This window comes from Nelumbo lutea, chromosome 1, assembly GCF_056320005.1.
Source record: "Nelumbo lutea isolate HS-2025 chromosome 1, American lotus-T2T, whole genome shotgun sequence".
Taxonomy (NCBI): domain Eukaryota; kingdom Viridiplantae; phylum Streptophyta; class Magnoliopsida; order Proteales; family Nelumbonaceae; genus Nelumbo; species Nelumbo lutea.
This window is the reverse complement of record NC_142684.1, coordinates 44488903-44614588: the sequence shown is the minus strand read 5'-3', so window position 1 is coordinate 44614588 and position 125686 is coordinate 44488903. Positions and strand designations below refer to the sequence as shown.

The following is a 125686-nucleotide window of genomic DNA, read 5'->3' as shown; positions in this document are numbered from 1 at the left end:
CGGACTGAGTAGGTCGCTTGGTTGAGCTGTAAGAGAGAGGTAATCAGAGTGTTCGGGTTGTTTTACCCAGGATGGGCACTCCGATATTTAAGTTAGCAAACTGGTTTGGAGGTGGTTTTACGCCCAAAGATGGACTCCGCATAAGCGGGTAGTTTCTATCTAGTCGCATCCGAAGCAAGCAGGGTGATAACTAGACCTGTTCGTGGGCCAGGCCAGGCCGGGTTCGAGCCTAGCTTTGTCTATGTATCAACAGAATACATTCAAGCCCGAGCCCAAGCCTGACCTGACCATCGGGCCTAGGTCTTGAGCCCGAGCCTAACTCTCATGTAAAGCCCAAAGCTCGGGCCCGAGCCTGAGCTTGGCCAAAAAATTGATTTTCCTTTTTTATTCAATAAAAAGTGTTATTTTTACTAAAAACCTTCAAAACTCAAAAGTAATAAACATTTCACTATTAGTTGAAAAAAAAAGAACAAAGAAAAAATATTGCATATATATATATTAAATAAAATATATATTTTATTATTTAGTATATAGTATCATATCGGGTTCAAGCTCTGCTTCAAATGTGAGTTTCAGTCGTACTTTGTTGAGGAGTGCTCTTGATACCAAGTTCCGTTGGATCTCCGGCACATGCAGTACATCATTCAGCATTAGGACTTTTCTTGAAGTCAGTTTCAAGAGAACCTTTCCTTTGCCAATGACCTTTGAAGTTTGTGAGTTTCCCATGAAGACTTGCTCTCCTTCAGTCTGAGTTGTATACTCATAGAAGGAACTGCATTCCCCACAAATGTGCTTGGTAGCACCTGTGTCCAATACCCACTCCTTTGGCTTATCAACTAAGTTTACCGTAGTTACCATGGCTACGATCACATCCTCAATCAAATTGACTTTTGGTTTCCCAGAGTCCTTCTTTCGGTACCAATAGTCCTTCTTGTAATGTCCTAGTTTGCCACATACATAACAATTTCCTTTCTTTTGTTGCTTCTTGATTTTTTGATCATTTTTCACATTCAAGTTTTGCAGTCTTTTCCTCCACCAGACTGGTTTTGGAAAACTGGTCCTCATCTTTCTTTTTGTTCTTTTCCTTTATCTTATTTGGACCACTATTTGGTCCAAAGTAGTGTCCTTTCTCTTATGTTTCATACTAGTCTTGAAATCATTTCATGTATGTGGCAGCTTTTATATGAGAGAATCAACAATGAATTCATCTGGCAGTACCATGCCTTCTTTTGATAGTTCCCCCATAAGAACCTGGAACTCATCTATTTGGGCAGACACATCCATGTCTTCTTTCATGGTGAAGTGCAAGCATGGTTCAAAGTATTGATACAATACGTCCGGGGCGTATCGTATCGTATCTTTTGAAAAAGATACTGTCCGAAATGCCTGTTTCCAGGTGTTTCAGACCCCCAATTTTTTTAATAATAAAAAATATGCTAAAAGCTTCCCAAAAAACCAAAATGTGAAAAAAAACTAAAAAAAATAAAGTTTTGGTCGTTTCTAAGTACCGACACGATACGACCGAAACTCGTATCGTATCGATACTTTGAACCTTGAGTGCAGGAAGTTGGCAATTACATACTTCTTATTATGGCATTTTTCAGAGCATACTTATTGTCCAATGCATTCTAGATTTCATAGGCATAATTGTAGGAAGAATAAACATTATACAGTTCATTGGACAAGTAGTTTAGGATATGGTTGGTGTAGAGGTGGTCGGTTGTAGTCCAGCGTTTTGCAACAACAGAATGGGCTGGTTCCTCCATGTTTAGTGGGTTTAGTTCGGTCAAGGCAAAGGCTACCCCTAACTGCTCTAAGGCAAACAGTAGACGTTGTCTCCAACACTTATAGTTGGTTCCATTGAAGAGTTCAATCTTAGAGAAACCGGGAACTGTTGATAGTATCTGGTTCCTCATGAAGGGGTTAGCAGAGATATGTTCCATAAATGCGATTTTAAGATTGTTGTAAAAATAATAAAGAGGTAGAATGGAACTTATCGGTAATCGCTTTCTAACTGAACTTGCAGTGGTGTGATGTTGTTGCAGAAGCTTGGAGCTAGGAATTGCAGGGAGAAGGAGGGTTGAGTCGTGCCACTTGGTCACTCTCCTTAAAACTGCATTTGCCCCCTATGATGCAGCCGGGTGATCGCAAATCGATTGCCAAGATAAAATAGCCCATAGGCTTCTGGTAGGTGTGCACTCACATATTAGACCTCCACAAACCACATGAAAGATGATGCTTAGAATACAAAGGAGACAAAGAAAAAGATTGTCGAAAAATGTTGTGTGAAAACTAGGTGGACCAACATCCCTTTTATAGATTGGTCTCAGACCTGAATGGACACAGATGTATACACACACACACACATGCACCCGTACCCACGCCCCGACCCAACTCAGTTCAGCTTGGCTCGGCACTTATGTGTGAAAAGCATCCCCAACCCCCCTTACATGCATGGAATATTTATAGTACTCTCCTCTTATGGGTCCCTACCCATAGAGAGAGCAAAACTACAAATATACTCAACTTCCCCTCTTTTCCCAAGCAATGTGGGACAATGAGTTTTCCCATGCACTCAAGGGTGGGAAGAGAAAAGACAAAAGACAAGAGAGGGAGGAGAGAGATTATTGAAAATTTGAATCTCCCTCTAATAAGTTTCAATGGTTTATAATGGGCAGCAAGCTATGGCACAAATATTGGAAGACGAGAGAGAAGAGCGGACAATAGAGCAAGTAGGGGAGTTACAGGAGACATGAGTGGTAGAGGAAATTGCCACCTCTGGTTCCGCCCATCTCTCCGGAGTCAAATGGTTCTGATAGCCATGAACCTATGAGAAAGATCCAGATCTTGTTTTGGTTTTATCATATTCTTTTGATCAATTTTTGGCTGTAGAAAAGACACTATAATCGGGAGATAGGTTTAGGGTTATGGTTTCCATTTTTCATTTGTAGTCCCCCACTGGGAACAAGCTGATTTTCTCCCACCGGGATTTACAGTTACAGAGACTTGATATTATAAAAGGGTACCAGTGGTACAAGTGGTGATTCTGATCCATGGTTTTTGACATCGATCACCTGTATTCACACCATTATAACACCAATAGTCGTTATTTATCCTTTGGATTTAGTGCCAATGTTGGCATATTTTGAAAATTTAAGGAATAATGAAGGACAAATTCAACATTTAATATTTTTCTATTAGTATTTAAGCCCCATTTACTTTTCGATAAGTTACTTACCCGGGTGCATTTACCCATGTTCTTTTATTTCCCATGTAAATAAGGCAAAGACTATTTTAGTCATAAAAATCCATTATTACAAGGGGCATTTTTGTCCCATTTTTCCCCAAGGTGGAAAATTTATTTACCCACCTAGGAAAATAAATTTTTCCTAATCCCCATATAAATCTGAAAAAAGAACATGGGATTCTTGGTCAATGGGAATCAAAATCCCATTGACCAACTTTCCCCCTCTCAAAATCCAGAAAAAGAATGTCCCCTTAAAGATAATATCGATTATCCGAAAACTTAGGGGTACATTAAGAAAATATGTAAACAATAAGGGTAATAACTAACTAAACCATAAGGGTAGTTTGAGAAATTTAACCTAGAAGCTATACTTATATTGTAACCAATTTTCATTTTCAGCTATTTGATTTGAATATTTTCTATTAAGCTACTTGTTACTTTTTGTGCTGGTCACATCTCCAGCCCACAGAATTCTACCCATGTTCACAACACACTACCCCCTTGAATTGGGAACATCTCCCCTGCATAATGATGATGAAATATTCTCCATGTGTGATTGCTGGGCAAACATGAACAGAGTTTTCGTGGACAGAAATCCGGACTCTGTCCCAAGAAACATTGTAGTCGTACATCGGGAAAATCTTCCCAATATGCGACTGCATGTAATGACTTGTTGGGATAGTGTTAAGAGTATCTGTTGGGAGCATATTGAATTGGTCTCTGAATTGAGATTTATTCATAACACAGACCTCAAGCATATTCCACCAGGAGATGTTCTCGATGTGCGGCTGGGGCATGCTATGAGATCGGTGTTAAAGAGCGATCAGTGAGGAGCAGATCTGGTGTTACTAGTTACGCTTTGGGACGAGTGGGAAGTGTCAGTTGGGTTACGTAACGGAATTCGGTAATCTACCCACAGGGAAAAGGGCAAAGAGGGAGAAAAAATGGAAGAAAAAATAGAAGCGGCTTTGTTCCTTACTCTTCTTCTTCCTTTATCATAGTATCTGATGCCACCGAATATGCTTCGCTGATAACATCTTCCCTCCATTTGATAAATCCAAATAAACCGCTAGTGAAGACGGATTCTTCTCCCGTTTGATCTGAAACTAGGGTTTTTGTTTGAGTCAGTGTCTCGATATCTTTATGGATGATGGAAGCTCTGCAAAGTAGGGTGGAATCATGGATCAGAGATCAGAAAAGGAGAATTCCCAAGGTTCAGTGGCCACCCCAGTTGAGATGGCCATGGAAGAACGATAGGGATGAGAAGAAGAAACTGCAGGAGGAGTATGAGAGGCGGAAGAGACAACTTCAGGATCTCTGTCATGCTGTCAAGGCAGAATCTGTCTCTGATTTGCAGGACATTCTCTGCTGCATGGTTCTCTCCGAGTGTGTTTACAAGGTACTAATTAATGTTTCTTTCCGTCATTGAACCATTCTTTTTTGTCTTTAATGGATTTCTATTTTTGCGTATTAGTTGTTTGATGTTAGTTTAGTTTTTAATACTTCTCCTATTTTATGCTTTAGTATGATATTGTTGCATTCTGAAGTGAACGTTGATCAATGGAAATTAGAGGGCTCGCTTCCGTTATTTACAAAACAATTGTTGTGTTGGAAAATCTTCTTGGCGAACGTTGTTATATTACTCTGGATCGTGACTGAGTATGGTGCTTCACTGCTCCCTATGCACAAAACCCCACTAGGAGGAGCAAAATTCATACGAGAAAACTGCAAGAAAAATAGGGACTGTTACTCTCTCTCTCTCTCTCCCTTTCTCGCTTCGTTGATAGTAAATAGAAATTTCGTAAAAAAGAAGAAAGGTGATAAGGCATCACTTAGACATACCCAAATAAAATAACACCTCGCTCCACATCCCTAACAATACACCAACTCCTCTAAAGAAGATTAGTACCTCTTAGGGAGAAGGCATAGAGAACTGTAACTGGTAAATCTCAGTTGCTAATGCAAGACTGAAATGTGAAAGTACTGAATCGTGACTGAGTATGGTGCTTCACTGCTCCCTATGCACAAAACCCCACTAGGAGGAGCAAAATTCATACAAGAAAACTGCAAGAAAAATAGGGACTGATACTCTCTCTCTCTCCCTTTCTCGCTTTGTTGATAGTAAATAGAAATTTCGTAAAAAAGAAGAAAGGTGATAAGGCATCACTTAGACATACCCAAATAAAACAACACCTCGCTCCACATCCCTAACAATACACCAACTCCTCTAAAGAAGATTAGTACCTCTTAGGGAGAAGGTATAGAGACCTGTAACCGGTAAATCTCAGTTGTTAATGCAAGACTGAAATGTGAAAGTACTGAATCTGAACAAACATTTATATCAGATAATAGACAACAATGTGTAAGACGGTGTGGCCTCAATATGCTGATATTTGGCATTGTTTAGATGGCCTATTATATTTATGTGTCTATGACAGCGACAGGGTGCTTAATTTTCTGTAGATAAAGAGATGGTTTTCATTTTCCAGCACTTCTTGTCATAGAGTGCAATCCTGGTTTAGGAGTTACATTTTTCATTTGAAGGAACTTAGGAGTAGCTCCAATAGGTGATAAAATGAGATTAATTTGACTAAGATGGTTTGGTCTCATGCATGAAACACCACCTACACCACCTGTAAGAAGAAGTGATCTGTTTCAAATTGAAGCGGCTAGAATGGCTAGGGGCCAACCAAAAAGGACAGGTTCTTTATCAAAAAAAAAAAAAAAAAAGAAAAAAACCAAAAAGGATAGGTTGAAGTAGTAAGAAATGATTTAAGCACTAATAATTAAACAATGGATCTGACACTAAACAGAACAGAATGGTGAAACAGAATTCATGTAGCTGACCCCATATAGTTGGTTTTAAGTCTTAGATGATGATCTATTTTGCAAATGCTTTTCAAACTGATTGTGACTTTTTTAACATGGCAGAGACCTGCTGCTGAAGTAGTTCGAGTAGTAAACAAATTCAAGGCAGACTTTGGAGAAGTTGTTTCTTTAGAGCGTGTGCAACCTTCTTTGGATCATGTACCTCATAGGTGCTTTGACATATTGATTTCAGTTTTATGATTTTCTCTAATAGTTTTTTTCATTCAATAATTGACTAAAATTTCATTTGCTTGCTGATGTTTTGCATGCAACTGTATCTAATCTTGGCTGGACCAAATCCTACCTATATTTTGGAACCATAGAGGCCCAGATTGAAAATTGAATGTTTTGATTGGCTTGGCCTTAAGAAGAATTATTTAGCTCTTTTTCATTTTCTTTTGATCAATAACATGAAATTATATTGATCGTCAACATGTATTAGTAAAAAGGCCATAATCCAATGTTTGTCCTGGCATTCTTTGTATTGATTGATAAATTGTATTGATTTGATATGGACCTAACCTCTGGCATCTTTTGCACATATCTGCCTCTCTCAGACATGAACCTGCATTCTCATTCATCTATGGTTTTAGGTATGCAAGAAAGTAGAAGAAGAGTTTGGGAGGGTTTAGCAAATTATTGCTTCCACCCCCAAAGAACATGCTTTATTGAATGGGGTAAAAGTTATGTACAATTGCATAAATGCCCTTATTATGTGGGCATATTTCAAGGTAGCTTATATACATTCTACTATAATACAATGAGACCTGCTAATACAAGAAGAAAACAAGAATGAAATAACAATAGAATACAACCCCTATCTAAACTCCCCCTCAAACTGATGTGGTAACAACATCAGTTTGCCCACACGGAACTCATGGTGCACACAAGGAATGGCTTTAGTGAAGATATCAAGTTGAAGATCAGATGAAATGTGTGGCAGTGTGATTGTCCTTGCTACAAATTGATCACAAATGAAATGACAATCACCCTCAATGTCTTTGGTTCACTCATGAAAAATTGGATTGGAATCAATGTGGATAGCACTTGTATTATTGGCATATAATGGTGTAGGGGCACTGAGGGGAAAGTGTAAGTTCTTGAAGAAGACCTCTCAACTAAATGAGTTCACCCATGCAACATATACTCAATTTCACTAGAAGATTTGGACATAGTAGTTTTCTTCTTACACTTCCATGAAATAAGTGAGTCACCAAGGAAGATACACCACCCAGTATTAGATTGATGCGTATCTGGGACACCTTGTCCAGTTAGAATCAGAAAATGCATGGGGATGGATTGAAGATGAAGAAGGGAAAAGTAATTCGCGATCAAGAGTTCCATGGAGATTCCAAGTAATCCATGAACCACAATGTGTTGAGGATGTCTAGGAGCAAATACAAACTGGCTAACCACCTGAACAGCATGAGCAATATTCGGGTGAGTCATAGTGAGGTAAATAAGACTCCCAATCAGCCTACAAAACATAGTAGGATCCTGTAAGAGTTCTACATCAAGAGATAGCTTCACATTGAGTTTCATAGGAGTGTCAACTTGTGCGGAATCTGTGAGTTGGGCTAACTGAATTAACTCTGTAGTGTATTTTCTTTGATTCACAAAATGACTACTTAGAGAAGATTGTACCTCCAAACTGAGAAAATAGGTCATAGTACCTAGATCATTCATTTTGAAGGAACGTTAGAGTAATAATTTGAGTTGTTGAATCCCTTAAATATCATCACTTGTGATGAGAATATCATCCACATAAACAAGAAAAATAGTTAGACCATGTTCATCATAATGAAGAAAAAGAGATGTATCATGGGCACTTTGGTAATAACGAACTTCCAAAAGAGCATGATAAAACACTCAAACCAAGCACAAAGAGCTTGCTTCAATCCATATAGTGATTTCTTGAGACGACATACCAAGTGTTGGGTCGGTATAATATCTAGGTGGAGGTTTCATGTAAGTGGTTTTCTCTAAAGTACCATGAAGAAATGCATTGGTGACTGTTGAGCAGGAGAAGAAGGAGAAGAAGAAGAAGAAGAAGAAGAAGAAGAAGAAGAAGAGGCAACTGAGTTGAGGCCTAAAAAAAATTGCTTTAGTCGAGTGAAGCATTGTATTTATACTATACTGGCCGTACAACACAATATGTCTACAAAATTACAAAAATACCCCTACGGGTACTAAACCTGTGTACAGTACATATAAAACACCTGTCAACACTCCCCCTTAAGTTGGGGCATAGATATCAATCATGCCCACTTGTCACAGAGACCTTAGTGTCTGGAATGGTTTAGCCCTTTTGTAAAGATGTTTGCTAGTTGGTCTTCAGAGCTGATGTATGGAGTGCGTACTTCGCCTGTGATGATTTTCTCTCTGATAAAGTGCTTGTCAACTTCAATGTGCTTTGTTCTATCATGTAGTACCGGGTTGGCAGCGATACTTATAGCTGCCTTGTTGTCACAGAGTAGAGTTATGGGTTTATCAATTGGAAAACCCAACTCTCCCAATAAATTCTTTGTCCACATACCTTCGGCTACTCCGTGTGCCATTGCACGGTACTCAGCTTCAGCACTGGATCTAACTACCACGGTTTGCTTCTTACTCCTCCAAGTAACAAGGTTCCCTCCTACAAAGGTGCAGTAATCACTAGTAGACCTTCTGTCACTTTGAGATCCAACCCAATCCGCATCTGTGTAAATTTCAATTCTCAAATGTCCATGTTTCTGGAATAATAAGCCAGCACCCGGGAACTTCTTAAGATACCGTAGTATTCTCTCCGCTGCTTCAAGATGAGTGGACCGAGGTGCATGCATGAACTGGCTGAGGACACCAACAGCATATGCTATGTCTGGACGAGTCATAGAGAGGTACGACAGTCTCCCTACAAGCCTCTAAAATTGCTTTACATCCTTAAGAGGTTCACCTTGGTTGTCACTTAACTTGTGGTTGGGGTCAATGGGAGAGTCAGCTGGTTTAGCCCCAATCTTTCCAGTGTCCTTAAGAAAATCTAGGACATATTTCCTTTGGGAGATGAAAATACCCTTTTTTGATCGGGCAACCTCAATTCCAAGGAAGTATTTGGCGGGTCCTAGATCTTTCACTTCGAACTGAGTGGCAAGGAAGTCCTTCAAACTTTGAATTTCATCCTTCCAGTCACCAGTAACAATTATGTCATCCACATATACTATTAGGGCAGCCATTTTACCTTCTACTCTTTTTACAAACAGTGTGTGATCTGACTGACATTGCTTGTATCCCCTCTGCTGAACTGCAGTATGAAATTTGTTAAACCAAGCTCTTGGAGATTGCTTCAGCCCATATAAAGACTTCTTCAACTTGCATACCTTTTTTTCACTTCCTTGAGCCAAAAAATCGGGGGGTTGAACCATATAAACTTCCTCTTCAAGGTCACCATTCAAGAAGGCATTCTTGATGTCAAGCTGATGTAGATCCCAATTCAGATTGGCAGCAAGAGAAAAAAGGACTCTAATAGAGTTCATTTTGGCAACAGGGGCAAAAGTTTCAGCATAATCCACCCCATATACTTGAGTAAAACCCTTCGCCACTAAACGAGCTTTATACCTCTCCACGGTTCCATCAGCCCCATGCTTAACAGTGAACACCCATTTACATCCAACTGGATCCTTTCCCTTAGGGAGATCAACAAGTTCCCACGTGCCATTCTTATGAAGAGCATCAATTTCTTCCTTCATGGCCTTCGTCCATTCTGGTACTGAGAGAGCTTTTGCCACATTCTTGGGAATAGGGATACTGTCAATGGAGGTAAGAAAAGCACGAAATGAAGGTGAGATTTTCTCATAGGAAACAAAGTTGGAAATGGGGTGTTTAGTGGTGCACGACCTAACACCTTTCTTGTGGGTAATGGGAAGGTCAAGATCATTAGCAACAGGGAGGTTGGGAGTCAAGTTACCTAGTGAGTATGATTTTCCCCCAAGGAATTTGATGGCATTTGAGGTACGACTTCTGGATTCTCCACAGCACTTGAACCTGATTGGCCTTTACGACGACGAGAAAAAACACGGAAAGGTGGAGGATCAGAAGGAGAAGGGGGAGAAGGAGGAGTAGGAAAAGGAGGCAGTTGAACCAGTTTCTCCTCATGCCTACACTCCCCTTGAGGAGAAACAGGAAAGAATGGCTCATCTTCAAAAAAGGTAACATCCATGGAGACATAGAATTTCTGAGAAACAGGATCAAAGCAACGATACCCTTTCTGAGAGAATGAGTAGCCAAGAAATATGCATGGGATAGCACAAGAGTCCAATTTCCCCCGGGTGGGAGATAGGTTTTGGACAAAGCACCGACAACCAAAAACACGAGGAGGAATAGAAAGAAGAGGGGCCTTAGGAAAGAGAATTTGATGTGGGGCTTTGTATTCTAACCAATGAGAGGGCATTCGGTTAATGAGGTATGTAGAACAAAGGACGACCTCAAGCCAAAATCGTTTTGGAACGTTCACGTGGAGTAGTAAACCCTGTGCCACTTCAAGAAGGTGTCGGTTCTTTTGTTCAGCCACACCGTTTTGTTGTGGCGTGCGGGCACAAGAGCTCCGATGAAGTGAGCCATGTGAAGCAAAGAACTCCGTGAGGTCACTATGAAAAAATTCTTTTGCATTGTCTGATTGAAATATTTGGATTTCGGTCTGAAATTGGGTGAAGACCATCTACTGAAAAAGGAAACTCAGATTTACTATTTCTTTGAGGAAATTGAGTTCTACAATGCTTGCTTAACTGACACGTTTGACAAGAAAAATTAGAAACAGACACAGACTTACACAGTTCTGGGAAAACAACTTTCAAGGACTCAAAAGACAAATGACCCAGACGACAATGCCACAAATTCATTTACTCTTTTTGAACTGACTCATAGACTCTGTAACATGAAGGCCAGTCGTATTCTCCAGCATATAGAGTCCATCAACCATACGTCCCCTACCAATCGTCCTCCCCGAGGCCAGATCCTGAATCACACAATAGTTAGAGAAAAAGGTCACTGAACAGTTTAAGGAATTTGTAACACTACTGACTGAAAACAAATTCATAAAGAATTTTGGAACATAAGGAACATTAGAAAGAGTAAGGCCGAGGGGAAGAGAGAGAGTTCCTTGACCAGCTATGGAAGTGTATGATCCATCAACTAGTCTCACTTTATCTCTTTCGGAAAGAGGGTGATAAGTTTGGAAGTAAGAAGACATACCGGTCATGTGTTTTGACGCTATAGAATCAATGATCCATGGAGAGTCAAGGTCGTGAGAAGCAACATGGAAAGCTGTGGTAGGATTACCTGATGTGGATGCAAAAGAGGTGGTGGGAGGAGCATCCATCTGGCAAATAGCTCTACCATAAAGATCCAAATGGTCACGGAAGGAGTTTACAATCTCCTCCCTTGGGTCAGATCCAGAGTAGCTATGTTGGCCATGTGGTGTTTGGGTCACAGTAGAAGTGGAGGGCTGATTCTCCCGAGTAACCATATTGGCCATGTGGTGTTTCTTGGTATCTTGTTGCCCGAGTCTTCTAATTACATCTGAGCCTTGCTTCTTAGGTAAATCTTGAGCCCACTTTGGTTTCCCATGGAGATCCCAACAAGTATCTTTGGTGTGCCGGGGCTTCTAACAATTAGTGCACCACAATTTTTCCTTATCTTCTGCTTTCTTCTGAAGATCCCCTCTCTTGGAAGAAGGGCCTCCACTAGTAGAGGAACCCCCCTTTGCCGCCAACACAATTGTATCCCCTCCGGTGCTGTTCATCAAGTTTCTTCTGCTCTCTTCAGACTGGACAAGAGCATAAACCTCCTGAATTGAAGGAAGATCCTTAGAACTTAGAATTTGTACTCATATGGATTCATAGATAGGATTGAGACCATGTAAAAGGCAAACACCCTTTGCTGTGAGACAAGTTTCTTATACAATTTTGCATCTTCATCACACTTCCAATCAATATTCTGGTAATGGTCCAACTCCTTCCAAACAGTTATCAAATCAGAGTAATAAACTGATAAACTCCTCTCCCCCTATTTACATGTAGATGAAGTTGCTTGCAGTTGATAAATCTTGGCATAGTGTCGAAGTTCAGAATATGTGGATTTTGCCCGTTCCCAAATCTCATTTGCAGTTTCAGCCCACATGAAGTTCTTCCTTATTTGCGGTTGCATGGAGATCAAAAGCCAAGACATAACCATGCTGTTCTCCTGATCCCATCTATCACGTTCTGCATTTCCAGAAGGTGGTTCTTTGATTCTTCCATTTATGTAGCCTATTTTTCCCCTTGCAGTTATGTATAGCTTGATCCCCATTGACCACTCTAGGTAGTTTAACCCATCAAGAGGAACAACAGCCATAGGGAAGGTTTTCTACAGTCTTCTTAGCTGAGCAACTCTAGTTACCAGCACCTAAGGCTGAAGGATGAAGGAAGAAGAAGAAAACCTTGTAGCAGAACCCTTTTCTGTGCTAGGAAGTTGAACAGTCAGCTTTCTTGTAGCAGAACCCTACTCGGCAGTGGAGACTAGCAGCATCACTAGAGAATGCTTCCTCTTGTCTTCGAGCATCAGGACTATAGCTTCTACGCAGCAGTGGAGAGATACCTCAGCTGGTTGTTTTCCAGGCCTGGACGGTCCTGCTCTGATACCATGTTGAGTAGAAGAAGAAGAAGAAGAAGAAGAAGAAGAAGAGGCAGCTGAGTTGTGGCCTCAAAAAGAACTGCTTCAGTCGAGTGAAGCATTGTATTTATACTATACTGGCCTTACAACACAATAGGCCTACAAAATTACAAAAATACCCCTATAGGTACTAAACCTGTGTACAGTACATATAATACACCTGTCAACAGTGACATTCATTTGAAAAACTAACCATCCACTGATAGTAGACAACACAAGATGAGCTTTAAAGTACCATGGTCATTTGATGATTGGAGCAAAGGTTTCGTCATAATCAACCGATACTCATGTAAATATCCATGGGCAACAAGACAAGCTTTATATCTATCAATGCTACCAATAGATTTTAGTTTAACAGAAAATACCCATCTACTACCAATAGTTATAGCATTAGAAGGAAGTAGAAGATCAAGACTGTAATCAGTCTTGAATCCTAATAGGTTTTAGGTTTACAAAACAGAAGAAAAGTGAGAGAAAGGAAAAGGAATAGAAGAGAAACAGGAGAACACAAGGGGTTGAAAGGAGGGACTGATTCTAACAGATCTGCCGCCGCCACTCTCTTATTATTTATAGGTTATGTTCAATACATAATGGAAAGGACAGATCTGCCTTTAGTACTTACATGATAAATAAAGTAAATAAAAACTGAAATAAATAACAACTAAATTAACAAACTGACTCAAACTGACACTACTATAACTGAAACAAATAACTACACATGCTGTCCTACAAACACAGTGGGGACCACTGCTGTGAGGCCCACATCAGTGTTCTCTACACTCCCCCTCAAGTTGGGAGTAGATATCTATCATTCCCAACTTGGATAGGTCTGTCTCTAACTTCTTCCTTGGTACAGCCTTGGTGAGGATATCCGTGAGCTGCATATTAGATGTGATGTACGGAAGACACACTTCTTGTGATGTGACTCTCTCTACCACAAAATGTCGATCAACTTCGATATGTTTAGTTCTGTCATGCTGCACTGGGTTGTGGGCTATATTAATAGCTGCCTGATTATCACAATACAATATTAAGGGCTTTTCATAGTCAATACCCAACTCTTCAAGTAGTGACCTCAGCCATAAGATTTCAGCCACTCCGTTAGCCATTGACCTGTATTCCGCTTCAGCACTGGAGCGGGAAACAACACTCTGCTTCTTACTCCTCCAAGAGACAAGGTTACCTCCCACAAGGGCACAATATCCAGAGGAAAGCCTTCTGTCATCAACACTCCTAGCCCAATCGGCATCTGTATAGACCTTCACCCTCATGTGATTATTGTTCTTGAGCAGTATACCTCTACCCGGGCATCTCTTCAAGTATGCTAATATTCTCTCTGCCGCAAGAAGATGAGAAGTTCTAGGGGAGTGCATGTACTGGCTAACAACACTAACTGCATAGCTGATATCTGACCGAGTGAGGCAGAGATATAGGAGCTTTCCAACCAACCGTTGGAACATAACTTTGTCTTCAAGAGGCTCCCTGCCCTCTACACTAATCTTGTGATTTTGTTCAATGGGTGTATCAGCCTGCTTAACACCCAACTTTCCAGTTTCCGCCAACAGATCTAGAACATATTTTCTCTGAGAGATAAAAATCCCTTGCTTGGATCTAGCAACCTCAATTCCCAAAAAGTACTGTAGTGCACCAAGATCTTTCACCTCAAACTCTTGATGAAGGAACTGTTTGAGGGACTCAATCTCATGGCTATCATTTCCTGTCACCACAATATCATCAACATATACTGCAAGTAGTGTTAGAGAGGACTCCACCCTCTTGATGAATAGTGTATGATCTGACTGGGCCTGTACATAACCAAACTTTCCAAGGGCTAATCTGAACCTATCAAACCAGGCTCTAGGTGACTGCTTCAAACCATACAATGCCTTGTTCAGTCGGCAAACCTTCTTACCTGTCTCTGTATCATAGAATCCAAGAGGCAACTGCATGTAGATCTCTTCCTGTAAGTCTCCATTCAGAAAGGCATTTTTAACATCTATCTGGAACAAGGGCCAAGAAAGATTTGCTGCAAGGGATAACAGAGCTCGGATGGTGGTCATCTTGGCTACTGGGGCAAAGGTCTCCAAGTAGTCTATACCTTAAGTCTGAGTGAACTCCTTTGCAACCAACCGGGCTTTGTACCTTTCAATAGAGCCATCAGCATTATGCTTCACAGTGAACACCCATCTGCATTCCACCAGTTTCTTTCCTTTTGGTGGGTCAACTAGTGCCCAAGTATTATTCTTCAACAGGGCATCTATTTTGACTTGCATTGCATCTTTCCATTCTGGAACTGATAAGGCTTCTTGCACTGTTCTTGGAATAGGGACATCGGTAATGGAAGTGAGATAGGACCGGTAAGATGGAGATAGACGATCATAGGATAAGAACTGTGAGATGTAGAAGTGGTGCAATGCTGTTTCCCTTTGTGAATGGAAATAGGGAGATCAAGGTCATCCACAAGAGGGGAAGTGGTAATAGTGGGAGGTGTCTCAGTAGGCTCTGGATCTGGAGCCGCAGAAGGAACTGGAGCTGGCTGGGACTACCGATGACTAGGATCAACCTGCCTGCATCGCCTGTGATAGACTCTCAACTCCTGCTCCCTCTGACCACCCTCACCACTACAACCTTCATTACCCAGTGGAATAGGTAAAGGAACAACCCCACTCAAAACAGCCCCACTTCCACCAGCCCCACTTCCACTCTCACTGCACTCCCCCTGAGGAAAGAAACTCAAAACAGCCCCACTTCCACTCTCACTGCTCTCCCCCTGAGGAGAAACCCTAGGATAATAGGGTGTCTCCTCAAAGAAAGTGACATCCATGGAGACAAACCTTTTCCTTGAAACCGGATCATAACAGCAATAACCCTTTTGAGTTTGTGCATAACCGAGGAAAATGCATTTGGAGGCCTTAGGTTCAAACTTGGAATGATGAGGCCCGAGAAGCTGAACGAAACAGGTACAACCAAAGGTTTTAAGGGGAACAATGAACAACTTCTAGTCTGGGTATAGAAGGGAAAAGGGGGTTTTCATATCAAGAACCCGGGGAAGAACTCGATTAATGAGATAAATTGCCGTGAGGATAGCATCACCCCAGAAGCGAATAGGTATATTGGAGGTAAACATAATGCTTCTAGCCACCTCCAAGATATGCCTATTCTTCCTTTCGGCAACGCCGTTTTGCTGTGGTGTATAAGGGAAAGTGCTCTGGTGAATAACTCTATGGCTAAGAAGGTAGGAGGTCAATGGTTGAGCAAAGTATTCCTTTGCATGATCAGATTTAAGGACTTTGATTTTGGCCCCAAACTGAGTGAGAATCATTTGATGGAAGTTTTTGGTCAGAGCAGGAACCTCATCCTGAGAATGCATAAGATAGACCCAAGAAAAACGGGTATGATCATCAACAAACAGTAGAAAATATCTGTACCCACCCATAGAAGAGATATGATATGGCCCTCAAACATCAATGTGCACAATATCAAAAGAGGAATTACTCCTTTTATTACTTAAAGAATAAGAGGTTCTACAATGTTTGGCAAACTCACAACTCTCACACCTCAACTTTGATAACTCAACAGACTCAAATAAAGCAGGAAACAAACTCTTCAAAAACTTAAAAGACAAATGACCTATTCGGTTATGCCAAAGCATAACCGGACTCATAGACTAGGAAACAAAAAGACTTCTTATCCACTGACTCCTCCCGACGAGAACTCTTTCCAAGCAGATAGATCCCGTTCGTCTTACGGCTAGTCCCAATCACCTTCCTCGTCTCCAAATCCTGAAAAACACATCGGTCAGGGAAAAAGGTTACTGAATAGTTCATGTGTTTGGTAATACTACTAACTGAAAGCAGGTTAGTATCAAGCTTAGGAACATGCAAGACAGAAGATAAAGAGATAGTATCCGATAGCTTGATGTCCCCCTTGCCCGAAATGGGAACAAGAGAGCCATCAGCAATGGATACTCTATCTCGGCCAGAGGACAAGTGATAAGAAGTGAACAATGATGGCAAGCTAGTCATATGGTTGGATGCACCTGAATCTATTACCCAGCAGTGGTCAGTATTACCTGGAGCTGAAGCATGGTAAGCTGAGGCTCGAGTACTTGAATGTGCAAATGCAGATGTGGTAGGAGCTGATGGTGATTGAGATGGCTGAGCTGAACTCCCAACTTCCTTTTCCAACTGTATGAGGGCAGCCCAAACAGCGGCTAAAGTCTCTAGGGATGTGCCTGATGAGGATGCTGAATTAGTGTTCACGGCCACATGAGCATCACCCTTCTTATTTCTTAGTTTTGTTGGGACCAAGTGAGGATGTAGCTGCCAACAAGTATCTTTTGTATGTTCGGGTTTCTTGCAATGTTCACATACCAGATCCCGTTTATCTTCCTTCTTCCGGTCCCTTTCTGGATCACCCCCTGGCTTAGGTTTAATAACTGTCAAGGTTGGGAAAGGGGGCTGAGGCTGCATCATGACTTTCCTCCTGGTCTCTTCACTATGCACCAGGGAGTATGCTTGAGAAAGGGTCACACTATCTCTTGTCAATATCTGTTGTCGCACAATGTCATATTCTGAATTCAAACCAGCCAGAAACTCAATTACCCTATTTGTCTCGACTTGCTTTCTGTGAGTCTGTGCATCTTTGCGACTCTCCCACTCAAGGGTCTCTAGATGGTTAATCTCATGCCACAAGGATTTCAAGGTAGAGAAGTAGACAGAAACTGGCTTCTCTCCTTGTTTAAGGCTGTTCACCTCACACTTTAGTTCATAGGCCCTGTCAACATTAAGGGGTTGGGAATAGGTTTCTTTCTCAACATCCCATATCTCTTTGGCTGTCTTTGCCCACAAGTAATTTCGGCTGATATGTGGCTGCATAGAATCACACAGCCATGCCATAACCAAATAGTTCTCTTGAACCCACTTGGTGTATGTTGGGTCCTCCTTAAAAGGTTCTTTCACATCTCCCAAGAGGTAACCCAGTTTTCCCCTTCCTTCAATAGCCATCATGGCTGATTGAGTCCACTCTAAGTAATTCGACCCATCAAATCTCATAGTTGTAATATGAAACCCGGTTTCAGATACACTACCATAATTGTTGTTTCCAAAACTACTTTCTCCCTGACCCTTAAACTCCATCTTTGATCAAGAATCAGTGGATACAAACTATTAGAGCCACTATACCAGAAAACAGAGTAAAATCAAGCAGGTCTGACATCTAATCTGAAACCAACACAAATCTGGTCTGATCTGAAACCAACCCAAATCTGATTTGAAATCATTCGCCTATCACAGTATATGCAAGAAATCAACTCAAATCTGCTTTGAAATCAATCGGCATGCATAGTACCAGGCAGCCTGTCAATCTGAGATGCTATTTTCTGAAATCACTACTGTGGGGCCTACTACTGCGAGAGCAAAATTAGGGTTTCAACTGTAGGTCTGAAATAAGTGCTCAGCTGCACTCTCCAAGCACTCCGCACAAGTGGGACTTGTCATAGGGTCAATATGAAACCCTAAAACTGATCACCTCTGAGAGGGGGGGAGGGGTTCGGCCCAACAATCAAACCCTAGAAACAAACTTAAAATAGTTCGGCCTCTCCTTCTAGATAGGTCCAACCTATCTCGACTGATTGCAGTCTCTGAAACTCAATAAAAAAAAGACCGACTTATGGATTTCGGTTTACTGCCTTTCAGGGTTACCTGAACCCTAACCTTCGCTGCTTCTTCCTAATTACCAACTCTCAGCAAGCCGCGGCAAGTCCTCAACTGCTGCGAACCTCTCCTGGTAATCTCCAAGATTTAGCCACTGAATACTTCTTTATAAGCTTCCAGCCCTAGCTAGTCCTCATGTGGTCGGCTGGACTAGACACACATGAGAAGCCCTAGATAGGCTCTGATACCAAGTAGAAGATCAAGACTGTAATCAGTCTTGAATCCTAATAGGTTTTAGGTTTACAAAACAGAAGAAAAGTGAGAGAAAGGAGAAGGAATAGAAGAGAAACAGGAGAACACAAGGGGTTGAAAGGAGGGACAGATTCTAACAGATCTGCCGCCGCCACTCTCTTATTATTTATAGGTTATATTCAGTACATAATGGAAAGGACAAATCTGCCCTTAGTACTTACATGATAAATAAAGTAAATAAAAACTGAAATAAATAACAACTGACTCAAACTGACACTATATAACTGAAACAAATAACTACACATGCTGTCCTATGAACACAGTGGGGACCACTGCTGTGGGGCCCACATCAGTGTTCTCTACAGAGGAAGAGGCATAATTTTCCATGTGTCATTCTCAATCAAGGCACATATCTTAGCACCCATGGCTTTCTTTCAACAAGGAACAGAGAGGGCTTCTTGATAATTTTTGAGAATATCATTAGTCTGAAAATCAGAGAAAAAGAATTATGGGGGGAAGGAAGCCCATAGTGGTTACTAATGATGGAGTGACTGATGTGTATCATCCACAGGAGGAGCTGAGGGAGTGGCAGTATGTGGACGTCTCAAATACAGCTGCAATGAAGCATTAGAGGACTATACCCATGCAAAAGCATCATCTAGCTTTCAGTTAGGAACATCAAAGGCATGAAAAACAATAAAAGAGGTACTCGGATACTTAACTACTTGTTTGAAATAGGAGACCTATTTAAGAAAAATAACATTTCTTGAGATAAACCAGGCAACAAAGAGTCGGATCATAACAAATGAAACCCTTGTGATGGGGTCTATAACCCAAAAAGACACATATATCAGATTGAGTTGACAACTTAGTATGCTCATGTGGAGGGAAGTGAGCAAAACAAACACAACCAAAGACATGTAGAGTTGAGTAATCTGGAGGGCGATGAAGTTCAATTCCACACTGCCTTTGATCCTAGTGGTAAATTTACTAATATCCAAGTGTTGTTAGACGTTTAGATGTCTTTGCACTGTATTCTTTTGACGATATTTGGAGAAATTGGGGCGAGGTAGCAAAAATCTCTTCTACCAAAAAGGAGGTAAGTATGACTTACTCACCTCCTATTGCTGGTTTTTTAAAACTGAACTTTGATGGGAGCAGCCAAGGTAATTTGGGCCCCTCAAGTGTAGGGAGTATTTAGAGATGTTAATGGCAACATCATTGCATTACTTTCGGGTCTAGTTGGTGTGGGGGATTCTGTACGACTAGATTTTCTAGCTAATTATCCAAGAGGTTCAGATTGCAAAAGATCTGAATTTGGGGAGGTTAGTCATTGAAGGGGACTCCAAGTTGGTGGTGGGACGGTTAGAAAAACTCGAGACAATCATTTGAATTCATAAGGACTTTATGAATAAGTTCAACTAGTTAACCAGAAATATGACGTTATAAAAATTCAATGGCTTAAAAGAGCAGCCAATATGATTGTTGACACTATCAAAACAAGGTGTAAATAGGGGCCATTTGTATAGGGCCAAATTGTAATGTACTTTTGATGTTTGTATTGGTCGGGTGAGGGTGCACCTAGCACCTCTCCTTGGAATGTTTGTAATGATTGTTGTTTTGATGATCTTAATAAATTTCGTACTTATAAAAAAGTGATGTTAGACATTATTGAGTCCATTTCATCATTTATAGCTTCCTTCTAGAATGCATCAGCCCTAGAAGCAATAGCCTCATTTACCCAAGGTCACCTCTGACCATTGCCCCATAGAAGTAGGACAAGAACCGCTTGGAAATGGACCTAGACCATTCAGGTTTGAGAATATGTGGTTAACACATCTGTATTTCTTGTCTAAGGTTGTGGAATGGTGGAGCGAAGAGATGAGGGGAGTGAAATGGAATGGGGTTAGATTCCACAAAAAATTAAAAAGGTTGAGAGGCAAAATGAAAGAATGGAATATGGATCAGTTTGGAAAAGTGGAGGAAGCAAAAGCTAGCCTACTGACTCAGATTGAGGATTTAGATGCAAAAGAGTCCCAAAGGATGATGAATGTTAAGATAGAGAATTGAGATGGAAATTGAAAAAAGGAGTTAGAGGTGGTTTTGTTGAGGAGATCTTGTGGAGACAAAAGTCTAGGCATAAATGGATCAAGGAAGGGGATGGGAATACTAAATTCTTTCGTGCTCTGGCTAATGGGAGAAGGAAAAATTTGTTACTTAAGCTTGAGGTTGATGGAGTTAAGATAACCTCTCAAGAGGAGATTGCTAGTAGGTTTGTGGCTTACTTCAAATCAATCTTCCCGAGACCTTTGGAGAATCAACTAAGAGTGGGGGAGGACTGACCAACTTTGAATGAGATAGATAGGGGATGGTTAGAAAGAAAGATTGAGGAAGAGGAGATTAAACAAGCTGTCTTTTCTATGGATAGAGCTAAGGCACCTGGTCCAGATGGGTTTACAATGGCATTTTATCAGGACTGTGGGACATAATCAAAGAAGATTTAATTGGAGCAATTAGAGAATTTGAGGATAAACATATTGTGAATCTTGGAATCAACACCACTTTTCTAGCTCTAGTTCCTAAAAAGACTGATGCTAAACACCTCAAAGATTTTAGGCCAATCAGCTTGGTGACTAGCATCTATAAGATTTTGGCAAAAGTGCTCTCTAAGAGGATCAATGCAGTTCTCCCTTCTCTCATTAGCCAAGCACAATGAGCCTTTGTACGGGATAGAAAAATTATAGATCAGATCTTCATTGCAAATGAGATTGTGGAAGAGATGAGGAGATCTGATAGAAAAGGCTTTGTTTGCAAATTGGACTTGGAAAAGGCTTATGATCTAGTGGACTAGAGTTTCTTGTTGGAGGTGTTAAGAAGGCATGGATTTGGGAACAAATGGTGTAATTGGATAAGTGGATGTTTAAATTGATGTCATTATTTAGTCTTGGTTAATGGAGTGGTTAAGGATTTCTTTCCAGCCAATAGAGGTTTAAGACAAGGTGACCCACTTTCTCCTTTCATCTTTACACTTGTTGCTAACGTTCTCAGTAGATTGATCTCCAAAGCAGATGAGGAGGGCCTAATAAAGGGTTAGAGAATAGGGAGGAGAGGCATCTTAGTAACTCATCTTCAGTTTTCTAATGATATTGTTATTTTCTGTGAAGGGAATGATTTAAGCAAGGTGGACAACCTTAAGAATTTAATAAGAGCCTTAGAGCTTGCCTCCAACTTGAGGATAAACTTTGATAAAAGTTGTGTGGCTGGAGTAAACGTGGAGGGTTGGGAGGTAGAATCCATTGTAGGGTGTTTGGGTTGCACCACCTCTTCTTGGCCTTTGACCTACTTAGGTCTCCCCTTAGGAGCCAACCCTAAGGAAAGTAGTTTCTGGGCCCCTATTGTGGAGAAATTTGATAAATGCTTGGCGGCCTGTAAAAAGAATTACATCTCAATAGGGGTAGGTGACTTTGATTAGGGCCACACTTGCCAACATTCCAACCTACTTCCCTTTAGTTTTTAGGATTCCCCCAATGGAGGCTAAGAAACTGGAGAAGGTAATGAGGGATTTTCTGTGGGAACCAGGAGAGGTGAAAAAGGACCATCTAGTTAGATGGGAGATAGTCAATAAACCTAAGGAAGAGGGGGGCATGGGGATAGGGAACATAGTGCAGAAGAATGAAGCCCTCCTAGGGAAGTGGTTATGGAGATGGCCTCGGGAGAGAGAGAGAGAGAGAGATTATGGCATGAGGTGGTGTCAAGTATTCACGGTTGCTCAGTAAATGGTTGGGTGCCGAGATATCTTGTCAAGCTACCCTCACAACACCTTGGATTAATATACATGGTATTCTCCCTCGCTTCCTTAGGTTTATCAGGTATGATGCTTGCTTTGGTGATTCTATTCAGTTTATTCAGTTTTGGGAGGATGTTTGGGTGGATAATCAACCCTCAAAGATTGGTTCCCTTCGCGCTACTCTCTCTCCCTTCACAAAAATGAGCCAATTGCAAAGTTTCTTCTGAACCTGTTTATTCCCTTGACTTTAAATTGGGACTTTGGATTTCGTAGGGGATTAAGGGATGGTGAGTTGACTTGTGTCTTTGAGCTCCTTCATTTACTTGAGTAAGTTTGTTTGGACCCCACATCTTCTGATCAAAGAGTTTGGACTCCTCTTCCAAAAGGTACCTTGTGCTTCTTTTCTAAAATCCCTCAGCTCCAACCCTAGTTCCCGAGTGTTCCCTATTAAAGAAGTTTGGGTGCGACCTATTCCTCCAAAACTTGCTGTATTCTGCTGGGAAGTTTACTATGGGAAAATCAATACTTTGGACAACTTGTAGAAAAAGAGACATTTTCTTTGTCTTTCCCCAAATTGGTGTTCCTTGTGTAAGGCCCAAAATGAGGACTATTTCCATTTGCTGATCTCCTGCAACTTTGCTACAGCCTTATGGAGTTGGAGCCTTAAGTTTATTTGGAGGTAGGTGGTCTCCGCCATATGATGTGAGTTTGTTATTTAACCCATCTATTTTTGTATGGCACACAAGAAGAGGCAAGTTCATGTGGAAATGTATTAAGGCAGCCACCTTATGGACTCTCTGGGAGGAAAGGAATGCAAGATTCTTCTTAGAGAAGGAAAGAAGCTTGGATGAAGTGAAGGACTGTATTCTAACAAGAGCAAAACATTGTATGAAAACCTTGGATATATTTGCTGATTTCTCTTTTGATGACCTGTGGAGGAATTGGTCAGTAATAGCTAATACTTCTTCCAAGAAGAAAAGAAGTTTGTTAGAATGGAATCCGCCTCCAAAAGGTGTCATCAAGTTAAATTTTGATGGGAGCAGCCAAGGTAACCCTGGGCCTTCGAGTATAGGGGGTGTTATGAGGAATAGGGATAGCAACATCATCTCCTTATTCTCAAGACCGGTGGGAGTGGGGCACTCTACAAGGGCAGAAATACTAGCTGCTGTACAGGGGATTCAGATTGCCAACCAGCTTGGTGTGGAACATTTCCTAGTTGAAAGGGACTCTCAGGTGGTAACAGGGTGGCTTCTAAACCTGGATGCTACCATTTGGGGCTACAAAGACCTCATCAAAAAAGTAAAGTGGTTAACCAACAATATGAGAATTGAGGTTAAATGGGTAAGCAGGTCGGCTAATACTATGGCTGATTCTTTGGCCAAACAGGGGGTCTCCAGGGAAGGTAATTTTTGTGCTACATTGTAACTTGTTCTAGTATGTTGGAAAGCTGTACTTAACTAGCTTGGAGAGGTTGCATCTCGTGCCTCTCCTTGGGGAAATTGTACTATTTATTATTGCTGATTAATAAATTTCATTCAATTATAAAAATAAAGTTTTAGGATCACTCTCAATATTTAATACAATTGGTATTTTTCTGTTGTATTAGTAACAGGTTTTAGCAATTGAATCCCTTTTTCTATTTCTTTATTTGCATTAAATTTAGAAATTAGAACATAGCTTATTTTCAAAAAATTCAACATCTCGAGATTTTACAGTTACCTTAGATTCCAAATCAAGAAGTCTATATGCTTTACTATGTTTTGCATAACCAACGGACATACTTCTCTTTGCTCTAAGTCCCAATTTAGTCCTTTTGGGGTCTAGAACTCTAGAATATGCTAAAACCATCCTACTTTTAAATATGCTAAATTGGGTCTTATTCCTTTCCATAGTCCATATGAACATTTATTATTTACGCTAGAAACTAATTTGTTATGCAAGTGACAAGAAGTAAGAAGTGCTTCCCCCACAAATTCAAAGGTGCATTAGCATTTAAAAGCATACAATTAATGATTTTTGTAAGAGTTCTATTTTCCTTTTCACGAAACCATTTTGTTGTGGGGTATAAGGGGCTGAATATTGATGTATTATTCCAAGTTCTTCACAAAATGCAGTAAAATCAATATTGAAAAATCCAACACCTTTATCACTTAGCATTTTAATTTCTTTTCTAGTTGATTTTCAGCCTTAGTTTTATAGAATTTAAACATATGAAATGTTTCATCCTTTGTTCTCATAAGATAAACATATTTATATCTTGAAAAATCATCAATACAAGTTATTAGGTTTCTTCTATCTCCCCTAGTCAATTCTCCATTATATATATATATATATATATCAGAATGAATTAGTTCTAAAGTTTGGGAAGTTATTTAAACACTTGGAAAAGGTTTCTATGAATTAGTTCTAAAGTCTGAGAAGTTATTTCAACACTTGGAAAAAGTTTCGTAGCCATTTTAGATTTCATTCAATCTTCACATTTAACATCAAATTCACGAATATAAGAAATCAGTCTAAGTTACTCATAGTCCTTATAGACATAAAATTTAGGTAAGAAATCAACAAAATAAGTGGAATCCTTATATTCATAATACATAATTTGAACATCTCATTACAACCATAGCGTTTTCCAATGAAAACTCATTATTTGACAAGATTATTTTGTTAGATTCAAATACAATTTTAAATCCCTTCTTACAAACAATATTCATTGAGACCAAGTTTGTTCTCATGTTAGGAACATGCAGAACATTGAAGATAATCAAAGTCTTCCCTAAAGTAAAGTTCAATTCCGCACTGCCTTTTCTAGCAACCTTGGCACAAGTTTGGTTTTCTATCTGTACCTCTTGGCCATTATCACTTATTCATATGTTTTGAACATTAATATGTTTTTGCAAACATGTGTTATGAGTCTATGGTGCCAAAATTGAACCATCATCAAGACGATGTATCCACCATGTTAATTTCTATAACTTTGGCCACTAGTTGTTCATCTACCCATGGTAAATATCCCGATTTGCTAGGTGGCAATACAAACTCTTATGGAAATCTTTTTTTCCAAATATCCAACAATATTTTGCCAATATGTTGGCGATATTTCAGATTTCATTGATAGACTATATTCAAAATTTAAAATTTTAGAATATTATTACTTTTTTTTTTCAATTTTAACGCCCAAAGATGATGGACCTTAGTGCAATGGTTGGGTTGCTACGTTGCAAACTAGATGACTAGGGTTCAAATCTTGGAAACCAAGGTTTTAAAAACCGACCCGGAAACGGAACTGTTCTAGCTACCGGTTTTCGGGTCAGCGGTTCGACTGTCCGGGTTGAACGGTTTGCATATTAGGGCAAATATTTTATATGAGATTTGAGAAAGGAGAACTGGAGAAGAGATGTTGTCGGCTGATAAAGAAAAAAAAGAAAGAAGAAAAGAAAGAAAGGGAGGAGAAAGGAAAAAAGGAAAGGAAGGAGGGAAGAAGGAGGATGGTTCGACGCTCACTAGCGACGACGAGGCGGTGGCAACGGACACAGATCTGAGATTTGAGATTTGAGATCTGAGATCTGAGTTCTTGGATCTTAGATCTGAGATTCTCTACAACATCTGTGATCTTCTTCTTCTTCTCTCTTCTTCTTCCTTAGATCTGAGACACAAACTCATATCTGAGACATGTGTTTCTCTCCTGCAACTTTATGCTGCGAACCGCTGTCCGGGTCAAATGGGTCGACGGTTCAACCACCCGGGTCAACGGTTTTTTGACGAAGTCAACAGTTTGACCCAAGAACAGGTTAGGGGTGAAACGGAACCGGTTGCTTGGACGGTTTTCGGGCCGAATGGTCCGATCGTCCGGGTCAATGACGGTTCAAAAACATTGTCGGAAATGACCTCTTTGTATGTGCAAGGGTAAGGTTGCATACTTCTGTCCCTGGGGCCCGCATTGGCAAGAGCCTCATAGACTGGGCTGCCCTTTATTAATTTTTTTTAAAGAATATGGTTAAGAAAATGAAGGGGAGAAGGCACTTGGGCTGGATGGTTTTAATATTGCTTTTTATAAGATGTGGTGGAAGTTCATTAAAAAGGAGTTTCTAGAGATGCTTGGAGAGTTATGGGTGGAGAAGAAGCTTGAAAAGTCTGCAAATGCAACCTTCATTTCTCTTATTCTGAAGGTTGCCAGTGCGGACAGGGTGAGAGATTTTAGGCCAATAATCTTTATTTTGAACCCATATAAAATTATTGCCAAGGTACTCTCAGCAAAGCTTATAGAGGTGCTTCATTTGGTGGTGGGTCCTATTCAAATGGCATTTGTTCAAGGACATCAAATTTTGGATGTGGTCTTGATTAGTGAATGTGTGGATGTGAGAATGAGAAGTGGGGAAGGTGGAGTGACTTGCAAAGTTGATTTGGAAAAAGGTGTATGATCATGTAGGCTGGGGATTATTGGAAGAAGTTTTAAGGAGAATGGGCTTTGGGGATAAATGGACTTGGATGTTTGTGTGCATTTCATTGGTGTCCTTTTCAGTTTTGGTGAATGTGGTGTCAACAAAATTCTTTGGTGCTTTTTGTCTTAGTGGTGGAGGTTTTAAGTAAACTGGTGGATATAGGGGTGAATGAGGGGCTGCTGGCTGGTTTCAAGATCGGTAATGAGAGGATGACAATCTCTCTTCTCCAATATGCTGATGATACCTTGATTTTCATGGATACATCTGTGGAGCAAGTTTATAATCTCAGGGGTATTCTTAAAACTTTTCAATTGCTTTCGGGTTTAAAAATCAATCTTAATAGAAATGTGATGATTGGGTTGGAGATATTCAGCAATCTACTTTGGATGAATGTGCTGGTGCTTTGGGTTGCCTTATTGGGGATTTCCTGTTTTCATATTTTGGATTGCCCATTGGGGCTATGCAGCTGCTCCCTATACTTGGCAACCCGTCTTAGATTGAATTGAACAAAGATTGGCAGGTTGGAAAGGTAAATATGTCTTTTGGAGGAAAAATTACCCTTATATAAAGTGTCCTTTCCAATTTACCAATTTACTCTAAGGCTCTGGCCTCAGTGTTGGAAGAAATTGAAAAGCTTCAAAGGGACTTCCTGTGGGATGTAAAGGTGGAGAAAAAGAAAATTTATTTGGTGAGATGGGATTTGGTTTGTCGGGCCAAGAAAGATGGGAGATTGGGAGTGAGAAGGGTGGGAATTTTTAACAAGGCTTTGTTGGAGAAATGGGTTTGGAGGTTTGGTAGGGAGAGGGAAGCACTTTGGATTGGTGAACTTTGGGTGGGATATGAGGGAGGTGAGGTCTTCTTATGGGGTGAGTGTCTGGAAGGTGATTATGAAGTTCAATTCATTGAATTGGCCGTTTCTTTCTTGGAAAGTGGGGAGTCAGTCAAGTGTGAGATTCTGGGAAGATAATTGGCTTGGTGTTGGAAAGCTTTGTGAGCTATGTCCAAGGCTCTATAACTTGAGTAAGAAGGGGGACGCAGTTTCTCACTGTTATGATGTTAGTAATGGATCAGTGGTGTGGTGTCCTAAGTTTAGAAGACCTCTGTTGGATTGGGAGGTAGAGGAGTGTGTGGTGTAGGAAACTGTGGACCCCACATTAAGAGTATTCGTGTGACACCCTGAGATGTACTTAGATTTAATTGATTAGGATCAGCTTTCCTAGTAGGATAAGTTTTATTCTATCTTATCTAAGATTAGTTTTATTTTAATCTTATCTTTTATTGCCATGTAAGCATTAAAGTTCTTTTACAATTAGGAAACTATGTATATAAATTAAGGAGTGGGGCAGCTGTTTTAAGCACTCCAACCATTCTCTTCCTTCAAAGCTTCTCCCATGAGTGCTCCTCTATCTCTCTTCTCTTTTTTTCCTCTTCTCTTTTATTTTCTGTTCAAAACCTTAAGAGTTTCTGTAGTCTTGTACGACTACTTGGTATCAGAGCCAAATTTAGGGCTTCTCATGTGAGTTTGATCCAGCCGACCACATGAGAACTGCCTAGAGCTGGAAGAATAGAGAAAGCTCCCTTCGGCTGATTCTTGGCGGTTATCTACAGCAGCAGTCCAAAGATTGGATCAGATCTTTGATAACCAGGAAGAATCAGAGGAAGAGAAGAGGATCAAATCAGTTCTTGATCGAGACTAGAGGTGGTGATCAAAGTTTCAGAAGAATTCTGGTTCAAGATCGGTTTCTTCTATTCAAGACTGAAGCTGATTATCAAGATCAGAGTTTCTCAGAATTTTCTGGTAAGTTTTCAAGCCTTACCAGAAATCAGCAGCAAGGGTCTCTTGATATAAGAGGTACGGTTAAGAAAAAAACCCTTTCTTTCTGCATTTTTTTAGGGTTTAAGAGAAAACCCTCAAGTTTCAGGGCTGTTATTGCTTCAGGGAGGTAATCAGATTTGTCTCCCTTGATTTTTCCTTTGCTCTTTGGAAGATCCAGTAGTTCTTTTTATCAGGATTGATACAGTTCACTCTCAATAGGCCGACTGTCACAAAATTAGGGTTTCTGAATTAGAACCCTCCAGTTATCTGCTACAACAGACCCACTAGGCCGATTGGTACAGTAATTAGGAAGCATTCTAATGGAGTTTAAAAGCCAAGGGGAGGGTTGATGATGGTTGAGGAGATGATACTGAATTACTGACTTCACTTTCTAATTGTGTCAGAGCAGCTCGGATAGCAGCTAGGGTATCAAGAGGGGTACCTCTTGAAGCCGTTAAGGTTGCACTACCAGTGTTGACATCACTGTTCTCTACCTATCATTTATCTTCTGGTAAAGACAAAGTGTCTATTGCTGATGGATCCCTTGTTTCTATTTCTGGCAAAGGAGACATCAAGTTGTATGATGCAATTTCCCTATCCTCTGTCCTGCTTGTTCCTAAGCTTAATACTAACTTGCTCTTAGTTAGTAGCATTACAAAAGGGCAGAGTTGTTCAGTAACATTTTTTCTTGATTGATATGTTTTTCAGGATATGGAAACAAGGAAGATGATTGGGACTAGCCGTGAGACAAATGGAATCTACCTACTTGGAGGAAGTGCTCATCAGGAAGATAGTGAAACTAAGAAATCCTTTGATTGGGCCATTTATCCTTTTAGGCTTTGAAAAGTTTATTTCTCAGTATATTTGAATCTGTCCAGATGACTAGTTTGAAATGTGAAAGTTGTGAGCTTGCAAAACATTGCAGGACTATCTATTCATTAAGTAATAACAGAAGCAATATTCCTTTTGAAATTGTGCATACTGATGTTTGGGGACCCTATCATGCCACTGCCAGGGGGGTACAGATATTTCCTATTATTTGTTGATGATTACACCCGATTTTCTTGGGTTTACCTTATGCGTTCTCGAGATGAGGTTCCAGCATTAACCTGGATCTTTCATCAAACGATTTTAACCCAATTTGGGGTCAAAATTAAAATTTTTAGATCAGATAATGCAAAAGAATATTTTGCAAACCCATTAGTTTCCTACATGTGGGGTTGCTGTTGAAGCTGCAAGAGGTGGAGGTGAATCCTATGCTTCCAGACACAAGATGGTGGGAGGAATGAAAGAATGGAAAATTCTCTTATTTATCAAAAAAAAAAAAAAGAATGGAAAATTCTTTGTGAAGTCACTTTATTAATGCTTTGCTCAGTAATCAGTTGGAGCCTAATTCAATTGAAGATGTTTGGGGGAAACCTGTTCCTCCAAGGGTGGAGGCATTTACATGGTTTATTTCAATGGAAAGTATTATTACTCGACAATTTGAATAAAAGGGGTCATCAGTTTCCAAGTAGATGTGCTCTATGTAAGGCAGATGGGGAGAACATCTTATATTTTTTGGTGCAATGCAGTTATGTAACAAGTATTTGGGCCTTCTTCTGCTTTTCAATATTTCTGGTGGGTTCCCAATGATTATAATGAGATTTTTGGTTTCTGGCCGAGAGTGCATGGGAACTCCAAAGAAAAAAATAATCTGGAGTTGTGTTCTCTTTGCTGTGTGCTGGGAGGTGTGGAAGCAAATAAATAAGAGAATTTTCAAGGATAAAATGAGAAACAATGAAGAAGTAGGGGCAGTGATCAGCTCAAGGATTGTTGGCTGTGTTTTAGTTCTGCCTGAATTTGAAGGCCTATGTAAAGAAAATTTCGCAGCTGATTTTTGTGCACTTTGAATGTTTAGTTCTGATGGACAGGTTCTGCTGTTTCTTTTGTATGTGGTAGGGTGACCCCTTGTCACCTAAAAATTGTATTTCTCTTTTCTAGTGAAATAAATTTTCATCTTTATTGATCTTAAAAAAATTGTGTAGAAACATCTTGAATACCCATTTTATAAATTATGGAGAGTCACTTCAAAAGGTTTCTAAGTGTTTGTGAAGAGGCTCTCTGTATAAGTCACCAATTTGAATTAAGTGATTGTTTTCTATCAGTTAACTGTTTTAATAGTTAATGACTGTTAAAGAATTAAATTCTCTCTCGATTACACCCAATCATGTGTTGACCATTGGATTGCAAAAAGGAAAATCAAAGGTTATGATTCCGCCTCCCCATGGCGTCCCATGGCGCCCCTATGTTGACCATGCGGGTGTGAGCAAAGTGTGCCTTTAAAGTGCTTCATTGCGCTGTACACACATGCATGCACATCAGTACATGTTGATTATTAGCATGTTTCTGTACTCCCCAATTTAGTGTGCCTTTAAGGTTTGTAAGCAAGCTCCTATTAACAAGTACAATATTAGTCTTTTAAGTTTCCAATGTCTGACTTTCTCCATGGTATGGGGATATTTCCTGAAAGCTCTGGGTATTAGCCGGGTAATGCCAAGATCAGTCAAGGAACTGCTGTGCTATTGGAGAGTTGAAGGCCTCAGTAAGAAAGGAAAAATAGTGCGGAAGACCATTCCTGCTGCTGTTTTTGGTCTATTTGGGTTGAGAGAAATAATATAATTTTCTGTAGTAGAGTTAAAAATCCTGAAGAGTTAGTGCAGAGAGCTGTGAGCAAGTTGATCTCTTGGGTGTCAGTTACCAAGGAGTTTAAGCATCAGAATTTTGCTCAATTGTTTTGTTCTCAGTCTTGGATGAGTCTGTAATCTGATTTGCGCTCAGGCAGTCTTTTTGGCCTGGGTTTTGTTGTAATGTTCTCTTCTGCCTGAATAAATTTACTTCACCTTTTCCAAAAAAAAAGTTAGGATTTTGTAATGTTACCATACGTTACCTTTGGATTGGACCAACCTGTTGCACCATTCCTTTTTATGGTCAGTGTCTGCTATTAAACCCAAGACTCTTTCTTTCCACTAGTTGGAGTATAGTCCTCTTCCAGTTTTTAATCTTTTCTTTTGCTGCTGACCATTTTATTGCCATAATATGCTTTCCCTGAACCTTGAACCAAGCATGAGCTCTGCTGCTGTTGACTTCATTTTTTGTTTTTGATTCCTGACCTTTAATGTATTGATTAAAGAAAAAAATGGTTTATATACAACTAGGCAACATCTAGACATGCCAAGCATTCCAAAATAACGAATTTGATATTTTCTTCTGTTCCTTGTATAATTTCCTTGTTTCTTCTCCTTGTAGGTATCTGTTAGCTGAAGGAGGTGACACATTATTTGCTTCCTTCATTGGAACAAAACAATATAAGTAAGCATGATTGATATTCCTTGCTTTTGCTTGTAAACTATGAAGATTTATCAAAATATCACATTTTTCTTTCTTTCTAAAAAGGGATGTCATGGTCGATGCAAATATATTTCAAGGTGTCATATTTCATGAGGATATTTCAGATGATATTGAAGGGAATGAAGCTACAGAACCTGACCATATTGAAGTTCAAAATAAAAATGGAGAAAATCATAAAAGTTCACTTAAAACAAAAAAAATGAAGCCTAAATCAAGACCTGCTGCCCACCGGGTAAGACTGTTAATTCATCTTTCTGAGATTTCTTGTATGTATTAGTAGGCACCCCAGTAATATCTTTAGACTCTTTTCCACTATTCAGTAATTAAGATTTCATAAAAAAAATTCATATTTTTATAATACCTTTCATCTTATCAATAGGGATTTTTGGCTCGTGCTAAAGGGATACCAGCATTGGAGTTGTACAGGCTTGCACAGAAAAAGAATCGGAAACTTGTTTTATGTGGACATTCACTTGGTGGTGCAGTAAGTTGACTCCTCTAAGTTGGTCAACATTTGGCTTTTATATTTCTATTTGCTTTAATTTGACTTTTATATTTGTATATATTTTTACATATCACGTTTCTACTCCATGGTTTGTTTGTGTAGGTAGCAGCACTAGCTACCCTGGCCATTTTGAGGGTCATTGCTGCCTCATCTCCATCAAAAGAAAATGAAAAAGTTCAGGTCAAGTGTATTACTTTTTCACAGCCCCCAGTTGGGAATGCTGCATTAAGAGAGTAAGTTCCTTTTCTACGTTCTTCATAGTTTCTCTGTGTTGTTAGAATATAAGGTCAACTAACGCTAAAAGTTTTAAGCATCAGATACTTTCACTGGAATGGTGCAACAGGATTCATGTAGTTGTCCACAAATAGTTGGGACAAGGCTTAGTTGAGTTGATTTAAGAGCATACTTTTGGTGCTTTCTCATTCATTATTGTCAATGTAGACACCTATGGTCAAAATAGACAATTAACAGATTTTCATTATTGTCTTCTACTTCCAGTTATGTTCACAGGAAAGGATGGCATCATTATTTTAAGACTTACTGTATTCCAGAAGACCTAGTACCACGAATCTTATCTCCTGCTTATTTTCATCACTACAATGCACAACCACTGCAAACACCTGGTAATGTGGGTATTTCTGGTTCATCATCAGTGAAATGTGATGAAAGGGTAGAAAAACCACAAACTGTAAAACTTAAAGAGACTGAGGGAGAGCAGCTCGTGTTGGGTTTAGGTCCTGTACAGAATTCATTCTGGAGACTTTCAAGGCTGGTACCCTTGGAAGGTGTTCGAAGACAATTGAGTAGGTTTAGAGGAAGGCAACGAGAAACAGGAGAAACATCATCAATGACTAAATCTGGGTTGTCATCAACAGTTGATGAAGTTGAAGCTGCACCAGAGTCTCTGGAAATCCAAGAAGGTTCTGATGGTATATCTCTTAAACGATTATCTGATAAAGAAGATCTTGATGAAGCAAAGCGAAGCAAAATAGCTGAGAAAAGCAGTGTTACTAGTGGGAATTCTATGGGATGGCGCAGGATGCCTTATTTACCTTCATATGTACCATTTGGGCAGGTAAGTGGTGCAATTTTACATTTTCTTGTCATACACAAGGATTATAATTAGTGGAGCTCTTAGTGTCTAGAGTTTGAATTCCCAGTAGTATTACCGATTAAGTATATTCTATTACCCATTTTGGTTTACTGAGGATGATTAAGGGAATATAACTCTCTTGTTTCGATCAACACCTAGAAATCCTTTTATTTGTGGCACAGTTGTAAATCAAGATTTATGATAAGGCCCAAGGCCCAGCCCTGCAACCAATGGGCCAACACTCCAAGCCAGCCAACCATCTGACCCATCACTACATCGGACCAGATTCGAGCCAGCCCATGAAGCCACCAATTAGATATATCTGCACCAGAAGGCCACATCACCCAGGTTGTTAGACACCAATATCAATGGAAACGTAACATCAATCATGAATAATACTTTAAAGGTTATATACCTACCCTGATCAGATTAGTAACGAACTGAAGAATATTCTCTCTCCCTCTTCTTTTCTCCCCTTCCCATCTTCTTTCTTTTTTTTGTTCTTCTTCAATGTACCTGCTATAAGAGGTTGAGCCCCCCCTCCCCCGAGAGGCTCAGATCTGGTTATTGTAACTTGATAAGTTAGTATCAACTGGTATCAGAGTCAGGTTTCGATGCCTGAGTGAGGTTTCAATGCCAGTTACCAAAGCAAGTGCAATGGAGGAAAGGGTCGGACAAATGGAAGTTGACCTGAAGGCATTAAGGATACCTTGTCTGATGTTGTCTCACAGATTGACCAACTGTCAGCTTTGGGCGGTAAGGAGAATGACAATGAAGAATTGAGCAGTGACAGTCCTAGATGGAAACTCAATGGTGGAAGGCACTGATTTTCCCAACGTTCATAGTTGAGGACCCCCTCCCTTGGATTTATCAGGCTGAAAGGTACTTCGAGTACCATGATACTCCAGCTACCGAGAGAGTCTTTATTGCTTCAACACATTTGGTGAAGCCATTGTGTGGTATCGGTGGTACCATAAGACATCCTCAACTCACTTGATTTCATTGAATCCATATGTGTAAGATTTTGGACCCTTTGGTTTTGAGGACTTCAGCGAGTCCTTATCCTGGGTCAAGCAGACTGGAACGGTCTGGGAATACCAGGTAAAGTTTGAAAGATTGGCTAACCAAGTTGAAGAGTGGCATGAGAATGCCCTTAGTGGATGATTTATTAGGGGACTTCGAGATGACATTAGAATTGAGGTGAAGGCGGTGCAACCTAACACCCTCACAGCAATCACTCGGTTGGCCAAACTCCATGAGGACTGACTTTACAAGCTTAAGAGAGTCTCTAGACCCTTGGGGCCGATCCTTAAGACCCCCTGCTAAGATTGACATACCAGCCCAATGAAGCCCAACCCTACAACTGTCCTACCCTACAAGAAACTCACCTGGGTAGAAATGCAAGCCCAAAGAGGAAAAAAGGGCTTTGCTACAATTGTGACAAGTGATTCGTCCCGGGGCACAAATGTAAGGTCCAATAGGTATATCTGCTTCAGGTGGATGAGGTATCAGACAAAACAGAACCTGTTGAGGAAAAAGAAGAACAACCAGGAGAAGTGGAGGTTCCCTTGGTCGAATATTGTGAAATCTCACTCCAGGCCCTCATTGGACTAAATTCACTATCAACCATGAGGGTGATGGGTGTGATTATAGGCCGTAAGGCTTCAGACCTTCGGTGCTGATAGATAGTGGGGCTATACTCTATTTTGTCTCCCAATTACTGTACAAGAGATTGGGCCTGGCGGTCTAACCCATGACACCTTTGTAGTCCATGTAGAAAATGGAAGCAAGATCCAATTCAAGGGGTGTGCAAGGATGTGCAATTGATGATTCAAGGCCAAGTGTTCCATGTGGACCACCACCCATTAGACTTTTCGGGGGTGTAGACGTTGTCCATGAGATTCAATGGCTCAGCTAGCTTATCCCAGTAATATGTCATTGGGCCAATTCTACCATGGACTTTTCAACCCAAGGCCACCAATGCCACACCTAATGGGATTCAAGCCCTCATAGCTGGGTCCAGAGTCATCCCAAGCCCTACTCAAGTCCTGCCAACTCCTAGGAACCTGATGCAGTCCACAATCATAATAAAATTCAGGATCGAGCTTACCATCAAAGTCAGAAACATCAACACGGATGCTCTTGTCAGTTCCTTCTAAAGAACGTACAAGTCGATCCATATCCCAAGCTTGTTGCGAAGGTGTTGATCTTGGTGATGCTCCTCTAGTAGAACTTGATGTGTTGGAATGATCCTCTTTATCAGATGCGCTTGGTTCTTTAAAGGTTTGCTCCATAAATACGGTTGGACCGGTAGGATTGCTTGTAGAGGGTTGCTCGGGGAGTCTACGTAGCATCTCTTCCATCATGTGTTGAATGGTATTGTAAGATTGCTTTAATTCATTGACTTCTTCCCATAAGTAGGCATTCTTTGGTGGAGCCTTGTGTTGATTCTTAGGCCGACCTTTTGGCATGGTGTCTCACTTCTTTGAAAGGTTCGGATATGTAGTCAGCTTTGTCAACCGAATTTGTGTCGCTTATAACTTTCCATAGAAAATTCTGATTGACGAACCGCTTGTTGCGTTAGAAAGTAGACTCGTAGAGTTTTCCAACGATATATAACATGCCCCAATTTGATGAAGCTTTCACTGCCGAAATTGGGATGTCAACTGACCTATTTTCTGGAATTGTAACATTGTCTCTAGATGAAGAAAGCGAGTAGAGCAAAAGTAATTACAATCTCTAACTCATTCTACTCTAATACCAATTGATGCAGCTCAAGTATGAAGGAAAAATGTAAAAGAAATTTGCTTAGAGAATTAGAGAAAAGAAGGAGATTGGATGAAACTCTATTAATATGAGACTTACAGTATGAGGCAACTAGGTTGGGGACTCACTCACCCAAAGGGGCTGGGGACTCACTCACTCAAAGAGAGGATTCTCTCAACTCTCAAAGAAGGCTCTAGGCTTCTCAAAACAAAGGGAAGATTTCTATGTGTTTGGCTTGAGATTACAAGGCTTTATATACGGAATAAACTAGTTGTTGGAACATTAAATGAGAAAACTAGTTGTTAGAGTATTAAATGCAAAACTAAATGTTACAACATTGAATGAGAAAGTAGTTGTTAGGAGTTATTGGAGCTTTTAATGATCTAGCTGTTAGAAGTCCACTAACAACTAGCCATATGATTCTATGTTTCTTGGAGCATGATTGTGGACTGCATTGTGGAAACTCATGGGGCACTCAACTTCAATTCTCAAGTGCATACCATCCAAAAACTGATGGACAAACTGAAGTAGTGAATCGTTCTCTTGGTGATTTACTTCGATGTTTAGCAAGTGATCATCCTGCCAATGGGACTTTGTTTTGCCCCAAGCTGAATTTGCATATAACAGTTCTAAGTGTCGGTCTTCTAAAAAGACCCCATTTGAAGTAGTCTATGGAAGGAGTCCAAGTCATATACTCAATAGAGTGCCATTTCCTAATCCAGGTAGGAGTAGCATAGAAGCTGAGAAACTTTCCAATCACATCCATGAAATTCAAGAGCAAGTTAAAATGAATATCGAAAAGGCGAATAAGCAATAAAAAGAAACTGCAGATGTTCATCGTCGACACTTTGAATTCCAAGAAGGTGATTTGGTCATGGCATATTTGAGGAAGGAAAGGTTCCCAAAGGGTACTTGCTACAAGCTCAAGTATAAGAAGATTGGCCCTTGTTGCATCTTAAAAAAAAATTGGTCCCAATGCATATAAGATTGAGTCACCATGCGGAATGACAATTAGTCCATTCTTCAACATTACTGACTTATATCCTTGTCACGGTGACCCAAATCAGTCCTCGACCACTATTGATGATTTGGGAATTTCATCTTCACTTGGAAGATCATAGATAATTGATATTCTTGATTTATGTTTAAAAAGTACGGGACGAGGCACTTACACACAATATTTGGTTTGCTAGAAGGACAAACCCGCATCAGGAGAATGATGCAATCAACAATCATGCTCTAAGAAACATAGAATCATATGGCTAGTTGTTAGAGGACTTCTAACACCTAGTTCATTAAAAGCTCCAACAGCTCCTAACAGCTAGTTTCTCATTCAATGTTGTAACAGTTAGTTTTGCATTTAATGCTCCAACAACTAGTCTTCTCATTTAATGTTCCAACAACTAGTTTATTCCCTATATAAAGCCTTGTAATCTCAAGCCAATGGCATAGAAATCTTCCCTTTGTTTTGAGAAGCCTAGAGCCTTCTTTGAGAGTTGAGACAATTCTCTCTTTGGGTGAGTGAGTCCCCAACCAAGTTGCTCCATATTGTAAGTCATATTAATAGAGTTTCATCCAATCTCCTTATTTTCTCTAATTCTCTAAGCAAATTTCTTTTACATTTTTCCTTCATACTTGAGCTGCATCAAAACCCATACACTCATGTCATTATGATCTTATTCTAGGGCCTATCCTATCCACTTTAGGCCCACCCAACTCCAAACTTCCAGCCGGAATTAGACCCAACTCTAGGAATTGTTACATGCCTTCCATGATTTTTTCCAAGAGCGAGAAAACTTATTGCTTACTAGACCTCATGATCACTGAATCCATATGCTGCCTGGGGCCCCACCCACTAATATGAGGCTGTACCACTACCCCCACTATCAGTGACTAGAAATTGAGAAAATAGTCCAAGAATTGCTGTCCAAAGGTCATATCATAGTTTTCAAGGCGCCAAGGCGAGGCTAGGCGACAGGGAGGCGCCTAGGCGATGAATTTTTTTTAAGTAAAACCATATATCCTAGGGTAGTTCCCTAGGTTCTATAACCATATTTCCTTAATAATTATTCATAATTTTCATAAGAAAAGTATAAATTTCATGTTTAAGTCTAGAAAATCAACATTTTATTAGAGGAAAAAGAACAAAGTAAAGACAATTCAAAAAATATACAGGCTGAACCTGTACTTTTGTTATAGGAAAGAAGAAAAGAAAAGGTGGAAGAAGAAGAAGAAGAAGAAGACATGGAAGAAGAAAATTTGTTGATTAGACAAAATTTTAAGTTCTTCCTTTGCTTCTAGGTTCAGGTTTTGAAAATTTTGAGGGTTCAATCAAGGATCAAAATTTCGATACGAAATGCCCCATATCGGGTGTATTGTATTGTATCTTTGGGGTCCTGATACTTGTTTACAGGTGTTTTCGGGGACCCATTTTTTGAAATAATATATATATATATCTATATATATGTATATATATTTATAAATGAAATTGAAAACTAAAGAAATAAAAAAATAGGGGAAGTATCGTTATAAGTACCGATACACCTCTGCCAATACACATAGGTGCATCGGTACTATGAACCATGGGTTCAATACGGCAGTTAGCAATGTTGCATTGATTAAATCCTAACAGAATAAGAAAATAATAAAAAGAAATTAGTATATAAACACATAATGGGGCTATCCAGCCCAGTTTTCCCTTGCTGGATCAACTCAAGGCCGAAGCCCAGAAAACCCAGAGCTCATGAAGATCAAGAATTTATGGCCACAAGACCCAAATCAAGCCCCAGGGCACTCGGTGTCTAATTCCACCTTCCAAGCAAGTCAAAGCACACTGAGGACTTGCTAGATTTATTCCACAACTCAGCCGCAGGAGAGCACTCAGGTGTTCTTAGGACCTATAAGTGCCTAGCTGCCCACTACTACTGTAAGGGAATGAAAAGGTCCATTCAGACCTACATCAGCAAGTGCACCACCTTCCAACACAGAAGTATACCACTCAATCTCTGGTAGGCACTCTCCAACCTCTACCAATTCCAGAAAGAATCTGGGAGGATGTGACCATGGACTTCATCACTGGTCCCCCTATCAGTAGGTAAGTCTGTAGTTCTTGTGGTGGTTGACCGACTAAGTATGGTCATTTCATAGCTCTTCCACACCCATATATGACAGCCTCAGTTGCTCGAGCTTATATGTAGCCAAGCTACATGGCACTCCTCATCAACAGAGATTCCCTGTTCATGAGCTGGTTTTGGGAGGAATTTTTCAAGAACCAAGAGGTCAAGATGATGCATTCTACGAGCTACCATCCTCAGATGGATGGTCAATAGGTCATTAATAGGTGCTCTGAGATGTATCTCAGATGTTTTATTGGTAAGGACCCTAAGCAGTGGATAGTTTGGCTACCATGGGCGGAATATTGGTATAGTACAACTTATCATATTTCCACTGGCATGGCACCGTTTTCAGCTGTTTATGGGAAGGAATCACCTGCCTTTGGTCCCAAACATCACCTGATGTGGGCCCAACAGAGAATGAAGTTAATATATGATAGTAAGGCACAGAGAAATGGAGTTTTCAATAAGGGATTGGGTTTATCTCAAGTTGCAGCCATACAAGCAGACCTCCTTGGCTCATTGAACATGGCAGAAGCTTTTGGCCAGGTACTTGAGTCCATTCCAGATCCTTGAAGCAGTAGGTGAGGTCGCCTATAAATTGAACCTGCATGCCACCTCCAAGCTTCACCTAGTGTTCCACGTATCCTTATTTAAGCTGAACCCCACTCCAGCTGTGGACACACCACCACTTCTACTGGAATTTATGGAGGAAGGAACATTACAAGTGGAACCGAGGGAAGTGATGGACTTTAGATGGATCAAGCAGAGTAAGAAAATAACCAGGCAAGTCTTAATTTCCTGGAAAGAACATACCTCCTTAGGATGCTACATGGGAATACTATTTGAAGATGCAGCAGAAATTTCCCCAATTAAACCTTGAGGATAAGGTGCCTCCTAAAGGGGGTGGGACTGATAAATCCCAAGGTCCAGCACTGCGACCAGTGGGCCAACACTCCAAACTGGCCAACCATCTAACCCATCACAGTGTCGGTCCAGATTTGAGCCAGCCCATGAAGCCACTAGTTAGATATATCTACACCAGAAGGCCACGCCACCCAGGTTGTTAGACACCAGCATGCATGGAATGTGATCTCAATCATTAATAATACTCTCTCTTCTCTTCTCCCCTTCCTCTCTTCTCTTCTTTTTTTCTTCTTCTCCAAGGTATCTTCTGTAAGAGGTTGAGCCCCCTCTGAGAGGCTCAGATCTGGTTATTGTATGCCCATGTTCATTTTAATGGGCACTCAAGATGGTATGGCATGTATAGGAATTTCTATTCCTAGTTATTTGTGTTGTTTATAATGATGATGCATTGATGCTCTTTTGGGATTTCCACTGAACTGTTGTGTCATATATGGAATCTTATTGTTTGTTATTCATTTTTTTGATCAGTTTATTGTTGGTTATTCATTTCAGCTTTATCTCTTGGGGAGCTCTTTGGTTGAATCACTCTCTGACACAGAGTACTCAAAATTGATATCGGTACGTGCTTCATTTATTAAGCTCAGTATTTGTTATCATAGGACTTTTTTCACATTGCATGACTGTAATCTTCAATTTAATTTACATTGTTTTGCAACCATAGAATTGCTGTTTAGCAATTTCTAGAACCTCTCATGTTGGTTACTTTCTGCTGGCAAAGGTATTTGCAGGTGAGGTCTGTGATCTCAGAATTGAGAGAGAGATTCCAGTCACATTCAATGAAATCATACAGGTCTCGCTTTCAGAAGTAAGATTCTCCAAATTCTATTTAGAATTTCAGCCAATTTTTTGTAACACTTTTTTTTTCTTTTTTCTGACACCCCAATGAATGGACTGTAGCTAATCAACTAATCTGATAGTGATTCACACTTGAGAGTAGCAATGCATAATGGTTGAATAAGCATTTTATTAATGATCAAATAGGAACTATCAAAGGATACAGCATAAAAATTCCAAAGAGGTGCAAGTTGCAGCCTCAAAATCAAATTAGGATTACAATTGAGCCCAAAATAAATGATCCCTATACATACACCCCTTGCATAGCTTGAAAGTTTGCCACCCCATTAACTGATATCCTCTCCCAATGAACTCTCACTGTTATATTGGAGGTTAGCCACTTGAATCTTCTCATCACCTCTCTAGAGGACCAAGCTACAGTGTCCGGCTCCTTCAGCCTTGCAGTTACCAGTTTAGAATCACCTTCAATTAGGAAACTCCCATAATTCAGTTCTCTAGCAATCTGTTCTCCCTCTAGAACTGCTTGGACCTCTGCATTAACCTCATCCCCAACTCCAATTGGACCAGAAAATAAGGTTAACAATCTGACCCTCTGCATTTCTAAAAACTCCTCCAATACCAGAAGGCCCAGGATTACCAAGGCAGTTACCATCAAAGTTCATCTTGATAGAGCCTTCTTTTTGAGGCTTCCAAGCTACTATAGGATTGTCCTAAACCAAGGAAGATTTTGCAACAAATTCCCAGTTTCTCCACAAGTCGACAAAGGAGAATTGTGAGAAGAGATCCAATGCTTTAGGCCAATTGGTAGCCCTGTTCACAATGCAATCCCAAACAGTAGCCTCATCCCTCTCTCTTTATCATTAAATATCCTGGCATTCCTTCCCTTCCATACTGTCCACACTAAAGCATCCCTAGAACATCTCCATAGAACTTTCCCTCTCCTCTGGCTACTTGAAGGTAGTAGTGTGGAAGAGCCCACCAATCTGCAGAGGCACTATCCACTTGCATCCAAAAAGACCAAAAATCTGTTCCTAAAGTTGTACAACAAAATGGCAGGAGATTATTTCTAGTCCCTGATTTGTGTGTCTTTTTTTTTTTTTTTTCTGGTGGGCATGTCTATACTTGATGTCTGTGAAAAGTTGATCCCTCTCTCCTCCCTCTTTCCCTGTTCTCACTCCCCCTCCCAAAAAACAAAAAAAGTTTGTTACTGTTGCAAATTTCTTAGGCAGGATGATTGTTTGAGTTATTTTTCTTGTTTTAAAACCTTCTCATGTATATTATTGTATTTTTTCTTCCTGCTGGTTAAGCAACTTGCTACTTGAGGTTGGTTGATGTCTTGCTTACTGCAGTTTGGTTATATTTAAGACTTTTTTATGTTTTAACCTTTTCTTGATGAAAATTTCCATTCTTTAAATCTGGTATTAGATACTAAAGAATCAACCTAAGGGCTAATCAATGATATGTTTAGAGTATGACAGTAGGTGGCTAATTCATCATCCACTAGAAGGGTAACTCAAATGCAATGCATTCCATGAAGGAATGGCTGTATCAAGATGAATTTTCATGGATGTAGAATTGGGGACCCAAGCCCATCTAGAATAGGTGAAGTATTCAGAAATGAATGCAATAACTAGATTTGTAGTTTTGTACTTGGGACCAATTGGAGCAGGAAGTTCCATAAAAGGCAGAACTCTTGGCAGTGTTAATTTGGGATTCATACATTCTTTAAATTTCAAGTATATTGTCATAGAGGTTGACTCAACAGTAATGCTTAGATGGTTGGAAAACATAAATCGAGCAATACGTTAGTTTAGACAGATTCTTAGAGAAACTAAAGATTCAACCCGAGAACTTGAAGAAACTCTACAGTAGGTTAGAAGATCAACAAACAGTTTGACCAATGCATTGGACAAACACAGGGTATAGATGGATACCCTCATATGGAATCAACTTAGTTCAGACAGATTCCTCCTCATATGGAATCAACTTATGATAAGTGATTAGGAAGGTTTGTGATGAATACCCTCTCTTGAGTCTAGAGATTTCATACCTATGATCCAATACGAGGATTGTTTTGTGTAGATAATTCATCTATAGCCAAGCAAATTGCCAATCGGCCTTGGTTTCCTCCATCACAAGGAGCAATAAACTTTGATGGCTACCCAAGCCCATCACAGATAGGAGAAGCTTTCAGAGAGGCTACATGGGATCCCATTGGCTTTGTACCCATAGACTATTACATTATGACAGAATTGAAGGCTTTAGTGCAAGACATAGTTTTCAAGCCGCCAATGCGAGGCTAGGCGACAGGGGGGCGCCTTGTCGCCTAGTCGCCTAGGCGATGGATTTTTTTTAATGTAGAAAACATAGATCCTAGGGTAGTTCCCTAGGTACCATAACCATATTTCCTTGAGAATTATTCATAATTTTCATAAGGAAAGTATAGAGTTCATGTTAAAGTATAAAAATAAACATATTCATGAGAAGAAAAAGAAGGAAAAGAAAATTCAAAAAATATAGGGGCTGAACCCTTATTTTTGCTATAGGAAAAGAAGAAAAGAAAATGTGTTGATTAGAAAATGTGTAGTAGTAGTAGTAGAAAATGTGTTGATTAGACAAAATTTTGAGTTCTTCCTTACTTATTGGTTCAGGTTTTAAAGTCTTTGGGAGTTCAATACAGCATTTAGCAATGTTTATCTTGATCAAACCCTAACAAATAAGAAAATAATAAAAAGAAATTAGTACATAAACGCACAAATGAATATTTTAGTTTAATGGTGCCTATTTTATAATTATAATGTCAAAAAACAAAGAATAAAAAAGTATTTTATAATACATAGTACAAAACTGTTTGGCGATTAGGCGAGGTGAGCCTCAAAGGGTGCCTTGTCGCCTAGGCACCTGCCTTGGTGTCTGACAACTATGGTGCAAGGGTTGTAACTCATGTTGACATTGAAATTTCAGCAAGTGAATGTGGAAGTGGAAGGAGACTCCAAAGGGGTAATTGGCTGGCGGCAGTGAACTGAAGGCTCATGGAGATTTAAACACATGGAGAGAGAAGCTAAATCTCTGATATATAATGTTAACGTCTAATTCAAATGGATCTGGAGATTTGGGAATGCACCGGCAGATGGGCCATCCACCAGCCAGACAAGGTGTAGGAAAGATGGATATTTATTGTGGAACATCCCTCTTGAAATAGCTATTTTTAATGAGTCTTTATTTCCACGCTTTCTTAGCCTTTCCTTTCAGAAAGTTCTTGTGGAGCATCCCTCCTGAGATTGCTCTTTTTGACAAGTCTTCCTTTCAGAAATTTCTTATTCCAAGCTTGTTTATTGGGTTATATGTTTGCAGCCTTATTTGCCTTATTTTGAATCAACAAAAGTTTCTTCTCTTCATCTTTTTAATGATCAAAAAGAAGATAAAAATGAATAGCTTCCAATAACAGAATTGAAGTAGTTGATGGTTCCAAAATCATATATCAGGATCATATGGTTAAAGTGGTGTTGGCAAACCCTGCAAAGGAGCTGAATATTAGCAGGTTGATCATTGAATGAAGTTTAAAATTGGTAATAGGCAGGGTAGAGGAGGATGATGGAATATGGGATACACTAATGAAAGAAGGAAGTTAAGTGACTGATCCAGTATAGAACTAATAGAAGTGAACTTGCAGTGAGTTAAAAGAAGTGATAATTCCTTTGCATATGCACTTGCTAAACAAGGGGTGGGAAGGGATCAAATGTTTTGGGCTAAGTTGTAATCCTTCTTCTCTATGTGGGGAGAGGTAAGAGTGTCTACCTCTCCCTGTGCCTTTCTGTACTTGTATCTGCTTTCTTAATTCTAATAAAATGCTTCTGTTATTGATCCAGAAAAAAAGATTCATACCCAAGAACAGGATACACTCACTAGACTTGCCCTAATGACATTTTAAGTCTTCTTACTTGAATGAAAGTTAGATTGGCTCATTTCCTCATCTTAGTGGGTAGCTTCCCTCCATTGGAATCCCCAAATCTTTTACCCAACCTTACAATTAAGAAACAAATGTTCCACCTTTTCACATATTAGACACTTGCCAGTTTGATGTTTTCTGGTTTTAGTTTTTGTATTTACTTAGTCCAATGTCTTGGGTGTGGATAGTGGTGTACTTCAGAGCTTTTATTGGACAGTAGCGTGGAGTGTTTTGACAGTAAAGGTAATTTTATTAAAAGTGCAAGTCGTGAAGTTGTAAAAAAAGGGAATGAGACCCCCCCCCCCCCCCCCCCCCCAAAAAAAAAAAAAAAAGAAAAGAAAAGAAAAGAAAAAAAAAGCATGTTGTCTTCACCATTTTAGCTCCTTCAAACCAAAAAAAAAAAAAACTAATAAGAAGAAAAGAAAAAGAAAATAAAAGGAATTGACCCCCCCCCAAAAAAAAAAAAAAAAAAAGAAAAGAAAAGAAAAAAAAGCATGTTGTCTTCACCATTTTAGCTCCTTCAAACCAAAAAAAAAAAAAACTAATAAGAAGAAAAGAAAAAGAAAATAAAAGGAATGTGAAGTGAAAGTGAATTATATAGATCTTTCTAGTCAATTCATTCTACTCATTATCAAAATCTCAAGTCACACTGTTGAATTTGTTGAGCACCAAAGCCATTCAGTGATAAAGGAACTGATATCCTTTAAATTCTTTGCAGAGCTCTACATTTATTCACAAAAATCCTCTAGTTCCTGTTCTAGGCTTGGGCTTTTTGACATCTTCATGTGTGTATAAAAAAATTTTATGTTACAACTTACATGTAATCTTGTATTGTAGTCATTCTGTGTCTCAGCCTTTCTCCTCTTTTCCTGCATCTTCTTTTTGGGGGAATTTCCTTCTCTTCTTATTAATATAATTATACCATTCAAAAGAAAGAAAATATTATGCTAAATTTAGAAAAAAAATAATGGACATCTAAACAAAATCTTGGTTATCGAGGTCAGGATCCTAAAATTGACCAAGTATTGATTCAATTTTTGCAATCGAGTTGTTCTTTTATCCTTGATGCAGGTTGTTACAGGCAAGCTATGTCTGCTGACTGCTCATATATATATATTCATTATTGTGTTTTATTATGATTGATTCCTTTTCTTTGCAGAATCTATGAGTTGTGCATGTGTGGTACTGCTTCTCTGTTCTTAGGAATCGAACAATTACCACAGTTTCCACATTTACAACAATGGCTTGGCCTTACAATTGCTGGTGCTGTAGAGCTTGGCCATATAGTAGAATCCCCTGTTATAAGGACTGCCACATCAATTGTTCCTCTTGGATGGAGTGGCGTTCCTGGTGAAAAGAATGGAGAACCATTGAAAGTTGATATCACTGGTTATGGATTACATTTGTGCACTCTGGTGCAGGCTCAAGTGAATGGCAACTGGTATTGCTTCTTTGTTATCACATGTTTTGTTTCCTTGTAATCACTTCTATGGCTCTAGAATTGTTTATGATCTTTTATCAGTAACAGAAATATATTAATTGTAAAAGCTTTTACAGGAAGCATGCCCAAAAGGAAAAGAGAAAATGAAAGAAAAGAAAATAAGAATGAAAGAGGGGGTATGAAACCTACCCAAGAAACAAAAAGGAAAAAGGGAAAAAATGGCGAAGTTCTCCTTAGACATTCACAACCCAACAAGAACCAGCTACAGCTTAGAAAACCTTCCCCTTGAAACCCAGCCCCAACCAGGCAAAACGCCCAGCCATAGTAGAACCGAAACTGGCCAAGCAGCAGTCCAAGGCCTCCTAGTAACCAATCCTCAAAGCCCCAGGAGATACTGCCATTTTTATTAGATCTATGTTTTTTGATAGGTAATAGTAGTGAATTTTATTAATAAATAACAATATATACAATCAGTACATTCCTCCTTAGGAGATGCAGCCTCTCACATAACAACATAAAAACAGGTTAGAACTGAGCCCTATATAGATGATACCAATTGACCCCTTGCTTGGCTTAAGTGTCAGCCAATCCATTAGATGATCTTCTTGTTCATTGTATTCTTAAGGTCATGTTGCTGGTTAACCAATTAAGCTTCTTTATTTCATCTCTATAAACCCAAATGGCAGACTCCTGTTCTTTAACCATCGCACCACCAACTTATTTATTTATTTATTTTGATAGATTCCCACCACCAACTTATTCAACTTAGTCAAATTCCATTCAAGCCTTGAATTACATCAAGGAATTCAGCTATAATTGAATCCCCCTCCCCCACTGGACCTGAGTACAAAGCAACAATATGACCATCTTTATCTCTAAATATCCCCAATACCAGAGGGGCCTGGATTACCTTGACCATTTCCATTTAAATTCAGTTTGATAAAATCTTCAGTAGGAGGTAACCAAACATAGGGTTCTGGTTTGTTTTTTGAATAGCTGTCTTCTACCATTGGCCTTCTTGTCAAAATATCATCAAAAGAAAAAATGCAAAACTGTCCAATATTTTAGCCTAACATATCAGCCTAGTCATTACACATTCTTTCATTGCTTATACACTTCTCTCTGTAAAAAAATTCTGACATTCCTTAAATAGTCCACAACAATTTTATTTATTTTTTTGATAATTGAATGAAGATTTTATGAATTGGAGAAAAATCTTTACAATCAGCCTAAAGAGAGGTGTGAGATTCGATCTCCCTTCAAAATAACACTTTCTCAAAGAGTAAACAATTACAAAGCAGCCCAAAATAACAGTTTCTGATTGGCCCCTTGTTTAGCAAAATAGTTTGCTATTACACTTGCTGATCTGTTCACTCATTGAAATCTAACTGTCATTATCCCTTATTACTCGTTAGCCAAGTAGCTTTATTTAGAAGATCCCTATAACACTAAATAACAGAATCCAGATCTGGTAGCCACTCCACAACCATCTTAGAATCTCCTTCAATTAGTAAATTCCTGTAGAGGAGATGGGCTGAATGGCCCATAGACTGTCATTTCATGTTATGTTATGTTTCTCTTTGTTATGGGCCTTATTCTGGGCCCATACTCTATAATGTTCTGTTTTTTGTATTTTTCTGCCCACTCAAGGGCCTCTCTGTAATTTATCAAAGATTAACACCTTAATAAAATGTTTAGAGTGTTAGAGTGAGGTTAAGTTCGAAACTCTCACTCTTTAACACTCATTGCCGCCAGCTCTCTCTCTTCCCTTCCTCTCTTGTTTGTTTAGTTTCTGTTTTGCATCTAATCTCAAACAGTTCCGTACATCAAGTGAACTGTTTTCAACTATTATCCACCCCAAATAGTACACAACAATGCTGCCTTAGTACATCTCCACTAGATTTTACCCCTTTTTCTAGACCAAACAAATATATCCAAGTTAAACAAATTGTTGAGATTTGTTGGCAAGTTCTATCTACACCCAAAGAAGGAAAAAAAAATCATTCCCAAATGCATGTAACAAATGAATAGGGGTAGGTGGCAACAACTCTTACTATTAGATTTGCATAGAATGCACTGGTTAGTGGATGCACAAAGAAAGGGTCTCTGTTTTTGCAAACTATCCAATGCATGTAGCTTACCACAGTAAACTTCTCCACAAAAAGCACTGGATTTGGGGGGGGGGGTAGCCCTACATCAAATTTCAATTGACAGGATGAACTAGTGATTTAAAAGGCACATTTTAGGGTATGTGCCATGCCTAGGTCCCAAGCACAATACTTTCACAAGGCATATACTTGGTGCACCTTGTTCTTCAGCCCGGGCATCCTCCTTTTGAAAATTTGCTCATTTTCTGTTTTTTTATGCCTATCAGCTAGGCTGGGGGTGGAGCTTCCGAACCCTAACCAAGCCCTAACAAGTCCGCCGATGCTCCAAAAGTCTAATATTTGCTAATATTGCTTATTCATTCATCCTAATAAAATATATTTTTAAAAGACAATGAAAATTATAAAATCTTTTTTATAGGGATTAAGAATTTATGACCCTAATATGGACTTGTTTGGGCTTGCCTTGAGGGATTGGTACAAAAGCAGCTCGTAAAATCAGAAATGCGTAATGTTTAATAACATTAGCTATTTGAAGTAATGCAATTGGGGAAAAATAAAGAGATTGTGAGTTTTACATGTTTGAATATGTTTCATATGTTATGCCTGATTTTATTTTTAAATTTCATTTTAAATATGTTTTACATGTTATTTTAATTTGAGATAATAGGCCTTTTCAAACATTTATTTTAAAATTTAAATTTATATGTTTAATTAATATTATGTTGCCATTTTTTGGCATTTTGAAACTTTTTTAGCATTTTTTTTGAAAGAAGGTAAAGTATGATTGTATTAATAACTGGTCCTGTGTAGATCAGAAGTGGTGGTGCCTCATTTGCAATTTGCTGATGACATAATCATTTTCTGTGAAAATTGTGATGAATCCAGTTTAAGGAATGTGAAAAGATTGGTAGATGAATTTCAACAGGCCTCCAAACTGAAAGTCAATTGGGGAAAAAGCTGTGTACCTGGAATCAACATTGAAGGGGGGGACATCCAAGCCATGGAAAATTTGCTAGGATGTGAAGTGAAAAATTGGCCTCTAGAATATTTAGGTATGCCCTTGGGTGGGAATCCGAAAGCTGAAAGCTTATGGAAACCAGTGGTAGAGAGGTTCACCAAGAAGTTGACAATGTGGAAGAGAAATTACATATCCTTGGGTGGAAGAATCACCTTGATAAAATCAACCCTAGCAAACCTACCCACTTATTTCCTCTCCACCTTTAAGATCCCGGTGAAAATAGCTAGGAAGTTGGAGAAGATTATGAGGGACTTTTTGTGGGAACCAGGTGATGAAAAGAAAGATCATTTAGTGAAGTAGGAGCAAGTTTGTTACCCTAAGGAACATGGTGGATTAGGTATAAAGAATCTATTAAAGAAAAACAAGGCCCTTCTAGGGAAATGGCTGTGGAGATTCCCTTGTCAAGAAGATAGGTTGTGGCATAGGGTCACTAAAAGCATTCATGGTGAAGCAAATAACGGCTAGGATGCAAAACTAGCCCCCAATGCAGCTCCAATTTCTCCTTGGAAGGCAATCTTTGAGGTATATCCAACCTTTCTTCAATTTATCAGGTTTGATGTTGATTGTGGCAACAAAGTTTTATTCTGGGAAGACCTTTGGGTTGGGGATGTGCCTCTTATGGTCAAATTCCCAGACCTCTACTCCTTATCAAACCATAAAAACAAACCTGTTGCTAGGTTTGGTGTGCTTTCAGATTTAAGGATCTCTTGGGATTTTGGTTTTAGAAGAGGGTTGGGGGAAAATGAATGTGAGTCTCTAGTGCTTTTGATTTTGTACAGAAGATGGGCCGAATGGCCCATAGGCTGTTTATCCTTTCTTATCTTTTATGTTCTTTGCTGTAATAGACCTTATTCTGGGCCTATTCTTTCTATGTTATGTTCTTTTAATTTCTTGCCCAACTAAGGGCCTCTTTGTAAATTATTAAAGTTTAACTTAATAAAATAGTGTTAGGGGTGTAAGAGGAGAGATTAAGGTTCGAAACTCTCTTTCTCTGAACCCTTATTGCTGCCATCTTCTTCTTCATCTTCTCTTAGAAGAATGATTTCTGTTGTTTTATTTTGATTTCTGCATCTGTTCTAAACAGTCCTTTATTCTCAAAAGATTGTTTTTCTTCTTGGTATCAGAGCAGACTTGTTTTTCCCTCTTTTTCACCTTTTTTTTCCATACACAGTGTGTATGGAGAACTGAAACGTACGGACTGTTAAGGACTCGATTCTGCCCAGTTGTTAGTGGTTTTTGGAGAGAAGTGGACTGACTGTGTCGCCTCTTTGGCTGATTCAAATGTACTGCCCGAAACCTTAGTTTCCTAGAGAAATCTGTTTGCGAGCTCCGCATGGTATTTGGATTGGGTGATCAGTGTTTGGAGGTTTTCTGATTTCTTTCTTGAAGACCGAACCAAGTTGGTTGGTGTTCCGTGTAGTCTACAAGGTGCGGCTGTTTCTCCCTGCTTTCGGGTGTGACTCAGATTTGTGGTACTGCTGCATTGAGGTAGGCTTAACACAGTCCTTGTTCCATCTTCATTCGGTGTCTTTTGAAGTTGGTTGAAATCCTTTTGAAGTGTTTAAAGTGATGAACTCCTCAGAGATTAAAAACAAGAATGTTGCTAAATCCGGGCAGGTTTCGGGAGCCTTTGTTGACTCTTTACTGACTATGACCACAGTCAAGCTGGATGGAACTAATTATCTGGCATGGTTACAATCGGTAAAGATTCATATCTGTAGTAGAGGAAAGTGGGGTTTTATCTCCGGGAGCAAAAAGGCTCCCTCAGAAGATGATCCATCTTATGAGAAGTGGATGCAAGAAAATTATACTGTTATTGGGTGGCTTGTGAACTCAATGCACCACAGATTAGTCAAGCACTATTTGTGGATGAATTCAGCAAAGGAAATCTAGGATAGTGTTGCTGAAACCTATTCCCAAAAATTAAATGTGGCTAGAGCTTACAAGTTGAGAAGTGATGTGAAGAATTTAAGACATGGGGAGAAATCTTTAGCTGTATACTTCTCAACACTGAAGTCTTTGTGGCAAGAAATAGATTTGATAGAAGCTGTAACTTGGGACACCACTAATGATGCATGTACCTACAGAAAACTAGTTGAGAGAAACAGGGTGTTTGACTTCTTAACTGGACTAAACCCAGAGTATGATATTACAAAACAAAGTGTTTTATCCAAGGATAGTGTCTCACTTCACAAGTATATGCCTTGGTAAGTAGTGAAGAGAGCAGAAGGATTGTCCTGGTTCAAGGGGCTGGTCTAAATGATCACTTTGCTAATATGGGAGTGAAACCCAAAGGGGTTGCAAGGACTCCTAGTGGCTCAGGGAAGAAAGCGTTTGTTTGTGAGTATTATAAAAGGCCAAAACACACTAAAGACAAGTGTTGGAAATTAAATCCTGAGCTTCTACCTCTTTGGTCTCAGAAGAAGCATGACAATAAAAGGGTAGGGAGTGCTAATACTGCTGTTGGTCTAGATAGTGACAAGTGCCATATTGAAGAGATGACAGCTAGTGCGTAGTTAGCAGCCATGAAAGCAGAATATGAGAAGTTTGGGAGGATGATCAGTTACCTAGAGGGTGTGACTTCTTCTTCCAACCCTTCAAAAAATTCAGCCTCTTCTGCATTTGCTCATTCAGGTATACGGGCTTTTGCCAATCATGCAACCATTTCAGGTAATCGTAGGATCCCTTGGATTATTGATTCAGGTGCTTCTGATCATATGACCAACCTTTCTACCTTGTTTGTTTCATATGATTTACTTTCTGGATGTGACAAAATCACCCTAGCTAATGGTTATCTTGCCTCTATTTCTGGCAAGGGAACCATCAAGGCTACAGATTCCTTGTTCCTACCTTCTGCTCTTCATGTACCTAGACTAAATACAAACTTGTTATCTGTAAGTAATCTAACTAAGTCATTAAACTGTTGTGTAACCTTCTTCCCTTCCTACTATGTTTTTCAGGATCTGGAGTCTCAGAAGGTGATTGGGAGTGGCCATGAGGCGAATGGAATATACCTGCTTGATACTCTGGGACAGTGCCCTGAACAACCTGGAAAAGCTGCTTTTGGGTCTATATCTACAGAGTCTATCAGTCGAGTTATGCCATTTTTGTTTGGGTCATCTTTCTTTTTCTGCATTGAGTCATTTGTTCCCTAAACTGTTTAAGGGAATTAGTTTGTCCAGTCTTCATTGTGAGTCTTGTGAGCTGTCAAAGCATTGTAAAAATAGTTATCCCTTGAGTAATAAAAGATTTTCTCCTTTTAATATTGTGCACTCTGATGTGTGGGGGGCCTTACCACTTACCCTCTATGGGTGGCTACAAATATTTTTTCTTGTTCATTGATGACTTTTCTCGGTTTACTTGGATATTCCTGATGAAATCCCGTGATGAAGTTCCTAGACTTGTGAGGCAATTCCATGAATTTGTCCTAACCCAGTTTGATACCAGGATTAAAATTTTCAGATATGACAATGCAAAAGAATATTTTGAGAAGAACTTGTCCTGCTATCTCTCTGACTTAGGGGTTATTCATCAAAGCTCCTGTGTTAGGACCCCAGAACAGAATGGAGTTGTTGAAAGAAAAAATAGACATATTGTTGAAGTTGCAAGAAGTATTTTGTTTGCCTCACATGTTCCTACAAAGTTTTGGGGTGATGCTGTTCTCACTGCTACCTACCTTATAAACCGTATGCCATCCAGGGTTTTGGGGTTTAAGTCTCCTTTCAATCTCCTTCATCTGGACAAGGAGCTTTTTTCTATTCCTCTTCATGTCTTTGACTGTACTTGTTATGTACATATTCCTAGTGTCCAAAGACATAGATTTGAACTAAAAGCCCACAAGTGTATCTTCCTTGGTTATTCCCCCACACAGAAGGGTTACTGTTGCTTTGATCCAAAAACTGGTACTCGATATGTCACAATGGATGTCACCTTTGATGAGCTTTCTTCCTTTTATGATTCCTCTATGGAGGGACATTGTCCAAAGGGGGAGGATTTGTCACAGGTCTTTGCTCTTCCTCTTCTTCTCCCAATTGAGTCTTTTATTGAGTCTCTTCCTCCTTCAAATGAATAAAGGGAGGATCAGTCATTCCACTCTTCCTATCTTAGTGTTCCTCCCCCTTTACCTCCTCGTCCTCTCTTTAATCCCAGGATGTATCAAAGGCAAAGATCCATAAATGAGCAGGTTGTTTCCCCTACAACACATGAGCCTCATGCACTTTCAGTTACAGATGAGACAACAGGTACTGTTTCAGCCCCTTTGGAGCCATCATTCCCAGACCTTGATATTCCTATTGCTATTAGGAAAGGAAAAAGGAAGTGTACTGCACATTGCATTTCCAAACACCTTTCTTATAGTTTGCTTTCTCCTTCATATTTTGCCTACCTTTCTTCTGTTGCCTCTAACCCAATTCCTAGGTCTGTGTCAGAAGCTCTTAATATTCCAGGAGGGATGCTATGAGATCCGAAATTGATGCCCTGCACAAGAATGACACTTGGGAAGTGGTTGATTTGCGTGAAGGGAAGGATCCAGTTTGCTGTAAGTGGGTTTTTACTATCAAATATCATGCTGATGGCACCATTGAGAGGTACAAGGCTAGGCTGGTTGCAAAAGGTTATACAAAGACATATGGGATTGATTATCTGGAGATCTTTGCCCCTGTTGCCAAGATGACCTATGTGAGAGTTATTCTATCTTTGGTTGCTCACTCTGATTGGCCACTTTATCAATTGGATGTAAAGAATGCATTTCTAAATGGAAAATTACATGAGGAGGTTTATATGTCTCTTCCTCCAGGGATGTATGAAACATATATGAAAAGAAAGGTATGCAAGCTGAAGAGATCTCTTTATGGACTAAGACAGTCCCCTAGAGCATGGTTTTGGTGGTTTAGGGCTGCCCTTGTTAACTTTGGCTATGTACAGACACAGTCTGATCATACTCTCTTTGTGAAGAGGAGAGGGCTCCTAGCAGTTTACCTGATTGTGTATGTTGATGATATTGTTGTGACTAGTAATGATGTTTCAGGAATTAATGATCTCAAATCTTTCCTCCATACAGAGTTTGAGATCAAAGATCTGGGGGAATTGAGATACTTTCTTGGCATAGAAGTTGCTAGATCCAAGGATGGGATTCTTATCTCTCAGAGGAAGTATGTTCTCGATTTGCTCTCTGAAACAGGGAAGATGGGTGCTAGACCAGTTTCTAATCCTATTAATATGAGTCATAAACTCTCTGTTTCAGATGGAATATTGTTAAAAGACAAAGGAGTCTTCTAGACTTTTTGGAAAACTTCTTTATCTATGCATGACTTGACCAGACATTGCATATGCTGTCAGTTGCATTAGCCAATTCATGCATGTTCCCCGGGATACTCATATGGCAGTAGTAGAGCGAATCCTGTGTTATTTGAAGGGCTCCCCTGGAAAGGGAATTCTGTTTGCCAAGCATGGCCATATGAAACTTGAAGCCTATACTGATGTTGACTGGGTTGGAAACATTGATGACAAAAGATCTACTTCTGGGTACTACAGCTTGGTGGCTGGTAATATTGTCTCTTGGAGAAGCAAGAAACAATCTGTTGTTGCTCGATCTTCAGTAGAAGCTGAATACAGAGCCATGGCACATGGAGTTTCTGAACTATTGTGGTTAAAATCATTGAAGGAGGAACTGGGGATTGAGCATGACAAGCCAATGATGTTATACTGTGATAATCAGGCCGCCATCAACATTGCTCACAACCCAGTACAACATGACAAAACTAAGCATATTGAAGTTGTCAGACGCTTCATTCGAGAAAGAGTGGCTTTTGGTGAAGTATGTCTTCCTTTCATCACCTCTGGAGGACAGTTAGTAGATTTTCTCACGAAGGGCATTCCCAAGGAGAAACTTTGGCATGATACTGGCAAGCTTGGCATGATTGACATCTATGCTCAGCTTGAGGGGGAGTGTAGAGAAGATGGGCCGAATAGCCCATAGGCTGTTTATCCTTTCTTATCTTTTATGTTCTTTGTTGTAATGGGCCTTATTTTGGGCCTATTTTTTCTATGTTATGTTCTTTTAATTTCTTTCCCAACTAAGGGCCTCTTTGTAAATTATTAAAGTTTAACTTAATAAAATAGTGTTAGCGGTGTAAGAGGAGAGATTAAGGTTCGAAACTCTCTTTCTCTGAACCCTTATTGCCGCCATCTTCTTCTTCATCTTCTCTTCCTTAGAAGAACGATTTCTGTTGTTTTATTTTGATTTCTGCATCTGTTCTAAACAGTCCTTTATTCTCAAAAGACTGCTTTTCTTCTGATTTCAACATTTGAGAGGGTCTACTTGGACCAATCTATAGCTGATTGTAGAGTTTGGTCCCCAACTTCTGATGGTTTATTTTCCTGTGCATCTTTCTTTGGTTTGCTCACTCACAATGATCCTATGCGGGTGAACTTCCCAGTGAGAGAAATCTGGTCTAAACCGATCCCTCCAAAAGTACAAGCCTTTTGTTGGGAAGTGTTCCTAGGGAAGTTTAACACTTGTGATGTGCTATAGAAAAGGAGGCAAAAAAACTGCCTCTCTCCTCGTGTGTGTCCTTTGTTTGGGTTGTGGTGAAACCCTAACCCACCTACTTTTATCCTGCTCTTTTGCTTTTGGTATTTAGAATGTTGTTTGTTCTCTCTTTGGATGCAGATGGGTTCCCCCATAGGATGTCGTAAGTCTATTCAGCCCCTCTTTCCTGTGTCAACAGAAGAAAAGAGGAAAGTGCTTATGGAAGGCAGTAAGAGCAGCTACAGTATGGACTATATGGGAGGAAAGAAACCTAAGAATTTTTTCTGGAAAAAGTAAAATAAAGGAGGAAGTTATTGAAGCCATAAAAATCAAAACTGCACATTGGGTGAAGGCCATGGAGATATTCAGAAACTACTCCACAAATGAGATCCTAAGAAATTGGGCTGAAGTAGCACAAACAGATGCACCCAAAGTACTTGTAACCATGGAATGGAAGCCACCAGCATTGAACAAACTAAAACTGAGCTTTGATGAGAGTTCTCTTGGCAACCCAGAAGGGCAGGCATAGGGGGTGTGTTTAGAAATTATTTGGGTGTGGTGGTGGCACTCTACTCAGGACCAATAGGTTTTGGTGACTCAATACAGGCTGAATCTCTAACCCTACTTCAAGGTCTAAAGATGGCTGAGCAGATAGGAATAACATATTTAGAAATAGGAGACTCACTATTGGTCATTTCTTGGGCCAAAAACATCACATCAGTACCTTGGAAACTCAAATTTATCTTCAGAGAAATTAACACACTTGCAAGAAGGATTAACACTCAGTTTGGTTGGGTCAAACGGGATGCAAATGAGGTGGCGGATACCCTAGCAAAACAAGGGGCAAATAGATCTTCATTGTCTTGGGCAGAATTGTAACTGATTGTTGGAGATTGCAGTTCAGATTAATGTTCCTCTGCAATCTTTATCTATTGTAACTGAATTTCTCTATTATTAATGAAAATTTCTTGCTGATCGAAAAAAAAAAACTGGTCCTGTGTACAACGAGTAACTGTACAAAAAAGGACCTCACAAAAAGTCCACTTTCAAAAAAGTATGATCAGAAAAAGTCCACACTCAAAAAACTTTTTTAGCATTCAGTATGTATTGACAACCAGCTCCTAATGGCATCCATGGCTGAATTGATGACCTCGGCTTCAGAAGTGGATTTCTGATTAAACAATCTTCTGTTTGTTTCTGACTACACAGCCCAGAGCACTGCTGGAGGAACAGAAGCCCAGCAAAGTCTCCCTTTTTAGCATTTTTTTTTTTTTGCATTCATGTGCCTTGCTTTGGAAATCCGTGGGCGTTGCCTTGCGCCTTGTGCCTTGGGCGCAAAATGCCCCATTGTGTTTTTTTCTGCATTGTTCTTTTGAAACAGTGGGAAGAACTGAACTTGTGGAGAGGAACAAAGAGAATTGAAGAAAGAGGCACACAAGAAAGACCTTTAGGATGTGGGGTCCAAATTTGCCTATCTTTTTTAGGGGAATCCCAACAAATTTTCTCAAGAGTAAGCAACAAGGCCACAGTCTTGTCAAGCTCACCATCCATTAATCCCCTTTTAAAACTAAAATCCCAACAACCACCCATTGGAACCTCAAGAGGGTTTTTTTTTTTTTTTTTTTATACAAAGAGACAACAAACAAAGAAGGAAAGATGTCCTTGATAGGGGAATCCCAACTCACACATCCTTCAAAAGTAATACAAAATTCTTAGAACAGAGATCATACATGGCTGAGCTTAGAAATTGAAGAAGAATGTCATGTGTAGCTTTCTTCGGTGATGCCGAAGTTTTTGAAGAGATACACAAACATCCCAATCATTACCCTCCACACCATGAATATTTGCCACCACTTTGTGCTACAATCTTTCTCTTTAAAATTACCTTTTCTAAAGCCATTTCCCTAGTAAGGATAAATTCTCCGCATGAAGTTCTGTACTTTTTCTAATTTTTTTTTTGGAAAAGGTAAGGTAATTTTGTTAGGAAAGTTGAAGATAGAAACAGAAACCTGGCATGAAAAGGACAGAAATCTGTACTTTTTCTAATTTCTTAGCCTCCTTTTGTGGTATCCTAAACACTATTATTGGCAAATTTGCAAGTGTAAATTAATGTTTTCTTACCTCTTGGAGAGATATATTTCCTCTTGCATGCTGCCAATCTTTTCACAAATCTCTCTAAGATTGGATTGCAAATCTCCTCTCCTTGGCTCCTAGAGGAAGCCCCAAGTAGTTCAAAGGCCAAGAGGTGACCGAACACCCAATGGAACCGGCTATGGACTCTAGGATACTGTCAACCATACTAAGGCTAAGTTTGGGAGTGCTTAAAAATATGTGCTTATTCGAATAAGCATTCATTTTGGGCTGGGACCACACCATTAAGAACTTATCTGCATTTGGGAAGTAAGCCCAAAATAAGTTCTTATTCTGAGAATAAACACTTATTTTCGAAGCCAAAATTTTGGGCTTATTTTTAAGTGCGTATTTCCTTTCTGGCCCATCTTGACTTGCTACATCATTTTGAAAATACCTATACTACCCCTGTTCAAAATAAGTGCTTTTTTCACCAAACACTCATAAGTGCTTATTACAATAAGCACTCCCAAACTTGGTGTAACCCCTGCAATACAACTTTGTCAAATTTGATTTTTGAATTTGACATTTGCTCAAACATCTTAACCAACAACTTCAAATTTCTTGCCCTCCTGAGATTATCACCTTCGCAGAAAACTATTATAGTCTACATACTAAAGATGAGTGAATGCAATGTTATTCCTTCCAACTCTCCACCCATTACAGATATCTTCTCAATAAACTCTAGAAACTATTTTTAAAAAAACATCAGCTATCAAGGTGATGAGAAAGGGAGAGAGTGGGTCCTCTTGTCTTGAATTTCTACATACCAGAAAGAAATTCTTCATCATTCCATTAGCCAAATTCAAGTAGTGGCATGATTGCAAACACCCTTCTACCCATTTAGACCATTTATCACCAAATACACCATTTTTCATCACATCTATAGGAAAGACTAATACACAAATCATAAGCTTTCTTGATATCTAGTTTGCACACAAAACCTTTGCCACCAGATCTTCTCATTTCCTCAATACATTCATTAGCAATGAGTATTTGATTGGTAATCTACTTGTCCGCAATGAATGCCCCTTGAAATTGAGTAATATTAAGAGGAGGTACAACTTTAAGCCTTAACGAGAGGACCTTTGCAATGATCTTCTAAATGCTAGTCACTAAACTGATTGGCCTAAAATCCTTTGGGTGGACGACTTTAGACTTCTTCAAGTAGTGCTAAAAAGTAACTTTGGTGCCTAGGCTAATGAAATGTCTATCTACAAAATCATTAAACACCTTGCATAATTTATCTTTCAGAATCTCCTAATAATCTTGATAAAAATCCATAAAAATGCTATTTGGACCTTGGACCTAAGATCTATCCATTGAAAGAATCTATCTCTTTATCTCCACAACATCAAAATTCCTTCCCAAAAATTTTGCATCATCATAATTCAAAACTGACCACTCGGTCCCTCCAACCTTCATTTTGTCACCCAAAGGCTTTTCCATCTCTCTGCTTGTAAAATGCCACTCCTTTCCATGTTATTCTTCTCAACTCTTCTCTCTATCACTCCTATACCTTGTGAACAAATCTGGTTGAGTTAGCCACATATTCTCAAGCCTAGAAGGGGTAGGACCACCCAACAACTCTTCAGGCCCTATCCTAATAGGACAATGGTCTTAGGTAACTCTTAGTCAGGTTCTAGAGACCATCCCCTCCCAATGCTCTTCCCACCCTAAGTTAAATAAGAATCCATCCAATTTTGAGCAGAGAGGATTCTTAAAGATTTGACCAGGTGAATTGAGCTTGCAATAAGGGAAATATCCTTTAACTCATGGGAATCTATAAACTCATTGAACTTTTTCATGCTTGTTGAAACTTGCAGGTGTGAATTATTTGTTTTATTAGAGAACCTGATCACATTAAAATACCCACCCAAACACCAAGGCCCATCCCATAAACCTGTTTTTGCATAGAACTCCTCCAACATTTCGTTCCTCTCCTTTTGGCTTGTCAAAGAACTGTTCAACCTAAAAGCTTAAACTGCCAGGTAAGGTCCCTGAATAGGTTTTTTTTCTCTAACATATCCCCTCATGTGAAAGCCCATCGGGCTTGAAACATGGACAAACACAGGCTCACCCTTACCTTGTGCTGAAATTTAATTAATTATAATGGGGGGTGAGGAGGATTGAACAATGGACTACATGGTCAAAAAGGATCTGATACCATTTCAACCTAAAAGCTTATGCTGTTAGGTGAGGTTTCTGTATAGGTTTTTATTCCCTAACGTAGCTTTTAGGTCCATACACATGAGATTGTTCCCAAGTGAACCCCTCCAAATTTTTGAACTTTACAGACAAAGAACCTACCAATCAACTCTTTCAATGGCTCCACTACTTTGGCCCCATTTGGTTTGTGGGAATAGTGGTCTGGAATTGGAATCGGAATGGGCTATTCCAATTCCAAGTGTTTGGTTAGGCAGAATTGGAATCCCATTCCCATTCATGCTGGAATGGCATTCCCCCATTTGAGGGAATGACCATTCCCTGCCCCTCCCTTGGGAATGAAATCCCATTCCTGTTGATTCCAATTCCCATTCCCATTCCTGTCTGAACCAAACAGACTATGGGAATAGACTATTTCGATTCCGATTCTGACTGCCAACCAAACGGATCCTTAAGTCCTCCATAATGTAAACTAGTCCTCCTGATGCTCCCCAGGAAGGGGCAATAATCCAGCTTATTCCCCCTAAACACCATAGACTGCTAACTCATTTTCTGTCCAATTTTGCAAACTTTTTTCTGAAACAAAACAATGTCTTGCTTTTCACTTTTCAAAAGGTCATTGATCACCCTTATCTTTCTAGTACTACCAAGCCCTCTTACATTCCAACTAATAATTTTCCTGATTTCTACTATAAGAGACCCAACTCTAACCAAGGGTGCATGGGGTCGTTGGAAGCATGTTTCTTGAATACACTTTCATCTTTTCCTGACCTTTCAATTGTAATCCCATCTATTCTATCACCTACTTGGGCTGTCTCATCCTTTGATAATCTTTTCTCTTCCATTCCTCCCTCTCCACTAACTTGCTTCTCCAATGATCTAAATATCTAATTCTTCCCTTCCTATTCCTTCTGTTTTAACTCTTCCAACATCTCACAAATCAATTGCCAAATTCTCTCACCCTGCTCCCTTTCATCCGTCCCTAATTGCCATCTCACAAATCCTGCCCCACTTTTCCCCTAATTGCCATTTCCCACCTCCTTTACTCACTCCTTCTGGTAATGCTCTGTGAACTGGTGTGTCTATTACAGGCACAAGTGAATCATTAGTAGCCAAAAATGGTTAAGCACTCATTACTGATTCTTGGAGTTCTGGACATGGATGGGAGAAGAAGCTGAAGACTGATTCAGTTCTTGGAGAGACTCCAAAACCTAATCCTTTTTCCCCTAACAATTTTTTATAGGAAGTACCATCAGAGCCATCCCTGCCTTCAAATATCAACCTTACCCTGTATACCCCTGTATGCCCCTTTCTGGCTCATCAAACCTTACCCTGTTTTTTATTGCCAATTTTCTTTGATGTTGCTGCCGCTTATTGTGTTTTCACAACATGCTACTTTACTCATTTACTCATACTTGGTAGCATCTAGTGTCTTCTTCCTCTGGAAATGGCAACTCAGTATTAAAGCTCTCAGCTTCTTGTAGATCCTCTTTTCCATTACATCCAAACTACCAATTCTTGATGTCTCAACTGAGTCAGAATTGCTGACCCATTGCTTCTATGTTAGCTTCTCTACCTGTAGATTAGGTGCATTTATCTCCGTCCTGCCTACCTGTTTTTTCTTTGAAATTAGAAGGTAGAACTTCTTTTTTCTCCCATTCCATCACTACCTTAACTGCCTATGCACCTAAGTGTATCCACTATCAGCTGAACATCTATCCTTGCCCCTTCCTTCCATCCCTCCTATCCCTCCTCTACCACGCTCCCTCTCACTCTCTCCATTTTTGCTGTCATACTCTGCTTGCATATAATCGTTTTCTGTTTACTACAAGCTTCGGCTTTTCTTGTATAAAGTTCTCTTATTGATTAAGAAGAGAGAAAGAAGTTTGAATGAGTTGATATCAGAAGGAACATGTATCCTTTAAATGACTCTAACAAAGAAGAGTATTGTAGTCTTCTATCTTCTTCTTTGGGTTGTAACTGTTAGGTCTGGTTCATCAAATTCCTGCATGTGGGAATGTTGATTGGGTAGCTTTTTATCCCTCACCAACTAGTGCATGATCTCTCTCTCTCTCCTTTCTCTCCCCTCTTCTGGTTATGCAAATATAGGAGTATTAAGTGGCTAAATGGGTTAAGATTGTTGATCTCCCATATGCAGTTTCTGATGGTAATTTTCAAATATTAAATCTCTCCTTCTCTCGCTCAGTATTTCTAAGCTCTAAGTTATTTAAATAGAGGTTCAGATATTCAGATTTAGGCACCGCTACATCATATATATCAGATTTATGCCTGAAAGAAAAGCAGGGTAGTTCTAAAAGCCTCTTGAGAGTTATTCAGTTTGGGAAAAACCAAGATAATTGGATGCCTTTTTGTCCAATTAAATCTTCAACTCAATCTGTTCTGTTATTTAAATTGTCAAGAAACTGTCCTAAAAGTCACTTCACACGGGTTTCTTACCATTTACTGAATATGCTTCTTGTGGTGCTTTCTCTGCAATGCTAGTACATCACATTGTGTATGTTTCTACACATACATTTACATATACAAGTGTTTAGTCAGGTATGGAAGTTTTAATAAGGTCAATTAAGGATTTTCCTACATGACCCTGCCTATTACTGGCATGTGGTGGAATCCTATGACCGACCCAAACAAATCCTAAGATATCTAGATTGGTTGCACTCACTCCCAGAGTCCATATTGAACATATAACTCTCCTTGTGTTGGGGTTTTCCTTGAATGAGCCATCAAAAGTTTAAATACTTGGGAAAGAAATGCCCAATGGAAGAGTTACTTTAATGATGATGTTTGCTAAATTTTCTCATGAATTGAGGGAGCCTAAGTAAAATGTTTATTTAACCATGTATATGCCTTATTTATGTGTGTTTCTTCCATCCAGGTGTTCAACTACAGTAGAGTCATTACCTTCAACTCCAGTCTATTCATCAAATCATGGGTCAGAACCTGATTTACAAAAGATACGAGTCTTAGTTGGAGCACCACTCAAACGGCCCCCAAAGCACCAGATAGTGTCAGATTCTCTATTATGTGCTCTAGATCCAGAGTCTATAAACCCCAGTAAGAATTGTAGTACAGGGTCATTTCATGAGGGAGGAAGCATCTGCCCAGAAGGTTTAAGTGGTTTTGTCATATTCTGTACCAGTGATTTCACTACTGTCTTCAAGGAGGTTAATGTGAGAACTCGTAGAGTGAGATTAGTTGGTCTTGAGGTATTGAGCATTTTGTTTTATGAAACATTGAAAATGCATTAAAAATTTTAATGGGACGAATGTTTTATATACTGATTTTATGTTTTTATAGGGTGCTGGCAAAACCTCTCTATTTAATGCGATAATGGGTCGGGGCAATCCAACAAGCACCATAAATCTTGAGTTGGTGCGTTCAGACACTGATACTCAAGAAGGAATTTCTGGTGGTTTGTGTTATACAGATTCAGCAAGTGTAAATTTGCAGGTGCTTTTCTTTTTCTAAGTTTCAATTTAACATTTTCTTCTTGCCTTTTTGCATTTCTTTCAGTTCCCCAAGTTGTCACTGAAGCTCCATTAATGACTGCTTGCATGAGCAATGCTCAATATGTTCACCCTTTAAGAGTTCTAATATTAACCAACTGTAATACCTGTTTCCATAATGTATGGTTGGAAACTTCAAAAATGATCTTCTGGTAAAAGTTTTACAACGTGTACTGTCATTTTGTGTTTATAAGAAACATAAATCACACACTTGTAAATATGCAAAAGATAACTACTCAGGAACTCAGGTAGTAGGAGGATTAAATATTCGAAGAGACTAGCAGGTCCAAGGAAGCAATCATTGAAAGTATAAGTTTAAAGGTTGTGCATTGGGTAAAAAAATGGAAATATTCAAGGATTTTTCAGGATTTTCTGGTGGATGGTCATGATAACTTGGGGAGTTGTTGCAGCCTCCTCCACAGTGATCAGTCAAGCTCATAAAGATTGGAAGCCTCTGGAAATAACAGATTGAAGCTAAACTTTGATGGACGCTCACACGGTAATCCAGCCTATCCAGGCCCTTTTGGAATGCAGAAGAATGGATTGATTAACTGCCCTATACTTGGGGTTGTTAGGGACTGGAGACTCCCTAAGCAGTTAAGTTTCAGGAAGTTGAAGGGAATCTAAGCTGGTAATTTTAGGTCCTGAGGGAGCTAGCATGCATTGGTGGACTACATTTTCTTGGGTCAGATCTGCAAATGGCTTGGCAGATTTGTTAGCCATGCAAGGGGTAACTAGAAATCAGGTGTTTTGGGCTGTAATGAAATAAACTTTTTGGGTCAAATTTCTGCCCATCTATATATTGGATGGTTTTCAAGATTATCCGGGGGGAGGGGAGGGGGACTGTATCAATGGTATATTCAGGCTCTATTTGTATGGGGGATGATTCAAGATTGGGCTGGGCTATCTGCTCTGAGAAGGTTATAGTGGAAGGCGGATTCACAGGTAGTCATTAATTGTTCTCTTCAAAACTAAATAAAGGTAGCTATAGCCATGGTTCAATAAGTAAAGAAATGTCAGCTGACTTAAGTTGTGTAATAAAGACTAATCAATCTAACTTCTAGTGTAGATTCAATAAGAACAAGAACAGAGAATAGAAGGAGAAGAGAAGAGAAAATGGAGGGAGATTAGAGAAAGAGTGTGGGTCAATAGAATTGCCGCCCCACTCAGCTATTTATATATTAGCAATTTAAAACATAGTAAAGTTCCACTAATGCCTCTACTTCTTACATAAACAAACAACTAACAGAAACTGATATAACTAACATAACTAACATACTAACAGCAAACATAAATAACACAAAACAAACATGCAGTAGTGGGGACCACAATAATCATTATTGCACTATATCTCTACACTCCCCCTCAAGTTGGGAATAGATATTAGTCATTCCCAACTTGCGTAAATCTGTTTCCAACTTGGTCTTTGTAACTGCCTTAGTGAAGAGATCAGCAAGTTGCATATCGGAGGCAATATATGGAAGACACTTCTTGAAAAGCAAATCTCTCTCTGATATAGTTTCGATCCACTTCAATATGTTTAGTTTTGTATGTTGTACCAGATTATGGACAATGTTAAGAGCAGCTTGATTATCACAATACGGCATTTGGGGCTTCCTCATAAGCAATTCCTAGTTTAAAAGGTGTGGGAGGTGTATGCCTATAGGCGTGCCAGGTGAGGCAACCCAAAACGCCCTGAGGCATATGCCAGAGGCACTGACACCTTGTTGAGAATGTAAAGGCATTTATGTCCTTTCGTCGTTTTTTGTATTTGGGTTCCTATTCAAGGGCCTATTTGTAATTTTCTTAAAATGTTAAGAAAGGCTCTTTAGGTGTGAACAGTAACACATCTGATTTCTTAGACAAACTCTTCTTCCTCTCTTCTTTATCTTCTTCTTCTTCTTTTCCTCCTCTTCTTCTTGAATCTCAAGTACTTTAACTTGGTATCAGAGATGAACTTGCTGACATCAGCACACCGCCGGTTGACGTCAGCAGTCCATACAGTCAGCGGCATTCATTTGCGGTTTTGACACCTCTTGATGTGCCTCATTTTTAAAGGAATTTTGATATATATTTCATGGAGGTTTGAAGCTCTTTTACATCTTTCTTGGATTTTTTAGATGAAAATTGGTGAAAATTACAGATTTGGTGTTTAGGGCTTGCATGCTCGCATGGTGGGCTGGTTGCTGTTAAACCCACTTGTGTTTGAAGTGTGGTAATTTTCTGAGATTACAGGAAGTAGACTTAGATTTTTTGGAGCCCTGAAATTATTTTTGGGAATTTTTTTCTTCCCCTATTTTGCCGCCGGCACCTTTTCTTTTGTTTATTGTTGTAGCTCGTGCTTAACCTTCAAGGAAAAGTGTTTGGGTGTTCAGCTAGTGTTGGGAGATTGTGGTGTTGGTAAGAAAATTGTTTTTAGAGGGGTGGTGATCAATGGATTCACACAAGGATGTGTACATACCTACCTATGTCCTCCCGGGAAGTAATGACAGTGCTGGAGGGCAAATTACTACTGCAAAACTTGATGGTCAAATTTTCTTGAACGGTCTCAATCAGCTAAGATCACAACCAGAGGAAGAGGTAAGCTTGGGTTTATTACCGGTGAGGAAGCTAAGCCGAAGCCTGAAGATCCAAATTATTCCAAATGGGAGAAGGATAATTTGCTGGTTATGTCATGGCTGGTATGCTCTATGCAGCCTCACATTGCCCACAACTATATGTTCCTTCCAACAGCTAAGGACATTTGGGATAGGTTAACTTCAACTTATTCTCAAGCGAAGAACACGGCTAGAGTATATCAGTTGTGAAGAGAAGCATGTGATATGCGATAGGGGAAGAAATCGGTGGCCATATATTTCTCTTACTTACAATTAGTTTGGGAAGAAATGGACCATTTAGAAGCTTTGGAGTGGAAGGATCCTATTGGTGCTGAACAATATAGGAAGTGCATTGAGAAAAACCGAGTCTTTGATTTTTTTGTTGGACTAAATGCCATTTATGATTTCACCAGGCAACACATCCTTAGTGCTGATATTTTGTCATTCTCCATGGCATATTCTTTGGTGCAGAATGAAGAGAGTAGGAGGATTGCCATGATGCAAGTTCTTGCCAGTGAGCACACTGCTCTTGTGTCTACAAATCCCAAATGGAGTTTTGGTGAACCTGAGGATGTAGTTTGTGAATTTTGCAAGAAGCCAAGGCACACCAAGGATAGGTGTTGGAAACTAAACCCCAACCTAAAGCCTGAGAAGTTTAAAATCGAAAAGAAGGTAAATGCTCATGTTTCTACAGCTAGTCATGATTCTCAGACTCACATGCTTGAGGCAAGTTCTTCTGCTTAGGCATCTACTCATGACACATCTGATGTGATCGAAAAATTGAGAGGCATCTTGCTCCATCTTGAAAAGAGTGGGTTCCCTACATCTACTGGTTCACATACACCTTCCAATGCCTTTGCAAAATCAGGTACTGCTCTTGCGTGTCATGCCTCATCTTCTGGCTCTTGGATAATTGACACAGGAGCCAGTGATCATATGACTGGTATGCCTTTCTATTTTACCACGTATAAAATTCTCTCAGGGAAAGATAAGATTACTATTGGTGATGGATCTCAAACCTCAATCTCGGGTTTGGGTGAAGTTAATCTTACTAACAACCTTTATCTGAAATCAGTTCTCCATGTCCTATAACTACATAGAAATCTCTTATCTGTTAGCTCTGTTACAAAGTCTTATAATTGTTCTGTAACATTCTTTCCATCTTATTGTGTCTTCTAGGATCTGAGTACGGGGAAGACGATTGGCAGTGGGCATGAAGCTGATGGAGTTGATCTTCTTGATTAGTCTCCAAAGTTTGGGTTAATGTGTCAGTCTGAGTCCTGTCATGATGAAAATCTAGGTCAATTGAAATTGTGGCATGGTCTTGGGCATGTGTCTTTTGGTTCATTGAAATTTTTGTTTCTTGGTCTGTTTGAGTCCTTGTCTAGTTCCGGTCTACAATGTGAAGTCTATCAATTATCAAATCAATGTAGAACCACATATTTTGCAAGTAACAAGAGAAGTAATGTTCCTTTCCATTTAATACATACTGATGTTTGGGGACCTTATTCTATTCCATGTATGGGTGGTTATAAATATTTTATTCTCTTTGTTGATGACTACTCGCGATATACCTAGCTGTATTTGATGAAGAGCCGAGATGAATTTCCTTCAATTATAAAAAGGCTTTTTTAATATGGTGGAGACACAATTTGAAAAGAAGATTAAGATTATTAGATATGACAATGCCAAGGAATACTTTGAGAAGCACTTACAAACTTTCCTTGAAGAGAAAGGAGTAATTCACCAAGGTTCATGTCCTCATACCCCCAACAAAATGGGGTATCAAAGAGGAAAAATAGACATGTGGTTGAAGTTGCAAGGGGATTGTTATTCCAGACGCATGTCCCAACTTGGTTTTGGGGGGATGTTGTACAAACAACTGTATATTTTATTAATACACATCCTTCGTGGACCCTTCATCTTCAGTCTCCTCATCAGCTTCTTTTTCTTGATTAGGATACCTTTCATCTTCCTCCTAAGGTTTTTGGGTGCGTCTGTTTCGTCAATGACATGAGTCCTTCTAGGTTGAAATTTGATCCAAAGTCTATTAAGTGTGTCTTCTTGGGATATTCTTCAGTCCAAAAAGGGTACCGTTGTTATGACCCTCGCTCTGGAAAAAGGTACATGTCCAAATATGTTACATTCTTTAAGTCTACTCCCTTCTTTTCGTCTTCTCGTCCTTCTCTTCAGGGGGATAATGCTAGTGAAGATCGGACTCCTTTTTGTATGCCGATTCCTGCTCTAGCTGTAATTGGTATTGTCGATCCTTCTCCTTCTCCTCTTCCTCCTTGTGGTGATAGTAATACTCCTCCTGTGCCTCCTACTATTCCTCGGTCTTCGCACCAGTGGTTCGTTAGACAAAAAAAGAGGATGACTCAAGAGATTGAATATCCATTACAATCTGACTTCCTGGACTCAGGTAATCTGGATTTTGAACCTCTTCTTGTTTCTAATACTTGTGGTGAACTTGTTATTGAGCCTCCTAGTGTGGTTTCTGACTTTAACCTTCCTATTGCTGTTCGTAAATCTAAAGGGACATGTGCTAAATATCCTATCTCAAAATATGCCTCTTATAGTACCTTATCTCCTTCTTATTGTGTCTATATCTCTTCCATTGCTTCTGTTTTTATCCCTCACAATGTTACTGAGGCAGTGCAGTTCCCTCATTGGAAGGATGCTATGAACCAGGAAATGGAGGTGCTTGAGAAAAATCAGACATGTGAAATTGTTTCTCTTCTAGTGGGTAAAGTTCTTGTTGGATGTAAGTGGGTTTACACAGTGAAGAATAAAGCTGATGGCTCAATTGAAAGGTATAAAGCTTGACTTGTGGCAAAAGGGTACACTCAACCTTACGGCATTGATTATCAGGAAACCTTTGCTCCAGTAGCCAAGATGAACTCAATTCGAGTTATCATATCTCTTACTGCCCATTATTCTTGGCCATTGTATCAGATGGATGTTAAGAATGCATTCCTTAATGGCGACCTTCAGGAAGAAGTCTACATGGAACTTCCTCTTGGAGTGAACATCCCTGGGAGTGAAGGAAAGGTTTGTCGTTTGAAAAAATCCCTTGATGGCCTTTAACAGTCCCCTAGAGCTTGGTTTGACAGATTAAAAAAAGCTATCTTAAAAATTGGCTTTTTCTCAATCTCAAGCTGACCATACCTTGTTTATCAGGAGAGCGAATGGAAAAGTGACTATGTTGATGACATTGTTATCACGGGGGATGATATCTTTGGAATTGATGAACTAGAGTCTTTTCTTGCTACTGAATTTGAAATTAAAGATCTTGGAAATCTTTGGTATTTCCTAGGGATTGAGGTCGCAAGATCAAAGAGGGGCATTTATATTTGTCAGAGGAAATATGTCCTTGATCTGCTTCAGGAAGTAGGGAAATTGGATTGTAAACCAACTGAAACTCCAATTGATCCCAATCATAAGTTGGGAGTTGATGATGGAGATGTCCTTCCTAACAAAGCTGTGTATCAAACACTTGTCGATCGCTTTCTCTATTTGTGTTTGATTAGACCAAATATATCATATACTATGAGTGTGGTTAGCCAATATATTTACAAGATCATCTCATATGCAAGTAGTGAATAGAATACTAGCTTGTTTAAAAGGATGTCCAGGAAAAGGGATGTTGTATTCTAATCATGGGCATCTCAAGGTATAGGCTTATTCTGATGCTGATTAGGTAGGTTCTATTGATGATAGGTGGTCTACTTCTGGCTATTGTACCTTGGTGGGTGGTAATGTTGTATCTTGGAGAAGTAAGAAACAATCAGTTGTGGCTCGATCTAGTGCAGAAGTAGAGTACAGAGCTATGGCTCATGGAGTTTCTGAATTGTTATGGCTGAAGAACTTGTTAACAGAAATGGGAGTGCAAATTGATACTCCAAATTGATATTATATTGTGATAATCAAGCAGCCATAAAATAGCCCACAATCTTGTTCAACATGATCGTACAAAGCATATAGAGGTTGATCGACATTTCATTAAAGAAAGAGTTGCCAGTGGAGAGATTTGTTTAACTTTTGTGAGGTCTGAAGATCAATTGGCCGATTGTCTTACTAAAGTTGTCTCCAAATCAAAGCTTGACAACAATTTGAACAAGCTTGGCATGACAAATATCTATGCTCAACTTGAGGGGGAGTGTTGAGAATATAAGGGCATTTATGTCCTTTCGTCATTTTTTGTATTTGGCCACCTATTCAAGGGCCCATTTGTAATTTTCTTAAAATGTTAAGAAAGGCTCTTCAGGTGTGAACAGTAACGCATCTGATTTCTTCGACAAACTCTTGTTCTCCTCCTCTTCTTCTCGATTCTCAAGTACTTTAACTACCTCTAAGGTGTACACCTCAGGTGAAAGAGGCGTATGCCTCATACGCTTTTTTCATGTGGCATGTTAGAGGTGTATGCCTCAAGCACACCTTATGTACAAGGATAGAAAAAAAAACAAAAAAGAAAGAAAAAAGAAAAAAAAAGGAAAGGAAAGGAAAGGAAAAGAAAAGAAAGGGAAGGGAAAGAAAAAGAAAGAGAAAGAGAAGAAAAAACAAGAGAAAAAGAAAGAAAATAAAAGAAAAGGGAAGGAAAGAAAAGATAAGGGGAAAGAAAGTGGGTCGGGGGCTAAGGCCCCCTTTTAACTAATGCTATGCATCTTCATTCTTCTTAATATAAATGATTTTTATTAAAAATAAAGAAAAATGAGATCCTCCTTCCTCCTTCTTATCCCTCCCTCTTAAGTATGCGTACGCCTCCTTGTGTTTGGGAGACTTATGCCTCTTACGTTCTGAACTACCCTCATGCCTCTAGGTAGTGGAACGCCTTGCGTCACGTCTGTGTGTTTTAAAACATTTTGCCCAGTTCTGCAAATAAGGATCTCAACTATAACACTTAAGCCACACCATTAACCACGGATCTATATTCGACTTCAGCTTTGGAACAAGCAACAACATTTTGTTTCTTCTCCAAGAAACAAGATTTCCTCCTACAAAAGCACAATACCCAGAGATAGATCTCTTGTCATCAACCCTCCTAGCCTAATCAACATCTGTGTAAGCTTCTGTCTTCATGTGACCATTATTTTTGAAGAGTATGCCTCTGTTTGGACATCTCTTCAAGTAGGCAAGTATCCTTTCAACTACAAGAAGGTGAGTGGTTATGGGGGAAGCATATATTGGCTAACAACACTGACTGCATAAGAAATGGCTAGTCATGTGAGGCAAAGATAAAGAATTTTCCCAACCAACTGCTGAAACGTAACCTTGTCTTCAAGGGGCTCTCCACCTTCTGCACTTATTTTATGGTTTTGTTTAATAGGTGTGTTAGTAGGTTTAATACCTAGCTTCCTAGCTTACCAACTATTGGTGAAGTAGTTGCTTAGGAGTTAAGGGAGTCAGTCTCACAGGTATCACTCCTTGTCACCACAATATCATCCGCATATACAACAAGTAGAGTCAAAGATGAGTCATTTTTCTTAATGAAAAGGGTGTGATCTGATTGAGCTTGCACATAGCCAAATTTTTTACGAGCCAGTCTAAATCTATCAAACCAAACTCTTGGAGACTGTTTTAGTCCATATAAAACTTTATTCAACCAAGAGACCTTCCTTGCTTCTATACCATAGAATTCAGGGGGTAACTCCATGTACACCTATTGCAAATCATCATTGGGGAAGGTATTTTTAACATCTATCTGGAATAGTGGCCATGAGAGATTTGCCACAATAGACAGTGAAACCCTGATAGCGTTGATCTTGGCTATTGGTGCAAAAGTCTCCAAAAATAGTCTATGCCATAAGTTTTGTGTAAACCCCTTTGCAACTAATCTGGCCTTTTACCTCTCAACAAAGCCATCAACATTATGTTTCACTAGAAACACCCATCTACATGCAATTGGTTTCTTCCCTTCAGACTAATCAACTAACTCCCATGTATTGTTTTTGAGAAAGGCATTTATTTCTACCTTCATTGCATCCTTCCATTCAGGTACCGACAAGCCTTCCTACATTGTCCTGGAGATGGAAATAGCATTAGTAGATGCAAAAAAGACTTATAGAATGGAGACAGATGATCATAAAAAAGAAACTGAGAAATATAATGCGTTGTAGATGAAGTACAACAACGCTTCCCTTTATGGACTGCAATTGGAAGATCAAGATCATCCAAAGGAGGCAGAGGAGGCTCAAGAATATGAGGTATCTCATCTGTAGTGGGAGGTAAAGGAGTTGTGGTACCTGGATCTAGAGCTGCAAAGGAAACTGGAGTCAGTCTACACTGTTGAGGACCGAAATCAACCTGCCTCCACTGCGTGTGAAACACTCTCAAATCCCTACACTTTTGACAATCTTCCTCTCCTCTTTAGTGATTGGGGCAAGTAATGGAACTTTTGATGCAGGAGAACCCATCTCACTACTCTCCCCTTGAGAATAAACTGAACTCAGTTGATGAGATACATAGCTGTATGGATAGCATCCCCTTAGAAATGTATAGGAGCATTAGAGTTTAGCATAATGCTTCTAATCACCCCCAATATATGCCTATTCTTCCTCTTAGCAACCCCATTTTGCTGATGTGTACGGGGGACATATGTGCTCTGATGGATAACCCCATGGTCAAGGAAATATGAAGCCAAAGGTTTTGCAAAATACTCTTTAGCATTATCGGATTTGAAAATTTTGATTTTGACTCCAAATTGGGTCAGAACCATCTAATGGAAAGTCTAAGTCAAGGTAGGAACCTCATCTCAAGAGTGCATAAGATAAACCCATGAGAAACGAGTATAGTCATCAACAAACAATAGAAAATATCTGTATCCCCCCATAGTAGTAATGTGGTATGTTCCTCAAACATTAGTATGCACAGTTTCAAAAGGAACAATACTTCTTTTATTGCTCAAAGAATAGGTTGTTCTACAATGCTTTGCAAATTCACAATTCTCACATTTTAAATTAAACATTTGGACTGACTCAAACAAACTAGGAAATGGATTTTACAAAGACCTTAATGACAAATGACCTAACCAATTATGCCAAAGCATAATCTAACTCTTAGATTGAGAAACAAATGACCTCTTAACTTCTTTATCTTTCCCATGTGGATGCCCTCCAAGTAGGTAGATTCCATTCGTCTCACAACCAATCCTAATCACCATCCTTGTCTCTAAATCCTAAAAAAACACACTGATTAGGAAAAAAAGTAATTGAATAGTTTTGATTTTTAGTGATGTTACTAACTAAAAGCAGGTTAGTACTAAGTTTAGGAACATGCAAAACTGAGGACAAGGAGATGGCATCGGACAATCTAATGTCTCCCTTGCCAGAGATGGGAACAAGGAAGCCATAAGCAATGGACACTTTGTCTCTGCCAGAGGATAAGCAATAAGTAGTAAATAGAGAGGATAGGCCTGCCATTTGGTCAGAGGCAGTTGAATATATAACTCAACAAGGTCCATTGTTACTTGGGGCTGAAGCATGATATGCTAAAGCCCTTGTACCTGAATGACCAAAGGCTGAAGTAGGAGTAGCAGATGTAACTGGTGGCTGAGATGAGGGTGTTGAAGAGCCAACTTCACTTTCCAACTGAGACAAAGCAGCTCGGGCAGTAGCTAAAGTGTCTAGGGATGTGTCTCTTGTGCTATAGGAGGATGCATCATCAGTAGTAATGGCCACATTGGCATTCCCCTTTTTGTTTCTGAGCTTTGCTGGGATTAGATGTGGATATAACTTCCAACAAGTGTCCTTGGTATGCTTTGGCTTCTTGTAATGACGACAAACTTACTCCCTCTTATCTTCCTTCTTTATGACCCTTTCCTTGTCACCCCTAAACTTTGGTTTCATTGCTGCTAAAGCTGATTCCATAAGCTGAAATTGCAACATAACCTTTCTCCTACTTTCTTCATTGTGCACTAAAGAATAGGCTTGAGACAAGCTCACACTCTCTCTGGTGAGGACGAGTTGCCTCACAATATCATATTCTGAATTCAAACCAGCTAGGAATTCAAAAACCCTATTGGTTTCAATCTATTTTCTATATGTTTTTTGCATCCTTCTGATTTTCCCACTCAATTGTTTCTAGGTGATCAATTTCATGCCATAAAGATTTCAAGGTAGAGAAGTAAACCGAGATTGGTTTCTCCTTGCTTGAGATTATTTACTTCACATTTCAGTTCATAGGCCGTAGCAACATTAAGTGGCTGGGAGTAGGTTTCCTTCATGATTTCCCAAATATGCTTAGCAGTTTTTTCCTAAGTAGTTTCGGCTAATGTGTGGCTGCATAGAATTATACAGCTAAGTCATGACCAAATAGTTTTCTTGGACTCATTTGGCATATGATGGGTCTTCCTTGGCTGGTTTCTTTACATCCCCGTTTACATAGCCTAATTTCCCTCCACCCCCAATGGCCATCATAGCTGACCGAGTCCATTCCAAGTAATTGGAGCCATCAAATTTGACAGTGGTGATTTGAAAAGTGTTTTCAGTCATGTTTCCAGCCTCCAAAACACCTTCCTTTAAGTCTTTTACTCGGTTCCCAAAAAAAGCTTATTGCCACTTCCAATCCTAGACTGGACCCTAGTCTTGAACTTTCTTGTTCTTCTCTGATTCTTCCTGATTATCAGACACTCTCCAAGACTCTACAAGCCCTTGGGCATTTGCTGCACTCTTCCAGTAACCTCCAAGAATCAGCCAATGGATCAATCTTGTTAAACTTCCAGCCCTAGGAAGTTCTCATGCAGTTGGCTGGATCAGACACACATGAGAAACCCTAGGTTGGCTCTGATACCAAGTTGTCTAATAAAGACTGTAATCAGTCTAACTTCTAGTGTAGATTCAATAAGAAAGAACAAAGAATAGAAGGAGAAGAAAACAAAGCAGAGAGGTTAGAGAAAGAGTGTGGATCAATAGAGTTGCCGCCCCACTCAGCTATTTATATGTTAGCAATTTAAAACATAGTAAAGTTCCACTAATGCCCTACTGCTTACATAAACAAGCAACTAACAGAAACTGATATAACTAACATAACTAGCATACTAACAGCAAACATAAATAACATAAAACAAACATGCAGCAGTGGGGACCACAATGATCATTATTGCTCTATATCTCTACAACTTATTTCGTTATCAAGACCCAATGACAAAATATTAAGGTAAATTTTAAAATACAAAATTATCAGTCAATGTGTCATAAATTTTGGTCAACATTGACTAAATCAACTGATACACACAAGATGTATATTCAATACATTTTTTTATCAATATTTTTCATACAGTTTCAACTCAAATCATGTAATCAAAAGAAAAGCAAGGAATGGAAGAAAAAAAAAGCAGTTGGTTCAAAGTATCAGAAATGCAAGATGTATCGGTAAGGCAATTTTAAAAGACATATTGGGATATGCTTTAGATACACATGGATACACTAGTAAACTCAAATAAAATCTTAAAAATAAATATTAGTACCAATAGGTATAAGTTTTATATAATTATAAATGACTTGCTTAAAAAACATAAAAAACCATATTTCAAGGGTTTATCTAAATTGTATGATATTAGGGCACAATGGTAACCATTGAAGAATAATGGAAGAACTAAAATTTATATTTATAAATCTTAATTTTCATAAATCAATATAATTTGTGTTAATATTTATTAGTATATAAATTTTAATAATCAATTTTAGTATTCATTGCCAAAAAATTCCTTAAGAAAAAAAAAAGTTAGTTAAGAACAAAAATGCATAAGTTTATAACAAGCAACTATAGCATGGCTTAATAGCGGATTTGTGATTTTACATGCTAATAACCAGGGTTCAAATCCTCCTATTTGTAGGGGCCGTATGGCAAGTCTTTTTGGGAAGATCTTTTGGTAGCTCTAACAGTCAAAAGACGCATTAGCTTTTGCATTAAGATCTCCCATTTGGTTAAGGTGTGTCTTTTTGTGTGTCTTTTCGTGCGAAGACGAATAGAAAAAAAAAAAGCGCAAATTTGGAGCTTCCTGAAAATCGCTTGATTTGGGCTTCTCGTGTCTTTTTGGCGGCTAGATATGTCACAAACCAAATGGTAAAAGACCGAATCGCGGTTTGTCGGGCTTGCAAATAGCTGATAGACCGCACGAAAAGACGCGCCAAATGGGGCCATAGTTTTCATAGCTAGTTTAATGCTTTAAGGTGTATTTAGTGGCATGTTTTAACTTTTAAATTCAATTATTGATTAGAGATATTAAACATAGCATTAAATATAGGAGTTATTGAAAGAGTGGGAGTAATTATTGGAGTTATTAGAGAGGAGTAATTATGGGGGTTATAGGTAGTAATTAGAGAGAAGGAGTGATATTAAATAATATTAAAAATCTGAATGTATTGCCCGATGCACATAGTATACATACACAATTTTTAAATAATATTAAAAAGCCTAATTTAATGGTTTATATAAATTGTACGACATCAAGACAATTAATATCCATTGAAAATTAATGGGACTAAAATGTCTATGTATATACCCTAATTTTTAGAAAAATCAATATAATTTGTACAAGTATTGATTTAGGGTTCGACTATGATGCTGGAAAGACATGATTCTGGAAAAAAAAACTTATAAAACAATGCTATGCAAATTTAATAACATAGTAATTATTAATGATAAGGGTAATGATGATGATGATGGTTGGAGATCAAGAGATAACTCAATGTTACCTTGGTTCATTGACTCATAACAAGGGAGAGATTGATGAGGATGTCGCGTAAAATGGAAGGGTAAATCGGAGCCTTATGTGATAGGTGAATACCACTCAGGTCAAAAGGAAAATTCTATGAAACAGTTGATAAGACCAGCAATGCTGTATGGAGTAGAGTGTTGGTCATTGAAGAAACATGTCCAAAAAATGATTGTCGCAAAATTGTGTATTTTGAGATGGATGATGTGTGGAAAAACTAGAATAGAGCCAAAATTGAAGTCATTAATCAACCTAGGAGTAGCTCCAATAGGTAATAAAATGAGAGAAAGTATACTAAGGTGATCTGGTCATATACATAGCATTGTTTTCGTTAGAGTTAGCCGAATAAGGGTAGATTAGTCAACTCACGTTGGTTAAGTTATGAGCTTATGCGGAAGTCTTATTAGAGGTTCTTTGTCCCATACTTAAGTAGGGGCAGTTTAGTCCTTGTACGCTTTAATTAGAGCCTAATCACTATTAAGAGGTCGACTGATAGGGTTTAGCTATCAGGTTCGACAGTTCTTTCATCTTCTTCTTCTTCTCCTTACTGGTTCGGACTACTGTAGCAACAGTAGAAACATGGTATCAGAGCAATGTTTGTGACCTGTTTCAGTTCGTGACAACTTCAGTTTGTGCTTCAGTTCTCTCCTTTTCTTCTCTGGGCTGTCAATGGAGAAAAGTGGTTCGTCCCAGGCCTGAAACATCTCAGCTCTTCTTTTTTTTTTTCTGGTGCACAGAACCTCCTTTCCTAAGAAAACAACTTCAGCAGTGAATGGTTGGCTGAAGCTCTCAAACGAAGGTTGGTTATCTCTTCTCTTTGTGCTGTTGGTATTTCTGGGTTGAAAATCTTCAAGAACTTGAGAGGACTGATCAGAACCTAGAGAACTAGGTTGGTTGTTGCCCTGGTTCTTGGAAAAATTCCAAGAACAGGCTGTGTTTACAGTGACCAAATGGTGTAATGGCTGCTGTTGGTGGCCGAATGGTGTAGGGGCTACTGTAGGTGGCTGAATGGTGCAAGGTGTAATGCAATGGTACTAGTTGAGTTCTTGTTGGTCTTGTGGTGCCCTCTTAAAAGTGTTAAAGCAGGTCTGTATTGTGTGTGACAGCTATGGCTGTGTGGTGGTGCTTGTGATGCACAAACTCTGTTGAGTAGTTGTAAGAGAGCTTGCATGTGGTTAGTAAGTGCTGAATTAATGTCGGTGTAGTCTGTGTTTTTTGTGAAATCAGTAGTGGTGTGGATAAGAACAAAGGCGTGTGTATCTATCATTGTGTTTAGGGACTGCTGTAGGTTCTGGAACATCAAACTCTTGACAGCAGCACTTAGTTGGTGATTGGGAAGTCAGATTAGAGGCAGGATTGAAGGAGTATCATGGCAGCAATGGGAGATGGCTGTAGTGATCAGAAACCTAGTGTGGTGGTTTCCTCTGACTATATAGGTGTACAGATGACCTCAATTCAATTGAATGGTGAGAACTATGTTCCATGGGCCAAGTCGGTGGAAGTTTTTCTCAAGGCAAAGAGAAAAGTGAAGCATGTGAAAGAAGATAAACCACCGGCTGACTCTCTAGGGTTTGATGATTGGGAACAAGAGGATGCTCAAATCATGACATGGCTATGGAACAGTATGGAACCCAAAATAAGTGCCGACTTCATGTTCTTAGATACAGCTAAGGACATATGGGAACATGCCAAGAAACTGTATTCTGGGCAAGATAATACTATAAGGGTATATCAGCTCTATCAGGAGTACTTTGGTCTATAACAAGGAAATAAAACCCTAGAAGAGTATTATGCTAGTATGAAGAACCTCAAAAATGAACACAATGTCTATCATCCTCACTCCAGATGTTAAGGTTCAGCAACAACAGAGGGAACAACTAGATGTCACAAGGTTCTTAGTGGGGTTGAAATCAGAGTATGAACCAGTTAGGGCCCAAATATTGGGGGGCTCTACCCTTCCTACACTTGAGGAAGTGTTTGCTCAGCTTCGCAGGATTTCTTTGGGACAGACAAAGAATCCCACACAGTCTGATATTTCAACTTTTGTGACAGCCAGAGGAGGTGGACGTGGTACGAAAGGGGGAGGACATGCCTCCCGAGGAGGTCGTGGTGGTTCCATATTTGGCCGTGGTGGTGGTCGTAACTCAGGGGGAGGCCGTGGCAAAGAAAAAGGCAGCTCTACAAGGAAGTGTACCCACTGTGGCAGGGAAGGACATTCGGTAAATTTCTGTTATGATCTCCATGGCCGCCCTCCCTCTAAATGGGCCAATCATGCTGTTGCTGGTGGGGTTGATGTCAGTGATAATCAACAGGCAGACCTAACTCCTTCCACATCTACATCTGTTTCCGGAAGGGAGATGGTGAGTGTACCGCATGATGAGTATGAGCGGTTCCTTCAGTCCACTTCATAGCACACTATTGCTACTCTTGCCCACTCGGGTATAGCTTGCCTGTCATCTAAAACCTCTCATTGGATTATTGACTCTGGAACCTCTGATCACATGACTGGGACTCTAGGTGTGTTCTCTTCTCTCTCTGAAACTTCCACATCTCAAACTGTTACCCTTGCTAATGGTTCCTCCTCTCCCATTTGTGGTGTTGTCAATGTTGACATGGCTTTTCTTTCTTTATCATCTGTTCTATATGTCCCTAAGTTTCCATTCAATCTTATGTCTGTTAGTAAATTAACCAAGACTCTTAACTGTTCTGTTACTTTTTTCCCTTCCTCTTGTGTTTTTTAGGATCTCAGGACGGGGAAGAAGATTGGTGGGGGGCATGAAGCTGGTGGATTGTATTATCTTGACGGTGGTGGATCGTCAGTTGCACTTCAGACTTCACTCACTCCTCTACAGTGGCATTGTCGACTGGGACATCCTTCTCTCAAGGCACTCAAGATACTAGTTCCGTCTTTGAGTCATTTGTCAGTGTTACAGTGTGAGTCGTGTCAGTTTGGGAAACATCGTCGTGTTTCCTTCAGTCCTAGAGTTGAAAGTCGTATGTTGAATCCTTTTGCTTTGGTTCATTCAGATGTTTGGGGCCCGATCAAAATAGAATCTTATAATAGTTACAAGTATTTTGTCACTTTTATTGATGATTGTTCAAGAATGACATGGATTTATTAATGAAAAAAAGGAGTGACTTATTTTCCATTTTTAAAAAATTCCATGCTGAAATACGTACACAATTTGGTGTTCCAATCAAAGTTCTTCGTTCAGATAATGGTCGTGAATATTTTCTTACTTCCTTTCAACAGTATTTAGAACAGCATGGCATCATTCATCAAACTTCATGTGCATCCACTCAACAAAATGGGGTGGCCGAACGGAAGAATCGTCATCTTCTTGAAACGGCTCGGTCTATTCTTCATCATATGAGTGTTTCTAAACGGTTTTGGAGTGATGCTGTACTTACTGCGTGTTTCCTCATTAATCAAATGCCCTCCTTTATTCTTCATGGTCGGTCTCCCTTCTCTATCTTGTTCCCCACCTTGTCTCCCTTTCCATTAACACCTCGTATCTTTGGCTGTGTGTGCTTTGTTCACAATCTGAGTCTTGGAATAGACAAGTTGGATGCACGCTTCATTAAGTGTCTTTCTTGGCTACTCTCGGATTCAAAAAGGATACAAGTGTTACAATCCCATTACTCGGAAGTGCTATGTCTGTCCTGATGTCACCTTTTTTGAGTCTGTTCCCTTCTTCTCAGGAACTGAAGCATCTTCGTCTCCACCTTTACTTCCTCTTCCTCTTCCGGTTAGTGATCCTGTTCCGGGTGTTCTTGTTGGAGTTGACTCGTCACCTCATCCAGTGCAGAACCCTACTGAACGACCACCAATTCGGAAAGTGTATACACGTCGAACGACACCGGCCCCTCCAGCTTCTACCTTGTCCGCGGATCCTATTTGCTCTTGTTGCTGAACCCTCAGGACTTGATCTACCCGTTGCCTTATGGAAAAGTAAACATAGTTCTACTCTCCATCCCATTTCCAATTTTGTTTCAGTATCTTGCCTTTCCGCCTCACATCACCAGTTTGTTTCACTATTGTCATCTATTTCCATACCTAACAATGTCCAAGAGGCTCTTAGTTCACCTGGGTGGAGGCAGGCAATGGAGGAGGAACTCTCTGCTCCTCAGCATACTCACACGTGGGAGCTCACTACTCTTCCTCCTGGTAAGCATGTTGTGGGTTGTAAATGAGTGTATACTGTTAAATACTTTCCAGATGGTAGTGTGGAGCGTCTGAAAGCCTGACTTGTTGCTAAAGGTTATTCACAGTTGTATGGAGCGGACTATATGGAGACCTTCTCTCCAGTGGCTAAGATTAGCTTTGTCCGTGTGTTAATTTCCCTGGCAGTTATGTATGATTGGCCCCTATTTCAACTTGACATAAAAAATGCCTCCTTCATGGTGACCTTATAGAGGAGGTATATATGGAGCAACCACCTGGGTTTGTTGCTCAGGGGGAGGCTGGTAAGGTGTGCAGACTGAAAAAGGCAATTTATGGGTTGAAACAATCGCCTCGTGCTTGGTTCGGGAAGTTTAGTGAAGTGGTGAAGAATTTTTGAATGAAACAATGCCAGGTTGATCATTCAGTGTTCAGCTATGACTCAGAAGCTGGAAAGATTTTATTAGTGGTCTATGTGGATGATATTGTCATAATTGGTAGTGACAAATTGGGGATCGACAAACTAAGGGTCTTTCTGCAAAATCATTTTCAAACAAAAGACCTTGGGACATTGAAGTATTTCTTGGGTATAGAAGTTGCTAGATCAAGACAAGGTGTAAACCTGTGCCAAAGAAAATATGTTCTCGATCTATTGGACGAAACAGGACTGTTAGGTGCAAAACCGGCTGAGACTCCTTTGGAACCAAATGTTAAGTTGAGCAGTGATACAGGGGAAATATTTGATGATCCTGGAAGGTATAGACGACTAATGGGGAAGCTGAACTATTTGACTATCACGAGACCAAACATCTCCTTTGCAGTCAGTGTGGTGAGCCAATTTATGCAGAACCCTCGTATATCTCACTAGGATGCAGTTCTTAGAATTGTAAGATATCTGAAGGGTGCTCCAGGCCGTGGGCTATTGTATAAACCAAGAGGAAAACTTGAAGTAGTTGGGTACACGGATGCAGATTGGGCGGGCTCTGTGTCTGATAGAAGATCTACTACATGTTACTGCACATTTCTTGGAGGAAATCTTGTGACGTGGAAGAGTAAAAGCAGGCGATTGTGGCTAGAAGCAGTGCTGAAGCCGAGTACAGAGCCATGGCACACGCTACATGTGAATTAGTGTGGTTGAGGAATTTCCTACAAGAAATCGGGTTCCACATGGATAAACCTATGACGTTGTACTGTGACAATCAAGCTGCGCTCCATATCTCATCCAACCCTGTTTTTCATGAGAGAACAAAGCACATAGAGATTGATTGCCACTTTGTGAGGGAGAAGGTTCTTATTTGAGAGATAAGCACAGAACATGTAGGCTTAGGTGATCAGTGGGCAAATTTGTTTACAAAAGCCTTAAGCTCAGGGAGAGTGAACTATATTTGTAACAAGCTGGGATTATATGATATATATTCTCCAGCTTGAGGGGGAGTGTTAGAGTTAGCCGAATAAGGGTAGATTAGTCAACTCACCTTGGTTAAGTTATGAGCTTATGTGGCAGTCTTATTAGAGGTTCTCTGTCCCATACTTAAGTAGGGGCAGTTTAGTCCTTGTACATTTTAATTAGAGCCTAATCACTATTAAGAGGTCGACTGATAGGGTTTAGCTATCAGGTTCGACAGTTCTTTCATCTTCTTCTTCTCCTTCTCTTTCTTCTCCTTACTGGTTCGGACTACTGTAGCAACAGTGGAAACAGTTTTAAAAGGCGTGGGAGGCGTACGCCTGAAGGCACACCTCCAAGTGAGGCGCCCCAAAACGTCTTCAGGTGTATGCCAGAGTCATTGATGCCTTTGAGGCATATGCCTCAAGTGCAAGAGGCATATGCTTCATATGCTTTTTGCATGAGGTGTGCTACAGGTGCATGCCTCATATGCCTCCCACATGCCTCGCACAGAAAGACCAAAAAAAATGGAGAAAGAAAAAACGAGAAGAAAGGATAGGAAAAGAAATTAGAGGGAAAAAAGAGAAAAAAAAGGAGTATGCCTCCCACATGCCTCATATGCCTCCCACATGCCTCGCACAGAAAGACCAAAAAAAAAGGAGAAAGAAAAAACGAGAAGAAAGGATAGGAAAAGAAATTAGAGGGAAAAAAGAGAAAAAAAAGGAGAAACGTAGGAAAAGGGAAGGAAAGAGAGAGGGGAAGAAAGTTTGGCTTTGCTCCTAGACTCCTTTGGCTAGGGGCCTTCGCCCTCCGAACCCTAAACCTCTTTTTAATGCACCCCAGTTCTATATTTTTGTGCTTTGTGGGGGGGGGGGTCTTGTCGATCTTTATTAAAAAAAATTACTCCTTCCTCATCCCCTCTTAAAAAGGCTTACACCTCTAATGCCTCACACCTCTTGGTAGTGGAACGTGTTGTGTCATGCCTCCACATTTTAAAACATTGATGCATAGAAGACCATCTACAGCACCTGTATGAAGAAACAATTGGTTGCAAGTTGAAGGGGCTAGAACTAGAAGGGCTAGGGACAGACCAAAAAGGACATAAGTTGAAGTAGTAAGAAATCATTTAAGCACTAATAATTTAACATTGGATATGGCACTAAACATGATGGAATGACCGAGGAAAATTCATATAGCTGACCCAATAGAGTTGGGATAAGGTTTAGATGATGATGATGATGACATATACTTTTTGTATTACTCATCCAAAAAAAAAGGACATGAGACAAGCACATAATGAGGTGGATGAATGGAAAAACTAGAAAGGATAGGATTAAAAGTGAAATTATTCATAGGAACTTAAGAGTAGCTCCAATAGGTGGTAGAATGAGAGAAAGTAGATTGAGATGGTTTTGCCATGTGGATAGAAAGAAGACCATCAACAGCACCCATAAGAAGTGATTTGTTACAAGTTGACAAGGATAAAAGGGCAAGGGTTAAACCAAAAAGGACATTGATAGAAGTAGAAAGGAATGATTTAAGTGCCAATAATTTAACAATGGATATGGCATTAATAGAGCAGACCGGCAAAACAGGATTCATGTAGCCTACCCCATATAGTCAGGATAAGGCTTGGATGATGATCATAAAAAAAGGCATGCTTTTTGTATTTTAGCTTGTTATATTATATTTCAACGTTTTTGAACTGCCGTTGACCCGGATGGTCAGACCATTCGGCTCGGGAACCGTCCAGGCAACCAGTTCTGTTTTACCCCAAACCCGATCCTTGACCAAAATCCGTTGAATCGGTCAATGACCCATTGACCCAGGCAGTCGAACCGTTGAACTGTTCAACCCAGTCAACGGTTTTGACCTTTTTTATTTTAATTATTTTTTTTATTTCTTTAGTTTTTTTGTCAGAATGGGCTGTCCATTTGGACTGGACGGTCGAATCGGTGGCCAGAACGGTTCCGGTTCTGGGTCATTTTTTAAAACATTGTTATATTTGTCCTCTGATGTTATTATTATTACTGTCATTGTAATGTTGCTGTAAAGATTGCTTATGATAGCATAATGGCTGTGTATACCTGGCTTCTTTCATTTCATAATTCCTATTGTTTATTTATTATTGTTCTTGTTTCGAAGGTTGCTTACAGTAGCATAATGGATTGTAAGGGTTTACATGTATTCACATTCTTTTTTCACAATGCTTCAACCATGTATTCATGCATCCCATGTTCAAAAGGGTTTACATGAATCCCACTGTCTTGTCCCAAAAAACACCACTATGGTTTCCTGTTATATGTTGTGGTAATCATTTCAAATATTTTTGGTTTTTAAGTTTTCAAAATTCTATTTTCTTTACACTTGCTACAGGACTTGAGTTTCGAGGCCGCTCGTTTCAGGGATGAACTGTGGATGGGAATTCGAGATCTTAGCAAGAAGACTGATCTAGTTGTTCTTGTGCATAACCTGTCACACAGGATACCACGGTACCATCAACCAAATTCACAGCCACAACCAGCTCTTTCTTTGCTATTAAATGAAGCCAAAGCACTTGGAATCCCTTGGGTCCTTGCTATTACAAACAAATTCTCTGTCAGTGCACACCAGCAAAAAGCAGCAATTAATGCTGTCCTACATGCATATCAAACTTCTCCAAGCACCACAGAAGTTATTAATTCCTGTCCTTACGTAACACCCAGTGCTGCAATTACTCCCCAATCATGGGGAACTATGGATGACGGAGACAAAGGAAAGACAGCCACCCAAAAGATCATTCTTGCCCCCATTAATATTGTACGGATGCCTTTCCAAAAGAAAGCTACAGTTCTGCCTGAGGAGGGTGTGACTGCTCTTTGTCAACTCGTACACCGTGTGCTTCGGAGCCAAGAGGAAGCTTCATTCCAGGTAAAGGTATTTGCTTGATGATGTATTTGATCTGCAAACCATGCAAACCAAAGCATGCTCATCCAAATACACTTGATCTTGCAATGTTTGTTTGACTGCTAATTGGTGCAAAGTTGAGTGGGCCCACATTGACATGACTTTGATGGACTTGTAATGAGACAATGTTCAGAAGGAATCTATCTCTCAGAGGCAACATGATGGACAAAAATGATTAGTTAATATTTGAACTTGCGAAGTGATTTATTTGATGGGCTCTTTTCTGTATCATTTTAAATCTTAATTCTTACTTGAATATGACAAACCTGCCAGATCATGTAATGGTTTAGATGTCCTTGTTGAGAATGATCAATTATTGGGTCAAAGACACCTCTCTGTTAGGTGTACCTTGCCCACTAGTATCCTTGTGGTCCACTTTTCCATACAATCAAAACTGTTTGGTACTTGAGCTGATCCAACTTTGTAAGCACTTGATGTGATTTTAAAATTCTCCTTTCCATGCAGGAACTTGCTAGGGACCAGCTCTTGCTAGAATTAGCAAGAGAACAGGCAATGGCAGGAGATGCAAATCGAGTTGCTCAGAGCAAGGGAAATTCCATGACATCTGCAGCTGTAGGTGCATCCCTTGGTGCTGGTCTTGGACTTGTCTTGGCAATTGTTATGGGTGCAGCTTCTGCCTTGAGGAAACCTTGAGATTTACAATGTCCAACATTTTTTTACTTCCTAATTGAAGAGGTTTTGTTATTGGGCAAAGTGGCAAACAATATTTCCAAATCTCAGAATCAGGTTCAAGGTTCACTCCCATGGTTTTCTGAAAGGTATACGTGTATCTTATTGGTAGTAACACGAGCATCCTTGAATCTTCAGCTTCTCTCATTTGTTCATTGTATTATTTAAAGTTGTGTACATGCAATTATTTCTTCTACACAATATAAACCTAAGGTGATGAATTTGTCTTGGGACTTGGGATATATGGTTGTGTAGAGAGAACACCTGGAATAAGCACATGTGCTTTCGTTTACCATTTAACATTTTCTTACTATTTTTAGACTTCTGTCATTATTGAAATCAACTTTTTTTTTGTTTTTTCATCCAAACAGGTGGACAATTCATTCGGGGCCCTAAATGTCCCCCACAAATTCCTCTCACTATCCTATTCTTATTCTTATGGGGAAAAATTTAGCCCAAAAATCCTTGTCTTATTCTCTGATAAATTCCTCTTTTTGGGCAAGTTTTACTTTAAAATATTGAATCTTTCAATGGCCACTATCACTTGTTCAAAGGACTGCAAGATTATTGCACTAGTGGATTAGTGGCCCACTTGATGGAGGGAGTGCTAGGATTGACCACATCATGCCTTTACATGCCACAGTTGTGTAGGGAAATTCCCAACTTAAACCCTATTAGGGAGTCTTTCTATTCTACACGCTGGTATGCATCATGCATGTATGTGTTTATGGCTTGTCCAGATCAAGGTTCAAATTATAGATAAGCACATTAATTGTGTTATTCCAAGGGTCTAGGAAAGGTGTTAATGATCGAAAATGGGCTTTCTTCCCATCTCATTATTTGGCATATCGGTGGGTTCAAAACCTTGAAGTGTCGTACGATACAAACTGATACATATTTTGACACTTAACCTTCGGTTCTCCACTTAACATTCTCCTTTTTAATTAAGACGAGGATGGACTGCCAAATTAGCAATTCAAAGCAACCAGAAAGTGATTTTAGTCGTCAATGGATTGGATCAAAGCTCAGATTCGACCTGATTAAGCTGCAATGGATCTCAAATGGTTATTCGTTTATATTCAGATTGAATCTTGATACACCTTGATCCAATCAGATAATATTCCATTATGGAAGCCACTTCTAGTGGATTTTATTAATAGAAACACAATATAACAAACTCAGGCCATATTTTGTCCAATCCAAACCCAGTTAATTGGCAAGTTACTTGCTTAAGCAGTATTGAAAACCAGCCCCAGTGCTTGAATGAAGGCCAAAGTGGAAGTGTGGAACGATCAAAAATAAAAATGGTGAGATATTTCCTTTTGAGTTGATGATCCACCCATCTCAGACTAGGATTTCGCATGTATGAATGGGGTAGGTGAAAGCAACTACATGACCCATCTTAAATAAGTTATTTTTATATCTGACTGGCAGTCGGGGAGATTTTATTAGGGTTGTCTTCAATTGTCCATCCAATCGACGCCATGCATTTCTAGGTGGGGACCCAACAAAAGACTAGAAATATAATATCTTAGTTTCTGGTTCCAGGTTGCTTACATGTCATCATAATCGCTTTGGTCTCCAGCGAGTCTGTTGGATAGTTGTTCAGAATTGTAGTATTTTGTTCACCATTTCTTTTGAGCATAATCAGTAATAGAAATATAATGCTTCAATAGCAATACAATGCTTGCATCTGCAGGGTGTTTGTAAGAGATGCTTTGACTAGGGGTTTAACTTCAAAGCATTGTTGTCTACAATTTGAGTATTTCTCAGTGTGAGTTAGCTATCTATCTTTTGCCCATAGAGAGACCAGGTGACACTAAAATAAGAATAAGAATAATTAATTGAATTAACAAAATGAATTAATAATTAATACCTAAAGTAAAAAAAATTTGAACCCGAATTCAGACTTCCCGAACCAATGAACTAGGTAGGTAACCATGGTTTAAACTTTAAATTATTCCAGTTTTTTTTTTTTTTTTCATTTAAAAGCTTTGCTGCAATTACAATTCGGAAAAGTTTTTCGAAGTTGCACATTTCCAAGGGGCATTATAATTTATAACATCATCCCGCCGAACCCTGATTGTGGTTTTTTCTGATAATCGCTCCATGGGCAGATTTCATGGATACTTTTTTGCGTAAATGGGCATCAAGTCAGGTGGGTTAACTTATTAATTCATTTTTTGCTGGAACACTGATATGGCAATAGCAATGGTAGTGAAACAATCAATGCCAAATGAATGCCCTTCTAGTCAGGTGGTTTAACTTAACACAGATAATAAAAACTTCCACATAAGAACATGAAATGTATCTTTCATCATACTGTTTATGGGGGAAACCTTAGTCCTCAATTTTTGAGTTAAATAGATGAAAAATTTGAGGGCTAACGTCGTAATATGGATACAAGGTTATATAGGGTTTCCATATAAACTCAGAGATCAAATACATGAATTGCCTATCAAGAGGAAGACCAAATGCATGACTAATTCCAGAGGTTCTATCGGTTTGCAACAGCAATATATATCATCTATACAAATGGCAAGGCAGAAGCAGTAATCAAAGTTGTTTATTAAGCAACTTGTTTGGGGCCTTGAACTTCACTATAGTGAATCCACAATTCAAAATTTCTAGAAGTTGACTTGGAATTGTAATCGCTCAATACGAGAGATGGCTGCAAACTGGACGTCAGAAGCTGTTTTAGTGTTTGAACTCAGCAATCAAAGTGATGGTCAAGAGTTAAGTCTAGGCTTTTGGATGCAGTTTCCTTTTCCATGGTTTGTCAACTCTTTTCAATTGCCTTCTCCAATCAAACAGCCAACAATGGAAAAGATGACAGCATAAGCAGTCTTATTCTTTACAAGTGGTGCAAGGAGGATAGGTGGGCCAGGTTTAATGTCAACCAGGCCCAACCCTAAGAGTTAATCCTAAGGCAAAATTGTTGACCAAGCCTGAGGTCAAGTGGAATATCTGTTCTAATCGCACTAGACTTTGATATAAGCTCAGGTTGGTTAATCTATCCAAACTAAAATTCACATATGTGGTGTGATGTATGCATATATGCAAATATACATGTATAAATGTATAGGTTTAAGTACTTCAGGAAGTACCAAAAAAAGTCCCTGGCTACCATTGAATGGCATTAAGATCCCGTTCCCTATAAATCCTGGTTCAACCGGTCAGTCTGATCTGATCAAAACAGTGGTCACAGAGTCCTAAAACTATGAACACCCTGTAAGCTATGCTTAGGCTCAGTTTGGAAGGAGCATAAATATAAATATATAAAACTTGTATTTTTTATTATTTTGTACAAATACTCTACAAATTTGTGAAAAGTCCAAAGAAACCAAATCGACTATCAGTCTGCCATTTAAAGGAATGCCTCCTTCAAACCAACTGAATTATAGTTTGACTGAGTCTTCAGCTCAACACTCCCAAATTAAATGGGCCCAAAGCAAATTAATGCTAATGTGAAACCTAGAATAGTGACGCACCACAAGGTACCAACCGACTCGATGATAAGGTCTGGTTGTAGAATTGACTTGGAATTGAATCCCTCCTACACTAGGGTTAGGGTGATTATGAGTTTAGAGATGGAATTAGGGATGCAAATGAATCGGATCGGATTTGCAGTAGGATATACCCGAATCCGGTCTGATCTGAACATCTGATCGGATCTGATAGGCAAGGATCTGAATTCGAAGTCGACTGGGAAGTTGGATCTTCAGATCTGATCCAGTTGGATTTGTTTTCTTTAAAAAATAATAAATTATTAAAAGAAAAATAAAACATACCAATTTAAATAAATAAAAACAAAAAATATAAATAATTTTTTAATTATTTTCATCATATATATATGTTTTTACAAAAATAAATAAATATTATAACAATTCACAAAAATACATATAAATAATATATTTATAAATAAAATTTATATGAATAAATAATACCTTTCCATGGAACAAAAAGGAATAGTGAATCACCATTTAATAGGACTTGTTTAAACAAACTATTTATTCGTATTAATAATATATCAACAGTCTGAACTCAAGCAAAAAAGACATTGACTAAACCTTCGTAACTTGAGGAGGAAATTGAAGCTAATTGACTTTTACATAAAAGTCCATAACTCTAAAAATAAAAGAGTTGAAAAACTGTGGCTGCTGGGATTCGAGCCCAGGTCTCCACGGCCACAACGTGGAATTCTTACCACTAAACTACAGCCACTGCAATACTCTTAAGCACCTTATAAGTTATTGACATTTCGTGTGAAAGAGGATTATATCTGTTTCCTTGATTAATGGTCAAGGTTTGTTGATTTTACTTTGGGTGCGATGCATATGGTTGCAAATTATATCAAAATTCAAATATTTGATTGCCCCCCGACCTCATCATTTTCTTTCTTAATAATTTTTTTAAAGAAAAATTCACTTTAGTACTCTGAATTTTGAGGTAGTGTCAAGTTAATACATGAGCTTTCAAACATGTTACTGTAATACTCAAACTTTTAAAAAGTGTCAAGTTGGTCCCTGCCGCTAATCAATCGTCAGTTATCTAATCACGTGATGACATGTGCAATTTAAAATTTTTTAAAATGCCAAAACTACATGTAGGTACATAGCGCTCAGTCAATCCCTTAGAGCACAACAAACACTAGATTGATACCACATGGACGTCTGTAATCAGCTCGCAGCCAATCTTTCCTCTGTGATAAACCTACAACACATCACAGATCTACCATGAACATACGGTTCAGCACACGATTGCGATAAATCCATTTATTAGCGAAAGCCCAAAACATACGGTTCAACACATCACAGATCTCTGCGGGGCCTTGGTTCGTTAAGAACTGGATCCAGATCTTACTAACACATTTGATTTTGAGGTAACGAATGCGACAAAATGCCACATAGGTCCGATAAGATGTCACCTGCCAGAAGGTGACATCACTAGTGCCACATCGGTTAAGTAAGGTGTGAAGGGTTAGTAGTACACGTGGGTTATGAGGATCTCCGAGTGAAAGGAAAGTCAATCCTCGGCCAGATCCTCATAGGGACGTGCAACAAAACCCCAGCAGTGCCTTTAATAATTGACAACGGATCCAATATTCACTTTCCTATTCGAACACAAATGCCTTTAAATCTTTCTTTTTTGGATTTTAGGGTCTTCCCCGATAAATAAGATCCTTCTCATAACAAAACTTATTCACCCAATCACCACATATCCCCATCATTGATCCAATATTCACTTTCCTTCCTTTGTCTTTTAATCTTTTAATGAGACCATCACCTTTAGCCTAACCACCACCTTACACTACCTTGAAAAGAAACATTGTTCGTTGTCTTCTACTTGGCGTTGGTGTATTCTTTTAACAAAGAGGTAAGAAATCATCTTTAATTTGTTGCTCAACCCTTAAAGAAAGCAAGATGGTGAAATCACAGAATTGGACTGAGAGATTCAAATGCAAACAGCTTTACAAATCTTATTTTTGTTTCCAATCATTCCTCCGGGTGAGGATCTTTACTTAACGGCCTCCGGCAACTTCTTTCTCTTTCCATCGAATAACCGCCATGAAGTGATCATCGTTAATCTAAATAACCTTAAATTTCCTAAATTTAAAAAAAGTTCTCAGCTCTCTCTCTCCCTGTCTATTTTCATTCCATCGCTATTGCCAAAGAAGACAAAGTTGTCATTTCTAGGAAGTGATCGTCGTTGTCTTTGTACCCTTGAAGCACCGCCACCCAAACCCAAAGAAGCCACCACGTAGGGCTTATTTTCCATGAACAGACCCCTAAATCCATTACTATTCAAGAAATTAGATAAAATTGAAGAATACCCATTAGAACCCAAATGATAAAACCCTCTAGAATTTAAGGGAAAACAATCCAACTTGAATAAAACATTGATAAAATTTATGGATTCTTGAGCAACATCTGAAGTAGGCATTGTTTCATATTGCAGGTCCTATCGGAACTCAACCCATCAATCCATGGGAATCCTTGTCGTGAAGAAATTAAATATGGATTACTTTAAAAGAAAACAAAATAGAAGTAATGCAGAAGAAAATGGCAAAGGGGAAGAGCAAACAAAGATGAAATGATGTGACTTTATCAGGAGAAAGACACCAGACCAGGAGAATGGGAGTTAGGGTTAGTTGAGACTCAGAGAGAAGGGAAGGAGACGAGAGACATTAAGATGAAATCTGACAATGGAATTGAGCCACAAAGAGAGGACTGGTGTGCAGAGAAGATTCTTCATTGTTCCATGTGCCTTTTCTAAATGAATCCATCGAGAGATGGTGAATGGTGACTGGAGCTGAAGTGAAGGAGATGCCTCGTAAACATAAATCTCCTAAACCGGAGATCCTCTCATGTGTTGATGCCTTCTAAAGGGGTTTCTTACAAATTCACTTGAATATCGAATGTGCGACTAGAAGTTGCAGCCTCGGAATGTATGTTTGCGAGTTTGACAGTATTTTTCCGAAAGATAGTATTACACTGTTATTGCTATCGCCATCTCTTTGGACTATGTTGAGAAGAATTTCCTCAATTCGCGGGCGCTGCTTGTTGGTGACGAAGTGGGACGTGAAGGCTTGTGCGAACTACGCCCAACTTCTTATTGATCCGGGTGCAAGGTTTCGATACCATGTGCGGGCCACTCCTCTGAAAGTGGTAGAGAAAGCCATGCACATGCAAAACTCACTGGCCCTCGCCAGGTGCATCTGTGATTGGAAAGCGTCTATATGATCATTCGGGTCCAACGACCCATCATATTTATCGAGAGGGGGGAGCTTGAAGTCCTTGGGCATTGGAACAACCAGGAGCTTGGGAGACAGAGGGGATGGAACAGAAAGGAGGGGAGCTTTAACTTCACCCGAGCTTACCTCTTCCCTGCCTCTGAGTTTGGGCAGGTTGTGGGTGGTAGTTCGGCGAGCTCGATAGTGGCGTCTTTGCTTCTCCGCATTGGTGCTGCTCACCTCCGTGCTGTCAGGAATATGCACAAGAAGCAGCTCAAGCTACTGGTGATGGCTGCGGATAGAGGGGTTCTGCTTAGAGTCTACAGCCAAGATCTCGAATTGGTTCTCTAGAAGTGGGGCTTCGAACTTTGATTGTTGGGGTGATGTAAACCTGGCGAGTTGGGGTCCTCCTGACCTGACTGCTCGCAGCGAGACCAGAGTGCCTGGTCCTTCCTTTATGCCGCGGGAGGAGGCTTGGCTCTTAGCGGGGTTCTGGGAAGCCTCTCCTTGGCGAGAAGGGCGTTCATCCTAGCGGCGAGACCTAGCTTGCTGTGAGGCTAGGTGCCGAGGAGGGAGCTGAGGCTGAGGCTGAGGTAGCTAAGGGAACTGCTGCTGATAGTGATATTGACAGACTTGGTGCAGCACCTACTGTTGGTAGAGTTGGAACTGCTGAATCTGCTGCATCTAGGCTTGCATGGCCTGCATGGACTGCACCAGGTTGTCGAGTTGGCTCTGGCTTGTCATCGGAGGGACAACAGTTGGTTCAACAAAAGTTGTCTCAACAGAGGGGGGAAGGGGAACACTCACAGGCGCCACTGCTCGTGGCAGGTTCAGGCTAGGACTCCGTCCACCGAAAGGGGAATGGTGAACAGCCCAATGCAGACCACGGGGACCTGGAGTTGTTCCCTAGCGATGTCCATCTCCATGCTACGCCTGACACTACTTGAAGAAGCCATGAATGCTAAGTTTTCAGAAAAGAAGGGACTGTGAAAGCTTAGAGGAAGACTTTTAGAAGTGCTCCCACAGACGGCGCCAAATGATGGTGCGCAATCCGGTCACTCCTAGCTAGCACTTGCATGGCTTCTGAAAGGTACCTAAGATGGAGAAGATGAGGGATCCTCGAGGGCTTGCCCGGCGGGAACACTCTGACGCTTAAGTTAGAGTTCTGTGAAAGATGCAAAGAGAGGAAGAAAGCTAAGAGTGCAGATAGCATGAGTATCAGAAAGTTACCTTTGTCCTTTGGGATTGGGTTACTTATAACAGAACTCTGTCGAATCAGGCCCATCTGCCTCTGATAGGGCAGGTATAACCGCCACTGTCGTCCTGCCATAGCCATTACAGCTAGAGTAGGTGGCATGCGCGGGGCCGTCGTTGTAGGGTATGTACCTGTCAGGTGTAAGACACCTTCTAAAGGTGGCAGGCACAACACTGTCTGACGAGAGACGTGTTGCGGTCTCCGGGTTTTTCAGGTACGGTGGTAGGGCAAGAGGCCTTTCTGTGACATGCTGAACTGCTCTTCTGTGAGCTACCCTGTACCGAGCTACCCTACAAGTGGTGAGCTGCCTGTGGCAAGCTACACCGAGATGTCTGGCTCGAGGTGTCTTTACCTCGGGGTATCTAGAGGCGGATTGGAGTGTTCCAGTTTGGGAGTGGCCTAAAATCCATTGGGAGGAGCTTGGGCATTAGGAAAGGTCAAGGGACCCCGAGCTCAGAGGTAGCTCGGAGCGCCTCAACCTTTGGAAGGAGGTGCAAGCTAGGCGGCTCTCGGTGAATAGCCTAATCTGCTGAGTTGCCAGCTTAAACTCGGTGAGCCCTTCCCACTGAGTTGCGATTGCGCTTGCTGTGCTATCATACTAAATCATCGCTTGAGCAAGATCATACCCACGTGTACCCGTGCTACGAAGTCAAGGCAAATCTTGCATCATGTTTAAACCTAAAAGTTGATGATCATATAGACTGGAGTCTACCGGGATTGGCTATTTGATTGATTTAAATTTGACTCTCCTTTTAATGAAAGCCAATTATCATATTTTACTATTTTAAGCATTTTCATGTGGCAGATATGGAAATCTAGATATAATTTAATCATGGAAAGTTGGGCATTTGAACCTATGACAATTATCTTCAAGGCCCAGTCCCAAGTGGAGGAGATTCGATGTTCTTTGTCGATTAATGGGGATATTTCTAATACTACCATCTCATGGCTCGATGACTCTTCCCACTTTTGGCAGAAACCTATCCCTCCTATGTATAAAATCAACTTTGATGGTGCTTTATCGTCTTTCGGTGGGGGTTTAGGTGTTGTGATCCGTGATCACTCAGGTGCTTTTATTTATGGTAGATCCATTGAAATTCCTAAAGCTTCTCTAGAAGAATTAGAAGCAAAAGCTGCTCATGCGGCCCTTTTGTTTTCTTTAGATTTGGGTGCAGACTTTTTATTAGAAATTTCTCCCACTACTCAGTAAATTGGGTTGCTCGTTCTGGTAATGTGGCCGCTCATATGTTGGCCAAACATGCCCACTATTAATCACATGCATACATGGTCTTTGTGTCCATCTTTTTTTACACTCTGCTATCATTCAAGATTGTAATCATTTTTGGTTATGAGCCACTTGGCCTTATAACCTTTTGACCTTAAAAAAAAAAAACTCAAGGGATATGTCGTTTCTGTAGCATATCCTATATCCATACGCATCCATGCATATTGTATCAATATTTTAACCCTCGAGCCTAGTCCTGTCTTTTATCTTTTTCTTCCTCTACAATTTGTTAAACATTATACTATAGAAAAAATGATAAACTAATTGACGAAAATAGAAAGGCAAATTCCAAACACCTAGAAGATCACTCAATAGAAGAGTATAGGGGATAACCAATAAGAAAAATTTCTAGTCAATTCATGAGATATTCCATCTATCTCTGAAACATTTCAGTTAGTTCAAATAAGGGGTGTCAATTAGACCGGATTTGGTCCAATCCAATCCGGTCTAATATGAGTCAAATACAAATAGAATAGGTCCAGTCCACTCGAATGAATACTTTGGACTATTTTGGACCGGTCCAATTCAATATTTGGACCACCCAATCTGTTCAAATTGGAATTAATAATGATTTGTTCCAATATTCCATTGACACCTGTATTCTTATTTTCTATCAGTAGATCAGATATTGGCTCAATCTGACCCAATCCGATATAAATCCATCATGAATGCACCAGGTCCAATCCAATTTTCAATCCAATAAATGCTTTGGACCAATAAGTCTGGACTGGCCCATTTCAATGTCTTGTTCGTCTGTCCAATCCACCCAAATTGATTTTAATTTGGATAGGGTCCAACCCAAAACCAGTCCGTTGACACCCTCAGTTCAAATGCCTCTTATCTACATTGGTTCTTCATAAAATATGGGAGAAATGAGATACTTTAGTTATTTCCTACAGTGCATGACCTTGTATTTTGTATTATATTTTGTTATACAAATAGGCCCTTTGGAGATGCCTCAACAATTCCCTCCCCTCCAAGAGCCTACTAGTGGCAAGACCAAAGAGGATTGAAAGACGTGTCCATTATACCTTAATGAAGAAGAGACTACCCACCATTTAAAGCTGTGTTTGGCTTAAAGGAAAAAGTAGGAAAATGAAAGGAAATGTAGAAAAATCTTTACAAATGTAATGGAGCAGGTGTAGTGGCATATGATGGCGAAAAACCTAGAAGAAATCCAAGTGAATGTAAAATCTGATATGAAGGCACTAGTTAATCTTCTGTTATCCCATGATAAGGAACAACCTTGGAGTAGGGGTGTCAATGGGCCGGTTATGGGTTGGACTCCACTCAAATCAAAATTCATTTGGATGGAATGGACGGACCAATAAGACATATTGAATTTGGACAGACTGGATGAACCAATATGACATATTGGATTGGACCTGGTCCGTCCATAATGAATTTATATTAGATTGAGCCAATATCTGGTCCATTGATAGAAGAAAAAAAACATAGGTGTCAATTGACCAAGTTTTAGTTGAAACCAATCTAAATTAACAGGAATTTGAACAGATTGGACAGTTTCTGGACCGGTCCAAAATGGTCCAAAATTTTCATTGGACTGGATTGGATTGGATCAGCTCCATTTGTAATGGACTCACATTGGACTGGACGAGATTGGACCAAATCCAGTCCAATTGACACTCCTACCATGGAGAGTCTCTAGCATTCTTAGTGATTGCAGATTCTCATTAAACACATGTCCAAATGTAATGGTGAGGCTTGTATATAGAAACTATAACTCTATAGCCCCACTATCTTGCCAAATATGCAGTGGAGACAAATTGTAATGACGATTGACAGCAAGCTCCTCCTCTGTTATTAGAAACTCTGATCAGAGAGGAAGCTATGCATTCCATTGATAGTTGAATAAAGGGATCACTTCTTAAAAAGAAAGCCCTTATATTTAATGTGTATTTGTAACCTTTCCAAAACTAAGCCTAACGAATCCAAAACAGAAATAGGTAATCTACAAAAGTGGTATATAAGGCTGTGTTTGGTTACAGCGCAAATTTATTTGCACTAGTACAATGCATTGGAATGCAAATGTAAAAAAATGAAAAGTCTTATTTAATTAATTTTTGTTTTGGATTTTACTAATTCTATTTGGTCTTAATCTATTCCATTTGTACTGCAATCAAACATAATAAACTAAAATTTGAAATAAAAATAATTCAAAATTTACACAAATCATTTGCACTGTTATGGTTTAAAATCAGTACAAATTTATTTGCATTGCAACCAAATAGAACCTAAAGTACAAATAAATAGTAAAAATCGATAGACCCATACGATGGTTGGTTCAACTCTGCTATGCATGAAAAATCTAAGCAATCCAAGGGAGAATTTCTCATAGATGTCATATCACTCGTGTCGTGACTTGAGCAACTCTCATTCACGGATTCGAGACACATCATCGTTAACAACAAATTTAGGCTCTTTTTGCAAGGGTTAAGTAACATTTGGTTTTTCAGCTATGAAATCGTGTTCACATTATTATTTGTTTTTGGTATTTAACAAAATACACTAAGGTAGAAATAGCGAGACTCAAATCCATGTCTCTGTTGGGACAATGCAGTTAACATGCCAATCGAATCATCACTTACGTTGGCACCTTTAATGGGTCTCGAGGACTCGGTTTCTTTTTCATGTCATTGTCCACTCTATTTTGTCCATTCTTCTTATAAGAAAATTAGATGGTAATTGAAGGGCATTTTCGCTATTTTATATAATACTTTAGGTTACGGTTTTAGGCCAATTTGACATTGCCACTATCCCCAAAGTTCAAAGTATAAAAGTAAAATTTTCCCTATTTTTTTCTTCATGTTTCATTTAAAAACAAAACGAAACAAAACAACTTCATCTTGATGCTAAGCAACATTAAATGTTTTATAATATATTTGATAGTATTATAAACTTGCTCTTGTAAACATTGTACAATTGACTTGTAATTGAGATTTAAGTTTATTAGCCTCTCTATATATAATTCCAACATTCCAACGCATATGATAAATAGATAAAAAGATGAGATCTCTTTGTCTTATCTCTGAAAGGTTTGATTTTTTCACTTGGCACCCAAAATTTACTATTTAGCACATTATAGTTGTTAGGCATTCCATTATTGGTTTAACTTGACGCACGCAATGTGAAAATAAAAGTATGATTATTCAATAATATCTTATTCTAACTTATGATAAGTTAATTAATATGCTAATAGTATATTTTTGACATATATATAGGGATATACATTCAAGAACTAGTCTTAACTATTCTTGTTAATTTAGAGGCAACATTCTATAAGCTAGTAGGTCTAAATTGGTTAGAATTCTTTATAGTTTTTGGATTTAGAGTTATAAAAGTTTTGTTTAATTTCTTAATAATCCTCTTTAAATGTAAAAATATAAAAAAAGGAAAACTTGAACCAATCCTATAATTGATTTTTCTATTTCTCCCAAAATTTTTGAAAGAAAATGGCTTATAGGTCATTTAGCCTGGTGCTTTAGGGTCTAGTACATGATTCAATACTTCTTTGATTTCTTCTGGTGTAGTTACTTTTGTTAGTTTAGTATTATTATCTTTTCTAACTAATATACTATAATATAACCTCCAAGACTTTTGAAATCCCTTCCACGATGATTTGAAACTATGTCTAATACATTCAACAAACTAAGGTTCTTATTATACCATCTTGATTATCATGTCTGATTCCATGGGTTTTCTACCTAAACATCATTTATTAGAGAAGAATTTCTATTTAGGTTGTATGATTTTATACTTAGAACAAAGACTCTTTCCATATTCATCCTAAATAAGGATTCCTCTCCAAGAATCCTTATTTAGCTAGGGTTCTCCCATATTCATCCTGGTGTTATCCATGGATTATTATATAGGAGTTTTAGTGTCATTGGGAATGAATTACCCCACCTTTTTAGTGAGACACAACCTAATTGTTTCTATGAAGTTATCTTTTCTGTAGTGTTTCTTCTTAGAGTTTCATTTATTTATTTACCTTTTTAAAGCAATTCTACAACCTTTTCTATATCACTTCTTTGTTTTGCTTGGTTATTTTATAGTTATATGCAAGGTCCCTTTGTTTTAAGTCAACACAACCTCTAAATATGGAACCTTTAATTTTGACTAAATCACATAATATTACCATTAGGAAAGAATTTAGTTTAAGTTCTAGCTACACTATTAGGGTTATACAACAACATTACATATTTTCAAACATGTACAACCCTAAAACCTAATACAATTCTCTACCTTAACCCAAACTTTGGTATAAAAGATTTCCTTAGTAACAAGGCCATTATTTTTTCTAGCGGAGCATCGCCTGAAGGGTTCTGTAAACCAAAAGCGAGAAGATAAGAAGTAGAATAAATAGCATCCGTTAGCTAAAAATATTGATATTGACATGTGTTGACCAATTTTAGGATTAGATAAATCTTATTTTATATTTATCTCTATATGTTACTCAAACCATTAGAGACCATGAGAGTACAAGATCCATTTTGTATTTTTGAGGAAAAAAATAAAATAGGGAGTACAAAAGAATATAAGAGCACAAGATCCCACAATCTTATTTGATGGAGACCAATGTCTCAATATGATATTTATTTGTGTACATCCCATGTTTGGTAGTCTAACCCTATAAATCCGATGTATTTGATAGTTTTATCTAATTTAATAAAATCACACCCTTTTCATTGCTGTATTATCATCTTTAAGTTATTTTATTTTTTCTTTTTTAAGTTTACTTACCTTTGGAAAGATTAAGTAACTCAAGAGAATCATTTTGGAATATGTAATTCATTCATTTTAAATCTCAACATCACAATGGTTTTAAATTAAGAATCTTAGTCATAGTACTTCTAAACTATATGATATTCTTGGCAATGCATTCCACATAGAAATATATACCAAAATGCTCCCTTACATATTGTTATATTTTTTCTATACACGCATAACACTTCTCCCATAACTCCTTCCATACTTTTCTTATAGTTATAAGTATTACAATAATCTCCTATTGGTGGCATTTTCCTCCACCTTCTAACTCTGATAAGTTTTACTTGTAAAACAAGTGTTCTTTGTATCTTATTATACATTTTATTCTTCATAGGATCAATCCTTTATAATGGGAAATCATGTTGAATCCATCATTTCTATCACCCCCATTCATTCTCATCTTTTATGATATGTTTCCTTGAAAGGTGGTTGTTCAATAGTTCTTGATTCATCCTCTTGGGATATTTTAGCAAGTGCAGGTAAACCAAATACCCAAGAAGAATAATTGACCAAGGTGATAGGATTTTTTGACACAAATATCCTTTAAGTCATTTTCTTAAACTTTAATAATTTCAATAAATCATAGATGAGAATTTGACATCTAGACCATTATTTGTAATGAAAGTCTTCAAAAACAGGTGGCATGATATGAATTTAGTTCCATGCTATAATAACATGTTTTGGCCGTGCTTGTCCGCCTTGCAACCAACCATGACCTCAATTAACAGAAGCCCCAACCCACCTACGGCCTTTACTATATCTACTCAACTAGCCTACCCATAATAGCCCTAGACGCGATCCTCCCCAACCTTAGTCTTCGCCCCTATTGTGGTAGCCCCAGTTATTTTGTTTGCAGCCTTGAATTAACTCCATTCAAATGGAACCATTACAAGCTTATTTTGTTAAATTCTTTTTCATATTCTCATACTTTAGTGTTCACAACATAGGAATCCTATATAATAAGCTACCAAAAACAAAAAAAAAAAAAAGAAAAAGAAAAACCTAAGACAGAGGACATCAAAATCATTCAAGTACCACATCATCTTGAGAACATAATCTCTAATTGGGGTTCCCTCTTGCATTAGTGTTTAATAAGACCTTCATGGTCATTTGCCTTGCAATTTTATGTTGTTTCCCAAACATCTTTTGTAAGTTGTCCATGATGTCCTCAATAGTGGGAAAACTTGTATGTTGTTCTAAGGCATTGTACATGAGGTTAGAATGTAAAACTTGGCCATCTCATTAGCATCCAACCATTTCTCATGATTATTAATATCCTCACTAAGGTAATTAATGTTTGAAATTTTATGCTCTATTTTGAAATGAAGGAGATCTTATCCATAATGAGAACAAAGTCCAAATTGCATTTCCAATCAATATAATTGGGTCTTATAAGTTTGTTACTATCCAGGGTTTTGGCTGAAGAGGTCGTTGCTTGGAGTCAGGTTTTTTGTTAGTGTTTTACTTAGTCTGTTTTTTGTTTCAATAAATCCTAGTTTTTAGGGATGCTATTATTTGGCCTATTCCTTTGCTTTGTTAATAACGTGGCTAAGATAAAGCTAACATGTGCTGCTTTTATGCTTTCTGTTAGAGTTGTAAATGGCTATAAAAGCTGTTGGTGAAGATGGGGTCACTGTAACTTAGGAGGAGAAGCTCGGAGGCGCGTCTAAAGACACTGTCTTTAGAATGTTATTTGCCCCCACTCAGTTTTACTGAGTTTGCTGTTGGGTTACAGGCAAATTCGTTCCCAGGATACAACAGAGCCTTGGGCGAGAATCTGCAACCAGCAAAGTTGAAGAGTCTCCAAAGAAACCTTTTGTGAGACTGTAGCAGACCGGACTGAGAGAGAGAGAGATAGTGAATTTTGAAATTGTATTTTTGGAGTCTGATTCATGCTCCTTAAATAACTTGTGAAGAGGTATGAGGAAAAGGTAGGTGCTGGTTTAGAGAAGGCACCTTGAACAGTCACAGTTTCAACCATTGTGACTGTTTAAAAAGTTGTTAACAGTTGGTGACTGTTAACTTTGAATTGTGCCTCTTGATCACACCCAATCGAATCATGACCGTTGATCTCATCAATGGTGATCAACATACCAAAACCAGAGCCACCCATCGCAAGCCGTGCGGGTGCGAGCAAAGTGCGCCTCTAAAGCGCCTCATTGCACCACACACGTGCGCACACGCGTGCGCGCGCGTTGCGCGGTATCGAATCCCCATACTCTCCTCTACTAATTCTAAGGAGTGTAAATCAGTTTCTATTGAAATATTGAAAACAAAACTTATAATTTTCCAATGTGGGACAAGTTCAAAACTGGGTTTTTGTAAGAGAAAAACTGATTTTTTCAAACAAGTGTACAGGTGCAATTTCTCATGTAATTGACCAATCAAACCCATTGGATTTAATCTCTTATGAGATTAAAATCCAACAATCCCCCACATTGATTGATCAATTAAATAGTTCTCTCTCAATCCAAACTACTATGACACAATTATGCATACAAAAGGTGTTTATCAACTTAAACCTCTTGTTAGTATAGTTATCTTAGAGCCTTGTCAAAGTTTTTGGTGGTAAGACATTAAACCAACTACTCTCAAGACAGACCAGAGACACCTATACACATAAAAATGTTCAGTCTCTGCAAGTGTTTCAAATTTTGCTCAACACTGTTATGGCCATGTGCTTCTTTCCTGGTTTCATGAACAATCCCAAGAGCAAACCCAAACCCTCATGAGAAGTGGCACCACTTCTATGTTCACATAGGTGAAGTTCCACTATGTGCTCCGTTATTTGACACATTTCAGAACTTCATTAAGAGTTTATCTCAACCTCTCATCATAACGGACATCACTGTTTATGTTGTGATGAGAAATTTCTCAATGTCAGTGCTAACAGTCACATTGCTGTAACTTGTTGTTACCCATTAAACCCAATACTGATGGCTTTTCAGTTCAGGTTGGGTTACCATTATAGGTGACTAAGTAAAGGGTTTTAATCCCATCTCTTTGGTTGTCATTCTTACCAATTCTCTGGCTAAACCCTTGGTAAGAGGATCAACCAAGTTTATACTTGACCTCACATAGGTTATAGTGATGACTCCATCTTGAATCAGTTGCCTAACAAATTTATGTCTCAGACTTATATGTCTTGACTTACCATTGTAGGTACCACTGTAGGCCCTTGACAGAGTTGCCTCATTATCACAGTAAATGGAAATTGGAGGCATAGGATTAGGCCAAAGTTTTATATCCATTAATAAATTCCTAATCCATTCAACCTCTTTCCAGCAGCCGCTAAGGCTATGAATTCGGATTCCATGGTCGAGTGAGATATACAAGTTTGTCTCTTGGATGCCCAAGAGATCGCACCCCCACCAAGGACAAATCCATCCAGATGTAGACTTGTTATCTCCATTACCGGTAATCCAACTTGCATCAGTGTACCCTTCTAGTACAGCTGGATAATCACAATAAAACAAGCCATGTTCCAGGGTTAATTTGAGATACCCAAGAACTCTCCCAAATGCCTTCCAGTGCTCTGCACCGGGATTACTTGTAAACCGACTGAGTTTACTTATTGCAAATGCAATATCAGGTCTAGTACAAAGCATAGCATACATCAAGTTCCCTACTGCACTAGCATACTCAAGTTGTGCAATTGTTCTACTAGTATTTTCTACAAGTTTTATACTAGAATCATATGGGGTGCTATATTCTTTAAAACCTAAATGCTTAAATTTCTCAAGTACTTTCTCAATATAATGTGATTGGCTTAGAACATAGCCCCTACTATGCTTTTTAACTTTTATTCCTAAGATGGTATCTACTTCTCCTAAATCTTTCATCTTGAAAATAGAGGATAAGTAGTTTTTAGTTTCATTTATGCCAATCATATTTGTACCCACAATAAGCATATCATCCACATAAAGACACACAATTACTTCATAATTTTCAGTGAATTTTGAGTAGATGCATCTATCAGCACTATTATGTTTAAAACCAAAAGATAGAATGCAAGAATCAAATTTCTCATGCCACTGTTTAGGTGTTTGTTTTAATCCATATAGTGATTTAACCAGTTTATAGACTTTCTTCTCGTTTCAGAAAGAACAAATCCTTCTGGTTGTTCCATGTAAACCTCTTCATTTAAATCACCATTTAAGAAAGCAGTTTTAAGATCCATTTGGTGAACAGATAAGTGATAAATGGATGCTAATGCTATAAGTGTTGTAATAGAAGTTGTTCTAGCCACTGGTGCATAGGTGTCAAAGTAATCAATCCCTTCCTTTTGACTAAATCTTTTGGCTACCAATATAGCCTTAAAAGTTTGCACAGTTCCATTAGTGTTGTATTTTCTTCTAAACACCCATTTACATTTTATTGGTTTTGATCCTGGAGGCAGATCTACTAGTACCCATGTGTTATTTGACATTATTGAGTCAATTTCATCATTTATAGTTTCCTTCCAAAAGGCAGCATTTCTAGAGGTCATGGCCTCACTATAGGTTTTTGGATCATTTTTAATGTTTAGGACAATGGGTATTTTATTTAAAATCTTCTCTCTATCAACCTCAACCAAAAATACAATTGACTGAGTAGAGATAAAATCTGAACCTAAGTGTTTCACTGTTCTTTGTCTTTGACTTCTTCTAAGTCCTATTGTAGGTGTTATAGTTGTGTCATTTCTTCTTTTAGTCTCATTATTATCAACAGGTATTGAGATCTGAGTTTCTCTGCATTTTCTATGGATTCATTTTTTGCAGGTTCAGAACACAGTTTATTTTCAAAGAATTCAACATCTCTAGTTTCAATTATTATGTTGGACTCTAAGTCTAGAAGCCTATAGGCCTTGTTATGTTCTGCATATCCAACAAACATATTTTTCTTAGCTCTGAGTCATAATTTGGTTCTTTTAGGATCTGGAACTCTATAATATGCTAAGCACCCCCATACTTTTAGATATGCTAAAGTAGGTTTTCTTCCTGTCCATAATTCATATGGGCATTTGTTATTAATTCTAGAAATAATTCTGTTATGTAAATGGTAGGCTGTTAGGAGTGCTTCCCCCCACAGGTTTAAGGGTGCATTAGCTTTTAACAACTTGCAGTTTATCATTTCTGTAAATGTTCTATTTTTCCTTTCAGCGAGGCCATTCTGCTGAGGGGTATAAGGAGCAGAACACTGATGTATTATTCCAAATTCTTCATAGAAAGAATTAAACTCATTTTAAAAGTATTCAACACCCCTATCATTTCTAAGGATTTTAATTTTCTTTTCTAGTTGATTTTCAACTTCAGTCTTATATAGTTTAAACATGTCAAAGGTTTCATTCTTAGTTCTCATAAGGTAGACATAGGTGTACCTAGAAAAGTCATTTATAAATGTTATGAAGTATCTCTTGCCTCCTCTAGTTAATACACCATTGAGTTCACAGATGTCAGAATGGATTAGTTCTAGAAGTTGAGAATTTCTCTCAACACTAGGGAAATGTTTCTTAGCCATTTTAGATTTTACACATATTTCACATTTTCTAGTTGATTCATTATTGTAAGCAATTATACCTAATTTGCTCATGTTCTTTATGGATTTAAAATTCAAGTGTGCTAATCTATCATGCCATAAAGAGAAAGAATCAACAATATAAGCAGAAACTTTTCCTTCATTAATACTTAATTTGAGCATACCATTACAACCATATCCCTTTCCAACAAACATCCCATTCTTAGATATGATTAGTTTGTCGGATTCAAAGACAACTTTGAATCCCCTCTTACAAACAAGATTTACTGAGACCAAGTTCTTTCTAATGTCAGGAACATGGAGAACATTCAGGAGAGTTAGTGTCTTTCCATAGGTGAAGTTCAACTCTACATTGCCTCTTCCAGCAACTTTGACACATGTTTGGTTTCCCATCTGTACCTCCTGGCCATCAGTCACTTCTTCATATGTCTTGAATAAGGACTTGTACTTACAAACATGGACTGTGGCGCCTGAATCAAACCACCATCCAGAAGACGATTCTGCAATATTGACTTCAGTAATCATGGCGCACGAGATTGTCTTCTACCATGTTTGCAGACTTGGTTCCGCCTTTCCGATATCGGCATACTCGAGCATAATGCCCCTTCTTTCCACAAACATAGCTAGATCCTTTCTTATTGTTGCTCTTTTTGAAGTTCCCATCCTTCTTCTTTACTTGTAATGCAGGGTTAGTCTTCTTCGATCCGTTTTCCACAAAATTTACCTTAGAGTTCAGCATATCGGTCAGGGTCTTAACCCTACTGTCTCTAATTCGAGACTCTTCTTCAATACGAAGGTGTTGCTGAATTTGCTCCAAGGTAAGTTCTTCAGCCTTGTGCAGAAGATTCTTCCTGTAATCCTTCCAAGAGGGTGGAAGTTTGGCAATGATTGCTCCCACTTGGAAAGGTTCAGGAAGGATGATGTTAAGGGATCGAATTTTATTGACTATCACCTGTAGTTCATGAATTTGCTCCAGTATAGGTTTATGGTCATTCATGGTGAAGTCAAAGTATTCTGCAATAAGATACTTATTCGTACCTACTTCTTGCACCTTGTATTTGAATTCCAGGGCCTTCCAGATTTCTTTTGGAGATGTAAGTTCCTTGTAGAAGTTGTAGAGTCGGTCTGATAAGGCATTCAGTATGTGTCCTCGGCACAGAAGTGAGTCATCTTCTCGTTTTGCTCTTTCATTCTTTAGTTTCTCAGAGTCTTTGTCAGTGGGTTCAGGAAGTGATTACAGATTCGGGTCCAACAGATAGTATAGTTTCAGTGTGGTCAGAAAGAATATCATCTTATCTTGCCATCGGCTGAAATTTGCTCCATCGAGCTGGTCTAGTCGAACAAGATCTTGGTTCATCATCTTGATCGAAGTCATGCTTGCTTCCGCCTCCATTGCAAAATAACATTCTAAAATTGTTGGGGAAGATGGGGTCACTGTAACTTAGGAGGAGAAGCTCTGAGGCGCGTCTGAAGACACTGTCTTTAGAACGTTATTTGCCCCCACTCAGTTTTACTGAGTTTGTTGTTGGGTTACAGGCAAATTCGTTCCCAGGATACAACAGAGCCTTGGGCGAGAATCTGCAACCAGCAAAGTTGAAGAGTCTCCAAAGAAACCTTCTGTGAGACTGTAGCAGACCGGACTGAGAGAGAGAGAGATAGTGAATTTTGAAATTGTGTTTTTGGAGTCTGATTCATGCTCTTTAAATAAATTGTGACTGTTTAAAAAGTTGTTAACAGTTGGTGACTGTTAACTTTGAATTGTGCCTCTTGATCACACCCGATCAAATCGTGACCGTTGATCTCATCAATGGTGATCAACATACCAAAGCCAGAGCCACCCATCGCAAGCCGTGTGGGTGCGAGCAAAGTGCGCCTCTAAAGCGCCTCATTGCACCACACACGCGCGCACACGTGTGTGCGCGTGTTGCACGGTATCGAATCCCCATACTCTCCTCTACTAATTCTAAGGAGTGTAAATCAGCTCCTATTGAAATATTGAAAACAAAACTTGTAATTTTCCAATGTGGGACAAGTTCAAAACTGGGTTTTTGTAAGAGAAAAACTGATTTTTTCAAACAAGTGTACATGTGCAATTTCTCATGTAATTGACCAGTCAAAACCATTGGATTTAATCTCTTATGAGATTAAAATCCAACAAAAGCTAAGTTCAGTTTCAATAAAATAGTGCAAGTCATTCAGTCCAATTTGTTGAGCTCTTGTTATTGCATTCAATTGTTGCATCCAATTGTTTCCAAGATACTGATATCAGACCCACACTAGGCTTGAGAGAAAGGGAAGCCGTAGTCTTTCGATTGACTTGTAAACATAGAAAAGTTTGAGAGAAATGTCGAGTGCAAGCGAACGTCCTTTCGTCCAACCAGCCATTCCACGTTTTGATGGTCATTACGACGATTGGAGCATACTCATGGAGAACTTATTAAGGTCCAAGGAATACTGGAGCTTGGTCGAGATAGGATATGAAGAACCACAAGCAGGTGAAGCTGTGACAAAAGAGCAGCAGAAGAGACTCAAAGAGATGAAGTTAAAGGATATGAAGGTCAAGAATTACCTGTTTCAGGCAATAGATAGAACAATTCTTAACCTTCATATCCTTTAACTTCATCTCTTCGAGCCTCTTCTGCTGCACTTCTGTCACAACTTCACCTGCTTGCGGTTCTTCATATCCTGTCTCGACCAAGCTCCAGTATTCCTTGGACCTTAAGAAGTTCTCCATGAGCATGATCCAATGGTCATAATGACCATCAAAATGTGGAATGGCTGGTTGGACAAAAGGACCTTCGCTTGCACTCGACATCTCTCTCAAACTTTTCTATGTTTATAAGTCAATCGAAAGACTGCGGCTTTCCTCTCTCTCAGGCCCAGTGTGGCTCTGATACCAGTATGTTAGAAACAATTTGGTAGAGTTATGTTAGTAAGTAACAAAATGAGATTTCATGGGGAGCAAATGCGTGATGTCACCATTGTTGAGAAGATTCTTAGGTCCTTGACAGACAAATTTAACTATATTGTTTGTTCTATCGAGGAATCTAAGGACCCTGACATGCTCACCATCGATGATTTATAAAGTTCATTAATTGTACATGAGAAAAAGTTTCACAGGAAAAATGGGGAGGAGCAAGCTCTAAAGGTGACCACATATGAGGGAGTTGGAGCAAGAGGACGTGGCAGAAACAACTATAGAGGAAGGGGAAGAGGCAGAGGGCGTCAAGCCTTCAACAGAGCCACAGTGGAATGCTACCGATGTCATCAACTCGGCCATTTTAAGAATGAGTGTCCTACATCGGACAAGGAGGCCAATTATACCGAGTTCGATAAGCATGAGGAAATGTTGTTGAGGGCTTACGTAGAAGGGCATGAAGGAAAAACGCGATGATGTATGGTTTTTAGACTCGGGCTGCTCAAATCATATGTGTGGAGATGCTATGATGTTCAGTGAATTAGATGAGAGTTTCAGGCAGCAAGTAAAACTCAGGAATAATCCAAGATGACAGTGAAAGGAAGAGGAAATGTCAGACTACAGTTGAATGGCTTCAACCATGTCATCACAAAAGTCTTCTACATGCCAGAGTTGAAGAATAACCTTCTGAGTATCGGACAGTTGCAGGAGAAGGGGCTAGCCATTCTAATTCATGGCGGAATGTGTAAGATCTACCATCCAGATAGATGTTTAATTATTCAAACTGCTATGTCAGCAAATAGAATGTTCATCTGGCTAGCCAATACACAAGAGAAGAAGGAGGCATGTTTTCACACAAGTGTACAAGATCTCACTGACTTGTGGCATCGCAAATATGTCCATTTAAGCCATAAAGGTCTCAATACCTTGCAAACCAAGAATATGGTACATGGATTGCCTCATCTTCCTCCTACTACTATGGTGTGCACTGATTGTTTGAACAGAAAGCAACACTGAGACCCCATTCCTAAGAAGAGTGCATGGAGGGAAACCCAAAAACTATAGCTCATACATGCAGACATCTGCGGTACAATGACTCCCACATCAAATAGCAAGAAGAGGTATGTCTTATTCTTTATTGATGACTTTAGTAGAAAAGCATGGGTTTACTTCTTAATTGAAAAATTAGAAGCTTTGAATTCATTTAAATGCTTTAAGAGACTTGTTGAGAAGGAGACATGCATGTATATCAAGTGTTTATGCACTGATAGAGGGGGTGAGTTCAACTCAGAGGAGTTCAATGAGTTTCGTAGACAGTGTGGTATCAGAAGGCAGCTTACCAATGCATACACTCCACAACAAAATGGAGTGGTCGAGCAAAAAAACCAGATAGTTATGAATATGGTTCATTCAATGCTCTCAAAAAAGAAGATCCCTAAAACCTTCTGGCCTGAGGCAGTGAATTGGGCCATGTACGTGTTAAACAGAAGTCCTACAATGGCAGTCAAGAATATCACTCCTGAAGAAGCATAGTCTGGTGTGAAACCCACAATGGAACGTTTTAGAGTCTTTGGGAGTGTGGCACATGTTCACGTGCCAGACGCCAGGAGGACTAAGCTAGAGAACAAGAGTTTTGGATGTGTGCTTTTGGGAGTTAGTGAGGAGTCGAAGGGCTACAGGCTGCATGATCTGGTGGCTAAAAGGGTGGTGACTAGCAGAGATGTAGTATTTGAGGAAGATAAACAGTGGGAGTGGGACACTAGCTATGAGGAACAAGTGTTGAGTGGGGTGATGACAAGAATGACACAGATGATGAGCATGAAGCTGCTAGTGAAGGCAATGAAGAAGCTGTGGGAGATGAAAATCATGCAGCCGAGAGTGTTGTATCTAATCTAGTGAATGCAGAAGGGTCTGATGCTAAAGAAAGAAGTGTCAAGCAGGCTTCTATTTGGATGGAAGATTACGTCAGCGGTGAGGGACTATCTGAGGAAGAAATTGAGCTCGATATGGCCCTTGTTGCTTCTACAGATCCCATCAACTATGAACAGGCAATGAAGAGTTCAAAATGGAGATTGGCAATTGATTCAGAGATTAACTCAATTGAAAAGAATCAGACCTAGAAACTTATTCTTGCCAGCTGGTGCCAAAACCATTGGAGTAAAATGGATTTATAAAACGAAGTTGAACGAACTTGGAGAAGTAGACAAGAACAAGGCTCGGTTGGTAGCCAAGGGGTACTCTCAACAACAAGGGGTAAATTTCATTGAAGTATTTGCTCCAGTAGGTCGTATGGATATAGTGAGGATGATAGTGGCACTTGCGGCGGAAAGAGGTTGGAAGATTTACCAGTTGGATGTAAAATCAGCATTCCTCCATGGTGAACTTAGTGAAGACGTGTATGTGGAGCAACCAAAGGGTTCTAAAAGAAAGGGGAGTAAGCATAAGGTGTATAAGCTGCATAAAGCTTTGTACGGTCTAAAACAAGCTCCACGAGCTTGGTTTAGCCATATTGAAGCTCATTTCATTAGTGAAGGCTTCCAGAAGTGTCCAAATGAGAAGACTTTATTCACCAAGAGAAGCAGTGAAGGTAAAGTTCTGATAGTAAGTATTTATGTGGATGATCTGATTTACACTGGTGATTATGAGGATATGATGTTTGATTTTAAGAATTCTATGATGAAAGTTTTTGACATGACTGATTTGGGGAGGATGAGATTCTTCCTTGGCATTGAGGTGTTACAGAAATTGGATGGCATTTTCATTTGTCAAAGGAGGTATGCCATTAAAGTGTTGAAACATTTTGGGATGTTTGAGAGCAAGTCAGTAAGCATCCTGATTGTGCCAGGTTTCAAAATGAGTAGAGATGATCATGGAGTCACAGTGGATGAAACTTATTTCAAACAAATGGTGGGATGTTTGATGTACCTCATGACAACTCGTCTAGATATAATGTTTAGTGTCAGTTTGATCAGCAGGTACATGGCTAAACCCACTGAACTTCACTTACAAGCTGCCAAAAGGATTTTGCGATACTTAAAGGGCACTGCAAACTATGGGATTTTGTATAAGAAGGGAAGGGAAGAAGAAGAACTGCTTGCTTTTGCGGATAGCGACTATGCAGGTGATATAGAAGATCATAAAAGCATGTCTGGTTATGTGTTTCTTTTAAGCTCAGGCGTAGTATCATGGCTGTCCAAAAAGCAACCCATAGTTATGTTGTCAACCATTGAGCGGAATTTGTGGCTGCTGCTGTGTGTGCCTGCTAGATAGTATGGATGAGGAGAGTGTTGAAAAAGTTGAGTCATGAATAGAAGGGTTGCACCACTATCATGTGTGACAATAGTTCAACAATCAAGCTCTCAAGAAATCCAGTTATGCACGGAAGGAGCAAGCACATTGATGTGCAGTTTCATTTCTTGAGAGATCTTACAAAAGATGGTGAAGTTGAATTAATCCATTGTGGAACTCAGGAGCAGGTGGCTGATTTGATGACGAAGCCGTTGAAGTTAGAAGCATTTCAGAAACTCAGAAAAATGATGGGAGTGTGTGAAGCTATTGATGTAAACTAATTGCAGTCTGCAGTTAGTTTAAGGGAGGGCATGAAGAAGTCGTTGCTTGGAGTCAGGATTTTGGCAAATGGGTTGAAGTTTAAGGGAGGGCATGAAGAACAAGGTCCAAATTGCATTTCCAATCAATATAATTGGGTCTTATAAGTTTGTTATTGTCCAGGATTTTGGCAAATGGGTTGAAGTTTATTATGTTGTCTACAAGTTAATCAACAAAAGTATATTATAGGTTAAACCGAAACCATTACATTTGATATCTTTTGAATTATAATGTTGTTCCTAGTCATCGTTCCCCATTCTACCATTAATCATTGGGTATTAGATAGATTGGGCCTTGTTCTTGAAATCTCTCAAGGCCCAATCTACCATGAATCGTTCCCCATTCTACCATTATAGTGATTGATCGCAATCCTATAATCCTAGATCTCCTTAGGTCTAAGGACTGAAAAGACTTTGCATAAGAAAGATTCATGCAACTAACAACGATAGATAAATTCTTTCACTATTTTTTCTCCAAATTGGTTCACATCGATGTGTATCTCAAATCACACCCACATGATAGTTCATAGTGCTACTTTAATGGTTAAGATCTAACCACTCTAGCCAATGGGAAATATCCATGTTATAACCTTTGGAGTGAGTGCTCTAGGCTCACCCATAGTTAGGATGTTTTAGGTTTATAAGAAACTGGGTTATCTAAATCTCCCATAATCAAATTCACCTATTAATTGGTCCTACAATAATTATAAAGAGCATGCCTCATGAAAAAGCATAAGTTTTATTAGCAAAGAGAATGTAAACAAATACATTTGGCTTTGAATGAACATACGGAAATCCTATTTCAAACATTCTATATATGGGATAAAACAAGTCTCTCATTAGTGGTATTTAAAGCTTCACCATGTAATTTCTTCATATGGTTTTTTATGAATATTGTTGACCAATGTATATACATCAAGGTTAGTGGAAATAAATTCATCTGCTTAGTCCTATATGTAGATGATATTTTTCTTGCTAGTAATGATTTAGGTTTGATGCATGAATCAAATCCTTTTTTATTGGCTGAAAGACAAATGCATTTTAATGATAACAAATTCATCATAAAGTTGTGCTAATCATGTTTGAATCTTATAGCCTCGAATGTGCTTAAATGGGTTAAGTAATTATAAATGTTTGAAGTATTATTTGACATACAAGTGTTAAGGTTCAAAGATGTTGCAAGAGGAAGAAAGATGAAAGAAGGTTGTGCAATTCCAATCTTTGATCAACTATTTAACTCAAAGAAATCAACAACCAAAGGAGATGTCATAATAATAGTTTAAAGGAATTTTGAGAATCAAGCGACTAAAATTAAAGGTAGATCAATTATTGCTTGTATTTCAAAGAATTGATCAAATTAAGATGAGTGGCTCATGATGGAATAAAAGAATTCCACTCAAGTGCCAACATATTAAGTAGCTGGTGAAAGAATAGTAGGATCCATCGTATGGACGCCAAAAAGGGTAAGAAATGGGTGGGGAATTTCAAAAATTTCCTACCTTTCTTCCAACTGGGAATTGCATTCCCTTATCTTAGAATCGAATATTCAAGGATCTATTCGAACCAAACCAAACCAGATCTGAACCAAAGATTAGGGGAAGGGTTATACCTAATATGGAGAATCAAAATCTCCCAACATCGGTGTTCACACCCAAAGAAAGATTCAAGATCTGCTTCTGCTGAAGATGACACAACGATGGTGGCACAGAACCAATAGTGTACGTCTCACATACCAAACTCTTCACAAGAACTCGTTGGAGGCTTAGAGCACCGAACCAAATCAGCCTTTCAGCAAAGACTAATATCAAGAACAAATTTCTTGATTCTCCCTTCAATGGAGTTCGAACTATGCAGCAAAGTGGCGGCGCCTAGAGGAGATCCCTAAGCTGAAAGTGGCGTGAATGCAGTTTTCAGCTTAAGGAGGATGAGATCCTATCTCAGATTGCAAAGAGTGTTCACTGTAAAACCCTAGGTCGAATTCTTGTAATTCTCTATTAGGGTTTTTTCCTTTCTTAGTGATTAAGAAACCTCATAATCCAAATCTATATTTGGATAGGGGATAATCTTAATCCTATCTGTAGATTAGATCAACCCATTTCTGATCTCATCAAGAGGTTAATCCTATCTACAGATTCGCCCCGTTAAGTGGGTGATCATATTAATCTAGTTCGAAATGGGCTTTTAGGCCCAAAAAGTTATCAGTGCTCAATAAGTTTCCAAACTGCTGCCCAGTTGGGATTCTTTGTATGGCATGGAATCTAAGCATTGATCTCCACATCAGCCACATGGGTTCGGCTAAGCCGAATTTGCCTGGAAAGCCCAATAAACCCCTTGGGCCCATCACATGGACCCTAGGGCCCAATACTTACACTAACTGGTCCCTGGGCCAAGCCATCTTATAAAAACCCATGGACTGTGGGCAGATGCAAGATTAGCCCATCAGGTATTATCCTAAATGGCCTTACACTTAACCTCTCAGCCCATAATGATCAAGCACTGCCCGGCAAGAGATGACATCTCCCTCGGCTGCAGAGAACAATGTTGCACTCTCTACTCACATGGATCCCAGGAATTAAAACCATTTGCAAACATTTTGGAACCATACATATCTATATATCATATAAATAAACTTTTGCAAAACAAATTCCAACGATTGAAATCAATTGCCAGCAGTTTGGTTTCCATTAGAGAGAGTGCATCCCCGATCATTACCTTTGTCCAATAAAGGGGCTAATCCCGTCACTATGATCACCCACTCAGATGAATTCTCAGACTGTCCCAACATACCCAGGTTTTGACCCCCGCTAAGGATCTCACTGATTGACATATCAAAGACAGCCTGATTCGACACCTAGTGCAGTACTGTAATTGGGTCTAGGGGTCAGGTATAACTTTATAGTTTTGCCCATCAATCTCCAAGGTCCAGGGCAATACTGAAAATTTGGTCCGGTTCAAGGGTTCAAGTAATCCTACACTGCGTGTGCCTTGGGTGTCACCCTGACAGTTGAGACAAGCCACCCCAACAGTTGGTAGCACACCAGTATTAGCCTTGGCAGGATAAATCTCCTCAGACTTATCCAATGGCTGTGAACATTTAAAACCAACACGAATCAAACATGTACTTTATTTATTTACATTAAATATCAAAAGTACATCAAAACTTATTGAAGCTAAGGGCATACAAAAACTGTCCAACAGCTGGCACATTTGCACATCAATGACACAAATAACCATTTAGGGTTCTCTTATAAAATAGTTCATATTCATAAATAAAGGAAATCAAAACCTAGATATAGACCTTAGGAGGTGAATATATGACTATCTAACCTCAGACTCTAAGGCTTGATTGGTTTGGAGTCCTTCTTCGTCAAAAAGATAAATTATGAAAAGCCTCTAGGTTTAAGGGATCATCTATATGGAAACAAAGAGTCAATTCGTGAACTTTATGAATTAACATATGGTAGTCGGCCCGTGGGAGCATAAGAAGGGAGTGGGAGTTATCACCTAATTTTTGTGTGCAAAGTTAAGAAAAAGAGGAGATAGAAAAATATGAAGTGGGGGAAATTTTGAAAACCTTTTTGTCTAAGAAAACAATGAACTTTTGGTCTCAAGAATTCCCTAAATAACTTAAAAAATAACTAGGTTCAGGATTAAGGTGCAAGTATGGAAGGGGTTAGGTACCAGACCCACCTAGTGCCAAAACCCCAGCTTCTATTTCATTCCCTCATTCTTTAAAATAAGTTAATATGCACTCTAAACTATAAACTTATGAAATAGAAGGGGTGCCTCATGTATACTTAAACCCGCTAGAAAAGTCTAGGGTAAATTCAATTCTATATGACATGTTATTATGCAAGGAACTTAATACAAGTAAATGTAATTCTAAGGGATTAAGTGGCATAAGCATGTTAAGGGACATGATAAGCAAGAAGTAACCTAGCATGATGCATGGACAATAATAGTATGCAAGAAGCTAAATTAGAAACAAACCTGATGCTGTTCAATCTGAGGTGATGCACGAATTGAGGAGAGCAACCAGATAATTCTTTCTGACTGAGTAGTGCCGAGCTTACAAGGATGATGCCGCGCTATGTAACTTGCGATCAAGAGAAGCCAGAGGCCTGAGGAGTTGCCCCGGGTAAACTCTCCGGCACTCAAGTTAGTGAGAGGGCAGTGAATGGTCGGGCTGAGCAATGAAGGTGTTGGTCTGAGCAAAGGAACAGTGTGGGTGCTAGAAGTCGGGCCCCCTTACCTTGAGCATGGAGCACCTTTTATAACCGGGGTTTCGTCTCCTGGCTGGATTATGCTACCAGGGAGATTGGGATGGAGCTCTCCGCTGAGGTTACTAGGGTAGAGTCCTACTCCTCGACGGAGTTGTCTTCCCACCCCCCTTATCCGCGGTTGAGCTTATCCATGGGCCGTCTAGCTGACGTGGCTGGAGGGATGAGACGGGGGCCACGGTAATAACGTAGCTCGGCCAAGACTCATCGTGGCCGAGCTATGCCGACGTGGTCGAGCTATGCTGACATGGCTGGGCGATGATTGGGCGGCCACATGTCTCTCAGGACCAGCTCAGCCATGAACCCAACAAAACCATATTATGGATCTAAACCACACTTGGTCATTAATCCTCTATTGGAAGGAAAGAAACGTAGTGGATACAAATGGATTTATAAAATAAAGTATAACACAAATTTCTCAATTGAGCGTTAGAAGATTTGTCTAATTGCAAAATCATTTAACTAGAAGGAAGGACTAGACTACATTGAAACATTGAAATTTGTGTTATACTTTATTTTATATAGACTAAAGGAGGCAAGTTGTTTAAGTTTTTGTGTATAAATTGTCATGGGTACAAAAGGTATAGAGAAACGGTTGAAATTAACCTGATATAATATTAGAAAAATGGACTTAAGCCAGTGGTTGTTAAGATCTATACTAAAAGGAACTAATGAGAGTCCAAACAGCATTTGGAACACCGTATAAAAGAGTCATGTAATGTTTGGCGAAACCAAAGGTGGCGCCCTACAATATCTAAGGCGGTGGTTCGGAACACCAACTAAAAGGATCACCCAATGCTTGGCGAAGTTTTGACATACCATTGCGTTAGAGATGTTTAAACCGCCTCAAACCAGCAACCAAAGGTGGTGGTCTTCGTTATTTGAGCCAGCGGTCTTTACCTAAGCTAGCAACCAATTAGATAATGGACTGAAGACCACCTCTAAGGTGGCGGTCTAAAGGCCTTTTCTTGTAGTGTCGCCAGTGGTCTGTAAAATTGTCAACCACTCTTAGAGAAGCTAACTATGATCAGTCAAAGGCATATTACTCTTTGTTTGTCCAATCCTAAGATGAGAATAAAATAGATGTTTTAGTTTACATTGATGAGATCATTGTAACAAGAAATGATCTTGAAGAAGTCAATGAGATCAAGCAAATTCTCAAGAAGCATTTTAAGTTGGAAGATTTTGGAAATCTAAATTACTTCCTTGACATATCATAAAGCTCAACATGGAATTTATCTTTCTCAAAGGTCAGATACTTGAAGACATGGGTTTCCTTAGGTCATTACTGGTAGATTGCAGAAGCACAATAGTGCTCATGAAGGAAAACTTGTACTAAATTCATCTTCACATCAGAGGCTAATAGGTAGATTCTATTTGACCAATTACAAAGATGGATACTGTGTGTCCTATCCACATCTTGATCCAATTCATGGATAAGCCACCCATACCACACATGAAGGAAGTATAGAGTGCTGCACTACTTAAAGAAGATAATAGGACAAGTAGTCTTACAATCAATCTCAAGTTCATCTAAATTCAAGACATCTTGTAATTCAGATTGGGCATACTGTAATGACACATAAGTTCTTGACCGTATATTGTGTAATGCTTTGGACCGTCTCCAATTTCTTAGAAGAATAAGAAATTCATGATCTTTAGTAGAGCCTACATAAGGTCAATGGTTAAAAATATGTTGTGACAATAAGGCAACCTTGCACATAAATTCAAACCCAATTTTTTTTATGAATGAACTGATAGTACATTGAGATAGATTGCACCTGGTTCGTGAGATTGCAAGTGGGCATCATACAAATGACATATATTTCTACCATACATTATCCCACTCACATTTTTACCAAGAAATTCATGATCTTTAGTAGAGGCTAAATAAGGTCAATGGCAATAAATATGTTGTGAAGTACAATAGCTCTTACACTTAAAGATGGGGATCAACCACCCATAGCCAGCTCTACTGTACCATGACAATAAAGCAGCCTTACACATAACTTCAAATCCAATATTTTTTAGGGATAAGTTGATTGTATTCCATCTCAGAAATCTGAATTCAACTGCAGACCTATAACAATTCAAAATTATAAATACCTCCACTTATAACATTTATACCTACATGTGAATTGACACCTACCCCAATTGTATGGTGGAGCTAAGATTTCTGGGGGCGGACTGAACAGTAAAAACCCTTATTTTTCTATGAACAAACCGAATACATTGAGATAGACTGCACCCAATTCATGAGATTGGACTTGATTTAAGACAATCACATTATCTCCTTAGCAAGTTGGGAGTATTGAAGATTGGCCAGGTCACAAGCACAAGGGAAAAATGTATTTGGACTTGATTTTAGGCAATTATGAATTGCCATATACCCATATATTTGTATTCTCCATATACTTTTGATTTACATTAATACAACATACACTTTTTACCCAGTCCAAATCACCTCCCACAAAATATGTTCCAACACTCTCCCAACATGATCTGACACCGCACATCTCATACATCACGGGCCCCATTTTTATGATGGGTTACATAGTCTCTTATTACAGAATGTACCTTAGTGGGGCAACATGATGGGCAAAAAATGATAAGTTCATATCGAACTTGCAAAAATAATTCATTTGATGGAATTTTTTTTTTCATTTTAAATCTTCTTCTGACATGAAATATCCATGTGGTCCACTTTCTTATATAACTAAAACTATTTAATTAGTACCTGGAATTTTCTCTTCATCATTGTTTGCTCTATAATAAGCTTTATGATTAAGCTTATTTTCGGTTTTTTTATGGCATTACATAACTTGATAGCATATCAATTTGAGTTAATCCAACTTTGTAAGACTTGTGTGATTTTGAAATTCTCCTTTCCATGCAGGAACTTGCTAGGGACCGACTCCTGCTAGAATGATCAGAGCAAGAGATCAGGCAATGGCAGGGAATGAAACTCCATTATACCTGGAGTTGTAGGCGCATCCCTTTGTGCAGCCTCTGCCTTAAGGAAGGCTTGAGGCTCACAATGTCTAAATAGAGAAGGTTTTGTTGTTGGTCAAACAACACAATTTCCAAATCTCATAATCAAGTGTACGGTTTACTCCTTGGTGTGAATATTATTCAGTTCAAACCGAAATATTGAACCAAAATCAAATTTTGTTATATAATATGTAATATATAATATATTTATATATTATTATATAATACAATATATAATATATAATAATAAAATTCGGTTTCATAATATTAATAAAATTCAGTTTAAAACAAAATAACTGACAACCAAACCAAAATTTTTGGTTTTAGTTATTTCAAAATTTCTATAATTTAATATTTTCAATTCTATTTTTAATCGAATAAACCGAATGTTCACCTTATTTCTTTTTCTTTTCTTTGTGTTCATGGGCCTTCAAAAACCTTTCAGCCACTTGTTGTATACTGTTAGGTCTGGAGTCCGGGTTTATGATCCACCCAACTGGTGGCCTCAGACTAGGATTGCGCATGCATAAATGGGGTAGGTGAAAACAACTACATGACCCATGTATTAAATAAGTGATTTTATACAGGCTGGGAGATTTTCTTAGGCTAAAGTCTTCAGTTGTCCATTCAATCCAGGCTATACGTTCTTTGCTTCTAGTCGCTTACATGTCAGCATCATCACTTTGGTCGTCAGCCAGTGAGTCTATTAGATGGTGTTAGGCATTGGGGCCTTTCTTTTGAGCATGATCAGAAATGCTTCTTTGATATTTCATCCATAAGTGTGTTTGGTAGAATGATGGTTTGACTAGGGATTGAAAGCACGGTTGTCTGCATTTTGAATGTTCTATCTTTAACCTTCAGAGATTAATTTGCTAATTCAATCTCTAATTGAATTACCAAAACGAAATATAAAAAATTGGAACCCGAATTCAAACTAACAGAGCCAAAGAACTAGGTAGCTATGGTATAAACTTTAAATTGTTCTAGACTTGCAGTTCTTTCATTTAAACGATTTGCTAGCTGAAATTAGAACATCATCTCAGAAATGTTCATTTCTAATTTTTCTTTGTTCTCAAGTGGTACATCTCAGGGAGCACTATAGCAACAACCCACCGAACCCTGATTATGGAATTACCAAAATGGTCTTTATGATAATCTCCCCATGCACAGAAATCTATGTATGCACCACTGTTTGATTGGTACTTTTGCATAAATGGGCACCAAGAAAAATGGCGTTTATCTAATGTTGCTGAAATATTGATAATGAAAATGCAATGGTAGAGGAACACATCAATACCAAACACCCTCCTTAATCAGATGGTTTAACAAAGAAATAGATATTAAATGATAATAGGAAATTCCACAATAAGCAATAAAGCTCTAGCTATGTCTCCACAATGATATAAGGCCATTTTAATTTTTAAGGGCAACGAGAGAGAGAGAGAGATGGGGTTGCTTTAGAAATAGAAATCAAATAATTCAAAAGGCCCTATCCCATGGATAGTTTGAAACAGCACTATCAGCTCTACAAATGGCAGAAACGGGGTAGGCCAAGGGAATCACCTTAGTTGACCACATTATTATTTATTAGGTGGGAATCATCATCATCATCAATGCAAAGCAAATATGTTTTGGGCCTTCATCTTCACTATGGTAGTGGATCCACAACTCAAGTTTTCTAGAAGTTGACTTGGAACCGTTAACAATACCGTAGCGTGAGTGCATATCACTCAAATATGAATGGTGGCTACGAGGTGTTTTATTGTGTTTGAATTCTGCAATCCAAGTGATGGCTAGAGCTGACTCTAGCCTTTTGTATGCATATTTAATTTCTCTCCAATGATTTATCAATTCTTTTCAATACTCTTCTCCTATCACGTTATGTCTTAGAGGGTGTTTAGTTTTGTTTATGTTTATTAAGTAAATGTTTTGTAGTTGTGTGGCTGCAAAACTGAGAAAAGCAATTAAAGAGGGCGTTTATGATGCATAGGCATCATTAGGCACCACATAAAAAAAGTACCAATAAATTAGCCCACATTAGCACTACGCTTTGGATTTATCAATCAATTAATTAACATATTATGGCATAATATTAAGGTGGCATCTATTACTATATATTAAAATAAAACCGGCAATGTTAGATAGCTTTTCCTTTCTCTATTCCCCCTTCCGTGCTTTCTCCTTTAACTCTCTCTCCAAAGGGGTGTGTTTTGTGAGTTTGGGGTTGAGTTCTCCAATTTCCATATTTTCATCCCCAAGGATAAGTTTTGCGAGTTTGGGGTTGAGTACTCCTCTATAGTTGAAGTTTACTATTCCATCTAAATACCTAGTAAGAGCAAAAGGTCAGAGGTGGAACTTGGATTGTTCATCATAAGCGATATCATATTCATCTTCATAATTCTCTCACACTATAAGACCTTTGATCAGTGGGGGTATGCATTATCATAACATCAATTTAGTCATAACATTTGTGTAATTAAAACAAAAAAAAATTAAGACAAATAAGTATATTTCACAAATGATTCATCCTTTTCCTAGACTTTTCTGATATTCTCAAACATATAGTGATCTAAAATGTAAAAGGAAAGAGAGTAAAGAAAACATTGTTCCTGACATAACAACAGTTAGATGGTTTACATAAAAAAAACTAGGGGTTATAATTTGTAAAATACCAACAGAAACCTCAAGTGTGTTTCATCCCGATTTCCCCCTCAACAATCGAGCAACTTGCTCCAGGCCTCATGGTTTGAATGACCCCCTTTAGTTTTCAAGGGGAATGCTTATTCGTTGACGTATTGGAGAAAGTATGAGAGTATAAGAGTCACTTCACTTCTCATTATCTCAGTTTTAGATTTTAAATAGGTTCTGACACATGGATATCATTATTTGATCCCTTACTACCAAAAAAAAATATGATCCCTACTATTTTACTTGAGTGGGGTCAATTGTGAAAAATTTTAATATTTTTTTATTGCTAATTTACTATATAAAAATTGAATATTTCATTTTTTTTCATTATTACTATGTTCACAATAAAGCTCCAATTCCCTTTCTTTCACCTCTAGTGTTGCCCACATTGCCTTAATCTTCTTATTTTGAAAAGGGTACTACATCCCAGTATACTCGATATTTGAACCCAGGTCGAGTGGTTGCTGTCAGCACCTAATGGGAAAGCTTATTTTGTCCATCGCGATTCCAAGAGGAGACCTATCAATTGCATTATTGGTTTCTATCCCTTTTCCTATCTTTTCCTTCAAACCAAATACAACCTAAAAGGTTTGACTTGATTCTCCTAACTATGGTTTTTAAAACCAACCTAGAGAACAAACTAGTTAGAGGTCCAGTCTGGGTCGAACGGTTCGACAGTTCGAACCAGCCTGTTCTGACAAAAAATAAATAAATAAATAAAAAATAGTCAACCAAAAAATAGTTAAAACCGGTCGAATGATTAACCACTTGTGTCAGCGGTTTGCTAACCAAAATCAATAGTTTTTGGGAAAAATCCGATTTTGAGAAAAAACGGAACCAATCACCTAATAAATTCCCTATTTTTCTAATCCGATTTTGAAAACTGTTGGAAAATGGGGTCACTGTAACTTTGGAGGAGAGGCTCTGAGGTGCATTTGAAGACATTGTCTTTAGAACATTATTTGCTCCCACTCAATTTCACCGAGTTTGCTATTGAGTTACAGGCAAATCCGTTCCCAAGATACAACAGAGCCTTGGGTGAGAATCTGCAATCAGCAAAGTTGAAGAATCTCCGAAAAAACCTTCTGTGAGACTGTAGCAGACCAGACTGAGAGAGAGAGAGAGAGAGAAAGTGGATTTTGAAATTGTGTGTTTTTGAAGTCTGATTCATGCTCCTTAAATAGTTTATGAAGAGGTATGAAGAAAAGGTAGATGCTGGTTTAAAGAAGGCACCTTGAACAGTCACAATTTCAAACATTGTGACTGTTTAAAAAATAGTTAACAGTTAATGACTATTAACTTTGAATTGTGCCTCCTGATCACACCCGATCGAATCGTGATCGTTGATCTCATCAACGGTCAGCATCGCACCAAAACCAAAGTCGCCCGCCATGCGGGTGCGAGCGAAGTAAGAGAAAAGTGCGTCTGATTGCACCGCACACACGTGTGCACACGCGTTGCGCGGTATCAAACCCCCATACTCTCCTCTACTATTTCTAACTGAAAACAAAGCTTATAATTTTCCAATGTGGGACAAGTTCAAAATTGGGTTTTGCAAGAGAAAAGCTAATTTTTCAGTCAAGTGTACATGTGCAATTTCTCATGTAACTGACCAATCAAACCCATTGAATTTAATCTCTTATGAGATTAAAATCCAACAATCCCTCACATTGATTGATCAATTGCATAGTTCTCTCTCAATCCAAACTACTATGACACGGTTATGCATACAAAAGGTGTCTATCAACTTAAACCTTTTGTTTGTATAGATATCTAAGAGCCTTGTCAAAGTTATTGGTGGTAAGACCTTAAACCAATCACTCTCAATACAGATCGGAGACACCCGTACACACAAAAATGTCCAATCTCTACAAGAGTTTCAAGTTTTGCTCAACACTATTAAATGTCCAATCTCTGCAAGAGTTTCAAGTTTTGCTCAACACTATTATGGCCATGTGCTTCTTTCTTAGTTTCATGAACAATCTAGAGAGCAAAACCCAAACTCTCATGAGAAGCGGCACCACTTCTATGTCCACATAGGTGAAACTCCACTATGTGTTCTGTTATTTGACACATTTCAGAACTTCATTAAGAGTTTAACTCAACCTCTCATCATAATGGACAATATTGTTTACGTTGTAAGGGAAATTTTTCAATGTTAGTGCTAACAGTCACATTGTTGTAACTTGTTGTTATCCTAATACTGATGGTTTTTCAGTTCAGATTGGGTTACCATTACAGGTGACTAAGTAAAGGGTTTTAATCCCATCTCTTTGGTTTTCATTCTTACCAATTCTCTGGCTAAGCCCTTGGTAAGAAGATCAACCAAGTTTCTACTTAACCACACATAGGTTATAGTAATGACTCCATCTTGAATCAGTTGTCTAATAAATTCATGTCTCAAACTTATATGTTTGGACTTACCATTGTAGGTACCACTGTAGGCTCTTGACAGAGTTGTCGCACTATCATAGTAAATGGAAATTGGAGGCATAGGACTAGGCCAAAGTTTTAAATCCAATAATAAATTCCTAATTCATTCAGTCTTTTTTCTAGCAGCCGCTAAGGCTATGAGTTCGAATTCCATGGTCAAGTGAGATATACAAGTTTGTCTCTTGGATGCTTAAGAGATCGCACACCCACCAAGGATGAAAAGTCATCCAGAGGTGGACTTGTTATCTCCATTATCGGTAATCCAACTTGCATTAGTGTACCCTTCTAGTACAGCTGGATAATCACAGTAAAACAAGCCAAGTTCCAAGGTTCTCTTGAGATACCCAAGAATTCTCCCAATTGCCTTCTAGTGCTCCGCTCTGGGACTACTTGTAAATCGACTGAGTTTACTTACTACAAATGCAATATCTGGTCTAGTACAAAGCATAGTATACATCAAGCTTCCTACTGCACTAGCATACTCAAGTTGTGCAATT

The 125686-nt window shown here is 39.0% G+C and overlaps 2 protein-coding genes and 1 non-coding gene across 3 annotated transcripts; 2 read left to right on the top strand and 1 right to left on the bottom strand.

Annotated features, from left to right (window-relative positions):
• The first annotated feature begins 4088 nt into the window (after positions 1-4088).
• LOC148874475 (lipase class 3 family protein) lies at positions 4089-87062 on the top strand. Its single transcript, XM_088965313.1, has 14 exons — positions 4089-4646; positions 6179-6285; positions 32033-32095; positions 32180-32366; positions 32514-32618; positions 32742-32872; positions 33138-33714; positions 41031-41096; positions 41267-41343; positions 46442-46723; positions 63571-63901; positions 63993-64145; positions 85435-85968; positions 86470-87062. Exons 1-14 carry the CDS (start codon positions 4395-4397, stop codon positions 86656-86658), a joined length of 3054 nt encoding a protein of 1017 aa, XP_088821439.1. The 5' UTR covers positions 4089-4394; the 3' UTR covers positions 86659-87062.
• Positions 87063-90846: 3784 nt separating this feature from the next.
• Positions 90847-90918, bottom strand: TRNAH-GUG (transfer RNA histidin (anticodon GUG)). Its single transcript has one exon. It is a non-coding gene; the product is annotated as a tRNA-His (tRNA).
• An 18862-nt stretch (positions 90919-109780) lies between these two features.
• Positions 109781-110209, top strand: LOC148874473 (uncharacterized). Its single transcript, XM_088961490.1, has one exon. It carries the CDS (start codon positions 109781-109783, stop codon positions 110207-110209), a length of 429 nt encoding a protein of 142 aa, XP_088817616.1.
• The last annotated feature ends 15477 nt before the right edge of the window (positions 110210-125686 follow it).

Bases quoted from the DNA above. Each gene is read 5' to 3' on its own strand.
- LOC148874475 (XM_088965313.1), top strand. From the start codon at position 4,395: ATGATGGAAGCTCTGCAAAGTAGGGTGGAATCATGGATCAGAGATCAG. The intron at 32,096-32,179 runs GTAAGCATGATT...CTTTCTAAAAAG, and splicing joins ATTGGAACAAAACAATATAA to GGATGTCATGGTCGATGCAA. The intron at 63,902-63,992 runs GTATTGAGCATT...ATGTTTTTATAG, and splicing joins TGAGATTAGTTGGTCTTGAG to GGTGCTGGCAAAACCTCTCT.
- LOC148874473 (XM_088961490.1), top strand. From the start codon at position 109,781: ATGACAGTGAAAGGAAGAGGAAATGTCAGACTACAGTTGAATGGCTTC.